General features: G+C 44.3%; 1 protein-coding gene and 16 long non-coding RNA genes across 17 annotated transcripts; 6 read left to right on the top strand and 11 right to left on the bottom strand.

Moving 5' to 3' along the window:
* Positions 1-6,720: 6,720 nt before the first annotated feature.
* PRR27 (proline rich 27) lies at positions 6,721-9,569 on the bottom strand (the record flags this gene model as incomplete). The annotated part of the gene is made up of 3 exons (XM_083589327.1): positions 6,721-7,618; positions 8,175-8,229; positions 9,499-9,569. The coding sequence occupies 3 exons, from the start codon at positions 9,567-9,569 to the stop codon at positions 7,013-7,015; spliced, it is 732 nt and encodes a 243-aa protein (XP_083445453.1). The 3' UTR covers positions 6,721-7,012.
* A 14,557-nt stretch (positions 9,570-24,126) lies between these two features.
* LOC310750945 lies at positions 24,127-25,706 on the bottom strand. The gene is made up of 2 exons (XR_014542355.1): positions 25,664-25,706; positions 24,127-24,715 (listed from the first exon to the last, which is right to left on the bottom strand). It is a non-coding gene; the product is annotated as an uncharacterized lncRNA (long non-coding RNA).
* Positions 25,707-34,661: 8,955 nt separating this feature from the next.
* Positions 34,662-35,885, bottom strand: LOC310752022. Its single transcript, XR_014542797.1, has 2 exons — positions 35,843-35,885; positions 34,662-35,184 (listed from the first exon to the last, which is right to left on the bottom strand). It is a non-coding gene; the product is annotated as an uncharacterized lncRNA (long non-coding RNA).
* Positions 35,886-37,237: 1,352 nt separating this feature from the next.
* Positions 37,238-38,796, top strand: LOC310751977. The gene is made up of 2 exons (XR_014542747.1): positions 37,238-37,280; positions 38,162-38,796. It is a non-coding gene; the product is annotated as an uncharacterized lncRNA (long non-coding RNA).
* Positions 38,797-42,330: 3,534 nt separating this feature from the next.
* LOC310751978 lies at positions 42,331-43,559 on the bottom strand. Its single transcript, XR_014542748.1, has 2 exons — positions 43,501-43,559; positions 42,331-42,850 (listed from the first exon to the last, which is right to left on the bottom strand). It is a non-coding gene; the product is annotated as an uncharacterized lncRNA (long non-coding RNA).
* Positions 43,560-46,201: 2,642 nt separating this feature from the next.
* LOC310751968 lies at positions 46,202-47,400 on the bottom strand. The gene is made up of 3 exons (XR_014542738.1): positions 47,363-47,400; positions 46,323-46,466; positions 46,202-46,286 (listed from the first exon to the last, which is right to left on the bottom strand). It is a non-coding gene; the product is annotated as an uncharacterized lncRNA (long non-coding RNA).
* Positions 47,401-48,621: 1,221 nt separating this feature from the next.
* Positions 48,622-49,995, top strand: LOC310751601. The gene is made up of 2 exons (XR_014542628.1): positions 48,622-48,664; positions 49,482-49,995. It is a non-coding gene; the product is annotated as an uncharacterized lncRNA (long non-coding RNA).
* A 4,527-nt stretch (positions 49,996-54,522) lies between these two features.
* On the bottom strand, positions 54,523-55,922 carry LOC310750882. The gene is made up of 2 exons (XR_014542343.1): positions 55,880-55,922; positions 54,523-55,058 (listed from the first exon to the last, which is right to left on the bottom strand). It is a non-coding gene; the product is annotated as an uncharacterized lncRNA (long non-coding RNA).
* An 876-nt stretch (positions 55,923-56,798) lies between these two features.
* Positions 56,799-58,389, top strand: LOC310751971. The gene is made up of 2 exons (XR_014542741.1): positions 56,799-56,971; positions 57,844-58,389. It is a non-coding gene; the product is annotated as an uncharacterized lncRNA (long non-coding RNA).
* Positions 58,390-62,701: 4,312 nt separating this feature from the next.
* On the bottom strand, positions 62,702-64,456 carry LOC310751524. Its single transcript, XR_014542590.1, has 2 exons — positions 64,018-64,456; positions 62,702-63,224 (listed from the first exon to the last, which is right to left on the bottom strand). It is a non-coding gene; the product is annotated as an uncharacterized lncRNA (long non-coding RNA).
* Positions 64,457-65,517: 1,061 nt separating this feature from the next.
* Positions 65,518-66,744, top strand: LOC310751986. Its single transcript, XR_014542758.1, has 3 exons — positions 65,518-65,555; positions 66,451-66,594; positions 66,661-66,744. It is a non-coding gene; the product is annotated as an uncharacterized lncRNA (long non-coding RNA).
* A 3,397-nt stretch (positions 66,745-70,141) lies between these two features.
* Positions 70,142-71,591, bottom strand: LOC310750944. The gene is made up of 2 exons (XR_014542354.1): positions 71,485-71,591; positions 70,142-70,667 (listed from the first exon to the last, which is right to left on the bottom strand). It is a non-coding gene; the product is annotated as an uncharacterized lncRNA (long non-coding RNA).
* A 1,096-nt stretch (positions 71,592-72,687) lies between these two features.
* LOC310751989 lies at positions 72,688-73,896 on the top strand. The gene is made up of 2 exons (XR_014542760.1): positions 72,688-72,733; positions 73,333-73,896. It is a non-coding gene; the product is annotated as an uncharacterized lncRNA (long non-coding RNA).
* A 6,734-nt stretch (positions 73,897-80,630) lies between these two features.
* Positions 80,631-81,845, top strand: LOC310752204. The gene is made up of 2 exons (XR_014542868.1): positions 80,631-80,673; positions 81,326-81,845. It is a non-coding gene; the product is annotated as an uncharacterized lncRNA (long non-coding RNA).
* Positions 81,846-91,449: 9,604 nt separating this feature from the next.
* On the bottom strand, positions 91,450-92,833 carry LOC310750946. Its single transcript, XR_014542356.1, has 2 exons — positions 92,698-92,833; positions 91,450-91,600 (listed from the first exon to the last, which is right to left on the bottom strand). It is a non-coding gene; the product is annotated as an uncharacterized lncRNA (long non-coding RNA).
* A 4,285-nt stretch (positions 92,834-97,118) lies between these two features.
* Positions 97,119-99,707, bottom strand: LOC310751600. Its single transcript, XR_014542627.1, has 2 exons — positions 99,662-99,707; positions 97,119-97,727 (listed from the first exon to the last, which is right to left on the bottom strand). It is a non-coding gene; the product is annotated as an uncharacterized lncRNA (long non-coding RNA).
* Positions 99,708-104,435: 4,728 nt separating this feature from the next.
* On the bottom strand, positions 104,436-106,173 carry LOC310752007. Its single transcript, XR_014542783.1, has 2 exons — positions 106,132-106,173; positions 104,436-105,124 (listed from the first exon to the last, which is right to left on the bottom strand). It is a non-coding gene; the product is annotated as an uncharacterized lncRNA (long non-coding RNA).
* Between the last annotated feature and the right edge of the window lie 5,818 nt (positions 106,174-111,991).

The raw sequence follows: 111,991 nt of genomic DNA, 5'->3' as shown, positions 1-111,991 counted from the left end.
GGAAGGGAGGAAGGCAGGAAGGGAGGGAGGGAGGGAGGGAGGAAGGAAGGAAGGAAGGAAGGAAGGAAGGAAGGAAGGAAGGAAGGATTTCCCTGCCTCCAAGTCCACAGTCGGAAAACTAAAATCCTTAGGCGTTATATCACAGGAATAAATTCATATGATGACGATTCATCTCAACCTCATTGGATTTGGAAGCAATCGCATAAGTGCCCTATTTGGACAGGGTAAGAATTACAGTGTTACTACTAGAAAATATATCACATGCATTTTAAAATGAAGGATTTGAACACAGTCAAGCATTAGGCACGGGATAATGGTGTGGTAGAAGTCAACCACTGAGGATTAATGAAGACCTCATCATTCTTGAGTAGTGCCTCATTTTGCAGGGTGAAGGGTGTGGCCAGCTGTATAAAAAGGCCCACCATCCAGAAGTTCTTCACTCACTCATTGGATCCAATACCCACACACCAACTCCTACTACTGAACCTGTAAGTTCTGTCCCAGTTATATATCTGTTCCTTTTTTCTTGATTGCAGGAGAATAGAGCTCACACTTTTGATTTGATTTTTGCTGACAAATCTGAGGGCAGTGTCAAAATATGTTCTACTCAGAGAAGACACATTGCAACTAATGGTCATGATTTAGGTCCATTGATTTCAATGGGTCTGCTCTAAGCATAATCCTAAATTCAGTTTTTAAGGTTTCCAGTTTGCTTTGTAAATCCCTTGTGAAAATTATTCCGCAGCATTCTTTTCTTAATTTATAGGCAATTTTGCCTAATTACTACTTTTTGCCTATTATTTCCATTAATATATGCATTTTATGTACATTTTAAGGCAACATATACAATTTTGATATGCATTACTTGGTTAGAGAACTATATTGTAAAATTTGGAGAAGTGCAAACTCCATACAGCGGCTCCATGTCAGTTTGCCTACCGCTTTGAGAAGTATGGTTCAGTTGCAGTTGCAGTAGGAACTGGATCAAACTTCTCTCTCTTCCTTGATGCCTTTATGGTCCTAAGGAGGTTTATATAAGATTATTTAACTAGTTGACTATAATATGCCCTGCTTTACTATGAGAGCATCCAGGATGATCCAAAGAACTGTCTCCTCATCTCCCATCTTATCTTAGGTTGCATAATGGGATAGGATGGTCTCGGGGTCATGCAATTATTTAACACTGTCCTCAGGCAATCTTTGGAGACACCTTAGTTCAAAAGCCATTGAATTTCCTAAGGAGACCCAGAGACTGTGTATCTAACACGGCCGATGCATACAACTTATAATACTTTAACAATAATTCACCCTTTATATAGGCGGGTGCATTATAGAAACATCCTTGCCTGTGACTCCTGGTTGAGGAATTGGGGACAAAACGCATCTGTGCTGTTGTCCAATTTGCACAGTGTCCCTGGACATCCAAGCTAAGCAAAATTCAAGGCACAGTATGCTGAATTACCTAGTGTGAATCAAATTGTAGGATGGAGATTTATAGCCAATGCAATGTCATGCAGAAACCTTTGGGCACAAGAGCAGCCCAGAATGTCCGTACAGAGCAGCCGAGTGGAGAAACATTATTACCAGAATCAAGTCTGGTCTGGTCTGCAGAGCACATTTAGAAAGTGTCATTAATGTGTCTGAGGACATTAAGGTTGGTTAATGGGAAGTCCCTTTGATTTCTTTCAGCTTCGTCTTCCCTCCCCATTGCTAAGATGTCGTGCTGCTCCAACTGCTGCTCTCCTTGCTGCTCTCCTTGCTGCTCTCCCTGCTGCTCTCCTTGCTGTTGCTGTTCCCCCTGCTGCTGCAGATCCTGCGGTTGTGGTTCTGGTTGCTGTGGCTCCTGCGGCTGTGGCTGCGGTGGCTGTGGCTCTTGCGGCTGCGGTTCTGGATGCTGTGGTCCTTGTTGTGGCTGTGGTTCCAGTTGCTGTGGCTCCTGCGGCTGTGGTTCCGGTTGCTGCTATCCTAAGCAAGGCTGCTGCTGAAGATGTTCAGTGAAGTGTTGAGAGCTGCTACTCCATCAATGCTGGCTGACTCCTGAGATTCATCAGTGCCTGTCTCTTAAATTTGCACCTGCCTCCTTGTTCACCCCTGCATTTTCCTCATCTGTTTACTTTGCTTTGTTAGCAATCATGCAAGCCCCCCCAATAAGACGGGCATGAACGTTGACCTGTCAAACCTACCCGTATGGCAAGAAATGAGATATCTCGTATCTGTTGCATGGTCTTTCTCATCTTGGTGGATTAGGTGCTCTCTCCTTTCTTTCATCTGTTGAAATACCTCCTCTGTAGTCACAAAATCCAACTGCATGTATAGCAGTTAATAAAACCTCCCAGAATATCATGCATGGTCTTGTATTCCTTTCCTCTAAAATGCAGAAACTGATTTATAGCACCCTTGCTGCTGGTGCTCCCGGGGGGTGGAGAGCAGGCGGGGGCGGGGCTGGCGCGCATCCCAGGGGCGTGGCACACCACCCACAGGGGTGTGGCGGGTGTCTTGGGGGCATGGCTCGCCGCCTGTGGGGGCATGGCACCCAGCAAGGGTGGGGGGCAGCTGCAAAGGCACCCCACCAGGATCGCGCTGCCGGAGGCGGTGCGCTACCCACACACTCCTCTTCCTCCGCCACTGCTGTGGGTTTTCCTGCTGTGGTTCCAAATGCTATCCTAAGCAATGCAAGTGCTAAAGAACCCTAAGGGAAGCTTTGAAGGCAAACAGGGGGTCTACAGGGTTCAAGGAATAATCCCACCACTGTCGGCACTGGGATGCTGCTTGATTCCTTGCACTCACAGCGCTGACCTCAATACCTCAAGCTGTCTTCAGAGGCAAGAAACACCACGCCACATCACCATTGATGTTGGTCGGCTCCTCACACCTATCAATTTGCCAAATGCCTTTGGCACGGCACCTGCCTCCTTTGTTCATCGCTACATCCACCTCCTTTCGTTCCTCTTTGATGTACTTGAAGGATGTATGACTGCCATCAACCTGAAACGTCGTTCTCATTATCATCTTGGTGAATGATACAATTTATTTTCCTGGCCAGTACTTTGAATACCACCTCTGTGGACACAGAATCTCACTGTAACCATGGCAAATAAATAAAGCCCCCACCCCAGGGTGTTATTTTTGTCGCATTTCTTGGGTTTAAAGTTGGGTTGGGTGTGAAATGCTTCAGTTAAATGAGTATAACATTGCTTTGCAGTTTCAAACACTGGTTCACTCCGTAGTATTTCTAAACAAATGACTTCAAGAAGCTTGTTCGGACAGGGAGGAACTTCCTGCCTCTGTTTTTGATCTGGGAGAATGGCTTCTATTCAAAGTTGACCATTCTGGTCTGAATGGGCCCATAGTCTGAAACTGTCCTGCTTACATTCCACCTCGATTGTCAGAGCTATTAAGCCTCTGAAGTTAAGTTGTTGGGAATCACAGGTGGGCAAGGTGTTCCTCAAAGGCATCTACTTGGCATTGATGATAGAAAATCACTCACAGTTTCTTCTGCTAGGGCTGTGACTGTTCTTATGCCCTGGGTGCACACAGTCCAACCTTCAGGCCTTGGTATCTCCAGTTAAAGCCAGGTTGGCTAGCCTGTTGTTGGACTACAACTCCCATCAATCCTAGCAACTAGAATGGCCTGTGGTCAGGGAAGATGGGAGCTGTAGTCTAACAACACCTGGAGGAACACAGGCTAGCCACTCCTGAGTTAAAGGGTCACAAACAGAAGGAGGGACTTCTTCCCTGCTAAAACAGGCTTTTTGAAGATTAATGATGCTAAGGACAAAATGGGGTTTGGCTTTTACAGCCCAACTCTCTCTAGATTCACTGTCAGTAAGAGAAGATAGAGTGGAGGCAGGAGCCAATTGAAAGCAAGGAATATCTTCATTTTTTGGTTCAACAGAGCTCTCCTCCCACTTGCAAGGAGGTGAGGACCAGTGGCATAGCGTGGGGGGTGCAGGGGGGGCCGGCCGCACCGGGCGCAACATCTGGGGGTTAGGGCAAATCCACGGGTTAGGGGGCGCAAATTACTTGCCTTGCCCCGGGTGCTGACAACCCACGCTACGCCACTGGTGAGGACCCAGAACAACGTGTGTAGTCATTGTTTTGTTTTGTTTTTTTGAACATCTTTTTTATTATTGATACAGCAAGAAAAGAAAAAGAGAGAGAGAAAACACAGATACAGAATTACACACAGGAATGACAATAAACACAAAATTTTCATAGCAAACAATAAAACATAAGTTGGTCTTAACACTATAGACCCGACCTCCTATCTATTCCTGGCCAATGCCTCCCTTCAAAACCCCTTTAATGGGGAACCCTGGGATCACCGCTGCAAGGGGGTGTGGGTCACCACTTCACACACATACACACACACACACACACACACACACACACACACACACATTTAGGAAGATAGACTAAAGGATTCTGCCCAAGGCCTGAAAACCTCCAGAGTTGTGACGTTTTGCTACGGGAAAGGCAAAACCTGCCAATGCAGGAAAATTCCTTTCCAGCCCTTCAACAGCGACCCTGACGTAGCAGCGCCCGCGTACCTGTGGAGAAGAGGTTAACCTGCAAAAGAAGGCTTAGCTGAGGGAGGGCAGGGTGGGGAAAGCTCTGGAGCCAATTGACCCTTTGCAGGTAAGATTCACCTTCTGTTGTGTGGGCAGGGCGGTCCCTCCCCTTACCTGGCCGCTCCCCTAGCAACGCCTCCCCAGGCGGGATTGGGCAATTGGCTGAGGTAGGCGGAGACCTCCAGGTATCCAGCCTGAGGAGGGTGAAGCCAGCCTGAACTACCAGGAGCCGCACTGGGATCCGGGGGGCTGCGCACAACCACCACCATTTTATATGGGAAGCGGTCATTAAAATGGCATGTCATTCATTTCCTTAACAGTGAGATGCAGGAAAACAGGCATGGCTAATGAAATGTATAATTTCTTGCTTGTGGAGAACGAGTTTGACCGTAGTGGGGTCTGGTGTCTCTGGGCTCTTCTCCAGTTTTTCCAAAGCGAAGCCTACTTTTATTGAAAGGAACTGACTTCCAATCCCATGGAGTTTTCTTTGGATGGTGCAGCGCATGTGGGTGATCTCATGCTTCTTCTGGTAGGAAATACTCTGCGGAGGGTGGAATACAAAAGTGGGGGGTGAGTAGGGTCAATTGGGAGGGGGAGTGAAAAATGATACCATTTTCATCTGATGAACGTTGGAGGGTATGCCACCATCTTATTACGAATATTTTAATATCTCCTTGTTCTGCATCCTCTGGAATTGATCTAAATTTTAACTTCCCAATTTTCCTGATCAACCACATGGCCAGGTAGCTTTTTATAATATCACAGAAGGGTTTGGATTTTTTTAAATTAGCTTTTCACACTCAGTTCCATAGCTTCATTTGCAGTTATTTCTATTGCTTGTGTCTTCTGGGTTATTTTTTTTAAAAAAATTGATCTTTAATAGTGTCAAAGCATTTTTGCCATTCTGGAAGTAAGCAGGCAAGAAGATTTTGTACTTTGACATTAACTGCTTGCATCTTCACTGTTTCAGGAGCTATATTTCCTAGTCCAGATTTTCCTCTCTGGTTGGCCATTTTGTCCCGATTCTGTTTTTTTTTTTTGTGTATATATATATATATATATATATATATATATATATATATATATGATTATAGCAAGCCAAAAAGAGAGGACTCACACTTCTGGAGAGCCTTGTTTTCTGCTTTCATTTGCAAAATCAAATATATATTTAGAAAGATTTAAAGTTCAGGTTAATCTGTTGACATCGGTTGCAAAGAATTGGTGGAGTCAGAGCTGTTCCTTTGGGCTGCTCAGTGCACACATGCCCCTAGCAGATATTTTCACCTAAGTTTGATTTCACCTGAGTTCGTGATGCTCATTCGACAACAGTAAGAAACTGCTCCTTCATTGTCATTGCCCCAGTTCTGTGAACATTCAGCAGGTGCCTTCTGTGTCAACTTTTAAATGCTTCCTGAAAAACTTTGCTATTCTATGCATACAGTTAAGAATGCAGTGGTACCTCGGGTTAAGAACTTAATTCATTCTGCAGGTCCATTCTTAACCTGAAATTGTTCTTAACCTGAGGTACCACTTTAGCTAATGGGGCCTCCTGCTGCTGCCACACAATTTCTGTTCTCATCCTGAAGCAAAGTTCTTAACCCGAGGTACTATTTCTGGGTTAGCGGAGTCTGTAACCTGAAACGTCTGTAACCTGAAGCGTCTGTAACCCGAGGTACCACTGTACATCTTACCACAATAGTTACCTCATTTCCATTTTTAACTTTTTTTGTATGGTTTTAACTGTATGGTTTTTTTACGTACTGTCATTGTAAAGCACTTTGATTTCTTGAAAACAACAAATTAGCTGTATGTATTCTGATAATTAAATAAAGGATATTTTTAAAAATTGATAATTTTTTTGCATTGCATTTTTGTTAAGCTGCCTATTGTGTTTGAGCAGTATATAATTCCTTCCGAGAGAAATAAATGAATAGTGATCTTGCTAAATGGAGTCACTCTAACCTGATTATGGAGCTTGCCTCATTCTCTCTCTTTCTCCCTCTCTCTCTCCCTCTCTCTCTCTCTCTCTCTCTCTCTCTCTTTCTCTTTCTTTTTCTCTTTCTCTCCTTCATACACATGAACGCATGCGCGCGCACACTCTCTCGTTCTCGCTCTCTTTAAGTAAAAAGTAGTAAGTGAAGATCCTGCGTTAGTGATTTGTTGCTTTATTATTTGCCATGCAGGCAAGGAGATTCTACAGCAATAGAGGAGTTAGGAAAAGAACAGAAGAGGGGGAAATGAGACGGCCCCCAGTGACACCACTGGAAATGCCTGATAGTCAAAGAGACAACAAGAGGGGTGGACAACAATAAAGGAGGAAGGTACAGAGTTTGTGGCGCTGAGCTCAGCAAGGTGAGCACAGGAGTGGCCCGAGAATCCATTGCTCATGGTAGTGGTGGCAGTGATGCTTTGCACTGGGGTTCTTCAGCACTTGCATTCCATCAGGGAGCGGCTTGAGTTCTCACGGAAGGAATCCAGAGGAGCACGTGGAACCGCAGCAGGACGGGCAGGGGGGGCAGGGGAAGCAGCGGCACTGACTGCAAGAGCAGTGGCACCAGGCGTACTGGTCTCAGCATCTGCGGTATCGGCAGCAGCTTCAGCAGGAGGGGCAGCAGCGCTGCCTGCAGCAGCATCGGGGGCAGCATCAGTGTCCACAGCAGCAGGGGAGGGGTAGCAGGTGTAGAAGCAGCAGTGCCCGCAACAGCAAGGGTGGCAACAGCACTGGTGGCAGCAGCAAGGGCAGCAGCAGCAGCAAGGGCAGCCACAACAGGGGCAGCAGCACTGGTGGCAGCAGCAATGCTGGCAGCAGCAGGGGCAGCAGCAGTGCTGCTGGCAACAGCAAGGGGAACAGCAACACTGGTGGCAGCAGCAGGGGGAGCCGCAATGGGGACAGCAGCACTGGTGGCAACCGCAAGGGGAGCAGCAGCACTGGTGGCAGCAGCACTGGTGGCAACCGCAAGGGGAGCAGCAGCACTGGTGGCAGCAGCACTGGTGGCAACAGCAGGGGCAGCAGCACGACATGTTTGCAATGGGGAAGGGAGGTGAAGCTGAAAGAAATGAACCAGTCAGACACATCAAATTCTTCATATGTTGAAAGAAAGAGGTGGTTTCTCTCTGCCAGATTTGAGACTATATTATGAAGCGCCCTGTCTATGTTGGTTAAGGGACTGGATATTGTCAGCTGCCATTGTCCAAGGTTTTGATCTGATGTCTCCATGGCTATCCATCTAGAGCAGTGTTTCCCAGCCTTGGGTCCCCAGCTGTTTTGGACAACAATTCCCATCATCCCTGACCACTGGGCTTGCTAGCTAGGGAGGTTGGGAGTTGTAGTCCAAAAGCAGCTGGAGACCCAAGGCCAGGAAACACTGAGGTAGAGCCTTCTTCTTGAGAAGCAATGTGGAAGCACAGAATCTGGATTTTTGCCTGGTTATACCCTGGGCTATTTCCCACATTATGTGGGAAGAGAACCAGGGTTAATAACAATCGTAAAACTAATAGTGTAATCATTTGAGCAACCAGGATTATTGGAGTGCTGCTCAAGATCTTAGTTCTCCTGCAGTCAAGGAAACCTCAATACTAAACAAACCTTGCAATAAGACTCACCTTCTTCAGCAGGTGTTGGTACGGATGTTTGATCCAGTGAGTGAATGAATCTGTCCTGGATGGTGGGACTTTTTATACATCTCGGTGCATCCTTCCTCAATGAGTGAGGCTCTACTTAAGAATGACTAGGCTTTCATTAAAGTTCAGCAGTTGGCCTCTTTCACCGACATCCAGTGTGTCATCTTTGACTGTGTTCACATCCTTCATTTTAAACTGTGTGTAATTAAAGCTATTTCCCAGTAGCAAATCCTTAATTCCTACCCTTCAGTTCTCACAGCAGTGCTTCAAAATGAATTACATTGACATGAATGGAGATCATGTGAATTTCTTCCCGTGATATAGTGCCTAAGGATTTTTAGACTTGCTGCTGGGGAGCACAGAAATCTTTTTATCACGCTAGTTATCTATATTTTTCTTTCTTTGTATTACACATGGCACATATAAGGCACCTGTGGATATTGAATATCAGACCACGACCTTATAAACCAGGGTTCAGTTCCCCACTTGGTTATGAAGATTGCTGGCTGTGACATTGGGCCAGTCACTGCCTCTCAGCCTGAACTAACTGAGGAATGAGAGAACCAAGGGTGGGATATACATGCAACCTAGACAGCATCTTAAAAAGCAGAGACATCACCTTGCCGACAAAGATCCGTATAGTTAAAGCTATGGTTTTCCCAGTAGTGATGTATGGAAGTGAGAGCTGGACCATAAAGAAGGCTGATCACCAAAGAATTGATGCTTTTGAATTCTGGTGCTGGAGGAGACTCTTGAGAGTCCCATGGACTGCAAGAAGATCAAACCTATCCATTCTTAAGGAAATCAGCCCTGAGTGCTCACTGGAAGGACAAATCCTGAAGCTGTGGCTCCAAGACTTTGGCCACCTCATGAGAAGAGACGACTCCCTGGAAAAGACCCTGATGTGGGGAAAGATGGAGGGCACAAGGAGAAGGGGACGACAGAGGACGAGATGGTTGGATAGTGTTCTCAAAGCTACCAGCATGAGTTTGACCAAACTGAGGGAGGCAGTGGAAGACAGGAGCGCCTGGCGTGCTCTGGTCCATGGGGTCACGAAGAGTTGGGCACAACTAAATGACTAAACAACAACATACATGCAACAAACAAACTAATAAAGTGTTTTTTGTATGTCATAAAGTATGGTGAACCCCGATCACTATTCTTCTACTTTGCAGTTGTAGCATATATCTAATAGCTTTACAAATATTTGCGATGAGATGGATTAATGTAGGAAACATCACACGTGTTTCTCACAATGGTCAAGAGCCTAAGGGTTTTATTAATGAAAAACCTCCTGACTTCTCACCAGTTGTCTCCAGAGGTCATCTGTTTCACCGTAATAAATTTAATGAACGGCTGAACACACGTGAATGGCATGTCTCACTTAAATGAGAGAGAATGTAACCATTTTAAGACTGGACATGGGTTGAGCAATTAGGATGGGATTTTACGATCCAGCACGTGGCTTTCAAAGCACATGATTAAATCAAATAAGCAAGTAATATTCAGTGTTATGTTGGAGGGGATGCCAGGAAACAGGGAATTATGTTCACATGTGGTGGGGGTGTAAATATGTACAATTGTTTTGGCAAAGGGTGTTTAAGGAGATAACAGAAATCACTGGGTTAAAGCTGACCAAAAGTCCAGAGGTAGCATTATTAACAATTTACGATGGGGTGGAAGGTACGCAGGCTATGAAGGATTTGCTCACAAATTTACAGACAGCTGCACAAATTATTATAGCTAGGAAGTGGAAGGGGCAAGCAGAATAAACAATGGAAGAATGGTATAAAGAGGTCTGGGATATAGCTATTAATGATAAATTAACTTGATATGGAGGGTGTTTGTTGAATTTGTATTGTTAAAATGGAAAGGGGTCAGACCATCGCAAGTGGTATTGAAATTTGAGATGTTGGATAGTAACAATGGAATGGTCTCAGTGGTGGGGTTGTTGTTGTTGTTGTTGTTGTTTAGTCGTTTAATCGTGTCCGACTCTTCGTGACCCCCTGGACCAGAGCACGCCAGGCACTCCTGTCTTCCACTGCCTCCCGCAGTTTGGTCAAACTCATGCTGGTAGCTTCGAGAACACTGTCCAACCATCTCGTCCTCTGTCGTCCCCTTCTCCTTGTGCCCTTCATCCATCTTTCCCAACATCAGGGTCTTTTCCAGGGAGTCTTCTCCTCTCATGAGGTGGCCAAAGTATTGGAGCCTCAGCTTCAGGATCTGTCCTTCCAGTGAGCACTCAGGGCTGATTTCCTTCAGAATGGATAGGTTTGATCTTCTTGCAGTCCATGGGACTCTCCAGAGTCTCCTCCAGCACCATCATTCAAAAGCATCAATTCTTCAGCGATCAGCCTTCTTTATAGTCCAGCTCTCACTTCCATACATCACTACTGGGAAAACCATAGCTTTAACTATACGGACCTTTGTTGGCAAGGTGATGTCTCTGCTTTTTAAGATGCTGTCTAGGTTTGTCATTGCTTTTCTCCTAAGAAGAAGGCATCTTTTAATTTCGTGACTGCTGTCACCATCGCAGTGATCATGGAGCCCAGGAAAGTAAAATCTCTTACTGCCTCCATTTCTTCCCCTTCTATTTGCCAGGATGTGATGGGCCCAGTGGCCATGATCTTCGGTTTTTTGATGTTGAGCTTCAGGCCATATTTTGTGCTCTCCTCTTTCACCCTCATTTATTCTTATTTATTTATGATTATTACTTTGTCAAAATAAAATAAAAAAGTTTTAAGAAAGCACATGATTAGAGGAACTCAGATTTGGACAACTTTAACATGTTCTATACTGGGCATCCCTTCATGTATACTTGGGAGTTTGATTTGGTGGAAGACAAATCCATAGACTCAAGTGGATTTAAAAAACGCTCATTCCAGCATTGCTTCAGTACTCCCGGTTGCTGCTTTTTCCCTGGGCACAGTTCAATGGTCTGGTTTTAACTTTTCATTATGACCATCTACTGCTTTGTTTGACTCAGAAAGTCTCCAACGGTTTCTTTGCTGAGGTGCAATCAAGAGACTGACTTCTGCCCATGTTCACATTCCTAGGTTGGCTTCCTTTGGTCTCCAAGATCAATTCAATTCTGGTTTTGCATCGTGATGTGGGCAGGTGCGCTATATCACTCATGAGAGTAGCAGATAACCAGACTTGTGCAACAGTGATGGAATAAAATCAGGCCACATCTTTATTGATAGCAGCAGGCTGTCAGGAGTGTGTGCAGGAGCCAGGCCCTGTGACCAGTAGGGCTTCGCAGGACTGGGGCCTTCCTAAGTTTGTTCTGAAGAGGCAAGGCACAGCTGCACAGGTGAGGCCACTTGGTAACTCACTGCACCTGGTGGCAAGGGCTGGGAAGGGATATAAAGTCAGCATTTCCCTTCGGCTCTTTGCCACAGCAACACATTTCCTGCCTTGCTGCGTTTAGCTCCTTACTTCTTGACCCTCGGACCTTTGACTTCATGACTCCCTGCTTCCTGACCCTTGGACCCCTGGCTTCTGGACTCTCTTTCCTGCTCCCACCCCGCCATCTTGCCCCCGGTCCCGACGTCCTCAGCTGGGACTTCGATCGCCCATAGACCGGACTGTGACACAGGCAGGGCAAGGGTTGGAATGTCATTTGGGCCAGGATCTGTTAATCATTCCACAAAAACCCCATGTTGATGAAATGGGCCCACCAGGTTCGGACCACCCCAAACCCATTCCATGGGAGTCAGCCAGTGTTGAACCTTGCTGTGGTGCAAGTCAAGCAAGCAAGGTATCACTGAGTGACCAGGGTGCAGATTCCAACCAGGCAAACAACGTTTTCTCACCTAACAAAGGAAGGCCATAATTTCACTGAGAGAGAGGCGGGGGGGGGGGTGTCAACCAAGTGCCAATCTAGATGGGAGGGATCTTTTCTGCCCCTGTCAACCAGTGACCCAAAATTGCTCAGTGAAAGCTCTAACCTGAGGGTGGGCGGGCAGGAAGCTCTTGAGGCAAAAAGGACCTGAGCTCCATCGGAAGAAGCCTCACATAGGCTTTACCCTCCCCATTGTAAGGGATCACGGGACAGCTTTTTTTCTCATGAGCCCATCACATGGGCAAGATCCTGGACAAAATCTTGCCCCATATTTTGCTGCAATCTATGGGTCCCAGCACGTAGGAAGGATGTGGCAATGACATGCCAAGGGGAGGTTGGTTCTAAGGATGAATTGAAGGGGTGATCAATGTGACACAGCCATGGGGTTCCTCCCCCTCAAGCAATTCCAATGTAGACACATCTTTTGATCTGGGCAGTGTTGACCATGTGATTACTTTCAAGGACAATTCATGCTCATCCCAAGTTTTGACTTTGTTAGAGAAATCAACAAAGTTTGGCTTCAGGAAATTAATTGTGTTAATTTGGGCCCAGTTTTCCAATCTGTTAGGGGCATTTTGAGTCCTGATTCTGACTTCTGTGGCATTAGCTACCCCTCCCAGTTTAAATGAGCATCCCCTCACTTTCTACATCCAAGGCATTTGTAAAGATGTTGAACAACAACAGGCCCAGGACAGAACTCTGCAGAACTCCACTTGCATTTTTTACCTGCAGGATGTTCTGGAAACATTAGCGAGACTCTTTAAATATGAGCAGTCAACTAGCTACAAATCCATTATTATTTATTTTATTTTTAATTTTTTAGCTACAAATCCATTATAAAGTAGCTTGGTCCAGCCCGCAGTTTACCAGCTTCTCCATGGAAATATAATGGGGGGCTTTGTCACCTGAGAACTTCTGTTTGCAAAAGAGCTTTCCTACCACTAAGCTACATGCCTTCCCCTGGGGTCCTTTACAGCACTAAATTCTATGAATAGCTGGCCACAGGTTCTCCAGCCCATCCTCAAAGCACTATAATTGCCATGAGGGACTTTGTCAAAAGCCTAACTGAAATCAAGACACACTATGACCACAGCATTCCCCTGATCCACCAAGCTTATACAGTGGTACCTCGGGTTACATACGCTTCAGGTTACAGACTCCGTTAACCCAGAAATAGTTCCTCGGGTTAAGAACTTCGCTTCACTTAGAAATGCAAAACAAGCGTATTTAAAAAGAAGACCTTACAAAGTCATGGTGGAGACCCATTTATCAAGCTGGGAAAACCAGTTGGAACAAAAGCATCTTTAACTGTTTCCAGGAAGTACAGGAAAGGGGTGCCTGTTGTGTCTTGCCAGGAATGCTGTTCTACAGCAGCCACTCTCAAAGCCCTGCTCCAGGTTACTGCTGAGAGGGCTTTTGAGGTGTTTGCAACTTGCAGGAAAGACTCTCCCACATATCACAGTGATCTACTGGGTGTATAATGGGAAAGGCTGTCTCTCAAGTTACCTGGTCTTGAGCTGCATAGGAACATAAGAAATACTTTGATGGATTAGGTCAATAGTCTACCCAGTCCAGCATCCTGTTCTCACAGTGACCAGCTAGGGGGTATATGCAAGCAGGAATTATGCTCAAGAGCACTCTCCCCTCCTGCTACTTCCAGCTCCAGTGGTACCTCGGGTTACATACGCTTCAGGTTACAGACTCCACTAACACAGAAATAGTGCTTCAGGTTAAGAACTTCACTTCAGGATGAGAACAGAAATCGGGCAGCAGCGACGTGGCAGCAGCGGGAGGCCCCATTAGTTAAAGTGGTGCTTCAGGTTAAGAACAGTTTCAGGTTAAGAACAGACCTCCAAAATGAATTAAGTTCTTAACCTGAGGTACCACTGTAAATCTAATAAAAAATGAAATGAGATTCATCTGGCATGAATTGTTTTTGAGATATCTTAGTTGCATGTTAAGATCCCCAGGAGCTTACCAATAAATAAAGACACAGTTGACACAGATTTTAGTTTTAGGTTATTGGCATAATTTTGGCCACAACTTTATTGATTACAGATAGTGAGTAGTTTGTTTAGGCATTGGTTCCCGACGAGCTGCACCTGACCTCAGCAGGGCAGCACTGATGACTGGGCCCCACCAGGTAAACATCGTGGGGGAGCAGTGGTCCAGGATCAGACTCAAGCTTACCCCAAATGCTCCCAGGGACTCTTGTGTGGCCCTACCCCCCAAAAGGGGTCGACAAAAGCATGGCGAATTCCTGAATTCCTTTAACGGAATACCTTTGTGCATTGGAGGGGACAGGTGCTCCAACCCCCCCTCCAGACCACCTTGAACCAATGCCTAAATGCCAAGCCTTGCAAAGTTGTGACGACTGGCTATGCGGCAGACGAAACCCAAGTGGCACCCAATCAGCCAAATGGGCAAATCCCTACTGGGCCCCTTCCCCAACAGCAGAAGACCCCTGATGGCATAGCAAGGTCATGGCAAGACCCTAAATATAGGGAGGGTGGGCGGGTTATCCGGTGCACAAAGTGAAAGAGAAAGCTCTATGCAACGTGCAGCGGTATATAAAAGTCCCTTGGTTAATACACAAAATTCCCCATTGGCCAGATCTGCCCAGCAACTGAGGGACCACCAATCGGGTTGTTGTGGCTATCCAATCACTCCCACCCACACAAACAGTGAGGTCAGTCCTGATGACCTCACCACAACATGTGCCCTCTGTGAGGAGGACTCGATTAATCATAGAATGCTTTCCTAAGTGTTCACAAGTGGGACTATTTAATTATATGTTAAATAGGACTTTTCTAGGATTTTTCCTGGTATTGCTCTCAAGCTGACCAGTCAGTAGTTACCTGGGTCTTCTTCTCTCCTCTCCCACCCCCCCTTTTGAAGATGGGAACAGCATCTGCCCTTCTCCAGGCTGCAGGGACCTCATGTTTTCTCCAAGAATTCACAAAAATTATGGACAAAGGCTTTGCGGTTATATCTGCAGGCTCCTTCAGTACCTTGGGCACAGCTCATCAGGCCTTGCCAATCTGAATCCATTTAAAGTAGTGTTCCCTTGCCACCACTTTTCCTACCTGAGGCTGCAGCTCCCTCTTTGCTCCATTTATCGTGTTTTCAGGTCGTGTACAGCTTTAAAAGTACCTACGGGACCGCCTCTCCTGGTATGCCCCACAAAGAAACCTACGGTCTGCAAATAAAAACATCCTGAAGGTCCCAGGCCTCAGAGAGGTTAGGCTGGCCTCAACTAGAGCCAGGGCCTTCTCGGCTGCGGCTCCAATCTGGTGGAACGCTCTGTCCCAAGAGACTAGGGCCCTGCGGGACCTGACATCTTTCTGCAGGGCCTGCAAGACAGAGTTGTTCCACCAGGCCTTTAGTCAGGGCGCAGCCTGACTCCCTCCTCTGGCAACCTGCACAGAGTTTTGCTTAATGGTTGCCATCAACTTGATTTTAATTAATTTTTATAATGAAATATTTTTAGAATGTTGGTTTATTTGATTGTTTGATTATTTGATTGTTGTTAGCCGCCCTGAGCCCGGCTTCAGCTGGGGAGGGCGGGATATAAATAAAATTTATTATTATTATTATTATTATTATTATTATTATTATTATTATTATTAATTTTAGGTGGGGAGGAGAGCAACATATGTGTTGAGCAGTCCTGCTTTGCCTCTGCCACCCAATAGCTTTTCTTCATCTTATCCATGCACAGGAACTACTACTTGCTCGTCCTTCCTCTTCTTCAAACACAGCCAAAGAAACCTCTTTTATAATTCTTAACCTCTCTAATAAGACTGTGCGCATTCTGAGCTTCAGCCTGTCTGACCTTTATCTTGCAACTGTTCACTACTTGTGTATACCCTTCCATTATGATTCCTTCCATTTTCTTCCATTTAGCATGCATGCCCTTCTGGAATCTCAGCTCATCTGTTTACACTTAGACATCCATACTGGTTTCTTTAGATGCCTCCAACTTTTCTTAATTGTTGGTATTCTCTGCAGGGATCTATGCCGCATTCCGCATCTCAGGGCAAATGAACACAACAAGGCTCTGTACCATGCTTTAGAATTTTTATTAATTGCCACAGGGAAAGGTTTTCTTTTCACAGAGGAGTTATTCAAGGAGATGAAAGGAGATTGACTCCCTGCACCACCAAGGTGATAAGGAGAAGACAACTGGCATGCCTCCTTGAAGGAAAACAAAGCAAAGTAAGAAGGAGATGAGAAAACTCCAGGGTTGTAGAAGGAGGCAGGAATGAACTTAAGGCACAGGAACAGATGAATCCAAGGAGTCCACCTGCATGGAGGAGGCAGCAGCTCTCAACACTTCACTGAACTTCTTCAGCAGCAGCCTTGCTTAGGATAGCAGCAACAGGAACCACAGCCGCAAGATCCACAGCCACAGGAACCACAGCCGCAAGAGTTGCAGCAGCAGGGGGAACAGCAGCAGCAGGAAGGAGAGCAGCAACAGCAAGGGCAGCAGCAGCAGCAGGGACAGCAGCAGCACTTGCAGCAGCAGGGAGAACAGCAACAATTGGAGCAGCAGGACATCTTATTGGTGGAGAGGGAAGGCGGAGCTGAAACACAACACAATATTAAGGATGCCATAGATATACAAACATTACAGCTTAAGACCAAAATGAAATGTATGTTTAAAGATTGCTACATGTTGCATCAAGGAAAGGAATTCATAAACTGGCCTCTTCTGAGTCTCCCTTGCGAACTCACTGGAAGTCAGGCTAACATATCTGAGAGGATTCTCTCTGAGCCCCAAATGTCCTATTAGGCAACAGATGACATGCTTGGCAGAAAAAAGACTATTTTAGATACTGCACAACACAATAGTAGGCAAACGTTTTAGTCCTACAATGCTGAAAGAATTCAGGCCTAAAGGCAAGATCCCAACTTCTCTTTGAATCAATAAAGACATGTGTTGTAAGAAATGGCATTTGCAAGAGACCTGGGTGAGATCTTCAATCCCTTGCACTCATGAGAAAAGTAGGCTTTGAGTTAGAATTAGCAACTAAGAAATTACGCTTTTCTCCATGCACAACTCCCATGAGGCAGGAGAACAAAATTGGTCACCAAGAATAAGAAATATAGTGAGGCAGTTTCATTGCAAAACCAGAGCTGTTAGACAACATCCTCAAGACCTGAAGCTCTCCTGAAATCTAGGGAAACAAAAGAATGAAGACAGAACATACCTTTTTCAGTGATAAAATTTGGTGTAGATGTTCAATCCAGTGAGTGAGTGAAGAATTCTTGAATGGTGGGTCTTTATATACACCTCTGTGAATCCTTCCACAAGCAATTATGCACCACCCAATGATGACGAGGTCTTCATTAAAAGTCCTCTACCACACAATCATCTGGAGCGTGATTCTTGACTCTGTCCACATCCTTCATTTTTAAAGGCAGGCTATTAAAGCTATTTGGCAGTTCCAACACTGTAATTCCCAGTTCTGTCCAAAGGAGGCACTTATGGAATTGCTTTAAATCAATTATGTTGAGATGAACAGGAACCATATGTGTTTCTCTCTGAGATCTGGTGCCTAAGGGTATTAGCTTTTAGATTGTTGACCCACAAAACCTTTAGGACATTCTTTCTGTGTACAACATGCAACATGTACCCAGGGCAGGCCCATTAAAGTTCATAGACATGGCTGACTTTGGTTTATTCATTTCAGCGCTACTACTCTAAGTAGAACTTCTGGATACAAGCCAATAATTTTTGCACGGCTCAGATGTCTGGTGCAAATTAGGCTGTGATAATCTTTCTGTGTGACAGAATCCTGGAAGACAGTCATCGGAGGCAGCCCAAATGTTTCGCAGTAGTCTAGCACTTAATTTTTGCTGCAGTAAACATTTGTGAAAGCCACATATCAAATCAAAAAAATATGGGACTGCAATTGTTCACCCTCCTGGTCAGCTAGGCAAACAGCCACAATATGGTGGCAAATGCTATTCATGTTTGCTCATTGCTGATAAATATGTGTTATGATCATCAAATAACAAGTCCTGTGGATCATGGTCTGCGTTAAACCTTGATGCTGGCCCACACTGTCATCTGGGGCATGACATCTGACTGTATTCGCGCGCGCACACACACACACACACACACCTTTTAAAGAATATGATTAAAACTGAATTCTGGAAACACTGTAATTCTCAGCCCTGATTAAAGGAGCAGTTATGGGACTGTTTTGAAAAACAATTATGTTGAGATGAATGGGTGCCGTGGGAGTTTCTCATTGTGATCCAACACCTTCTTTTACCAGGAAATACCATTGGATCTTCTGACTCTACCTCCCGCCCCAAGCTCAAAGGATCTGACGTTTGGATCCATGGGACGTTATTAGATCCTTATAACACATATTTATCAGCAATGAGCAAACATGAATAGCATTTGTCACCATATTGTGGATGTTTGCCTAGCTGACCAGGAGGGTGAACAATTGCAGTCCCATATTTTTTTGATTTGATATGTGGCTTTCACAAATGTTTACTACAGCAAAAATTAAGTGCTAGACTACTGCAAAACATTTGGGCTGCCTTCGATGACTGTCTTCCAGCATTCTGTCACACAGAAAGAATATCACAGCCTAATTTGCACCAGACATCTGAGCCGTGCAAAAATAATTGGCTTGTATCCAGAAGTTCTGCTTAGAGTAGAAGCATTGAACAAACCTTAGTTAGCCATGTCTATGAACTTTAATGGGCCTGCCCTGAGTACATGTTGCATGCTGTACACAGAAAGAATGTCCTAAAGGTTTTGTCCACAGGTAAATGATCTAAAAACTAATACCCTATGGCATCAGATCTCAGAGAGAAACACATATGATGCCTGTTCATCTGAACATAATTGATTTGAAGCAATTCCATAAGTGCCCCCTTTGGACAGAACTGGGAATTACAGTGTTGGAACTGCCAAATAGCTTTAATCACCTGCCTTTAAAATGGACGGATGTGGACAGAGTCAAGAATCATGTACCTGATGATTGTGTGGTAGAGGACTTTTAATAAAGACCTCGTCATCATTGAGTGGTGCATAATTGCTTGCAGAAGGATTCACAGAGCTATATATAAAGGCCCACCATTCAGGAGTTCTTCACTCACTCACTGGATCCAACATCCACACGAATATTATCACTGAAAAAGGTATGTTCTGTCTTCATTCTTTTGTTTCCCTAGATTTCAGGAGAGCTTCAGGTCTTGAGGATGTAGTCTAACAGCTCTGGTTTTGCAATGAAACTGGCTCACTATATTTCTTATTCTTGGTGACCAATCTTGTTCTCCTGCCTCATGGGAGTTGTGCATGGAGAAAAGAGTACTAATTAGATGCTAATTCTAATTCAAAACCTTCTTATCTCTTGGGTGCAAGGGATTCAAAATCTCACCCAGGTCTCTTGCAAATGCCATTTCTTACAACACATGTCTTTATTCATTCAAAGAGAAGTTGGGATCTTCCCCTTAGGCCTGAATTCTTTCAGCATTGTAGGACTAAAATGTTTGCCTAATATTGTGTTGCACAGGATCTAAGATAGTCTTTTTTCTGCCAAGCATGTCATCTGTTTCCTAATAGGATGTTGGGGGCGCAGAGAGAATCCTCTCAAATACGTTAGCCTGACTTCCGGTGACTTCCCAAGGGAGACTCAGAAGAGGCCAGTTTATGCATTCCTTTCCTTGATGCAACATGTAGCAATCTTTAAACATACATTTCATACTGGTCTTAAGCTGTAATGTTTGTATATCTATGGCGTTCTTAATATTGTTTTGTGTTTGCTTAATGAGAAATCCCTTGAATCCTTTCAGCAATAACTTCCCTCTCCACCGCTAAGATGTCTTGCTGCTCCAATTGTTGCTGCGCTCCCTCCTGCTGCACGTGCTGCTGCTGCCCCTGCTGCTGCTGCAGTCCTAGCTGTTGCTGTGTTCCTTGCTGCTGCTGTTCCCCCTGCTGCTGCCACTCTTGCGGCTGTGGTTCCTGTGGCTGTGGATCTTGCGGCTGTGGTTCCTGTTGCTGCTATCCTAAGCAAGGCTGCTGCTGCTGAAGTTCAGTGAAGTGTTGAGAGCTGCTGCCTCCTCCGTGCTGGCGGACTCCTTTGATTCATCTGTTCCTGTGCCTTAAGTTTATTCCTGCCTCCTTCTACAACCCTGGATTCTTCTCATCTCCTTTTTACTTTGCTTTGTTTTCCTTCAAGGAGGCATGCCAGTTGTCTTCTCTTTATCATCATGGTGGTCCTGGGTGTCATTCTCTTTTCATCTCTTTGAATAACTCCTCTATGGGGGGCAGATAATATGTTCATATGTCCGTTAATAAAGATTCTAAAGCACAGTAGAGTGTTCTTGTGTTCCTTTGCCTTGAGATGGAAAATGTGTCATAGATCCTGCATAAGTCATCTGCTTTGCAAGCATCTCCAGCTAAAGGGCTGTTCGCCTAGAAAGGAGCAGAAGCTGAGTTCTTGGGGAGCTCATCTCCATCTCACATGCAATATTGGATAGGGCGCCATATCTCACTGGAAGGGCACATGCATGACACACATAACATCCCATGTTCACTAGCTATTATCTCTCCTTGAATTAATGGGTGTAGTGAACACAAGGAAGAGCAAGGTCCTTTGTCTGAGATCTCGGACAGATGCCCATCAAAGGCACCTGTCTGGTATGTAACGGCAGAGAATTCTAAAAATAGGTGCTGCCTCACACAAAACCTGATTAAATCAGTGTGTAGTAGGGATTTCCTGATAGGTGCTGTCTGCAGGAGGCACTGTCTCATAGGAGCCAACTCCTACAAAGCCCCCACAAGAAAATATTTTAGGGGGCTGGGCTCCCCCAAGTTGAGGGGCATTGCCATTCAAATGGTGTGTGTGCATTCATGTGGGTTGGGGCATATCTAGGCCTCCATAATATTTTATTCAAGTTGGCATCCCTGATCTTCCTCCTGCAAACCACATTGATTGGATGACTATGAAAGGGAAGAGGTGATAATATAAACTGCATCATATTGAGTGCTACTTGTGGATCCAGCCTAATATATTTTGATAATGTTGATGAAAGCAACTGTTTCGACCACCCCATCTCCTTTGAGATCTCTTCTCAAATTCCTCTGTTGCTTCGCTGATCGTTTCATTGCCCAGAAGGTGAAGGAAGGAACCAGGGAATCATCTATATTGGACCTGGTCATCACCAATAGGCAGGAATTGATCTTTGAATTTGAAGTACTGGGGACCTTGGAAGGAAGTGATCATGTCCTCTTGGGTTTCATGATACACAGACAAGGGAAATCTGGATGTATTTTGGATATGTACTCTGGATTTAAGAGGGCTGATTTCAAAAAGATGGGAGTTTCTTAAAGCTGAAATATTGAAGGAACAAATGCAGACAATACCAAAAAGAAAGAAAAGTTGGAGGCATCTAAAGAAACCAGTGGGGCTGCATAAGTAGCTTATAGAAGAGATGAGATTTCAGAAGGGCATATCTGCTAAATGGAGGAAATGAGAAACATGAAGGATGGGTATGCACCAGTGGCTAACAGTTGCAAGATGAAGGCCAGGCAAGCAAAAGCTCAGAAGGATCTTGGTCTTGCAAGACAGAATGAAATAACAAAAGTGGTTTCATCAGCTATGTTTGAAGAACAAGAAAGCAGTATGTCCTCTGGGTGGAGAGGACAAAGAAATGCTATTGGGTGAAGGAAGTGAAACTGCTCAACCCCTACATTGTCCCTCCTGTCACTTAAAATTAAAGCAGAACTCAACCTGGTGACAACAGAATAAAAGGTGCAAGGAAGGAACTGCAGCCTCAGGTAGAAAAAGAGGTGGCATGGGAACACCTAGCTACTTTAAATGGATTCAAATTGCCAAGGCCTGATGAGCTGTGCCCAAGGATACTAAAGGAGCTTGCAGATATAACCACAGAGCCTCCGTCCATAATTTTTGAGAATCCATGGAGGAAACGTGAGGTCCCTGCAGACTGGACAAGGGCAGATGCTGTTCCCATCTTCAAACAGTTTGTATGTGGGGAGAAGACTCACGTAGCTACAGACTGGGCAACTTGACATCGATACCAGGAAAGATTATAGCACAGATAATTAAACAGTTGACCTATGAGCACATAGAAAAGGCTGCTGCGATTATTAAGACTCAACATGGATTTCTCAAAAAATTGTTCATACCAGATGAATCTCAATTCTTTTTCTGCTAGATTAGCTTGGTGGATCACGGGGCTGCTGCAGAAATAGTGTACATTGATTTAACTAAGGCTTTGGACAAAGTCCCCCATGGCAGTTGTAGTGTTTTGATGATGGGATGGAGATGGAGAACCTGCCACCAGAAATTCATAGAATAATAGAATCATAGAATTGGAGGAATCATAGAATTGGGAGGAAACCCCAAAGGGCATTTAGGAAGGAAGGATCAAAGCTCTGTGGTAGAGCAGCTATTTTGCATGCAGAAAGGTCTAAGTTCATCTCCAGAGACCTGATGCCAGTCAGTGTCTATCCTATAATGAAAGAACTTTTTTTGTTAAATAATTGAAGGATGGAGGGATTTTGAGCCTGATTTGAACTAGTAGCCATTTGAGTCTACTTATTCTCAGCCTACCAGGTAAATTCCCAGCCTCCCATCAGTTGGGGTAGTGTAAGATCATGTGTGTATTTGTGTGTGTTTTACCTTTCATTGTCTAAAAGCTGACTGTTGGAAGATCCCAGAGAAGAAGAAGAAGGTCTTCATGCAGTGCATAGCTAAAACAATGAAAGGCGCTCCCATGGGAGGCCGTGTTGACCACCAACCTAGATGGCTTTAAAGCAGGAGTTGACAAATTCATGGAGGTGGAATTTCCCAGAGCTACTAACCGCAATGGCTGTGCGATGTCTCCAAGTTTTAGGCAGTAATGGTTCTTAATACCACTTTCTGGAAACCACAGTGTTCTTGTGTTTGTGTCCTGATTGTGCGCTATGGGCAATCTGTCTTGCCATTGTGAGGACAGGATGCTGGACTAGACCGGCCATTGATCTGAGTGAGCAAGCTCTTCTCAGAATCATAAAATCTTAGAGTTGGAAGGGAGCCAAGGGTCACCACATCCAACCCCATGTTTGTATGTTCTTAAATGGCCTGGAACACAGTCATTGTCAAGGACTGAGCAGAGGAGGAATGGTGGAGACCACCTCCCCTGCCTAACCCTTACAGAGAAGAAGGATTGGTTTGAGGAAGGGGTTGGTTTGAGGAAGATCACTACTCAGAGGCAGATGAAGGGGAAATTTGGGAAATAATGGGAGAGAAGGAGAAGGAAGAGGAATCACCATGAGGGCGACAGCTGATGGACACAGTGTATTTAGAAAGCGTTCCAAAAAACCCCTCCCAGAACACGGCGGGCCTTGAAAGTAGGAGAGCAAAGAGCTCAAAGGTAAAAGGCACTCCTGCAGCATCCATAGCGATGACTCATGAGGAAGTGGGAGAGATGGAGGGTGTGGAGTTTCACTCGGAGCAACACCATTACTCCAAGAAGCTCCATTTCTAAGCCTCTCTCTGTGAATATTGAATAAAAATCATTGCTAAGAACTTTCCTTTTCTTATCGGTTCCTGGCAACCTCCCGTGGGGGTTTGCGTCATCTGATGCCTGACAGTCATGAGGACAGAAGAAGACCCCTCCAAATCCTGAAGTAATCACCAGCTAGTCCACTACTGAACAGTGACCTACGGTGACTCCATTCAGATGTCTTCAGGAAGCATGCAAGCAGAGATTGGAAGTGAGCAACACTGCTGCTGAAGATTTTCTAACTGGAGATGTCAGTGGTTGAACCTTGGACATTCTGCTTACAGAACAGTTCCTATGCTATTGCTTCTATACCATATATGTGAATGGTCCAATGACATGGTTGGTCCACCTACCCCTGAATCATCTACCTACATCATCTTGGAGTAGCCCTTCAATAACTCAAGCGGCAGTGCATTTCCCCCAACCCCCCCTGGATCATTCAGTGCCATCGATTGTGGTGGGGTATGATGTACATCCAAAGCAGGGGCTGCTCACACACATTGAGCCTCCCCTAAACTCAATTTAAGGTAAAGATAAAACAAGACTTTAGGAGACGGTTTGCCATTTTATTAGTTGCCGTGCAAGCAGGTAGATTGTACAATAAAAGAAGAATTAGAAATGTAGACGAGAGAGAAAAGAGAAAGAGTCACACACATAGAGAGTGCCATGATGGCATCATGGGAAATGCCTCGTTAGAGATGGCTCCTAGGAGAACATCCAGGCGAGTCAAAGAGTACAGAACAAGAAGAGGAGAGGAAGACACAACTTGAGGATTAAGCACATTCCAGAGAGATATAAAGTCTGAATGTCAGGAATTAAGAAGTAGCCCTTGAAGCCAGCACTCATGGTGGTGGGATTATTCGATGGACTATAAACTATAGATTCCCTGTAAACATTCAGAGCTTCCCTTGGGGTTCTTCAGCATTTGCATTGCTTAGGATAGCAGCATTTGCAGCCACAGCAGGAAGATCCACAGCACCCGGAACCACAGCAGGGGGAAGAGCAGCAGCAGGGGGAGCAGCAACACTGCTTGCAACAGCCGCAGCCGCAGCAGGGGGAACAGCAGCACTGCTTGCAGCAGCAAGGGGAGCAGCCACACTTGCAACAGCAGGACATCTTGAGGAAGAGAAGGAAGCTTGAGCTGCAGGAAATCAAGGGATCACCAGTTAACTAAGTGCCACATTGTTTGATGTGTTAAAGACATCTTTTACTTGTCTTTTTATTAAGCACTGCATATTTCACATACCTTTTCTCCTACTCGTGAGGGAGCTGAAATTATTTGCCTACATTACGCAAATATTTGCATGTCGTATAAAACATGGGAGAAATGTCTGCCTGTTGAGTGTTGAAATGGAGCATTCTGTCCAACCAAGAATTCAATATTGGTTTTACCTTCACACTAAATCCTGGGCCATTTCCCCCTTTATCTAAAAAGAAACTCAGATGTGTCCCCCAGTATAAAAGCAAAAGGGCTTTGCAAGCAGTCTTGATTCTCTCACAGATTGATGTATATGACATGTTCCCTGGTTATTTCCCTGTGTCACCTTTTTATGTTCTAGATATCAGTAATTTTAGATGTATACTTGAAATATATCGTGGGTGAAATATTCCTCCTCAGTTGATACGAGAAGAAATTTATATCTCTAGGGAAGTCACTACTGTAATAAGGACTCCATTCAACAGCCCAAAGGCAAGGGAAGTGGTCTGTCCTCAGAAATACAACTTATGAAAATGTAGCATCCATCACGCAGATATGTTGAAGAGATAATTAGATGATCCCATCAGGTAAAACGCAAAGAACCTACAAGGAGTCTGTTATTCAAAGCACTTTTCATCTATGTATTAAAATATGCCGGTTGAGATGCTGCAATCTGAAATGCTAACAGAATCCAAACTGTGAGACTGTTGGCTCCTCTGTGCATTTGATTCAGATGCATTTCCCAAGACATTTCACAAAATCTGAAACACTAACAAAATCCAGTTTTGAGACTGTTAAGAGATTGAGTCACTGGAGTACCTGCTCTTAATTTTAATTTCCCTGCAATGAAGAAAATAAGAAGAATGTTTAAATATTTGGAAACAAGCTTACCTTTGTTGACTATAGGTATTGGTGTGTGGATATTGGATCCAGAGAGTAGATGAAGAAATGCAGGATTGTGGTCCTTTTATATGGCTCTGTGAACCCTTCCGCAAGCCATGGGGCTCTACTCATGAATGAGAAGCTCTACGTTAAACCTTGACGTTGGCCTCCACCACACATTATTAGCTGGTGCGTGATCTGTGACTGTATTCACAACCTGTCACTGTATTCACAAAGGGGCATTTATGGGATTGGTTTTAAAACAATTATGCTATGATGAACAGAAATAATGAGAGCTTCTCATTGAGATTCAGCACTTTGCTTTTTAGCCAGGAAAAATCCTCCAGATCTTCTGATTCTACATCCTGCCTCAAGCTCAAAGCACCTGACATTTGTATTCACGGGTCCTGGAATTTGATCCTCATAACACATATTTATAGGCAATGAGCACAACTGAATAGCATGTGCCATCTTTTATTTTTCTTAAAAAAGTAGCTGAGCAGCACAGTGAATGGTAGCAGTTGCACATGTTTTTATTTAATATGTAGCTTTAACAAATGTTCATTACAGTAAAAAATTAATTACTAGACAGATACAAAACAGAACACGTCAGCCTTATTTTCACCTGACATCTGAACCATGCAAAAGCAATTGGCTTGCATCCAGCTGAGGTCTACTTAGAGTAGGCAAACCTAAGTCAGCCATGTCTATGGACTTTAATGGGCTTGCTCGGAATAAGACTTGCAGTGGCTGCTGCACAATGACCTTAAAACAACTATCATTCTAAATCATTGTTTTATTAACATCACTTTATACATGTTGCATGCTGTACTAAGAAAGAGTGGCCTAAATGTTGTGTCCACAGGTAAACAATCTGAATACTAATTCCCTTAGGCACCAGATCTTTCAGAGAAGCCCGTATGCTGCCTGTTCATCCAAACATATTTGATTTCAAGCACTCCCATAAGTGCCCTCTTTGGACAGAAGGGAGAATTAGAGTGTTACTACTGCAGAATAGCCTTAATCACCTGACTTCAGAAAGGAAGGATGTGGACACGCAGGATCACGCAGCAGATGATTGTGTGGTAGAGGCCCATATTAAGGTTTAATGAAGACCTTGTCATCATTGCGTGGTTCATAATTGCTTGAGGAAGGGTTCACAGAGGTGTATATAAAGGCCCACCATTCAGGAGTTCTTCACTCATTCACTGGATCCAACATCCACACCAATTCTGAGAACCGAAAAAGGTATGTTCACTCCAATTATCTCTTCATTCTTGCAGTTCCAGGAGAGGTATGGTCTTGAGGATGTAGTCTAGCAGCTCTGGTTTTTCAATGAAACTTGCTCACTATTTATCTTACTCTTGGTGACAAATCTTGTCTTCCTGCCACATGGGGAGTTGTGCATGGAGAAAAGCATGATTTATTAGATGCTAATTCAAATTCAAGATTTACTTCTCTCTTGGACACAAGGGGTGCAAGATCTCAAAAAGGTCTTCTGGATACAAAACATGTCTTAACTCATTCACAGAGAAGCTAGGATCTTGTCTTCAGGCTTCAATTCTCTCAGCATTTTAGGACTAGAAAATTTCCTACTATCATCTTGCACAGGATCTAAAATGGGGGGCGGGGCGGGGGGTTTCTGACCAAACATACATTTCAAGTTGATCTACAGCTATAATGGTTGAATATAATTCATCTGTTGTGCAATTTCTGAAATGGCACAGCACACCTGACCTGAGCAAGAATCAAGGATCAATGCTCTAGATAAGCAGAAGAGTAGAGATTCATAACCAGGACAACACTGCATCCCAGCAGAAATGTTGGAATTTTGCTAACCAAAATGTACTTTAAGGATCACTCAGAGGGAAAGCATGATGTGGAAATTATGTCTTTTCTGGTTTCCTGAATGTAGATCATGTGCCTACAGTGTTTTTAATATGCCTGAGAACATTGTGTTTGCTTAATGAGAAATCCCTTGAATTCTTTCAGCTCCGCCTTCCCTCTCCACCGCTAAGATGTCCTGCTGCTCCAATTGTTGCTGCTCTCCCTGCTGCTGCAAGTGCTGCTGCTGCCCCTGCTGCTGCTGTCCTTGCTGTTGCTGCTCTCCTTCCTGCTGCTGCTGTTCCCCCTCCTGCTGCAACTCTTGCGGCTGTGGTTCCTGTGGCTGTGGCTGTGGATCTTGCGGCTGTGGTTCCTGTTGCTGCTATCCTAAGCAAGGCTGCTGCTGAAGAAGTTCAGTGAAGTGTTGAGAGCTGCTGCCTCCTCCATGCAGGTGGACTCCTTGGATTCATCTGTTCCTTTGTCTTAATTTTATTCCTGCCTCCTTCTACAACCCTGGATTCTTCTCATCTCCTTTCTACTTTGCTTTGTTTTCCTTCAAGGAGGCATGCCAGTTGTCTTCTCCTTATCACCTTGGTGGTGTAGGGAGTCGCTCTCCTTTCATGTATTTGAAGAACTCCTCTGTGTAAAGAAAACCTTTCCCTGTGGCAATTAATAAAAATTCTAGAGCATGGTACATAGCCTTGTTGTGTTCCTTTGCCTTGAGATGCAGAATGCGGTATAGATCCCTGAATAGTTGATCTGCTTTGCATTCTCTAAATATCTTCAGCTGAAGAACTCCCAGCCTAGAAAGGATCACTAGCTCAGCTCCTGGGGAGCATATCTCCATCTCACATACAATATTGGAAAGGGGGCCATATCTCATTGGGAGAGCACATGCATGGCACCCTGTCAGGGCTGGTTCAGCTGCGGTTCAGCACCACTAATAGTGGCACATTCATGACTAAGTATCTATGGGGATGTCTTTCAAGCACAGCACATCTCTTTTGGCTATATTCACACCTTTCATTAAAATGACATTTATTTGTGGGGTTTTTTTAAAAAAAGTTTACTCAAAACAAATTACAGAAATACAGTGGTACCTCGGGATGTGAATGGCATCCATTCCAGAGCCCCGTTTGTATCCTGAAGCAAACGTAACCTGTGTCCACACGTCTGCACGTGCGTGGGTCATGTTTCAGCACATCTGCGCATGCGCGTGACATCATTTTGACCGTCTGCGCATGCGCAAGCAGTGAAACCCGGAAGTTCCGTTAGTTCGAAGTCACCGCGGAGCGAGACCCGAATTTGCCTAACCCGAAGCATATTCATCCCGAGGTATGACTGTATGCATTTAAAATAAGTATAATGGAAGCCCAGAGTTGGAAAAAAGACAAAGCCCCCACCAGAGAAGAATAGCAAACCAAGCTGATGGAATGCACACAGATTGCAAAGCTGACTGGAAAACTCAGAAACCAAGAGGATAAAAGCTTTATAAAAGAATGGGAAAGATGTTTAAGTTATTTAGACCACCACTGCAAACAGATGGAAACAAGAGCAGCATTTTGACTCACTTGTAGTGTAAAAAATATTAAGGAAAATATGGCTTGATGTAAAAATTGGAATACGGATGCAGTTGTAGACGCTCAAAACAAGACTCCATGGAGGGAAGAATCTAGATTCGGAGAATCTCCTTATACAGATATGTTCTTATTAGTTTGTGTTTATTTGTACTTTGGTTTTATAAAACCAATAAAAATGATTTATATAACAAAATAAGTATAATAGCAATTAAAGCAAGAGGAATATGTATAAAAAATCTGACTCAGCCTCACCCTATTAAAAGATGAGCAGAATATTAAGGCCCAATAGTATAGGTGAATGAAAAAAAAATTGCCTAAAAGCAAATAGTGATGGTGACAGGGATGCCTCCTTGGGGAAAGCATTTGACTTAGGGAGAGCCATCACTGGCAAGGCCTATTCTTATGTCTCCACCCTCCACCAACTTCACTACAGAGGGTTTGCAGCCCAATGCAGAAAGCAGCCAGGAACAGGGAGGCGTTGATGTTAGGCAGGCAGAGGAGAGCCGGCAGCTGCAGAAATCAGCTCTTCCTGACCTTGCCGGGCGAGCTGATAAGACAGTAGCTGAGAGCAGGCTAGAACATGGCCAAAGCGCGCTGGAAGCTCAAATGGGCGCGGATAGAAAAGGAGACAGTTTATCGGAAAAGGAAGGGGTTGGCACTAATCCAATCTCTCTGAGGAGTCGGCGAGTGGGAGGGCTTCTAGATAGGAAGCAAAACAAAAGACACAAGGGGCGTCGTTTCAATATATTATTTAGATACCGGAAGGAGTTTGACCAAACTGCGGGAGGCAGTGGAAGACAGGAGTGCCTGGCATGCTCTGGTCCATGGGGCCATGAAGAGTCGGACACGACTAAATGAGTAAACAACAAACAAAGGAATTTTCAGAAGGGCCATCATGAGTAATGACGCTGGAGGCTTTGTTAGAGCCATCCAGAGCTATCTGTTGGTTTTTGCAATAAATCCTCCTTTTTAATTATCTACACTCACTGTGTACTCAAGCTGGGAACCTGGACTCCTGACAGAATGACCCTTCTGTAAGTTCTTTGCCTTAGTTGGCAGAGGAAAGAGCCGATAATGGAAGAACAACAACAGCTCCCCACGGCTGTGCAGGCAGGTGCAATTGAAGGAGAGAACCCGCCTGCAGATCCTTATCAGGTACTTTGGCAGCAAAATCAGGAGTTGAAACTGCCACTAACCAGGTTGGAAGGAGTGGGGGGGGGGTAGTCCAGGCAGCTGACAAAGGTATATGGGAGGTAGATGTCCAAGAGCCTCATAACCCCTGATTTTCAGGAAAGCCTTCAGAGATGTGGCCTTCAAAACAGCCTGACTGTATTTCTTAAGCCTCCGAGGGCCTGAATTCCACGATGATAAGGACAGGGTGTCATTCCTCATTAGCCTAGTAGAAGAAGAAGAAGAGGAGTTTGGATTTGATATCCCGCTTTATCACTACCCGAAGGAGTCTCAAAGCAGCTAACATTCTCCTTTCCCTTCCTCCCCACAACAAACACTCTGTGAGGTGAGTGGGGCTGAGAGACTTCAAAGAAGTGTGTCTAGCCCAAGGTCACCCAGTAGCTGCATGTGGAGGAGCGGGGAAGTGAACCCGGTTCACCAGATTACGAGTCTACTGCTCTTAACCACTACACCACACTGGCTCTCAGTAGAGGCAGGGGCTCAGCACTTTGTGACTCCCTGAGGTTAAGCAATGATGAAGCACTTGCCAATTAGGATGCTTTCATAAAAATGATGGGCAGTATTTATCTAGATCCTTTACCAGAAGAGGCACTCGCCCAGAAGCTCATGAGCCTCAAACAGGGAAACCAGACTGTGCCAGAGTTTGGGGTGGATTTTCAGATGTACATTCAGCAACTGGGATGGGAGAGAAAATCCCTGGTTGCATTATACAAGAAGGGTCTGAATGAGGAGATTCTGGATGAACTGGCTGGGATTCCCCTACAGACTATGCTGCAACATAATGGGGAAGCCTCCTTGCAGCTAGGACAGAGATTGCAGGAACATGCCAGGGTATGCTGAGGACAGGCAAGAGGACATGATCACTTCCTTCCAAGGTCCCCAGTACTTCCAATTCAAAGATCAATTCCTGTCTATTGGTGAGGACCCGGTCTTCTTGCTGCTTCCTTCACCTTCTGGGCAATGAAATGATTAGTGAAGGAAAGTGAGGAATTTGTTGGGAATTATATTCTTGGGAGTGTGTGAGTTTCAACAGTTATCCAAAAGTCTCCTCTCACCCCAATTTAAGGGAAAGATCCACCAAACTATAAGAGATGCTTTATCATTTTATTAGTTGCCATGCAGGCAGGTAGATCCTACAACAGTAGAAGGATTAGAAATGTAGCAGCGAGAGAAAAGAGAAAGAGTCACACACATTGAGAGTGTCATGAAGGCACCATTTCAAATGCCTTGTTGGAGATGTCTCCTAGGAGAATAGCTGGAAGATGAGTGCAAGGAGTCAACCAGCAGCCTTGAAGCCAGAGCTCCTGGTGGTGGAATTATTCCTTGGGCTGTATGCTGTAGACTCCCTGTTTGCATTCAGAGCTCCCCTTGGGGTTCTTTAGCATTTGCATTGCTTGGGATAGCAGCATTTGCAGCCACAGCAGGAAGACCCACAGCACCCGGAACCACAGCAGGGGGAAGAGCAGCAGCAGGGGGAAGAGCAGCATTGCTTGCAACAACAGGGGGAGCAGCAACACTGCTTGCAACAGCCGCAGCCACATCCGCAGCCGCAGCAGGGGGAACAGCAGCACTGCTTGCAGCAGCAAGGGGAGCAGCCACACTGGCAACAGCAGGACATCTTGAGGAAGAGAAGGAAGCTTGAGCTGCAGGAAATCAAGGGATCACCAGTTAACTAAGCGCCACATCGTCAGATGTGTTAAAGACACATTTTAGTGGTGTTTTGCATTAAGAGTTGCCTATTTCTCATCATTTTCCTCCTACTCGTGACACAGCTGAATTAATTTCCCTATATTAAGCAAAGATATGCTTGCTCTATAAAAATTTGCTTGCTCTATAAAGCATGGGAGAAACATGATGAATGCTGATGAATGCTGAAATGGACCAATTTGTCCAACCAAGAATTCAATAGTGTTTCTGCCTTCATTGTAAATGCAGGACTATTTTGCTTTCTGTGTTAAGGGGAATTCAGAGCTTTTCTCAAGTATAAAATAAACAACAGCCTAGAGGAAATTCAGATTCTACCATAGCTGGATGCATATCACACATGGGCTGGTTATATCTATGTGTTACATTTTTTATGCTGCTGACATCATTTTATATATCTATGTCTCTAAAATGCATGGAATATTATTCAGTTATTATGAGAAAAAGTTATTATCTCCAGGGAAGTCACTACTTCATAGTTGCCCTGAGGACTCCAGTTATCAGCCCAAAGATGGCTTAAATGGTCAGTCCTCTGAACTAAAAATTGCAAATCCATGAAACAGATATGGTGAAGAGATAATTCAATGGGACCATCTACTTTGGCCTTTACCATGCCAACGAACCTATAAAAAGTCAGTTATAGAAAACACTTTAGCTTTATGAAATAAAATATGCCAGTTGAGATGCTGAAATCTGGAACACTAAAAAAATCCAGTTTTGAGACTGTTAGCTCCTGTGCACGTTTCGTTCAGAATGATTTTGCAAGACCAGAGCCACTGGAGTATCTGCTCAGAATTCTCATTTCCCTGCAATGAAGACAACAAGAAGAATGATTAAATATTTGGAAACAAGCTTACCTTTGTTGACTGTAGGAATTGGTGTGTGCATATTGAATCCCGAGAGTGAATGAAGAACTCCAGGATTGTGGTCCTTTTATAGGTCTCAGCGAACCCTTCCGCAAGCCATGAGGCACTAATCATGAATGAGAAGCTCTACATTAAACCTTGACGTTTAATGAGGGACCACCAATCAGGTTGTTGTGGCTATCCAATCACTCCCAGCCACAGAAACAGTGAGGTCAGTCCTGATGATCTCACCACAACACGTGCCCTCTGTGAGGAGGACTCGATTAATCATAGAATGCTTTTCTAAGTGTTCACAGACTGACTATTTAATTATATGTTAAACAGGACTTTTCTAGGATTTTTCCTGGTATTGCTCTCAAGCTGACCAGTCAGTAGTTACCTGGGTCTTCTTCTCTCCTCTCCCACCCCCCTTTTGAAGATGGGAACAGCATCTGCCCTTCTCCAGGCAGCAGGGACCTCATGTTTTCTCCAAAAATTCTCAAAAATTATGGACAAAGGCTTTGCGGTAATATCTGCAAGCTCCTGAAGTACCTTGGGCACAGCTCATCAGGCCTTGCCATTTTGAATCCATTTAAAGTAGTGTTCCCTTGCCACCACTTTTCCTACCTGAGGCTGCAGCTCCCTCTTTGCATCATTTATCATGTTTGCAGGTTGAGTACAGCTTTAATTTTAGGTGGGGAGGAGAGCAACGTAGGTGTTGAGCAGTTCTGCTTTCCATAGCTTTTCTTCATCTTATCCATGCACAGGAACTACTACTTGATTGTCCTTCCTCTTCTTCAAACACAGTCAAAGAAGCCTCTTTTATAATTCTTAACCTCTCTAATAAGACTGTGATCATTGACTGTGCCTGACCTTTATCCTGCAACTGTTCACTACTTGTGTATACCCTTCTGTTATAATTCCCCCTTTCTTCCATTTAGCACACATGCCCTTCTGGAATCCTAGCTCATCTGTTTACACTTAGACATCCACACTTGTTTCTTTAGATGCCTCCAACTTTTCTTTCTTTTTGGTATTGTCTGCATTTCTGGCTTCAGTATTTCACCTTTAAGAAGCTCCCATCCCTCCTGGACTCCCTTCTCTTTGAGTTTTTCTGACCATGGGATCTCACCCAACAATTACTTAAGCTTTTTTAAATCAGCCCTCCTAAAGCCAAAGTACATGTCCAAAATACATCCAGATTTCCCTTGTCTGTGTATCATGAAACCCAAGAGGACATGATCCTTCCAAGGTCCCCAGTACTTCCAATTCAAAGATCAATTCCTGCCAATTGGTAAGGACCAGGTCCAATATAGATGATTCCCTGGTTGCGCCCTTCAACTTCTGGGCAATGAAACGATCAGCGAAGCAACGGAGGAATTTGAGAAGAGATCTCAAAGGAGATGGGGTGGTTTACAGTTGTTTTCATCAACATTATCAAAATATATTAGGCTGGATCCACAAGAAGCACTCAATATGATGCAGTTTAATCAGGTTTTGCGCGTGTCAGCACCTATTTTTGGAACTCTCTCCCATTATATACCAGACAGGTGCCTCTGAATGGCCCAAAACCTCTGTCCCAAACCTCAGACAAAGGGCCTTGCTCTTCCTGGTGTTTGCTACACACATTAATTCACAGCTAGTGAACCTGGGATGTTATGTGTGTCCTACACGTGCCCTTCCAATGAGATATGGCCCCCTTCCCAATATTGTGTGAGAGATGGAGATGTGCTCCTCAAGAACTCAGCTTCTGATCCTTACTGGCCCAGCAGCCCTTCAGCTGGAGATGCTTGCCAAGCAGATGACTTACGCAGGATCTATGACACATTCCCCATGTCAAGGCAAAGAAACACAAGAACACTCTACTGTGCTTTAGAATCTTTATTAACTGCTGCATGAACATATTTCTCCCCCATAGAGGAGTTATTCAAAGAGATGAAAAGAGAATGACCCCCAGGGCCACCATGATGATAAAGAGAAGACAACTGGCATGCCTCCTTGAAGGAAAACAAAGCAAAGTAAGAAGGAGATGAGAAGAATCCAGGGTTGTAGAAGAAGGCAGGAATAAACTTAAGACAAAGGAACAGATGAATCCAAGGAGTCCACCTGCATGGAGGAGGCAGCAGCTCTCAACACTTCACTGAACTTCAGCAGCAGCAGCCTTGCTTTGGATAGCAGCAACAGGAACCACAGCCACAACAGCCACAGCCACAGGAACCACAGCCGCAAGAGTTGCAGCAGCAAGGGGAACAGCAGCAGCAGCAAGGAGTGCAGCAACAGCAAGGAGTGCAGCAGCAGCAGGGGCAGCAGCAGCACTTGCAGCAGCAGGGAGAGCAGCAACAATTGGGGCAGCAGGACATCTTAGCACTGGAGAGGGAAGGTGGAGCTGAAAGTATTCAAGGGATTTCTCATTAAGCAAACACAACACAATATTAAGGACACCTTAGATATCCAAAGATTACAGCTTAAGACCAACATGAAATGTATGATTAAAGAATGCTACACATTGCATCAAGGAAAGGAATGCATAAACTGGCCTCTTCTGAATCTCCCTTGGGAAGTCACTGGAAGTCAGGCTAACATATCTTGAGAGAATTCTCTTTGAGCCGCCAACATCCTATTATGCAACACATGACATGCTTGGCAGAAAAAAGACTATCTTAGTAAATCTTGTGCAACACAATACTAGGCAAACGTTTTAGTCCTACAATGCTGAAAGAATTCAGGCCTAAGGGAAAGATCCCAACTTCTCTTTGAATGAATAAAGACATGTGTTGTAACAAATGGCATTTGCAAGAGACCTGGGTGAGATCTTCAATCCCTTGCACTGAAGAGATAAGAAGGTTTTGAATTAGAATTAGCATCTAATTAGTACGCTTTTCTCCATGCACAACTCCCATGAGGCAGCAAAACAAGATTGCTCACCAAGAATAAGAAATATAGTGAACCAGTTTCATTGCAAAACCGGAGCTGTTAGACTACATCCTCAAGACCTGAAGGTCTCCTGAAATCAAAGGAACCAAAAGAATGAAGACAGAACATACCTTTTTCAGCAATAAAATTTGGTGTGGATGTTGGATCCAGTGAGTGAGTGAAGAACTCCTGAATGGTGGGCCTTTATATATACCTCTGTGAATCCTTCTGCAAGCAATTATGCACCACTCAATGATGACGAGGTCTTTATTAAAAGTCCTCTACCACACAATCATCAGGTACATGATTCTTGACTCTGTCCACATCCGTCCATTTTAAAGGCAGGTGATTAAAGCTATTTGGCAGTTCCAACACTGAAATTCCCAGTTCTGTCCAAAGGGGGCACTTATGGAATTGCTTCAAATCAATTATGTTCAGATGAACAGGCATCATATGTGTTTCTCTCTGAGATCTGATGCCATAGGGTATTAGTTTTTAGATCATTTACCTGTGGACAAAACCTTTAGGACATTCTTTCTGTGTACAGCATGCAACATGTACTCAGGGCAGGCCCATTAAAGTTCATAGACATGGCTGACTTTGGTTTATTCATTTCAGCGCTACTACTCTAAGTAGAACTTCTGGATACAAGCCAATTACTTTTGCATGGCTCAGATGTCTGGTGCAAATTAGGCTGTGATATGCTTTCTGTGTGACAGAATGCTGGAAGACAGGCATCAGAGGTAACCCAAATGTACTGCAGTAGTCTAGCACTTAATTTTTGCTGTAGTAAACATTTGTGAAAGCCACATATAAAATTTTTAAAAAATGGGACTGCTATTGTTCACCCTCCTGCTAAGCTAACCAAACAGCCACAATACGGTGGGAAATGCTATTCATGTTTGCTCATTGCTGACAAATATGTGTTATGAGGATCAAATAACGTCCCATGGATCCAAACGTCAGATCCTTTGAGCTTGGGGCGGGAGCAGTGGCGTAGCGTGGGTTGTCAGCACCCGGGGCAAGGCAAGTAATTTACGCCCCCTAACCCGTGGATTTGCGCCCCCTAACCCGTGGATTTGCGCCCCCTAACCCATTGATTTGCCCTAACCCCAGATGTTGCGCCCGGTGCGGTCCGCCCCCCCTGCACCCCCCACGCTACGCCACTGGGCGGGAGGTAGAGTCAGAAGATCCGACGGTATTTCCTGGTAAAAGAAGGTGTTGGATCACGATGAGAAACTCCTACGGCACCCATTCATCTCAGTGTAATTGTTTTCAAAAACAGTCCCATAACTGCCCCTTTAATCAGGGCTAAGAATTACAGTGTTTCCAGAATGCAGTTTTAATCATATACTCTAAAAAGGGGGGGTTGTGAATATAGTCAGAGGTCATGCCCCAGATGACAGTGTGTGGCAGCATCAAGGTTTAATGCAGACCATTTAATTCTTCAGTTGTGCATCATGGATTGTGAAGGGTTGACAGAGGTATATAAAAAGGTCCACCTTCTTGGAATACTTCATCAAGACACTGGATCCAATATCCACACAGCACCTCCTATACTGAACAAAGGTAAGCTCATTTCCAATATTTATGCATTCTTCCTATTTACTGCAGGGGAGCTGAAGGTTTGAGGGAGGCCAGTGACTCTGGTCTTGTGAAATGCATCTGAATCAAATGAACAGAGGAGCCAACAGTCTCCCAATTTGGATTCTGTTAGCATTTCAGATTGCAGCATCTCAACCGGCATATTTTAATACATAGATGAAAAGTGCTTTGAATAACAGACTCCTTGTAGGTTCTTTGGGTTTTACCTGATGGGATCATCTAATTATCTCTTCAACATATCTGCGTGATGGATGCTACATTTTCATAAGTTGTATTTCTGAGGACAGACCACTTCCCTTGCCTTTGGGCTGTTGAATGGAGTCCTTATTACAGTAGTGACTTCCCTAGAGATATAAATTTCTTCTCGTATCAACTGAGGAGGAATATTTCACCCATGATATATTTCAAGTATACATCTAAAATTACTGATATCTAGAACATAAAAAGGTGACACAGGGAAATAACCAGGGAACATGTCATATACATCAATCTGTGAGAGAATCAAGACTGCTTGCAAAGCCCTTTTGCTTTTATACGGGGGGACACATCTGAGTTTCTTTTTAGATAAAGGGGGAAATGGCCCAGGATTTAGTGTGAAGGTAAAACCAATATTGAATTCTTGGTTGGACAGAATGCTCCATTTCAACACTCAACAGACAGACATTTCTCCCATATTTTATATGACACACAAATCTTTGTGTAATATAGGCAAATAATTTCAGGTCCCTCACGAATAGGAGAAAAGGTATGTGAAATATGCAGTGCTTAATGAAAAGTAAAATGTGTATTTAACACATCAGACGATGTGGCACTTAGTTAACTGGTGATCCCTTGATTTCCTGCAGCCCAAGCTTACTTCTCTTCCTCAAGATGTCCTGCTGTTGCCAGTGTGGCTGCTCCCCTTGCTGCTGCAAGCAGTGCTGCTGTTCCCCCTGCTGCGGCTGCGGATGTGGCTGTGGCTGTTGCAAGCAGTGTTGCTGCTCCCCCTGTTGTTGCAAGCAATGCTGCTCTTCCCCCTGCTGCTGCTCTTCCCCCTGCTGTGGTTCCGGGTGCTGCGGGTCTTCCTGCTGTGGCTGCAAATGCTGCTATCCTAAGCAATGCAAATGCTGAAGAACCCCAAGGGAAGCTCTCAATGTTTACAGGGAATCTACAATTGATAGTCCATTGAATAATCCCACCACCATGAGTACTGACTTCAAGGGCTACTGCTTGATTCCTCACATTCAGACTTTATATCTCTCTGGAATGTGCCTAATCCTCAAGTTGTGTCTTCCTCCCCTCTTTTAGTTCTGCACTCTTTGACTCGCCTAGATGTTCTCCTAGGAGCCATCTCTAACAAGGCATTTCCCATGGTGTCATCATGACTCTTAATGTGTGTGACTCTTTCTCTTTCTCTCTCTTCTACATTTCTAATTCTTCTTTTATTGTACAATCTACCTGCTTGCATGGCAACTAATAAAATGGCAAACCGTCTCCTAAAGTCTTCTTTTATCTTCACCTTAAATTGAATTGAGGGGAGGCTCAATGTTTGTGAGCAGCACTACTTTCAATGTACATCATACCCCACCCCAATCGGTGGCATTGAATGATCCAGGGGGATTGGGGAAAATGCACTGCTGCTTGAGTTATTGAAGGACTACTCCAAGATGATGTAGGTAGATGACTCTGGGGTAGGTGGACCAACCATGTCATTGGACCATTCACATATATGGTATAGAAGCAATAGCAGAGCAACTGTTCTGTAAGCAGAATGTCCAAGGTTCAACCACTGACATCTCCAGTTAGAAAATCTTCAGCAGCAGTGTTGCTCACTTCCAATCTCTGCTTGCATGCTTCCTGAAGACATCTCAATGGAGTCACCGTAGGAAACTGTTTGGTAGTTGAAGAAACTAGTTGGTCATTTCTTCTGGAGGGGTCATTTGGAGTGGTCTACTTCTGTCCTTATGACTGTGTTCCAGGTAATTTAAGAACATACAAACATGGGGTTGGACTAGATGACTCTTGACTCCCTTCCAACTCTAAGATTCTATGATTCTAAGAAGAGCTTGCTCAATCATATCAATGGCCTGTCTGGTCTTGCATCCTGTCCTCACAATGGCGAGCCAGATGCCTATAGCAGGCATGTCCAACAGGTAGATCATAATCTACCAGTAGATCACTGGAGATCTGTGGTAGATCACTGGTAGATCACTGGCTCCCCCAAAAGACTCTGAACAACTGTGGCTCCCCTAAAAAAAGCTCAACATTTTACCTCCTCCCTTAAAAAACTCAACAACTTTGACCTAAACCCCACTGCCACTTTTTAACTCTGTGTGTAGATCAAAGTCTCTTGGGAGCTGGCCACCCCTGGCCTATGGCACACAATCAGAACACAAACGGAAGACCACTGTGGTTTCCAGCAACTGGTATTAAGAACCATTACTGCCTAAAACTTGGAGACATTGCACAGCCATTGTGGTTAGTAGCTCTGGGAAATTCCACCTCCATGAATTTGTCAACTCCTGCTTTAAAGCCATCTAGGTTGGTGGTCAACACAGCCTCCCGTGGGAGCACCTTTCATTGTTTTAGCTATGCACTGCATGAAGACCTTCTTCTTCTTCTCTGGGATCTTCCAGCAATCAGCTTTTAGACAATGAAAGGTAAAACACACACAAATACACACATGATCTTACACTACCCCAACTGATGGGAGGCTGGGAATTTACCTGGTAGGCTGAAGATAAGTAGACGCAAATGGCTACTAGTTCAAATAAGCCTCAATATCCCTACATCCTTCCATTATTTAACAAACAAACAAAATACTCTCAAAATTCCAATAATTTACCCATTTTGCATGGAGGCATTTCATTATAAGATGGACACTGACTGGCATCAGCTCTCCGGAGATGAACTTAGACTTTTCTGCATGCAAAATAGATGCTCTATCACGGAGCTACAATCCTTCCTTCCTAAATGCCCTTTGGGGTTTCCTCCCAATTCTATGATTCCTCCAATTCTATGATTCTATTATTCTATGAATTTCTGGTGGCAGGTTCTCCGTCTCCATCCCATCATCAAAACACTACAACTGCCACGGGGAACTTTGTGCAAAGCCTTAGTTAAATCAATGTACACTATTTCTGCAGCAGCCCCGTGATCCACCAAGCTAATCTATCAGAAAAAGAATTGAGATTCATCTGGTATGAACAATTTTTTGAGAAATCCATGTTGAGTCTTAGTAATCGCAACATCCTTTTCTATGTGCTCAGAGGTCAACTGTTTAATTATCTGTGCTATAATCTTTCCTGGTATTGATGTCAAGCTGACCAGTCTGTAGCTACGTGAGTCTTCTCCCCACATACAAACTGTTTGAAGATGGGAACAGCATCTGCCCTTGTCCAGTCTGCAGGGACCTCACGTTTCCTCCATGGATTCTCAAAAATTATGGACGGAGGCTCTGTGGTTATATCTGCAAGCTCCTTTAGTATCCTTGGGCACAGCTCATCAGGCCTTGCCAATTTGAATCCATTTAAAGTAGCTAGGTGTTCCTTGCCACCTCTTTTCCTACCTGAGGCTGCAGTTCCTTCCTTACACCTTTTATTCTGTTGTCACCAGGTTGAGTTCTGCTTTAATTTTAAGTGACAGGAGGGACAATGTAGGGGTTGAGCAGTTTCACCTCCTTCACCCAATAGCATGTCTTTGTCCTCTCCACCCAGAGGTCATACTGCTTTCTTGTTCTTCAAACATAGCTGATGAAACCACTTTTGTTATTTCATTCTGTCTTGCAAGACCAAGATCCTTCTGAGCTTTTGCTTGCCTGGCCTTCATCTTGCAACTGTTAGCCACTGGTGCATACCCATCCTTCATGTTTCTCATTTCCTCCATTTAGCAGATATGCCCTTCTGAAATCTCATCTCTTCTATAAGCTACTTATGCAGCCCCACTGGTTTCTTTAGATGCCTCCAACTTTTCTTTCTTTTTGGTATTGTCTGCATTTGTTCCTTCAATATTTCAGCTTTAAGAAACTCCCATCTTTTTGAAATCAGCCCTCTTAAATCCAGAGTACATATCCAAAATACATCCAGATTTCCCTTGTCTGTGTATCATGAAACCCAAGAGGACATGATCACTTCCTTCCAAGGTCCCCAGTACTTCAAATTCAAAGATCAATTCCTGCCTATTGGTGATGACCAGGTCCAATATAGATGATTCCCTGGTTCCTTCCTTCACCTTCTGGGCAATGAAACGATCAGCGAAGCAACAGAGGAATTTGAGAAGAGATCTCAAAGGAGATGGGGTGGTCGAAACAGTTGCTTTCATCAACATTATCAAAATATATTAGGCTGGATCCACAAGTAGCACTCAATATGATGCAGTTTAAATTATCACCTCTTCCCTTTCATAGCCATCCAATCAATGTGGTTTGCAGGAGGAAGATCAGGGATGCCAACTTGAATAAAATATTATGGAGGCCTAGATATGCCCCAACCCACATGAATGCACACACACCATTTGAATGGCAATGCCCCTCAACTTGGGGGAGCCCAGCCCCCTAAAATATTTTCTTGTGGGGGCTTTGTAGGAGTTGGCTCCTATGAGACAGTGCCTCCTGCAGAGAGCACCTATCAGGAAATCCCTACCACACACTGATTTAATCAGGTTTTGTGTGAGGCAGCACCTATTTTTAGAATTCTCTGCCGTTACATACCAGACAGGTGCCTTTGATGGGCATCTGTCCGAGATCTCAGACAAAGGACCTTGCTCTTCCTTGTGTTCACTACACCCATTAATTCAAGGAGAGATAATAGCTAGTGAACCTGGGATGTTATGTGTGTCATGCATGTGCCCTTCCAGTGAGATATGGCCCCCTATCCAATATTGCATGTGAGATGGAGATGAGCTCCCCAAGAACTCAGCTTCTGCTCCTTTCTAGGCCAACAGCCCTTTAGCTGGAGATGCTTGCAAAGCAGATGACTTATGCAGGATCTATGACACATTTTCCATCTCAAGGCAAAGGAACACAAGAACACTCTACTGTGCTTTAGAATCTTTATTAACGGACATATGAACATATTATCCGTCCCCCATAGAGGAGTTATTCAAAGAGATGAAAAAAGAATGACACCCAGGACCACCATGATGATAAAGAGAAGACAACTGGCATGCCTCCTTGAAGGAAAACAAAGCAAAGTAAGAAGGAGATGAGAAGAATCCAGGGTTGTAGAAGGAGGCAGGAATAAACTTAAGGCACAGGAACAGATGAATCAAAGGAGTCCGCCAGCACAGAGGAGGCAGCAGCTCTCAACACTTCACTGAACTTCAGCAGCAGCAGCCTTGCTTAGGATAGCAGCAACAGGAACCACAGCCACAACAGCCACAACCACAGGAACCACAGCCGCAAGAGTTGCAGCAGCAGGGGGAACAGCAGCAGCAAGGAACACAGCAACAGCTAGGACTGCAGCAGCAGCAGGGGCAGCAGCAGCACTTGCAGCAGCAGGGAGCGCAGCAACAATTGGAGCAGCAAGACATCTTAGCGGTGGAGAGGGAAGGTATTGCTGAAAGGATTCAAGGGATTTCTCATTAAGCAAACACAACACAATATTAAGAACGCCATACAAACATTGCAGCTTAAGACCAATATGAAATGTATATTTAAAGATTGCTACATGTTGCATCAAGGAAAGGAATGCATAAACTGGCCTCTTCTGAGTCTCCCTTGGGAAGTCACCGGAAGTCAGGCTAACATATTTGAGAGGATTCTCTCTGAGCTCCCAACATCCTATTAGGAAACAGATGACATGCTTGGCAGAAAAAAGACTATCTTAGATCCTGTGCAACACAGTATTAGGCAAACATTTTAGTCCTACAATGCTGAAAGAATTCAGGCCTAAAGGCAAGATCCCAACTTCTCTTTGAATGAATAATGACATGTCTTGTAACAAATGGCATTTTCAAGAGACCTGCGTGAGATCTTCAATCCCTTGCACTCATGAGAAAAGTAGGCTTTGAGTTAGAATTAGCATCTAAGAAATTACGCTTTTCTCCATGCACAACTCCCAATGTGGCAGGAGAACAAGATTGGTCACCAAGAATAAGAAATATAGTGAGGCAGTTTCATTGCAAAACCGGAGCTGTTAGACAACATCCTCAAGACCTGAAGCTCTCCTGAAATCTAGGGAACCAAAAGAATGAAGACAGAACATACCTTTTTCAGTGATAATATTCGTGTGGATGTTGGATCCAGTGAGTGAGTGAAGATCTCCTGAATGGTGGGCCTTTATATATACCTCTGTGAATCCTTCTGCAAGCAATTATGCACCACTCAATGATGACGAGGTCTTTATTAAAAGTCCTCTACCACACAATCATCAGGTACATGATTCTTGACTCTGTCCACATCCGTCCATTTTAAAGGCAGGTGATTAAAGCTATTTGGCAGTTCCAACACTGTAATTCCCAGTTCTGTCCAAAGGGGGCACTTATGGAATTGCTTCAAATCAATTATGTTCAGATGAACAGGCATCATATGTGTTTCTCTCTGAGATCTGATGCCATAGGGTATTAGTTTTTAGATCATATACCTGCGGACAAAACCTTTAGGACATTCTTTCTGTGTACAGCATGCAACATGTACTCAGGGCAGGCCCATTAAAGTTCATAGACATGGCTGACTAAGGTTTGTTCAATGCTTCTACTCTAAGCAGATCTTCTGGATACAAGCCAATTATTTTTGCACGGCTCAGATGTCTGGTGCAAATTAGGCTGTGATATTCTTTCTGTGTGACATAATCCTGGAAGACAGTCATCGGAGGCAGCCCAAATGTTTTACAGTAGCATAGCACTTAATTTTTGCTGTAGTAAACATTTGTGAAAGCCACATATCAAATCAAAAAAATATGGGACTGCAATTGTTCACCCTCCTGGTCAGCTAGGCAAACATCCACAATATGGTGGCAAATGCTATTCATGTTTGCTCATTGCTGATAAATATGTGTTATGATCATCAAATAACAAGTCCTGTGGATCATGGTCTGCATTAAACCTTGATGCTGCCCCACTCTGTCATCTGGGGCAAGACATCTGACTGTGGATTCTCAAAAATTATGGACAGAGGCTCTGTGGTTATATCTGTAAGCTCCTTTAGTATCTTTGGGTGCACCTCATCAGGCCTTGCCAATTTGAATCCATTTAAAGTAGCTAGGTGTTCCCATGCCACCTCTTTTCCTACCTGAGGCTGCAGTTCCTTCCTTGCACCTTTTATTCTGTTGTCACCAGGTTAGGTTCTGCTTTAATAATAAGTGAAGAGAGGGACAGTGTATGGGTTCAGCATTTTCACCTCTTTTGCAAGACCGAGGTCATTCAGAGCTTTTGCTTGCCTGACCTTCATCCTGTATCTGTTGGCTACTGGTGTATACCCTTCCTTCATGATTTCTCATTTCCTCCATTTAGCAGATATGCCCTTCTGAAATTTCATCTATAAGCCACTGATTTCTTTAGAGGACTCCAACTTTTCTTTCTTGTTGGAATAGTCTGCAATTGTCTGGAACTTGTTGGTATTCTCTGTCTTTGTGCCTTCAATATTTTGCCTTTAAGAAACTCCCATCCCTCTTGGACTCCCTTCTCTTTGAGTTTTTCTGACCATGGGATCATAGAATCATAGAGTTGGAAGAGACCACAAGGGCCATCGAGTCCAACCCCCTGCCAAGCAGGAAACACCATCAGAGCACTCCTGACATATGGTTGTCAAGCCTCTGCTTAAAGACCTCCAAAGAAGGAGACTCCACCACACTCCTTGGCAGCAAATTCCACTGTCGAACAGCTCTTACTGTCAGGAAGTTCTTCCTAATGTTTAGGTGGAATCTTCTTTCTTGTAGTTTGGATCCATTGCTCCGTGTCCGCTTCTCTGGAGCAGCAGAAAACAACCTTTCTCCCTCCTCTATGTGACATCCTTTTATATATTTGAACATGGCTATCATATCACCCCTTAACCTCCTCTTCTCCAGGCTAAACATGCCCAGCTCCCTTAGCCGTTCCTCATAAGGCATCGTTTCCAGGCCTTTGACCATTTTGGTTGCCCTCCTCTGGACACGTTCCAGTTTGTCAGTGTCCTTCTTGAACTGTGGTGCCCAGAACTGGACACAGTACTTCAGGTGAGGTCTGACCAGAGCAGAATACAGTGGCACTATTACTTCCCTTGATCTAGATGCTATACTCCTATTGATGCAGCCCAGAATTGCATTGGCTTTTTTAGCTGCCGCGTCACACTGTTGGCTCATGTCAAGTTTGTGGTCAACCAAGACTCCTAGATCCTTTTCACATGGGATCTCACCCATTTTCAAATACATCCAGATTTCCCATGTCTCTGTATCATGAAACCCAAGAAGACATGATCAGTTCCTTCCCAGGTCCCCAGTACTTCTAATTCAATGATGAATTCCTGCCAGTTGGTAAGGACCAGGTCCAATATAGATAATCTCCTTACTGCTTCCTTCACCTTCTGGGCAATGAAATGATTAGTGAAGGAAAGTGAGGAATTTGTTGGGAATTATATTCTTGGGAGTGTGAGAGTTTCAACAGTTATCCAGAAGTCTCCCCTCACCCCAATTTAAGGGAAAGATACACCAAACTATAAGAGATGCTTTATCGTTTTATTTGTTGCGATGAGAGCAGGTAGATTCTACAATAGCAGAAGGTTCAGAAATGTAGCAGAGATAGAAACGAGTGAGAAAAGAGAGTCACACACATTTCAAATGTCTTCCTTGTTAGAGAATGGCCGAGTGAATCAGGAAGATGAGTGCAAGGAGTCAACCAGCAGCCTTGACGCCTGAGCTCCTGATGGTGGGATTATTCATTGGACTGTATGCTGTAGACTCCCTGTTTGCATTCAGAGCTCCCCTTGGGGTTCTTCAGCATTTGCAGCCACAGCAGGAAGACCCACAGCACCCGGAACCACAGCAGGGGGAACAGCAGCAGCAGGGGGAGCAGCAACAGCTGGGGGAACAACAGCAGCAAGGGGAGCAGCAACACTGCTTGCAACAACAGGGGGAGCAGCAACACTGCTTGCAACAGCCGCAGCCACAGCAGGGGGAACAGCAGCACTGCTTGCAGCAGCAAGGGGAGCAGCCACACTTGCAACAGCAGGACATCTTGAGGAAGAGAAGGAAGCTTGAGCTGCAGGAAATCAAGGGATCACAAGTTAACTAAGCGATACATCGTCAGATGTGTTGAAGACACATTTTACTGGTGCTTTGCGTTAAGAGCTGCCTATTTCACATCCTTTCCTCCTACTTGTGACACAGCTGAAATAATTTCCCTATATTCAACTAAGATTTGCTTGCTGTATAAAGCATGGGAGAAACACCTGCCTGATGAATGCTGAAATGGACCAATTTGTCCAACCAAGAATTCAATAGTGATTCTGCCTTCCTTGTAAATCCAGGACCATTTTGCTTTCTGTGTTAAGGGGAACTCAGAGGTTTCCTCAAGTATAAAATAAACAAGAGCCTTGAGGAAATCCAGATTCTACCATAGCTGGATGCATATTACACATGGGCTGGTTATATCTATGTGTTACATTTTTTATGCTGCTGACATCAATTATTATATATATGTATGTATCTAAAATGCATGAAATATTCTTCAGTTGATATGTGAAAAAGTTATTATCTCCAGGGAAGTCACTACTTCATAGTTGCCCTGAGGACTCCAGTTAACAGCCCAAAGATGGCTTAAATGGTCAGTCCTCAGAACTAAAAATTGCAAATCCATGAAACAGACATGAAGAGATAATTCGATGATACCATCTACTTTGGCCTTTGCCGTGCCAACAAACATATAAAAAGTCAGTTATAGAAAACACTTTAGCATTATGAAATAAAATATGCCAGTTGAGATGCTGGAATCTGAAACACTAAAAAAAATCCAGTTTTGAGACTGTTAGCTCCTGTGCACGTTCCGTTCAGAATGATTTTCCAAGACCAGAGCCACTGCAGTATCTGCTCAGAATTTTCATTTCCCTGCAATGAAGAAAACAAGAAGAATGATTAAATATTTGGAAACAAGCTTACCTTTGTTGACTATAGGAATTGGTATGTGGATATTGGATCCAGAGAGTGAATGAAGGAATCCAGAATTGTGGTCCTTTTATATGGCTCTGTGAACCCTTCCGCAAGCCATGAGGCACTAATAATGAATGAGAAGCTCTACATTAAACCTTGACGTTGGCCTCCACCACACATTATTAGCTGGTGCGTGATCTGTGACTGTATTCACAACCCCTATTATTTATCTATATAAATACAGAAAAAATTAAAACTGCATTCTGGAAACACTGTAATTCTCAGGCCAGATGAAGGGGCAGTTATGGGATTTGTTTTAAAACAATTAGGCTATGATGAACGGAAATAATGAGAGCTTCTCATTGAGATCCTGCACTGTTGTTGTTTTTTTAGCCAGGAAAAATTCTCCAGATCTTCTGACTGTACTTCCTGCCTCAAGCTCAAAGCACCTGACGATTGTATTCCCAGGTCTTGGAATTTGATCCTCATAACACTTATTTATCAGCAATGAGCAGAAGTCAATAGCATGTGCCATCTTTTATTTTTTATTTTTTTTAAAAGGAGCTGAGCAGGACAGTGAATGAAGTTGCACATATTTTTATTTAATATGTAGCTTTAACAAATGTTCATTACAGCAAAAAATAATTGCTAGACGAACACTTGGGCTCCACAGCCTAATTTTCACCTGACATCTGAACCATGCAAAAGCAATTGGCTTGCATCCAGCTGAGTTCTACTTAGAGTAGGCAAACCTAAGTTAGCCATTTCTATGGACTTTAATGGGCCTGCTCTGAGTGTGACTAGCAGTGGTTTCAATCCAGTGTCCTTAAAATATCTATCATCCTAAATCATTGTCTTATTAACATCACTTTATACATGCTGCGGGTTTTTTTAAGAAAGAGTGGCCTAAATGTTGTGTCCACAGCTAAACAATCTGAAAACTAAATCCCTTAGGCACCAGATCTTTCAGAGAAGCCCATTTGCTGCCTATTCATCTTAACATATTTGATTTCAAGCAATCCCATAAATGCCCCCTTTGGACAGAAGGGAGAATTAGAGTGTTACTACTGCAGAATAGCCTTCATCACCTGACTTTAGAAAGGAAGAATGTGGACACAGTCAAGGATCACGCACCAGATGATTGTGTGGTAGAGGCCCATATTAAGGTTTAATGAAGACCTTGTCATCATTGCATGGTTCATAATTGCTTGCGGAAGGATTCACAGAGGTGTATATAAAGGCCCACCATTCAGGAGTTCTTCACTCATTCACTGGATCCAACATCCACACCGGTTCTTATTACTGAAAAAGGTATGTTCTGTCCCACTATCTCTTCATTCTTTTGGTACCCTAGATTTCAGGAGAACTTGAGGTCTTGAGGATGCAGTCTAACAGCTCTGGTTTTTCACTTCATCTTGCTCACTATTTATCTTACTCTTGGTGACAAATCTTGGCCTCCTGCCACATGGGGAGTTGTGCATGGACAGAAGCATGATTTCTTAGATGCTATTTCAAATTCAAGACTCTCTTGGACACAAGGGATTCAATATCTCAAAAAGGTCTTCTGGATACAAAACATGTCTTTACTCATTCACAGAGAAGCTAGGATCTTGCCTTCAGGCTTCAATTCTCTCAGCATTTTAGGACTAGAAATTTGCCTACTATCGTCTTGCACAGGATCTAAAATGGGGGCGGGGGTTTTCTTACCAAGCACACATTTCATATTGATCTACAACTATAATGGTTGAATATAATTCACCTGTCAAACATGTGTGTTCATGAGGAAACCAGCAGGGCCTGTGGTTCCCGGTGGAGAAGGAGGTGGTTCCTGAACAATCTGTTGTGCAATTCCTGAAATGGCACAGCACACCTGACCTGAGCAAGAATCAAGGATCAATGCTCTAGATAAGCAGAAGAGTAGAGATTCATAACCAGGACAACACTGCATCCCAGCAGAAATGTTGGAATTTTGCTAACCAAAATGTACTTTTAGGATCACTCAGAGGTAAACATGATGTGAAAATCATGTCTTTTCTGGTCACCTGAATGCAGAGCATATGTCTACAGTGTTTTAATACGCCTGAGGACGTTGTGTTTACTTAATGGGAAATCCCTTGCTTTCTTTCAGCTCTGCCTTCCCTCTCCACCGCTAAGATGTCTTGCTGCTCCAATTGTTGCTGCTCTCCCTGCTGCTGCAAGTGCTGCTGCTGCCCCTGCTGCTGCTGCACTCCTTGCTGCTGCTGCACTCCTTGCTGCTGCTCTTCCCCCTGCTGCTGCAACTCTTGCGGCTGTGGTTCCTGTGGCTGTGGCTGTTGCGGCTGTGGTTCCTGTTGCTGCTATCCTAAGCAAGGCTGCTGCTAAAGTGTTCAGTGAAAGGTTGAGATCTGCTGCCTCCTCCATGCTGGCAGACTCCTTGGATTCATCTGTTCCTTTGTTTTAAGTTCATTCCTGCCTCCTTCTACAACCCTGGATTCATCTCCTTTTTACTTTGCTTTATTTTCCTTCAAGGATGCATGCCAGTTGTCTTCTCTTTATCACCTTAGTTGTCTAGGGAGTCACTCTCCTTTCATGTATTTGAAGAACTCCTCTGTGAAAAGAAAACCTTTCCCTGTGGCAATTAATAAACATTCCAAATCATGGTACAGAGCCTTGTTGTGTCCCTTTACCTTGAGATGCAGAATACGGCATAGATCCTCAAATAGGTGATCTGTTTTGCATTCTCCAAGAATCTCCAGCTGAAGAGCTCCCAGCCTAGAAAAGTTCAATGGCTGAGCTCCTGGGGAGCTTATCTCCATCTCACATACAATATTGGAAAGGGGGCCATATCTCACTGGGAGAGCACATGCATGGCACCCTGTCAGGGCTGGTTCAGTTGCGGTTCAGCACTGGGACTCAGAGAGGATCAGTAAAGTTAATTCTCTATTCGAGATATGAAACAAAAACAAGAGGTCTCCACTAGCAGGACTAGCCTGATGAAACAGTTGCCAGAACTGATAATCTGAGCCTCTTAAGCCTCTTCCCCAGCCAGCTCCCTTCCTAACCATCACAAACGCATTTGAGGAGAGGTTCTCTGTGCCTTTCGTTCTGCTCATGTAACATCCTCCTCTTTCTTGGAGACAGGGGAGGAGGAGAGAGGAAAATAGTGGAACTGGCAGGTTGCTGTGGATCTGTCACAGCCTCAGCCTCCTCCTCCTTCTCAGCTGCTTTACTGTAACTTAAAACTGTGGCTTGCTCAGCCTCCAGCCTGTCTGTTCCCCTTCTTTCTCTGAACTGTCCTGTATCCCACCATCATTGTCCTGGCTCAGAGGCTTCCAGTTCTGATGTTCCCCTGGTGGGGGGTCCTTTTCCCGCTGGCTGTAGCCTCCCACCATTCCTCCTTATCTAGCCAGGCCCTGATACACATGTAACATCCAAGGATCACTAGCCGGTATCTCTCCTTGATAAACACACAAGACGTAACCAGCTGTACTTTTGAATAAATAAGGTATACTATTCATTGGATCAAATTGTAGATTCCAACGAAAGTCTCATAAAGTTCAATGAAAAAAGCAGAAGACCCTGTGGATCAGTTCATTCTCTGGTCAGTTCATGCATAAGGTCCATACATGTATAAGTGTCTATTCCACCTGTCTGTTCATAGAGTCCAATAATCCACGTGAAGGGTTGTTGCAGTTCCACAGAATCCTTTCACAGAGTCTAAGACAAGGATTTCCGGAATATTAGCCTTGTTTCGCCATCCTAGGCTTCATCAGTAGAACAGGCTGTAGGTAATGCAAATAAATACAATATGGTAATCTCACACATTTTTACAGCAAAATTAATATAAAAAACCATAAACAACTGTACATACCATATGTAATATTACAGAGTAGTGGATCTTATCTCTCCTTGAGCAAATGGATGTAATGAGGATGGGGAGAAGCTATTCCCTTTTTCTGAAGTCTAGGACAGTTCCCCATCAGAGGCACCTGTCTGGTGTGTAGAAGGAAGGAGTTTTAAAAACAGAACACTAAAAACCTGATTAAATTGGTGTGTAGTAGGGATTTCCTGATAGGTGGTATTTGCATGAGGCTCTCTCCTGAAAACCTCATTGATTGAATGGCTATGAAAGGGAAGAGATTATACTTTTCATCATTTTGAGTGCATCATTTTGAGTGCTACTTGTGGATCCAGGCTAATGTATTTTGATAACATTGAAGATAGCAACTGATTTGATCACCCCTCCTCCTCCAAGATCTCCTTTCTTAGCCCACGGATTTATTCACCCATGTATATGAATTCTGCCTCCCACTAGGAACTGAACTATACTCTAAGTTCATCAACACTGGGGTGCTAAATGAACCCATACCTCAGTGGGATATCCTAGCTTTCTTTGCAGCGATTACGAGACCCTTGGCAAAAGAAGAGCTTTTGATAGACCTCCTTGGGATCTTGACTCACTCTGTCCATCACAGCTGTGAGTCTGGGATTGTCCTTCGATTCACTAATATCTCAGTTATTTGCATAAACGCTGTCATACAGCTAACCTTGTAGTCTAGTATGAGAAACCAGATCCGATATGGCATTCTCTGAGTCAGTGAGCAACTACCAGGTGGTGGACCTTCTTGTGCAGCTCTGCGACTGTTCCCCCTAGTAGTGAGCCATTACTCAAAAATGCTCATATCTCCATTAGAACACGGCATTGGCTTCCACTACAACATCATCTGGTGTATGATCCTTGACTGTGCACACCCCCTTCATTAGAGCTGTTTCTTTGTAGTTAACCTTGTAATTCTCACCCCCTAGCCAAAATGGCACTCATAGGGATGGATAGACAACATGAGTTGCTCGGTCAGTCCAGGACCTTAGGCACAGATGAGGAATGTGTGGCCCCTCCAGATGTTTCTGGACTACAATTCTCACCATCCTTTATTGCTGGCCATTCTGGCAAGGTCTGATGGGAGTTGAAATCCTACAATACCCTGGTGGCCCAATTCCCAATCCCAAGCCTATGAATTTATTTCAGAACTGAAACATTGATTCCTCAGCCTGCTCGGAACATCTGGCATTGGATTTCTCTGCTCATGTGCTTGTTTTCTCTTAATAAATATATTCATCACTGCTAAAAAAAAAGTATTACTACTGCTGCAACTAGGTTGTATCTAATGATGTATGGAGACAGATATATTTGCCACATGAATAGTCACAGTCACTGTTTACGTTCTTCTACAGTTCAGCTTCTGTTATTTCATTCTTCATCTGTCTGCTATGGCCAAAACTAAAGCAGTTAATTATGCAAATGACTTCAATACATTTAAATAGAAACACAATGTTTCAATAAAAAATGAAATTAAGTAATGTTTGTGGACTAAATAAAAGCTTGCAAATACACTCATATTCATTTGGATTGTTTCTCACGGCACCAATAAAAAGGATAACGGCACGCTTCTACACACTCACAAACAACACCCCTCAGAAATCTTCCTTTTGGGGGTTTCCAGGAAACATCTGTTTGAACACTGTGGGACACCAGCTGCTGAACTAGATAGACCCACCCCCTACCTAAGTCTGATCAATTTTGTCCTTCAACATTCTGTGACAGAGTGTCAGCAACTGAGCAGGGGAGGAATGGTGGACACTGCCTCCCCAGCCTGACCCTTCCAGAGAAGAAGACAACTACAACATCATCTGGTGTTGACTGTGCACACACCCTTCATTAGAGCTGTTTCTTTGTAGTTAACCTTGTAATTCTCACCCCCTAGCCAAAATGGCATCCATAGGGATGAATAGACAACACATGAGTTGCTCAGTCAGTCCAGGACCTTAGACACAGATGAGGAATGTGTGGCCCCTCCAGATGTTTCTGGACTACAATTCCCGCCATCCTTTATCACTGGTCATTCTGGCAGTGTCTGATGGGAGTTGGAATCCTATAATATCCTGGTGGCCTAATCGCCAGTCTCAAATCCCCAGTTCTCTTAGAACTGAAAGCTTATTGATTCCTCAGCCTGCTCAGAACATCTGGCATTGGATTCCTGTGCCATGGACTCTCTCCCTCTTAATAAATAAAATCATTGTAAACATTTATTAATACTGCTGCTGCTACTGCTACTACTACTTGTAATGATCTCAGGCAGGCAAGCAAGCTCCAGTAAGAATTAATGAGTCTCTGGCAGGTTCATGGCACCTTTATTTACCACTAACATCCAGAGCATTGCTCCGAGCCTGCTGCTCTTAGCTATGAGTTGGTCACTCTGAGTTTCCGCCCTTTCTCAGAATGAAGGGCGCCAAAGTCCAGGCCTTCCTCTCTTGTACTTCTGTTGCATTTTAACCCTTCAGCTCTTCTGGTTTGGGGAGAAGGTGGGTGAACTCCCCCCCCCGCTATCAAACAAAGATCCCTCTAAACATTGCCCACCTCCCGATTGCATAGCAAGCTCCTCAATGTCATCTATCTCCTCCCCTCCCTCTGACTGCGAGCTTTCCGAGTCTGCTGCTCTATCTGAGTCTGGGAACTCTTGGTGAAGGGGGGCTGAATTAACCCACTCCGGCTGTGTCTGTGACTGCAATCCCTCATCTCGAGAGTCAGACTGTGGCTCCCTCTGTACTAGCATTCCTTCATCTCCAGAGTCAGACTCTTCCCAGGCATTCAATTCAGCCATGTCCCTCACACTACTATTACCATAGGTTAGATCTAAGGACCCCCATTTTTGTCTGATCTAGCATTTTTCTTCCATGGCTCTGTGACAGAGGGCTCTTGCTTCAATTCACCTGAAGTTCCCCACAAAGTGAGGCACCACTAAAGAGTGGTTTGCAAGACAGAGCCTCCTGCAGATTGTGCCTATCAAGAAATCCCTACTATACATCACTTAAATCAGGTTTTAGTGATCCAACACCAGATCTCAGGCAATGGGTCTTGCTGCTCCTGGTTTTTCCTACATCTATTTATTCAAGGAGAGATAACAGCTAGTGAACCTGGGATGTTATATGTGTCATACATGGGCCCTTCCAATGAACTATGGCCCATTTCCCAATATTGTATGTGAGATGGAGATGTCCTCCTCAAGAGCTCAGCTTCTGATCCTTTCTAGTCCAGCAGCCCTTCATCAGGAGATGTTTGCAAAGCAGATGACTTATGCAGTGATCCATGACACATTCCCCATCTCAAGGCAAAGGAACACAAGACTCTGTACTATGCTTTAGAATTTTTATTAACTGCTGTATAGATAGATTATTTTCTCCACAGTGGAGTTATTCAAAGAGATGAAAAGAGAATGACACCCAGGACCACCATGATGATAAAGAGAAGACAACTGGCATGCCTCCTTGAAGGAAAACAAAGCAAAGTAAGAAGGAGATGAGAAGAATCCAGGGTTGAAGAAGGAGGCAGGAATAAACTTAAGGCACAGAAATGGATGAATCCAAGGACTCCGCCAGCATGGAGAAGGCAGCAGCTCTCAACACTTCACTGAAATTCTTCAGCAACAGCCTTGCTTAGGATAGCAGCAACAGGAACCACAGCCGCAAGATCCACAGCCACAGGAACCACAGCCGCAAGAGTTGCAGCAGCAGGGGGAAGAGCAGCAGCAAGGAGTGCAGCAGCAGCAAGGAGTGCAGCAGCAGCAAGGAGTGCAGCAGCAGCAGGGGCAGCAGCAGCACTTGCAGCAGCTGGGAGAGCAGCAACAATTGGAGCAGCAGGACATCTTAGCGGTGGAGAGGGAAGGCAGAGCTGAAAGAAAGCAAGGGATTTCCCATTAAGTGAACACAACGTCCTCAGGCGTATTAAAACACTGTAGACATATGCTCTGCATTCAGGTGACCAGAAAAAACATGATTTTCACATCATGTTTCCCTCTGAGTGATCCTAAAAGTACATTTTGGTTACAAAATGGGATGCAGTATTGTCTTGGCTATGCATCTCTACCCTTCTGCTTATCTAGAGTATTGATCCTTGATTCTTGCTCCGGTCAGGTGTGCTGTGCCATTTCAGGAATTGAACAACAGATTGATCAGGAACCATCTCCTTCTCCATCGGGAGCCACAGGCCGTGCTGGTTTCCACACAAACGTACATGTTTGACAGGTGAATTACATTTAACCATTATAGCTGTAGATCAATTTGAAATGTGTGCTTGGTCAGAAAAACCCCAAACCTATTTTAGATCCTGTGCAAGACAATAGTAGGCAAACATTCTAGTCTTAAAATTCTGACAAACTTGAGGCCTGAAGGCAAGATCCTAGCATCTCTGTGAATGAATAAAGACATGTTCTATGAGAAATGGTGTATCCAGAAGATCTGATTGAGATCTTGCATTCCACATGCTCAAGAGAGAAGTAAATTTTGAATCTGAATTAGCATCTAAGAAATCATGCTTTTGTCCATGAACAGCTCCCCATGAGGCAGGAGACCAAGACTTGCCACCAAGAGTAAGAAATATAGTGAGCCAGTACCATTGCAAAACCAGAGCTGCTGGACTACATCCTCAAGACCTCAAGCTCTCCTGAAATCTAGGGGACCAAAAGAATGAAGAGATAGTGGCACAGAACATACCTTTTTTCAGTTGTCAAAATTGGTGTGGATGTTGGATCCAGTGAATGAGTGAAGAACTCCTGAATGGGGGGCCTTTATATACACCTCTGTGAACCCTTCCACAAGCAATTATGAACCACCCAATGATGACAAGGTCTTCATTAAACCTTAATATGGGCCTCTACCACACAATCATCTGCTGTGTGATCCCTGACTGTGTCCACATCCTTCCTTTTTAAAGTCAGGTGATTAAGGCTATTCTGTAGTAGTATCACCTAATTCTCCCTTCTGTCCAAAGGGGGCACTTATGGGATTGCTTGAAATCAAATATGTTCAGATGAACAGGTATCATATGGGCTTCTCTCAAAGATCTGGTGCCTAAGGGAATTAGTATTCAGATTGTTTACCTGTAGACACAACATTTAGGCCACTCTTTCTTAGCACAGCATGCAGCACATATAAAGTGATTTTAATAAATCAATTATTCAGGATGTTACTGGACACTGGATTGCAACCACTGCTAGTGTCACTCACATCAGGCCCATTAAAGTCCATAGAAATGGCTAACTTAGGTTTGTTAATTTCAGTAGACCTTCTCTAAGTAGAACTCATCTGGATACAAGCCAATTGCTTTTACACAGCTCAGATGTCTGGTACAAATTAGGCTGTAATGTTCTTTCTGGGTGATTGAAAGCTGGAAAACAGTCATTAGATATAGCCCAAATGTTTTGCATTCGTCTAGCAATTAATTTTTTTACTGTAATGAACATTTGTTAAAGCTACATATTAAATAAAAACATGTGCAACTGCTACCATTCACCCTTTAATCCAAGCTGAGAATTACAGTGTTCCCAGAGTGCACTTTTAATTTCCTCTGTGTTTATATATATAGATAAATAATAGGGGTTGTGAATACAGTCACAGATCACGCACCAGCTAATAATGTGTGGTGGAGGCCAACGTCAAGGTTTAATGTAGATCTTCTCATTCATGAGTAGAGCCTTATGGCTTGCGGAAGGGTTCACAGAGCCATATAAAAGGACCACAGTCCTGGAGTTCTTCATTCACTCTCTGGATCCAATATCCACACACCAATTCCTATAGTCAACCAAGGTAAGCTTGTTTCCAAATATTTATTCATTCTTCTTGTTTTCTTCATTGCAAGGAAACGAAAATTCTGAGCAGGTACTCTGGCTCTGGTCTTGCAAAATGCATGTGGATCAAATGCACAGAGTAGTCAACTGTCTCAAAATGGGATTATGTTAGTGTTTCAGATTTCAACATCTCAACTGCCATATTTTAATACAAAGGTGAAAAGTGGTTTGAATAACAGACTCCTTGTAGGTTCTTTGGGTTTTACCTGATGGGATCATGTAATTATCTCTTCACCATATCTGTGTGATGGACGCTGCATTTTCATAAGTTGTGCTTTTGCAGACTGACCATTTTCCCTGCCTCTGGGCTGTTGAATGGACTCCTTACGGAAGTACAGTGGTACCTTGGTTTGCAACCGTTTTGGATTACAACCATGTCAAACCCGGAAGTGTGTGTCCCTTTTTTGGATTACAACCCTTTTTTTTATTACAACCACATTTTGGAGGGGGGAGGCCCCACTGGCGAAAGCGTGCCTTGGGTTACAACCTGTTTTAGTTTACAACCGGACGTCCGGAACAGATTAAGGTTGTAAACCAAGGAACCACTGTAGTAACTTCCCTAAAGATGTAAACATCTTCTCATATCAACTGAGGTGGAATATTTCACCCATGATATATTTCAAGTACACAGCAGGCAGATGTTTCCCCAATTCTTTATAGAACAAGCGAATCTTTGCTATATACATAGGGAAATTATTTCAGCTGCGTCACGAGTAGGAGGAAAACGATGTGAAATAGGCAGCTCTTAATGCAAAGCACCAGTAAAATGTGTCTTCAACACATCTGATGATGTAGCACTTACTTAACTGGTGATCCCTTGATTTCCTGCAGCTCAAGCTTCCTTCTCTTCCTCAAGATGTCCTGCTGTTGCCAGTGTGGCTGCTCCCCTTGTTGCTGCAAGCAGTGCTGCTGTACCCCCTGCTGTGGCTGTGGCTGTTGCAAGCAGTGTTGCTGCTCCCCCTGTTGTTGCAAGCAGTGTTGCTGCTCCCCTTGCTGCTGCTCTTCCCCCTGCTGTGGTTCCGGGTGCTGTGGATCTTCCTGCTGTGGTTGCAAATGCTGCTATCCCAAGCAATGCAAATGCTGAAGAACCCCAAGGGGAGCTCTGAATGCAAACAGGGGGTCTACAGCATACAGCCCAAGGAATAATCCCACCACCAGGAGCTCTGGCTTCAAGGCTGCTGGTTGACTCCTTGCACTCATCGTCCAACTATTCTCCTAGGAGACATCTCCAGCAAGGCATTTGAAATGGTGCCTTCATGACACTCTCAATGTGTTTGACTCTTTCTCTTTTCTCTCGCTGCTACATTTCTAAACCTTCTGCTGTTGTAGAATCTACCTGCTTGCATGGCAACAAATAAAATGATAAAGCATCACTTATATTTTGGTGTATCTTTCCCTTAAATTGGGGTGAGAGGAGGCTTTAGGATACCTGTTGAAACTCACACACTCCCAAGAATATAATTCCCAACAAATTCCTTCGTTGCTTCACTGATCATTTCATTGCCCAGAAGGTGAAGGAAGCAGCTAGGGGATCATCTACATTGGACCTGATCCTCACTAATAGGCAGGAATTGATCATTGAATTGGAAGTACTGGGGACCTTGGAAGGAAGTGATCATGTCCTCTTCCCTTTCCTCGGCATACCATGGCGTGCTCCTGTAATCTCAGTCCTTGCTGCAAGGAGGTTTTCCTATCTCCTTGCAATGCAGTCTGTAGGGGCATCCCAGCCAGTTCATCCCGAATCTGCTCATTCAGACCCACCTTGTATAATGCAAGCATAGATTTTCTCTCACATCCCAGTTGCTGGAAGTACATCTGAAAATCGGCCCACTACTCTACCACAGTCTGGTTTCCCTGTCTGAGGCTCATGAGCTTCTGGGCGAGCGCCTCTTCCGGTAAAGGATCTAGATAAATGCTGCCCATCATTTTTATGAAAGCATCCTAATTGGCAAGTGCTCCATCATTGCTTAACCTCAGGGAGTCACAAAGTGCTGAGCCCCTGCCTCTACTGAGAGCCAGTGTGGTGTAGTGGTTAAGAGCAGTAGACTCGTAATCTGGTGAACTGGGTTCGCATCTCCGCTCCTCCACATGCAGCTGCTGGTGTGACCTTGGGCTAGTCACACTTCTCTGAAGTCTCTCAGCCCCACTCACCTCACAGAGTGTTTGTTGTGGGGAGGAAGGGAAAGGAGAATGTTAGCTGCTTTGAGACTCCTTCGGGTAGTGATAAAGCGGGATATCAAATCCAAACTCCTCTTCTTCTTCTTCTTCTACTACGCTAATGAGGAATGACACCCTGTCCTTACGATCGTGGAATTCAGCCCCTTGGAGGCTTAGGAAATACAAGCAGGCTGTTTTGAAGGCCACATCTCTGAAGGCTTTCCTGAAAATCGTGGGGGGGGGGTTATGAGGCACTTGGATGTCTGCCTCCCATATACCTCCATCAGCTGCCTGGACTGCCCCCCTCCCACTCCTTCCAACCTGGTTAGCAGAAACTTCGACTCCTGATTTTGCTGCCAAAGTACCTGATAAGGATCTGCAGGCGGGTTCTGTCTTTCGATTGCACCCACCGACACGGCCATGGGGAGCTGTTGTTGTTCTTCCGTTATCGGCTCCTTCCTTTGCCAACTAATGCAAAGAACTTAGAGAAGGGTCATTATGTCAGGAGTCCAGGTTCCCAGCTTGAGAACACAGTGAGGGTAGATAATTAAAAAGGAGGATTTATTGTAAAAACCAACAGATAGCTCTGTTTATTGGGGTGGCGCATCGGAAGATGGCTGACAATAACATCTCTCCGACCCACACGAGGTAATTTGGAGGCTATGATGGGGGTAATTAGCCTCCTTAACCCCCCCAGGATTGTGAGGGGGACAGCCCTTGCCTGCTGTGCCCTATACCACCCCCGAATTTGTGGGGGTGGGGGCACTAGGCACAAAGCCCTCCTGTGGGATTCCGGCACTCCTGGACTGATTCACACCGCTAGTTGCAAGCATCTTCAAAAGAAACAATTTGGACGAGATAAATTGCACATGCTTCAAGGAAAAAGGGGAGTAAAGACTGCTGACAGAAGAGATCTCTGATAACAAGACAAGAATAAAATATGAGAAGATACGTCAAGATACGGTATGACAAATGACTGAGGGGGGAGGGGGGAAAAACCTGCCTCCCTTTTTCTTATGTGATTTAACAAGAATCCCCTCCCCTAATGAGTCAGAAACTAAGGACTTAAGCTGTGGATTTAAGGCTGTGTGGAGATAAACTTTCGAACCAAAGCAATGTTTCAAGATGAAGCTGGAAAGCTTTGGAATGACGCAGTTAAAAATGCCGTCGCCATTTTGGGAGGCATTGTTGGAGCTCTTGGGTCTGGGAGGAGAAAGAGAGAAATAGAGTTGTTTACATATCGTGGATCAACTCCTCGATGGGACTTAAGAGCGACAAATGCCAAATTCATGATGGAAAGAGCGATGCTATCTACAAAGGAGATTTATGGAAACCATCTGGACTTAGTGGAGGAAAGGGAAATCCACACAGGATTATTATTTTGCTTATCGGCTTAAGGAGACTAACAGAAGAGATCGTAAAGGAAAAATAGAAATTATATGAACAAGATATGATGTGGAAACACCAAGATAAGACTGGATAGAATTAGGAACTTTGTCTGGACTGATTGGGACTGATTTGGACATTAACGCAGTAATAAGAAGATGATCTGAATCCCCCTTTGGATCTTGAAGTATGGGTTCCCCCAACAAAATTTAAAAATTTGGCTTTGTAATTTGGAATTATGTGATGTGATTTAATTTGATGTGATTGGCCAGTTAATACAAAATATTTTAAAAGAAAAAGGAGGATTTATTGCAAAAACCAACAGATAGCTCTGGATGGCTCTAACAAAGCCTCCAGCGTCATTACTCATGATGGCCCTTCTGAAAATTCCTTTGTTTGTAGTTTAGTCGTGTCCGACTCTTCATGGCCCCATGGACCAGAGCATGCCAGGCACTCCTGTCTTCCACTGCCTCCCGCAGTTCGGTCAAACTCCTTCCAGTATCGAAATAATATATTGAAACAACGCCCCTTGTGTCTTTTGTTTTGCTTCCTATCTAGAAGCCCTCCCACTCGCCAACTCCTCGGAGAGATTGGATTAATGCCAACCCCTTCCTTTTCCGATAAACTGTCTCCTTGTCTATCCACGCCCATTTGAGCTTCCAGTGCGCTTTGGCCATGTTCTAGCCTGCTCTCAGCTACTGTCTTATCAGCTCGCCCGTCAAGGTCAGGAAGAGCTGTATTCTGCAGCTGCTGGCTCTCCTCTGCCTGCCTAACATCAAAGCCTCCCTGTTCCTGGCTGCTTTCTGCATTGGGCTGCAAACCCTCTGTAGTGAAGTTGGTGGAGGGTGGAGACATAAGAATAGGCCTTGCCAGTGATGGCTCTCCCTAAGTCAAATGCTTTCCCCAAGGAGGCATCCCTGTCACCATCACTATTTGCTTTTAGGCAATTTTTTTCCATTCACCTATACTATTGGGCCTTAATATTCTGCTCATCTTTTAATAGGGTGAGGCTGAGTCAGATTTTTTATACATATTCCTCTTGCTTTAATTGCTATTATACTTATTTTTTTTATATAAATCATTTTTATTGGTTTTATAAAACCAAAGTACAAATAAACACAAACTAATAAGAACATATCTGTATAAGGAGATTCTCCGAATCTAGATTCTTCCCTCCATGGAGTCTTGTTTTGAGCGTCTACAACTGCATCCGTACTCCAATTTTTATATCAAACCATATTATCCTTAATATTTTTTACACTACAAGTGAGTCAAAATCCTGCTCTTGTTTCCATCTGTTTGCAGTGGTGGTCTAAATAACTTATACATCTTTCCCATTCTTTTATAAAGCTTTTATCCTCTTGGTTTCTGAGTTTTCCAGTCAGCTTTGCAATCTGTGTGCATTCCATCAGCTTGGTTTGCTATTCTTCTCTGGTGGGGGCTTTGTCTTCTTTCCAACTCTGGGCTTCCATTATACTTATTTGAAATGCATACAGTCATACCTCGGGATGAATATGCTTCGGGTTAGGCAAATTTGGGTCTCGCTCCGCGGTGACTTCGAACTAACGGAACTTCCGGGTTTCACTGCTCGCGCATGCGCAGACGGTCAAAATGACGTCATGCGCATGCGCAGACGTGCTGAAACATGACCCGCGCACGTGCAGACTTGTGGACACAGGTTACGTTCGCTTCAGGATATAAACGGGGCTCTGGAATGGATCCCATTCACATCCCGAGGTACCACTGTATTTCTGTAATTTGTTTTGAGTAAACTTTTTTTAAAAAAAACAACCACAAATAAATGTCATTTTAATGAAAGGTGTGAATATAGCCAAAAGAGATGTGCTGTGCTTGAAAGACATCCCCATGGCTACTTAGTCATGAATGTGCCACTCTTTAGTGGTGCTGAACCGCAGCTGAACCAGCCCTGACAGGGTGCCATGCATGTGCTCTCCCAATGAGATATGGCCCCCTTTCCAATATTGTATGTGAGATGGAGATATGCTCCCCAGGAGCTGAGCAAGTGATCCTTTCTAGGCTGGGAGCCCTTAAGCAGGAGATTCTTGGAGAATGCAAAGCAGACCACCTATTCAGGGATCTATGCCACATTCTGCATCTCAAGGCAAAGGAACACAACAAGGCTCTGTACCATGCTTTAGCGTTTTTATTAATTGCCACAGGGAAAGGTTTTCTTTTCACAGAGGAGTTATTCAAGGAGATGAAAGGAGAGCAACTCCCTGCACCACCAAGGTGATAAGGAGAAGACAACTGGCATGCCTCCTTGAAGGAAAACAAAGCAAAGTAGAAAGGAGATGAGAAGAATCCAGGGTTGTAGAAGGAGGCAGGAATAAACTTAAGACAAAGGAACAGATGAATCCAAGGAGTCCACCAGCATGGAGGAGGCAGCAGCTCTCAACACTTCACTGAACTTCAGCAGCAGCAGCCTTGCTTAGGATAGCAGCAACAGGAACCACAGCCGCAAGATCCACAGCCACAGGAACCACAGCCGCAAGAGTTGCAGCAGCAAGGGGAAGAGCAGCAGCAGCAAGGAGTGCAGCAACAGCAAGGACAGCAGCAGCAGCAGGGGCAGCAGCAGCACTTGCAGCAGCAGGGAGAGCAGCAACAATTGGAGCAGCAGGACATCTTAGCGGTGGAGAGGGAAGGCGGAGCTGAAAGGATTCAAGGGATTTCCCATTAAGCAAACAACATCCTCAGGCATATTAAAACACTGTAGACAGATGCTCTGCATTCAGGTGACCAGAAAAGACATAATTTTCACATCATGTTTCCCTCTGAGTGATCCTAAAAGTACATTTTGGTTAGCAAAATGGGATGCACTGTTGTCTTGGCTATGCGTCTCTACCCTTCTGCTTATCTAGCACATTTAACCTTGATTCTTGCTCAGGTCAGGTGTGCTGTGCCATTTCAGGAATTGCACAACAGATTGTTCAGGAACCACCTCCTTCTCCATCGGGAGAAGCAGGCCATGCTGGTTTCCTCACAAACGTACATGTTTGACAGGTGAATTATATTCAACCATTATAGTTGTAGATCAATATGAAATGTGTGCTTGGTAAGAACCCCCCTCCCCCATTTTAGATCCTGTGCAAGACGATAGTAGGCAAATTTCTAGTCCTAAAATGCTGAGAGAATTGAGGCTTGAAAGCAAGATCCTAGCTTCTCTGTGAATGAGTAAAGACATGTTTATCCAGGAGACCGTTTTGAGATCTTGAATCCCTCATTTCCAAGAGAGAAGTACGTCTTGAATTTGAATTAGCTTCTAAGAAATCACACTTTTGTCCATGCACAACGCCCCATGTGGCAGGAGGCCAAGATTTGTCACCAAGAGTAAGATAAATAGTGAGCAAGTTGCACTGAAAAACCAGAGCTGCTAGACTACATCCTCAAGACCATACCTCTCCTGGAACTGCAAGAATGAAGAGATAATTGGAGCGAACATACCTTTTTTCAGTTGTCAGAATTGGTGTGGATGTTGGATCCAGTGAGTGAGTGAAGAACTCCTGAATGGTGGGCCTTTATATACACCTCTGTGAACCCTTCCTCAAGCAATTATGAACCACGCAATGATGACAAGGTCTTCATTAAACCTTAATATGGGCCTCTACCACACAATCATCTGGTGCGTGATCCTTGACTGTGTCCACATTCTTCCTTTCTGAAGTCAGGTGATGAAGGCTATTCTGCAGTAGTAACACTTTAATTCTCCCTTCTGTCCAAAGGGAGCATTTATGGGATTGCTTGAAATCAAATATGTTTGGATGAACAGGCATCATATGGGCTTCTCTGAAAGATCTGGTGCCTAAGGGATTTAGTTATCAGATTGTTTAGCTGTGGACACAACATTTAGGCCATTCTTCCTTAGTACAACGTGCAGCATGTATAAAGTGATGTTAATAAGGCAATGATTTAGGATGATAGATATTTTAAGGACACTGGATTGAAACCACTGCTAGTCACACTCAGAGCAGGCCCATTAAAGTCCATAGACATGGCTGACATAGGTTTGCCTACTCTAAGTAGAACTCAGCTGGATGCAAGCCAATTGCTTTTGCATGGTTCAGATGTCAGGTGAAAATTAGGATATGAAGCCCAAGTGTTCGTATATCAATTATTTTTTACTGTAATGAACATTTGTTAAAGCTACATATTAAATAAAAACATGTGCAACTTCTATCATTCACCGTCCTGCTCAGCTACTTTTAAAAAATAATAAATAATAAATGGCACATGGTATTGACTTCTGCTCATTGCTGATAAATATGTGTTATGAGGATCAAATTCCAAGACCCGTGAATACAGTCGTACCTCAGGTTACATACACTTCAGGTTACAGGCACTTCAGGTTACAGACTCCGCCAACCCAGAAGTAGTACCTTGGGTTAAGAACTTTGCTTCAGGATGAGAACAGAAATTGTTCTCCGGCAGCGCGGCGGCAACAGGAGACCCCATTAGCTAAAGTGGTCTTTCAGGTTAAGAACAGTTTCAGGTTAAGAACGGACCTCAGGAATGATTTTAGTACTTAATCCGAAGTACCACTGTACAAACGTCAGGTGTTTTGAGCTTAAGGCAGGAGGTAGAGTCAGAAGATCTGGTGCATTTTTCCTGGCTAAAAAAAACCAGTGCAGGATCTCAATGAGAAGCTCTCATCATTTCCGTTCATCATAGCCTAATTGTTTTAAAACTAATCCCATAACTGCACCTTCATCTGGCCTGAGAATTACAGTGTTTCCAGAATGTATTTTTAATTTTTTCTGTATTTATATAGATAAATAATAGGGGTTGTGAGTACAGTCACAGATCACGCACTACCTAATAATGTGTGGTGGAGGACAACGTCAAGGTTTAATGTAGAGCTTCTCATTAGTGCCTCATGGCTTGCGGAAGGGTTCACAGAGCCATATAAAAGGACCACAATTCTGGATTCCTTCATTCACTCTCTGGATCCAATATCCGCATACCAATTCCTATAGTCAACAAAGGTAAGCTTGTTTCCAAATAGTTAATCATTCTTCTTGTTTTTTTCTTGGAGGGAAACGAAAATTCAGAGCAGGTACTCCAGTGGCTCTGGTCTTGGAAAATCATTCTGAACGGAACGTGCACAGGAGCTAACAGTGTCAAAACTGGATTTTTTTAGTGTTTCAGATTTCAGCATCTCAAGTGGCATATTTTATTTCATAGAGCTAAAGTGTTTACTATAACGGACTTTTTATAGGTTCGTTGGCACAGCAAAGGCCAAAGTAGATGGTACCATCAAATTATCTCTTCATATCTGTTTCATGGATTTGCAATTTTTAGTTCTGAGGACTGACCATTTAAGCCATCTTTGGGCTGATAACTGGAGTCCTCAGGGCAACTATGAAGTAGTGACTTCCCTGGAGATAATAACTTTTTCTCATATCAACTGAATAATATTTCATGCATTTTAGATACATAGATAAATAAAATAATTGATGTCAGCAGCATAAAAAATGTAAGACATAGATATAACCAGCCCATGTGTAATATGCATCCAGCTATGATAGAATATGGATTTCCTCTAGGCTCTTGTTTATTTTATACTTGAGGAAACCTCTGAGTTCCCCTTAACCCAGAAAGCAAAATGGTCCTGGATTTACAATGAAGGCAGAATCACTATTGAATTCTTGGTTGGACAAATTGGTCCATTTCAGCATTCATCAGGCAGGTGTTTCTGCAATGTTTTATACAGCAAGCAAATCTTTGTTTAATATAGGGAAATTATTTCAGCTGCGTCACGAGTAGGAGGAAAACAATGTGAAATAGGCAGCTCTTAATGCAAAGCACCAGTAAAATGTGTCTTTAACACATCTGAAAAAGTTGTGCTTAGTTAACTGGTGATCCCTTGATTTCCTGCAGCTCAAGCTTCCTTCTCTTCCTCAAGATGTCCTGCTGTTGCAAGTGTAGCTGCTCACCTTGCTGCTGCAAGCAGTGCTGCTGTTCCCCCTGCTGTGGCTGCGGCTGTTGCAAGCAGTGTTGCTGCTCCCCCTGTTGCTGCAAGCAGTGTTGCTGCTCCCCCTGTTGTTGCAAGCAGTGTTGCTGCTCCCCTTGCTGCTGCTGTTCCCCCAGCTGTTGCTGCTCCCCCTGCTGCTGCTGTTCCCCCTGCTGTGGTTCCGGGTGCTGTGGGTCTTCCTGCTGTGGCTGCAAATGCTGAAGAACCCCAAGGGGAGCTCTGAATGCAAACAGGGAGTCTACAGCATACAGTCCAATGAATAATCCCACCATCAGGAGCTCAGGCGTCAAGGCTGCTGGTTGACTCCTTGCACTCATCTTCCTGATTCACTCGGCCATTCTCTAACAAGGAAGACATTTGAAATGTGTGTGACTCTCTTTTCTCGCTCTTTTCTATCTCTGCTACATTTCTGAACATTCTGCTGTTGTAGAATCTACCTGCTTTCATGAGAACTAATAAAATGACAAAGCATCTCTTATAGTCTTGGTTCATCGTTCTCTTAAATTGGGGTGAGAGGAGGCTGTTGGATAACTGTTGAAACTCAAGCACTCCCAAGAATAGAATTCCCAACAAATTTCTCCGTTGCCTCACTGATCATTTCATTGCCCAGAAGGAGAAAGAAATAATAAGGGGATCATCTATGTTGGACCTGGTCCTTACCATTTGGCAGGAATTCATCATTGAATTAGAAGTACTGGGGACCTTGGAAGGAAGTGGTCATGTCCTCTTGGGTTTCATGATACAGAGACATGGGAAATCTGGATGTATTTGGATACGTACTCTGGATTTAAGTGCTGATTTCAAAAGCCTAAGTAACTGCTGAGTGAGATCCCATGGTCAGAAAAACTCAAAGAGAAGGGAGTCCAGGAGGGATGGGAGCTTCTTAAAGGTGAAATACTGAAGGCACAAAAGCAGACAATACCAACAAGAAAGAAAAGTTGGAGGCATCTAAAGAAATCAGTGGCTAGGGAGTGAGAACTACAGGGTTAACTGCAAAGAAACAGCTCTAATGAAGGGGGTGTGCACAGTCAAGGATCATATACCAGATGATGTTGTAGTGGAAGCCAATGCCGTGTTTTAATGGAGACATGAGCATTGTTGAGTAATGGTTCACTACTAGGGTGAGCAGTCGCAGAGCTGCATAAGAAGTCTACCACCTGGTAGTTCTTCACTCACTCAGAGGACGCCATATTTTATCTAGTTTCTCATACTAGACAACAAGGTTTGCTGTATGACCACACTTATGCAAAAAATTGAGATATTAGTGAATCAAAGGATAATCCTAGACTCACAGCTGTGATGGACAGAGTGAGTTAAGGTCCCAAGGAGGTCTATAAAAAGCTCTTTTTTTGCCAAGGGTCTCATAATTGCTGCAAAGAAAGCTAGGATATGCCACTGAGGTATGGGTTCATTTAGCACCCCAGTGTTGATGAACTTAGAGTATAGTTCACTTCCTAGTGGGAGGCAGAATTCATATATATGGGTGAAGAAATCCATGGGCTAAGAGAGGAGATCTTGGAGGAGGAGGGGTGGTCAGATCAGTTGCTATCTTCAATGTTATCAAAATACATTAGCCTGGATCCACAAGTAATAAATAATAATGATAATAATTTTTTATTTATACCCCACCCTTCCTGGTTCAGAAAACAGGGCTCAGGGTGGCTAACAACAAATTTAAAACACTTAATTGATGCAACAAAAAACAGCATAAAATACAGTATAAAATGGGAATAACAATAAATTCAGAATTCAAAAATCAATTTAGGGGGAAAATCCATCCAATAAACATTAGATGATCACCAGGGCTAGCTGGCTAAATTAGTCCTATTTGGGCCAGTGGGGAGACCAGGGGAGAATTAGCTGTGGGATCCCAGAGTGGAAAAAAGGGAGGGGGAGGGAAGGAAGGGGAATAAAACATCAGACTAAGTTCATGGTCTCATGGGACATAGCGTTCCACCAGGTCAGAGCCATTACTGAGAAGGCCCTGGCCCTGGTGGAGGATAATCTGACTTCCCTAGGGCCCGGGACCTCTAAACTATGGTTATTCATGGACCTTAAGGTCCTCTGTGGGGCAGACCAGGAGAGGCGGTCCTGTAGCACTCAAAATGATGCACTTCAGAGTATAATCTCTTCCCTTTCATAGGCATCCAATCAATGAGGTTTGCAGGAGAGAGCCTCATGCAAATACCACCACAGAGGGAATTGCTTCTCCCCATCCTCATTGCATCCATTAGCTTAAGGAGAGATAACGGCTTGTAATCCTCAGATGTTACATGTGTATCAGGGCCTGGCTAGATGAGGAGGAATGGTGCAAGGCTACAGCCAGTGGGAAACACCCCCACCCCCACCACCACCAGGAGAACATCAGAGGTGGACGCCTCTGAGCCAGGACAATGATGGTGGGATACAGGACAGTTCAGAGAAAGAAGGGGGACAGACAGGCTGGAGGCTGAGCAAGCCACAGTTTTACGTTAGAGTAAGGTAGCTGAAGGGACGCGGGTGGCGCTGTGGGTAAAACCTCAGTGCCTAGGACTTGCCGATTGCATGGTCGGCGGTTCGAATCCCCGCGGCGGGGTGCGCTCCCGTCATTCGGTCCCGGCACCTGCCAACCTAGCAGTTCGAAAGCACCCCCGGGTACAAGTAGATAAATAGGGACCGCTTACCAGCGGGAAGGTAAACGGCGTTCCGTGTGCTGCGTTGGCTCTCCAGATGCAGCTTGTCACGCTGGCCACGTGACCCGGAAGTGTCTGCGGACAGTGCTGGCTCCTGGCCTATAGAGTGAGATGAGCGCACAACCCTAGAGTCTGGCAAGACTGGCCCAAACGGGCAGAGGTACCTTTACCTTTAAGGCAGCTGAGAAGGAGGAGGGGCTGAGGCTGTGACAGATCCATAGCAACCTGCCAGTTCCACTATTTTCCCCTCTCCTCCTCCCCTGTCTCCAAGAACAGTGGCGTAGCGTGGGTTGTCAGCACCCGGGGCAAGGCAAGTAATTTGCGCCCCCAACCTGTGGATTTGCGCCCCCTAACCCATGGATTTGCGCCCCCTAACCCATGGATTTGCCCTAACCCCAGATGTTGCACCCGGTGCGGCCGGCCCCCCTGCACCCCCCACGCTACGCCACTGTCCAAGAATGAGGAGGGTGTTACATGCAGCAGAACGAAAGGCACAGAGAACCTCTCCTCAAATGCGTTTGTGACTGTCGGGAAGGCAGCTGGCTGGGGAAGAGGCATAGGAGGCTCAGATCCTCAGTTCTGGCAACTGTTTCATCAGGCTAGTCCTGCCAGTGGAGATCTCTTGTTTGTGTTTCATATCTCGAATTGAGAATTAACTTTACTGATCCTCTCTGAGTCTCAGTGCTGAACCGCAGCTGAACCAGCCCTGACAGGGTGCCATGCATGTGCTCTCCCAGTGAGATATTGCCCCCTTTCCAATATTGTATGTGAGATGGAGATATACTCCCCAGGAGCTGAGCTAGTGATCCTTTCTAGGCTGGGAGCTCTTAAGCAGGAGATTCTTGGAGAATGCAAAGCAGATCAGCTATTCGGGGATCTATGCCACATTCTGCATCTCAAGGCAAAGGAACACAACAAGGCTCTATACCATGCTTTAGAATTTTTATTAATTGCCACATGGAAAGGTTTTCTTTTCACAGAGGAGTTATTCAAGGAGATGAAAGTAGAGCGACTCCCTGGACAACCAAGGTGATAAGGAGAAGACAACTGGCATGCCTCCTTGAAGGAAAACAAAGCAAAGTAGAAAGGAGATGAGAAGAATCCAGGGTTGTAGAAGGAGGCAGGAATAAACTTAAGACAAAGGAACAGATGAATCCAAGGACTCCGCCAGCATGGAGGAGGCAGCAGCTCTCAACACTTCACTGAATTTCTTCAGCAACAGCCTTGCTTAGGATAGCAGCAACAGGAACCACAGCCGCAAGATCCACAGCCACAGCCACAGGAACCACAGCCGCAAGAGTTGCAGCAGCAAGGGGAACAGCAGCAGCAGGAAGGAGAGCAGCAACAGCAAGGACAGCAGCAGCAGGGGCAGCAGCAGCACTTGCAGCAGCTGGGAGAACAGCAACAATTGGAGCAGCAGGACATCTTAGCGGTGGAGAGGGAAGGCGGAGCTGAAAGGATTCAAGGGATTTCCCATTAAGCAAGTACAACGTCCTCATCCATATTAAAAAAACACTGTAGACAGATGCTCTGCATTCGGGAGACCAGAAAAGACATGATTTCCACATCATGCTTTCCTTCTGAGTGATCCTAAAAGTACATTTTGGTTAACAATATTCTAACAGTTCTGCTGGGATGCAGTATTGTCTTGGCTATGCATCTCTACCCTTCTGCTTATCTAGAGCATCGATCCTTGATTCTTGCTCAGGTCAGGTGTGCTGTGCCATTTCAGGAATTGCACAAGAGATTGTTCAGGAACCACCTCCTTCTCCACCGGGAGCCACAGGACATGCTGGTTTCCTCACGAACACACATGTTTGACAGGTGAATTATATTCAACCATTATAGCTGTAGATCAATATGAAATGTATGCTTGGTCAGGGGAAAAACCCACTATTTTAGATTCTCTGTAGGACGATAGCAGGCAAATTTCTAGTCCTAAAATGCTGAGAGAATTGAGGCCTGAAGGCAAGATCCTAGCTTCTCTGTGAATGAGTAAAGACATGTTTTGTATCCAGAAGACCGTTTTGAGATCTTGAATCCCTCATTTCCAAGAGAGAAGTAAGTCTTGAATTTGAATTAGCATCTAAGAAATCACGCTTTTGTCCATGCACAACTCCCCATGTGGCAGGAGGCCAAGATTTGTCACCAAGAGTAAGATAAATAGTGAGCAAGTTGCACTGAAAAACCAGAGCTGCTAGACTACATCCTCAAGACCATACCTCTCCTGGAACTGCAAGAATGAAGAGATAATTGGAGCGAACATACCTTTTTTCAGTTGTCAGAATTGGTGTGGATGTTGGATCCAGTGAATGAGTGAAGAACTCCTGAATGGGGGCCCTTTATATACACCTCTGTGAATCCTTCTGCAAGCAATTATGAACCACCCAATGATGACAAGGTCTTCATTAAATCATAATATGGGGCTCTACCACAAAATCATCTGCTGCGTGATCCTGGACTGTGTCCACATCCTTCCTTTTTAAAGTCAGGCGATTAAGGCTATTCTGCAGTAGTAACACTTTAATTCTCCCTTCTGTCCAAAGGGAGCATTTATGGGATTGCTTGAAATCAAATATGTTAAGATGAACAGGCATCATATGGGCTTCTCTCAAAGATCTGGTGCCTAAGGGATTTAATTTTCAGATTGTTTAGCTGTGGACACAACATTTAGGCCACTCGTTCTTAGCACAGCATGCAGCATGTATAAAGTGATGTTAATAAAACAATGGTTTAGGAAGATAGTTGTTTTAAGGTCACTGGGTAGCAGCCAGTGCAAGTCTTATTCCGAGCAAGCCCATTAAACTCTATAGAAATGGCTAACTTAGGTTTGCCTACTCTAAGTAGAACTCAGCTGGATGCAAGCCAATTGCTTTTGCATGGTTCAGATGTCAGGTCACAATTAGGCTGAGGTGTTCTGCTTTGTATTCGTCTGTTCATCTAGTAATTAAATTTTTAGTTTAATGAACATTTGTTAAAGCTACATATTAAATAAAAACATGTGCAACTGCTACCATTCACTGTGCTGCTCAGACACTTTTTTAAGAAAAATAAAAGATGGCACATGCTATTAAGTTTGCTCATTGCCTATAAATATGTGTTATGAGGATCAAATTCCAGGACCCGTGAATACAAACGTCAGGTGCTTTGAGCTTGAGGCAGGATGTAGAATCAGAAGATCTGGAGGATTTTTCCTGGCTAAAAATAAAGTGCGGGATCTCAATGAGAAGCTCTCATTATTTCCGTTCATCATAGCATAATTGTTTTAAAACCAATCCCATAAATGCCCCTTTGTGAATACAGTCACAGGTTGTGAATACAGTCACAGATCACGCACCAGCTAATAATGTGTGGTGGAGGCCAACGTCAAGGTTTAATGTAGAGCTTCTCATTCATGAGTAGAGCTCCATGGCTTGCGGAAAGGTTCACAGAGCCATATAAAAGGACCACAGTTCTGGATTCCTTCATTCACTCTCTGGATCCAATATCCACACACCAATTCCCATAGTCAACAAAGGTAAGCTTGTTTCCAAATATTTATTCGTTTTTCTTATTTTCGTCATTGCAGGGAAACTAAAATTCAGAGCAGGTACTCCAATGACTCTGGTCTTGAAAATTCAATCTGTTAACAGTCTCAAAACTGGATTTTGTTAGTGTTTCAGATTTCAGCATCTCAACTGGCATATTTTAATACATAGATCCATGCTGTTAAACAACAGACTCCTTGTAGGTTCTTTGTGTTTCATTTGATAGGATCATGTAATTATCTCTTCACCATATCTGCACAATAGATGCTACATTTTCATAAGTTGTATTTTTGCAGACTGGCCATTTTCCCTGCCTCTGGGCTGTTGAATGGACTCCTTATTGCAGTAGTGACTTCCCTAGAGATATAAACTTCTTCTCATATCAACTGAGGTTGAATATGGTTCTCCCATGCTTTATAGAGCAAGCAAATCTTTGCTTAATATAGGGGAATTAATTCAGCTGTGTCACGAGTAGGAGGAAAATGATGTGAAATAGGTAGCTCTTAACGCAAACTACGAGTAAAATGTGTCTTTAACACATCTGATGATGTAGCACTTAGTTAACTGGTGATCCCTTGATTTCTTGCAGCTCAAGCTTCCTTCTCTTCCTCAAGATGTCCTGCTGTTGCAAGTGTGGCTGCTCCCCTTGCTGCTGCAAGCAGTGCTGCTGTTCCCCCTGCTGTGGCTGTGGATGCGGCTGCGGCTGTGGCTGCTGCAAGCAGTGTTGCTGCTCCCCCTGTTGTTGCAAGCAGTGTTGCTGCTCCCCCTGCTGCTGCTCTTCCCCCTGCTGTGGTTCCGGGTGCTGTGGGTCTTCTTGCTGTGGTTGCAAATGCTGCTATCCCAAGCAATGCAAATGCTGAAGAACCCCAAGGGAAACTCTGAATGCAAACAGGGAGTCTGCAGCATACAGTCCAAGGAATAATTCCACCATCAGGAGCTCTGGCTTCAAGGCTGCTGGTCGACTCCTTGTACTCATCTTCTTGATTCACTCGGCCGTTCGCCCAGGAGCCATCTCTAACAAAGAAGGCATTTGAAATGGTGCCTTCATGACACTCTCAATGTGTGTGATTCTTTCTTTTCTCTCTCTCTGATATGTTTCTGATGTTGTAGAATCTACCTGCTTTCATGAGAACTAATAAAATGACAAAGCATCTCTTATAGTCTTGGTTCATCTTTCCCTTAAATTGGGGTGAGAGGAGGCTGTTGGATAACAGTTTACACTCAAACACTCCCAAGAACTTTACATCCAACAAATTCCTCAGTTTCCACACTAATCATTTCATAGCCCAGAAGGTGAAAGAAGTAATAAGGGGACCTGGTCCTTTCCAATGGGCAGGAATTCATCATTGAATTAGAAGTACTGGGGACCTTGGGAGGAAGTAATCATGTCCTCTTGGGTTTCATGACACAGAGACATGGGAAATCTGGATGTATTAGAAAATGGGTGAGATCCCATGGTCAGAAAAACTCAAAGAGAAGGGAGTCCAAGAGGGATGGGAGTTTCTTAAAGGTGAAATATGGAAGGCACAAAGGCAGAGAATACCAACAAGTTCCAGACAATTGCAGACTATTCCAACAAGAAAGAAAAGTTGGAGGCATCTAAAGAAATCAGTGGGGCTGCATAAGTAGCTTGTAGATGAGATGAGATTTCAGAAGGGTATATCTGCTAAATGGAGGAAATGAGAAATCATGAAGGAAGGGGATACACCAGTAGCCAACAGTTCATAGAATCATAGAATCATAGAGTTGGAAGAGACCACAAGGGCCATCGAGTCCAACCCCCTGCCAAGCAGGAAACACCATCAGAGCACTCCTGACATATGGTTGTCAAGCCTCTGCTTAAAGACCTCCAAAGAAGGAGACTCCACCACACTCCTTGGCAGCAAATTCCACTGTCGAACAGCTCTTACTGTCAGGAAGTTCTTCCTAATGTTTAGGTGGAATCTTCTTTCTTGTAGTTTGGATCCATTGCTCTGTGTCCGCTTCTCTGGAGCAGCAGAAAACAACCTTTCTCCCTCCTCTTTGTGACATCCTTTTATATATTTGAACATGGCTATCATATCACCCCTTAACCTCCTCTTCTCCAGGCTAAACATGCCCAGCTCCGTTAGCCGTTCCTCATAAGGCATCATTTCCAGGCCTTTGACCATTTTGGTTGCCCTCCTCTGGACACGTTCCAGTTTGTCAGTGTCCTTCTTGAACTGTGGTGCCCAGGACTGGACACAGTACTCCAGGTGAGGTCTGACCAGAGCAGAATACAGTGGCACTATTACTTCCCTTGATCTAGATGCTATACTCCTATTGATGCAGCCCAGAATTGCATTGGCTTTTTTAGCTACCGCGTCACACTGTTGGCTCATGTCAAGTTTGTGGTCAACCAAGACTCCTAGATCCTTTTCACATGTACTGCTCTCAAGCCAGGTGTCACCCATCTTGTATTTGTGCCTCTCATTTTTTTTTGCCCAAGTGCAATACTTTACATTTCTCCCTGTTAAAATTCATCTTGTTTGTTTTGGCCCAGTTCTCTAATCTGTCAAGGTCGTTTTGAAGTGTGATCCTGTCCTCTGGGGTGTTGCAGGATGAAGGTCAGGCAAGCAAAAGTTCTGAATGACTTCGGTCTTGCAAGAGGGAAAGAAATAATAAAAGAGGTTTCTTCAGCTAGTTTTGAAGCAAGAGGAAGAACAAGCAAGCCATATGTCCTCTGGGGGAAGAGGACAAAAAAATGCTATTGGGCGAAGGAGGTGAAATTGCTCAACCCCTACATTGTCCCTCTCTTCACTTAAAATTAAAGCAGAACTCAACCTGGTGACAACAGGATAAAAAGTGCAAAGAAGGAACTGCAGCCTCAGATAGGAAAATAGGTGGCAAAGGAACACCTAGCTACTTTAAATGGATTCAAATTGGCAAGGCCTGATGAGCTGTGCCCAAGGGTACTAAAGGAGCTTACAGATACAACCACGGAGCCTCTGTCCAGAATTTTTGAGAATCCATGGAGGAAATGTGAGGTCCCTGCAGACTGGACAAGGGCTGATGCTGTTCCCATCTTCAAACAGTTTGTATGTGGGGAGAAGACTCACGTAGCTACAGACTGGTCAGCTTGACATCAATACCAGGAAAGATTATAGCACAGATAATTAAACAGTCGACCTATGAGCACATAGAAAAGGATGCTGTGATTACTAAGACTCAACATCAATTTCTCAAAAAAAATGTTCCTGCCAGGTGAATCACAATTCTTTTTTGGATAGATTTACGAGCTTGGTGGATCATGGGGCTGCTGAGGAAATATTGTACCTTGATTTAACTAAGTGCTTTGGACAAAGTCCCCCATGGCAGTTGTAGTGTTTTGATGATGGGCTGGAGAACCTGCCACCAGAAATACATAGAATAATAGAATAATAGAATTGGAGGAATCATAGAATTGGGAGGAAACCCCAAAGGGCATTTAGGAAGGAAGGATCAAAGCTCTGTGGTAGAGCAGCTATTTTGCATGCAGTAAGGTCTAAGTTCATCTCCGGAGAGCTGATGCCAGTCAGTGTCTATCTTATAATGAAATGCCTCCATGCAAAATGGGTAGAATGTTGGGATTTTAAGAGTACCTTTTTTGTTAAATAATTGAAGGATGTAGGGATATTGAGGCTGATTTGAACTAGAAGCCATTTGAATCTACTTATCCTCAGCCTACCAGGTAAATTCCCAGCCTCCCATCATTTGGGGTAGTGTAAGATCATGTGTATATTTGTGTGTGTTTTACCTTTCATTGTCTAAAAGCTGACTGCTGGAAGATCCCAGAGAAGAAGAAGAAGGTCTTCATGCAGTGCATAGCTAAAACAATGAAAGGTGCTCCCACGGGAGGCCGTGTTGACCACCAACCTAGATGGCTTTAAAGCAGGATTAGACAAATTCATGGAGGTGGAAGCTGCCAGAGATACTAACCACAATGGCTGTGCTGTGTCTCCAAGTTTTAGGCAGTAATGGTTCTTAATACCACTTTCTGGAAACCACAGTGTTCTTGTGTTTGTGTCCTGATTGTGCGCTATGGGCAATCTGTCTTGCCATTGTGAAGACAGGATGCTGGACTAGACGGGCCATTGATTTGACTGAGCAAGCTCTTCTTAGAATCATAAAATCTTAGAGTTGGAAGGGAGCCAAGGGTCACCACGTCCAACCCCATGTTTGTATGTTCTTAAATGGCCTGGAACACAGTCATTGTCAAGGACTGAGCAGAGGAGGAATGGTGGAGGCCGCCTCCCCTGCCTAACCCTTACAGAGAAGGCGGCGACAGATCAGAATTACAACAGGGCTTGGTTTGAGGGAGATCACAGCTCAGCGGCAGATGAGGGGGGAAGTTGGGAAACAATGGGAGAGGAGAAGAAGGAAGAGGATGCACCAGGAGGGTGACAGCTGATGGACACAGTGTATTTAGAAAGCGTTCCAGGACCCACCCACCCCCCAGAACACGGCGGGCCTTGAAAGTAGGATCGCAAAGAGCTCAAGGCAAAAGGCGCTTTGCAGCATCCATAGCGATGGCTCATGAGGAAGTGGGAGAGACGGAGGGTGTGGGGTCCACTCGGAGCAACACCGTTACTACAAGAGGCTCAATTTCTAAGCCTCTCTCTCTGTGAATATTGAATAAAAAGCATTGCTAAGGACTTCCCTTTTCTTATCGGTTCCTGGCAACCTACCATGGGGTTTGGATCCTCTGATGCCTGATAGTCATAAGGACAGAAGAAGACCCCTCCAAATCCAGGAGAAATGACCAACTATTCCAGTACCCAGCAATGTGCTATGGTGACTCCATTCAGATGTTTTCAGGAAGCATGCAAGCAGAGATTGAAAGTGGGCAACACTGCTGCTCAATATTTTCTAACTGGAGATGTCAGTGGTTGAACCTTGGGCATTCTGCTTACAGAGCAGTTGCTCTGCTATTGCTTCTATACCATATATGTGAATGGTCCAATGACATGGTTGGTCCACCTACCCCAGAGTCATCTACCTGCATCATCTTGGAGTAGCCCTTCAATAACTCAAGCAGCAGTGCATTTTCTCCAACCCCCCCGGATCATTCAGTGCCATCGATTGTGGTGGGGTATGATGTACATCCAAAGCAGGGGCTGCTCACAGACATTGAGCCTCCCCTCTACTCAATTTAAGGCAAAGATAAAACAAGACTATAGGAGATGCTTTGTCATTTTATTAGTTGCCGTGCAAGCAGGTAGATTGTACAATTAAAGAAGAATTAGAAATGTAGAAGAGAAAGAAAAGAGAAAGGGTCACATACATTGAGAGGGTCATGATGGCACCATGGGAAATGCCTTGTTAGAGATGGCTCCTAGGAGAACATCCAGGTGAGTCAAAGAGTACAGAACAAGAAGAGGAGAGGAAGACACAACTTGAGGATAAAGAAGGATATTCCAGAGAGATATAAAGTCTGAATGTCAGGAATCAAGCAGTAGCCCTTGAAGCCAGCACTCATGGTGGTGGGATTATTCAATGGGCTATACACTGTAGATTCCCTGTAAACATTGAGAAGTTCCCTTGGGGTTCTTCAGCATTTGCATTGCTTGGGATAGCAGCATTTGCAACCACAGCAGGAAGACCCACAGCACCCGGAACCACAGCAGGGGGAAGAGCAGCAGCAGGGGGCGCAGCAACACTGCTTGCAACAACAGGGGGAGCAGCAACACTGCTTGCAACAGCCGCAGCAGGGGGAACAGCAGCACTGCTTGCAGCAGCAAGGGGAGCAGCCACACTGGCAACAGCAGGACATCTTGAGGAAGTGAAGGAAGCTTGAGCTGCAGGAAATCAAGGGATCACCAGTTAACTAAGCGATACATCATCAGATGTGTTAAAGACATCTTTTACTTGTGTTTTGCATTAAGCACTACATATTTCACATACATTTTCTCCTACTCATAACGGAGCTGAAATTATTCACCTACATTACATAAAGATTTGCGTGTCAGATAAAACATGGGAGAAATGACTGCCTGTTGAGTGTAGAAATGGAGCATTCTATCCAACCAAGAATTCAATATTGATTTTAACTTCACACTAAATCCTGGGCCATTTTCCCCTTTATGTGAAAGGAAACTCAGATTTGTCCCCCCATTACAAAAGCAATTGGCCCTACAAACAATCTTGATTCTCTCACAGCTCAATACATGTGACATGTGCCCTGGTTATTTGCAGGTGTCACCTTTTTATGTTGTAGGTATCAGTAATTTTGATGTATACTTGAAATATATCATGGGTGAAATATTCCTCCTCCGTTGATACGAGAAGAAATTTATATCTCTAGGGAAGTCACTACTGTAATAAGGACTCCATTCAACAGCCCAGAGGCAGGGGAACTGGTCAGTCCTCAAAACTACAACTTATGAAAATGTAGCATCCATCACGCAGATTTGTTGAAGAGATAATTAGATGATCCGATCAGGTAAAATCCAAAGAACCTGCAAGGAGTCTGTTATTTAAAACAGCATGGATCTATGTATTAAAATATGCCGGTTGAGATGCTGAAATCTGAAATGCTAACAGAATCCAAATTGTGAGACTGTTGGCTCCTCTGTTCATTTGATTCAGATGCATTTCACAAGACCAGAGTCACTGGCCTCCCTCAGACCTTTAGCTCCCCTGCAGTAAATAGGAAGAATGCATAAATATTGGAAACAAGCTTACCTTCAGTATAGGAAATGCTGTGAGGATATTGGATCTAGTGTGTTGATGAAGTATTCCAAGAAGGTGGACCTTTTTATATACCTCTGTCAACCCTTTCACAATCCATGATGCACAACTGAAGAATTAAATGGTCTGCATTAAACCTTGATGCTGCCACACACCGTCATGTGGGGCATGACCTCTGACTGTATTCACAACCCCCCCTTTTTAAAAGGATATGATTAAAACTGTATTCTGGAAACACTGTAATTCTCAGCCCAGATTAAAGGGGCAGTTATGGGACTGTTTTTAAAAACAATTATGCTGAGATGAATGGGTGCCGTGGGAGTTTCTCATCGTGATCCAACACCTTCTTTTACCAGGAAATACCATTGGATCTTCTGACTCTACCTCCTGCCCCAAGCTCAAAGGATCTGACGTTTGGATCCACAGGACTTGTTATTTGATCATCACATCACATATTTATCAGCAATGAGCAATGAGGAAATAGCATTTGCCACCATATTGTGGCTGTTTGGTTAGCTGACCAGGAGGGTGCACAATAGCAGTCCCATTTTTTTTATTTAATATGTGGCTTTCACAAATGTTTACTACAGCAAAAATTAAGTGCTAGACTACTGCAATACATTTGGGCTGCCTCCGATGACTGTCTTCCAGGATTCTGTCACACAGAAAGAATATCACAGCGTAATTTGCACCAGACATCTGAGCTGTGCAAAAGTAACTGGCTTCTATCCAGAAGTTCTACTTAGAGTAGAAGCACTAAAATGAATAAAGCAAATTCAGCCATGTCTATGAACTTTAATGGGCCTGCCCTGAGTACATGTTGCATGCTGTACACAGAAAGAATGTCCTAAAGGTTTTGTCCACAGGTAAATGATCTAAAAACTAATACCCTATGGCATCAGATCTCAGAGAGAAACACATATGATGCCTGTTCATCTGAACATAATTGATTTGAAGCAATTCCATAAGTGCCCCCTTTGGACAGAACTGGGAATTACTGTGTTGCAACTACAGAATAAATTTAATCACCTGCCTTTAAAATTGACGGATGTGGACAGAGTCAAGAATCATGCACCTGATGATTGTGTGGTAGAGGACTTTTAATGAAGACCTCATAATCACTGGTTGGTGCATAACTGTTTGCAGGAGGATTCACAGAGGGGTATATAAAGGCCCACCACCTAGGAGTTCCTCACTCACTCACTGGATCCAACATCCACACCAAATCTTATTGCTGAAAAAGGTATGTTCTGTCTTCATTCTTTCGGTTTCCTAGATTTCAGGAGAGCTTCAGGTCTTTAGGATGTAGTCTAACAGCTCCAGTTTTGTAATGAAACTGGTTCACTATATTTCATATTCTTGGTGACCAATCCTGGCCTCCTGCCGCATTGGGAGGTGTACATGGAGAAAAGCGTAATTTCTTAGAGGTTAATTCTAACTCAAAGCCTACTTTTCTCTTGGGTGCAAAGGATTGAAGATCTCACCCAGGTCTCTTGGAAACCCCATTTCTTACAACACATGTCTTTACTCATTCAAAGAGAAGTTGGGATCTTGCCTTTAGGCCTGAATTCTTTCAGCATTGTAGGAGTGAAACATTTGCCTAGTATTGTGTTGATCTAAGACAGTCTTTTTTTCCTGCCAAGCATGTCATCTGTTGCCTAATAGGATGTTGGGGGCTCAGACAGAATCCTCTCAAATATGTTAGCCTGACTTCCGGTGAGTTCCCAAGGGAGACTCAGAAGAGGCCAGTTTATGCATTCCTTTCCTTGATGCAATGTGTAGCAAACTTTAAACATACGTTTCATGTTGGTCTTAAGCTGTAATGTTTGGCTATCAAAGGTGTTCTTAATATTGTGTTGTGTTTGCTTAATGGGAATTCCATTGAATCCTTTCAGCTCCGCCTTCCCTCTCCAGTGCTAAGATGTCCTGCTGCTCCAATTGTTGCTGTTCTCCCTGCTGCTGCAAGTGCTGCTGCTGCCCCTGCTGCTGCTGCACTCCTTGCTGTTGCTGCACTCCTTGCTGCTGCTGCTCTTCCCCTTGCTGCTGCAACTCTTGTGGCTGTGGTTCCTGTGGCTGTGGATCTTGCGGCTGTGGTTCCTGTTGCTGCTATCCTAAGCAAGGCTGCTGCTGAAGAAGTTCAGTGAAGTGTTGAGAGCTGCTGCCTCCTCCATGCTGGTGGACTCCTTGGATTCATCTGTTCCTGTGCCTTAAGTTTATTCCTTCCTCCTTCTACAACCCTGGATTCTTCTCATCTCCTTCTTACTTTGCTTTGTTTTCCTTCAAGGAGGCATGCCAGTTGTCTTCTCTTTATCATCATGGTGGTCCTGGGGGTCATTCTCTTTTCATCTCTTTGAATAACTCCTCTATGGGGGAGAAATATGTCCATATGGCAGTTAATAAAGATTCTAAAGCACAGTAGAGTGTTCTTGTGTTCATTTGCCTTGAGATGGGGAATGTGTCATAGATCGCTGCATAAGTCATCTGCTTGGTAAGCATCTCCAGCTGAAGGGCTGCTGGGCCAGTAAGGATCAGAAGCTGAGTTCTTGAGGAGCACATCTCCATCTCTCATACAATATTGGGAAGGGGGCCATATCTCATTGGAAGGGCACATGTATGACACACATACTTAGGAGGATATTCTAGTTTTTTTGCACAGCAATTTGCACAACCCCAGAGTCGTCTACGACTGGACTTAACTGTCAGGGGTCCTTTACCTTTACCCTTTTGGAGACACTTGGAAAAATAAGAACATTTGATAGAACTTCTTGGGCAGTGGCGTCCAAACTTTTTTCAAAGAGGGCCAGATTTGATGAAGTGAAGGGCCATGAGGGCAAACCAAAGGGCCAACCACAGCCAGATTAGGCCCCCAAAATGGACTTTGGACATGCCTGTTCTTGGGACAATAACTCTCCAGGTCCATCACAAAATCAGTCTGGGATAATCCTTTGATCCACTACAATCTCTATTTGCAAAAACTATTTGCAAAAAAGATGCCATGTAGTATCTGGTAAGAACGGGATAAAATATGGTGTCCTGTGAGTGAGTGAATAACTACCAGGTGGTGGACTTTCTTATGCAGCTCTGCGACTGCTCCCCCTAGTAGTGAGCCATTACTCAACAATGCTCATGTCTCCATTAAAACACGGCATTAGCTTCCACTACAACATCATCTGGTGTATGATCCTTGACTGTGCGCACACCCTTCATTAGAGCTGTTTCTTTGTAGTTAACCTTGTAATTCTCACCCCCTAGCCAAAATGGCACTCATAGGGATGGATAGACAACATGAGTTGCTCGGTCAGTCCAGGACCTTAGGCACAGATGAGGAATGTGTGGCCCCTCCGGATGTTTCTGGACTACAATTCCCACCATCCTTTATTGCTGGTCATTCTGGCAAGGTCTGATGGGAGTTGGAATCCTACAATACCCTGGTGGCCCAATTCCCAATCCCAACCCTATGAATTTATTTCAGAACTGGAAACTTATTGATTCCTCAGCCTGCTCAGAACATCTGGCATTGGATATCTATGGTCATGTGCTTGCTCTCTCTTAAGAAATATAACCATTGCTTTAAAAAACATTATTACTGCTGCTACTACTATTACTATAATAGGTTGTATCTAGTGGTGTATGGAGACAGAGATATCTGTCACATTCCTTGTTAGTCACAGTCATTGTTTCCGTTCTTCTGCAGTTCAGCTTCTGCTATTCCATTCTTCTGTCTGCTATGGCCAAAACTAATGCAGTTGATTATGCAAATGACTTCAATACATTTAAACAGAAACACAATGTTTCCATAAATAATGGAATTAGGTACTGTTTGTGGACTAAATAAAAGCTTGCAAATACACTCCTATTCATTTGAATTGTTTCTCATGGCACCAATAAAAAGGATAATGGCATTCCTTTGCACACTCACACACAACACCCCTCAGGAGTACAGTGGTACCTCAGGTTACATACGCTTCAGGTTACAGATGCTTCAGGTTACAGACTCCGCTAACCCAGAAATAGTACCTTGGGTTAAGAACTTTGCTTCAGGATGAGAACAGAAATTGTGCTCCGGCGGCGCGGCAGTAGCAGGAGGCTCCATAAGCTAAAGTGGTGCTTCAGGTTAAGAACAGATTCAGGTTAAGAACGGACCTCCGGAACGAAGTAAGTTCCGAGGTACCATTGTATTCCTTTTTGGGGGGGAGGGGTTCCAGGAAGCATCTGTTTGGACACTGTGAGACACCAGCTGCTGAACTAGATAGATCCCCTCCCCACCTTAGTCTGATCCATCAAAACTTTTATTTTGTTCTGTGTCAACGACTGAGCAGGGGAGGAATAGTGGAGACCTTCTCCCCCAGCCTGACCCTTCCAGAGAAGAAGACACTTCAGAATTACAACAGGGGTTTGAGGGAGGTCACAGCTCAGAGGAAGATGAGGGGGGAATTTGGGAAATAATGGTAGAGGAGGAGGAGGCAGAGCCGGAGCAGCAGCTGGCTGACACGTCATCAGTAGAAAGCATTCCACCATCTCCCAGAACCTGGTGGGCCTTGAAAGTAGGAGAGCAAAGAGCTTGGAGACAGATGGCCCTAAGTGTCAACCATAAAGTGTGGGAGGGTGCTGTTGATGAATGGGGAAGTGGGAGAAAAGAGGTGTGGGGTTTTCCTCAGGACAATGTCCAGGGAGGCTGTCTACCAGCTCCACTTGGTACGCAGGCTGAGACCCTACCTGCCCGCGGACTGTCTCACCAGAGTGGTGCATGCTCTGATTATCTCCTGCTTGGGCTACTGCAATGAGTTCTACGTGGGGCTGTGAAAATGACCTGGAAACTGCAATTAATCCAGAATGCGGCAGCTAGACTGGTGACTGGGAGTGGCTGCCAGGACCACATAACACCAGTCCTGAGAGATCTGCATTGGCTCCCAGTACATTTCCGAGCACAATTCAAAGCGTTGTTGCTGACCTTTAAAGCCCTAAACGGCCTCGGTCCTGTATACCTGAAGGAGTGTCTCCACCCCCATCGTTCAGCCCGGACACTGAGGTCCAGCTCCGAGGGCCTTCTAGCAGTTCCCTCGTTGAGAGAAGTGAGATTACAGGGAACCAGGCAGAGGGCCTTCTCGGTAGTGGAACGCCCTCCCTTCAGATGTGAAGGAAATAAGCAGCTATCTTATTTTTTAAAGACATCTGGAGGCAGCCCTGTTTAAGGAAGTTTTTAATATTTAATGCTGTATTGTTTTTAACACTCGATTGGGAACCGCCCAGAGTGGCTGGGGAAACTCAGCCAGGGTTATTATTATTATTCCAAGAGGATGGATTCCCGAGCCTCTCTCTGTGAATTTTGGATAAAATCAGATGGTAAGGACTTTTCCTTGTCTTGTCCATTCCTAGCAACCTGCTGCGGGGGTTCTTTTCTCTGCCACCTGACACAGAGGGTTCCTGCTGCAACTTGACCTTCCTTAGGAAGTGATACACCACCAACAGTGGCACATTCAGGTTAAGTAAAGGCGATGTCTTTCTAGCACAGCACATTCCACTCCTCTCTTTTTGTCTATATTCACACCTTTCATTAAAAGAAGGTTGGCTAATAGCATATCATTAACAACATCTTATACTAATAGCAGAGCAATTCTCAGGTCTAACCAGCATGTGCTTAGAAGTATGAACTAGACTGAGGAGTAAATTAGAAGCTCGCACACACACACACAAAAACAACCAACGAGGCTGAATATCGTGGTTGTTATCACCCAAATTAGAGACTCCCTCACCAGATGCTGTTGGACACCAGCTCCCAGCATCCCTGACCACTGACTATTCTAACTAGACCCAATGTGAAATGGAGACTAACAACATATGTTGTTGTTATTTATTATGGGTTGTATCCACTGCTAATCCTACACTGAAGTTCGTGGGAATGAATTACGTATTTCACTGAGTCTATGCTGAATAGAACTTAGTTGGATTTCAGCCAAATTTCCCCTGCCCAAGTCCTGGAGATGAACAGGAAATGGGACTAAGAGTTTTAGGAAGTGTTTCAGTTCATAGTACTATGCTAGGTTGACGAACAGTAATCGGTAATCTCCCACATTACAAGCATGGAAAGTTTCATAAGCAAAGTTGCAAGTTACACAAGAAAAGCGTTGCTGGATAAATCTAGTCCAGCATCTTCTTCTCATGGTGGTAAACCAAAGGCCTCTGGGGAAATTGGCAAGCAAAACAGAATATGAATGGAACAGCAATTCTATCCAATTAGGTTCCCCAATAAATGGCTTTCACAGGCATACTTACAGTGTAAGGAGAACATAGTCATCAACGTTAGCAGAAATTGACAACCTGATCCTTCATGGATATATCTAGTAAAGGTAAAGGGACCCCCTGACTGTTAGGTCCAGTCGCAGACAACTCTGGGGTTGCGGCGCTCATCTTGCTTTGCTGGCCGAGGGAGCTCGTGTACAGCTTCCGGGTCATGTGGCCAGCATGACTAAGCCGCTTCTGGTGAACCAGAGCAGCGCACGGAAATGCCATTCACCTTCCCACTGGAGTGGTACCTATTTATCTACTTGCACTTTGACGTGCTTTCGAACTGCTAGGTTGGCAGGAGTTGGGACCGAGCAACGGGAGCTCACCCCATCACGGGGATTTGAACTGCCAACCTTCTGATCGGCAAGCCCTAAGCTCTGTGGTTCAGACCACAGTGCCGCCCGCATCCATCAATACCATAGATCAGGATTATTTAAATATTGTCACTGTCCCCCATGTACACTGGCAACTTGACTTTGCTGGGTGTCATATTTCCTCAATAAGTATAACTTACCTGAAAAGTCACATGAATCTCCTAATGGGAGGGGGATGACATTTTGCGCATGCATCTCCAGTGGGATAAGACCTTCCGGCTCATGAATCAGAGTCTGTTGTCACTGAGTGAAATGTCCACCATGCTAGATATTCTTTCTATTACATTAATCCTTTGAGTGCCTCTTAGACACATGGGGAAATTACAGTGTTATTAGCTGAACCTAAGTTAAATAATAGGCCCCAAATATACTTTGTTCATCACAAATACAACAAGATCCCAAGAAGGATTACAGACCGGATGATGGCACAGCGGATAGCAATGCGCTTGGATGGCCAAGGAAGAACTGGGCATGCTTTTACGTTGCCTCACTTCCTTGGGGATGGGCTTGTGGACCTGCATAAAAGGACTCCCATCCCTCTGTCCTTCACTCACATTACCTCATTGACTTCACAGTCTACCACAACTGGTAAGTTCCACTGATTCTTTTGTATTTTAAAAGCGAGGAAGTGGGAAGAACCTTTGACAGAATTGGAGTCCTTCCTTCACAATGTGATAATCTAGTGTAAGTGAGTTCTGAACTCTCCGCTCAGCCCATTAACTGCCTGGAAGGACCGAAGCTCAGTGGTAGAGTATGTGCTTTGCATGTTGAAGATTCTAGGTTCAGTCTTCGGTATCTCCAAGTAGGGCTGGGAATTGACCCCAGTTATGAAACCCTGGAGAGATGCTATCCGGCAGTGCAGACAATACTGAGCTCAGTGGAATGATGGTCTGTCTCAGCATAAGACAGCACCCTATGTTTCCATCCCTCTACTGCATTCCTATATTCTACTTTGCACAACAAGCTAGATACAACAAAACGTTGTGGCGTAGACTGCATTGTTTAAAGCAGAGTGGGAGGTGCTTCAGAGAGCGGTTTGGCAAACCACTTTCCGAAGCCTCTTCCTTCTTCAGATAAATAGGGTTGGGGTTGGGATGAGCTTTGAGGGGGTAGTAGAGGGGGTAGATTTAAGGGGAGGGGTTTTCGTGTAAAGGGAGGATGAATTGGCCAAATGTGAGGGAAGGGAAATTAACAGCTGGGTTGGTGAGTGGGGTGAGCAGAGGTGGCAGCCCCTACAAGGGACGGTGAGAGAGAGAGAGAGAATGTATCCTTTTGGTTCTCTTTCAGCTTTGCCTTCACTCCACAAAAGATGGGCTGTAACGATTGCTGCTCTTCATCCTGCGGGACAGCTCTCCTGTGCTGCCCTGTGCCCTGCTGTGGCCAGTCCTGCTGCTCCCCCTGCTGTGGCCAGTCCTGTTGTGGCCAGTCTTGCTGCTCCCCCTGCTGTGGTCAGTCCTGTTGTGGCCAGTCTTGCTGCTCCCCCTGCTGTGGCCAGTCCTGCTGTGGTCAGTCCTGCTGCTCCCCCTGCTGTGGCCAGTCTTGCTGCTCCCCCTGCTGTGGCCAGTCTTGCTGCTCCCCCTGCTGTGGTCAGTCCTGCTGTGGCCAGTCTTGCTGCTCCCCTTGCTGTGGTCAGTCCTGCTGTGGCCAGTCTTGCTGTGCTCCCTGCTGTGGCCAGTCCTGTTGTGGCCAGTCCTGTTGCTCCCCCTGCTGTGGTCAGTCCTGCTGTGGCCAGTCTTGTTGCTCCCCATGCAGCAGTTGCAAATCTTGCTGCTCTCCCTGCTGCAGCCAGACATGCTGTGCCCCCTGCTGTACCACTAAAGGTTGTGGCACCAAGAAGTGCTAAAGGACTGTCCAGAGTCAAACAAAGTCCAGAAGCAGTCGATGCAACAACCGGAATAGCGACCAACAGCATTGGTTGTTAAGGCTGCTGGGTTACTTGATTACAAAGGATGAATTGCCTGAAGCTTCTCACTAGGCTCCTTCAGTCACTACTTCGAATCTCCTTCTTTTTTGTTTCCTATTATTCCTTCAATAGCCTTCTCATCAGCAAAGGAGCCTATTGCATGTACCAAGCCTATTGTATGTAGCATAGATGGTGTTTTGAGTTTCCTCTTGGTGTTCTAGGGTTGCATGCTTTCTCCAACTACATGTGCAGCAATAATAAAAATTAAAAAATCATGAAAGCTACCATACTCCTGAGTCTGCCTTTTTTATTCATTACGATTTTCTGTATGCACAACCAGGGATACAAGGAGACATCTTTGCTCTTACGTTCCTTCCCCTCCAGTTCTAGAAGCCACTTGACTGCAAAGAGCCTGATGAGGTAAACTCCACTTCTCTTTTCCCTCAGTGGAAATCTAATGCACCAATTCCTTATTGGCAATTTCTTAGCCCAAGCATTTGTTCTTATTCTTTCCCAGATATTCCCCTCAAAATTACCTCATGAAAACACTCTGAACCTCACATAAATTCCCCTTCAAAGATGGGGCAATTATTTTCCCTATAAATTTCTGTGCAGAATTTTGGTTTTTGTTTTGTTTTTGTTTTGTTTGTTTTTGGCTGAAAGGTCTCTCTCTTTCACACACACACACACACACACACACACACACCCCCTCTCCCACTGCCCAGTTTGGTGGAAGGCTGATGGTTTACCTTGTGGGCTGAGGAAAAGTAGATTCAAATGATTACTGGTTCAAAACTGCCTCAATATCCCCCCTTCCTTCAGTTATTTAAGAAGAAGAAAATACTGACAATTCCAATTCTCAAGCCATTTTGTACGGAGGCATTTCATTATAAGATGCACACTGACTGGCGGCTGCTCTCTGGGGACTGAACCTGTGTCCTTCTGCATGCAAAAGAGCTGTTCTACCACTGAGCTACAGTTCTTCCATCCCATGGGGGAATCTTCCTCTCAAAATGGCCACCCAGATGCCTCAAAATGGAGCCCACAAGGAACCAAGCACAGGAGCACTCTCTGGCATTCATAAGCATTGCTGCCTTCGACCATTGAGATAGCCTTATCCTCCATGAATCTTTCTAATCCTCTTTTAAAGCCATCCATGTTGGTGGCCTATGGGAACATGCTTCATTGTTTACCTCTGTGCCTTGTGATGGACAAAATGGCATCCACCAACCCCAAGTTTACATATAGAAGCTGAAAGACCTGGCAGGTGACTTTTAGGTCCCATCTGCACTATACATCCAAAGCAATATTTTACAATTTTAAACTATAACCCAGGCATAGGCAAACTCGGCCCTCCAGGTGTTTTGTGAATACAACTCCCATCCTCCCTAGGACCAGAAGTCAGGGATGATGGGAGTTGTAGTCCCAAAACATCTGGAGGGCTGAGTTTGCCTATGCCTGCTATAACCTTTTCCCCTCAAAGAAGCCTGTTGTCAGGGGCTGAACTGAGGAGGACAGAACTGAGGAGGAATGGTGGAGACCACCCTCCCCCTCTTCTTGAACCTTCCTGAGAAGGGGAAAATCGTATTGATTTACAGCAGTGGTTTGAGAAGGGTCACAGCTCAGAGACAGGTGAAGAGAAGAGTTGGGAGGTGTTGGGAGAAGGGAGAAGGGAGACAGAGCCAGAACAGCCAGCTGACATGTTAGCACTGGAAAGTCTTCCTGACCCCACTTCTCCCAGAACCCGGCGTGCAGTTCTGGATTTACGTATAAGCTAAACAAGCTATAGCTTAGGGCCCCACTCTCTTGGGGGCCCCCAAAAAAATTAAAGGGGGAAAAAACCTGGATGTACATTTTCAAAATATAAGATTAAAAAACAAATAAAATAAAACCTACATATAGCAACCGTGTTTTGTGTTTTGTAGGCTCCTACGGTGTAAGTCGTGGGCCTCGCCTGCTAGCCTGCTCCCTCAAATATCTCAGGTTTGCTCATTTCTATATATAGGGTGCCTACATTCTGCATGGACTGGTTGCATGGCAACATGTGCAAATGGTTTTAGATACCTATAAAAAGGTAAAGGTACCCCTGCCCGTTCGGGCCAGTCTTGCCAGACTCTAGGGTTGTGCGCTCATCTCACTCTATAGGCCGGGAGCCAGCGCTGTCCGCAGACACTTCCGGGTCACGTGGCCAGCGTGACAAGCTGCATCTGGCGAGCCAGCACAGCACACGGAACGCCGTTTACCTTCCCGCTGGTAAGCGGTCCCTATTTATCTACTTGCACCCAGAGGTGCTTTCGAACTGCTAGGTTGGCAGGCGCTGGGACCGAACGACGGGAGCGCATCCCACCGCGGGGATTCGAACCGCTGACCATGCGATCGGCAAGTCCTAGGTGCTGAGGTTTTACCCACAGCGCCACCCGCGTCCCTTAGATACCTATAGGTCCATAAATTACCATATAGTATATATTCAATACAAAAAAACAGTGACAATCTGTTGTTGACAAAGGACAGCTGGACATATAAAGGGCCCCATTACCTTCAGTAGCTTAGGGCCTCATCAAACCTAAATCTGGCCTTTCCTGCATGCATTGAAAGTGCAAGAGCAAAAGAGTCAGGGACAATTGACCCCTGGCAGCCACCGTAAGGAGAAGTGCTGTTGTTAAGAAGGGAGTGGGGAGCAGCCCAGTTGGAGCAACGCCATCTTTCGAGTGGTTGCACTTTCCATGTCTCTGTGATTCTTAAATAAATACATTGTTGATATCAAGCCATATATCAGAGGAATTTGGCCACCCTCCAGGCGCCCGGCTTGAATCCTTGTGACCTCCTGTCTGCGACTCCCGGCAGGATCAAGGGAGGTCTCCAATCGGCGATTCTTCCCAACGTGAAAGAAGAACACACCATTCCTCCCCCTCCTCTCCCAGGGAGGGGAAAGAGACAGACAGAAATATATCTACATGTCTTTATTTCTGTCCTTCCAGAAATCCTGGATTGTTAAAAGGATCTGAGATGTAGTTTGCAGACAAGAGGTGATCATGTGGGGGTGAAGTATTAAGACAATGAGAACTTATTTAATTTCACATATATTTTTTTAATGTTTGCTTTGCACACCATGTGGCTCAAAAGCATGGTATCGCCTCTCATTCAATTGTTAGAAACTAATTCAGCAATTCGTTCCAAGGAATAAAGCAAATGGAAATTGTTCAGTTGAGCAGAGGAGGTGATCATAGTGATGAGGAAGGTTTCAGGCATTTAACTCAGCAACATGCGATTGCAAGAGGTGAACAAACAGGTTTTCAAATCGGGGTTCTCCATGATGGGGTTTCTCCACCCAGCTGTTGAGATGGAGACTTCCAGCGTTTCTCAATGCCAGCAGAGATTTATTTAGCATCTCTTCCCTGGTGGGCAGCACTGCTGGATGGGGAGCTGAGATCCACGAGAGCAGCAACTTCGTGAAGGGACATAAGAATATCGGCGGCCACAACAGCTGGATGAAACGGGGACCTGCCTCCTGACATAGTAGACCACTCTTGGCCTACGTTGGTTGCAACAGCAGCAGCCACGACCTCCACAACAGCAGCAACTCATTTTTAAAGAGTAGAAGGGTGAACCTGTAAAGGAGACAGAGAGATGGTTGGAGGAGAAACCACACAACACTTTTCAAAACATATTGTTTAGATCAGGCTTCTATACTGGCCACCAGTAGGTCTCCTATCATGACCCACCATGAGCTCATGAGATGTTAGTCTTTGCTCCTTGACTGGGATTGCAAAAAACAGTCAGCTTTGTGTCATGAATCTAGGGGCCATGCAATCAGGGTGATGGGCTGCACGTAGACTTGATATATAGACTGGAATTAGACTCATCAGGATCCTGCTAGTGCTCTGTGTGATCCACCAGTCTCTGAATGATTCTTCAACACCCCTCAATCACCAGTTCTATGTCTTGGAGAACAGCCATAGTTCAATGACACAGCATCTGTTTTGCATGCAGAAGGTCCCAGTTTCAATTCCTGACATCTTCAGTTTGAACTGGGAGAAACCTCTGCTTGAGATCTAGGCAAGCTTCTGCCAGTCGGTAGACAATCCCCTCTTTCCCAAAGACTGAGAAAACTTGGACACATCCAGACTACCTCCCCACCTTAAGACTTGGCAAAGATAATACATTGATGAACACCTTGAACCTATTCAACACCTGCAGCTATTGTCCTCCCACTCCCTATTTGCTACACTGGTCTGGCATTGAAGACAAAATCTACAGCCATTGTAGCTTAGTGGTTAAAGTGTTGGACTAGGACCCAGGAAACCATGGTTCAAATTCCCACTTGGTCATCATGAAGTTCACTGGGTAGGGGGTCAGTCCCTTGGCCTATCACTCTCTTTCAGCCTAAATCTCTCCAGAGAACTTGTGTGAACCTTGAGCTCCCTGGAGGAATGATAGGATACAAACGTAAAGAATCAATAAAGCAATTCTGTCTATTTTCTGTCAGATTCTTTGGGATGAGTCACCAAGCAGCAAGTATATGGAAGAACATGGACCCAATGTTGTTTTAGAAGGGTGTCTCCATGCCTATCTCTAATGGATAGTTTCAAATTCTGTCCATCCCAACACAGAATAATTGCTGAATTTGGAGGGGGGGGGGGAGTACAAATATCCAACTTCCCTCATACCCTGCCACATCTTGCATGAATAATAATAAACACCTTACCTTGTTCAGCAGCGGTAGTTCCTTAGAAGAACAAGTTCCAGTGAAGGAGTAAAGAACCCTCTCCTATTTTATACAGTGCCACCGACCCATCCCAGGGGAAGTGAGGCATCTCTAAACACCAGCTGATTCCTGACGTAGTGCTGACATCCTTCTGTATTCCTCCATTCCAATTGGTATTCCCCTGCTTAATCCATATCTCTCATCGACTAGGCATTTATTTATTGTGAGTGATTAATGCTCCATTGGCTTGGTGCCCTGGTTATTTTGAAATCGCAGCTGAAAGCACTTATAGGAGTATGACAAAGGAATGATAGCGTGTCATCAAGCTGGCAGTGATAAAACAAACATATGGCATAAAGATGTTTCCTTGAGCAGGAGAGGAATGGTCTACATAGCTCAATACTATCTGTACCGACTGGTGGTGTCTCTTCATGGTTTAAGGCAGGGGATCTGATACCTTCTACCTGTAAAACAGATGTTCTACCACTGAGTTATGGTGCATTCCCTGTTTAGGAGTGGGGTGTTATCCAGAATAGGATATGGTCTTTGTGGCTGCTATCCATCAAGTTAAACCTCTGGGATGGAAATTGATATTTCTTGACTTTAGACAAGTGCTCATGTACATATAAATATATGTGCATGCATGGGCACTGAGGATTTGGAGCACTGCAAGTATATGAGAGTGTTCCAGTTTTCCTCTGAACTATGAGTATAAAGCAGTCCAACCCTGTTCTAATCTGATTATCTGTATTAGCTGAACAAGGCTATAATAACCTATTGTAAGTAAATACGCCCATGTTTTATTTAAAAATAAATAAATGCTATTCCTGTTTTGCCAAGTGCACCGGCTGTTGGTATGTTTCCAAGATGCCAATTTTAATTTACAATAGCATTTGATAACAGGTAGGTTCCTCTACACAAGTCCTTATGTACAGTGCTTTTTCTGGGGGGACGCGGACGCAGGGGGACGCATACATCTTGTGAATCTTTGTACTTTTGTCCATTTACTGTATTTATTTTCCCCGATTTGAACTATATAATGGTGATTTTTTTGGAGTCAAAATGAGAGTACCCCCTAAACAATTTTTTTAGGAAGAAAAAAAGCACTGCCTATGTACATAAAGTACTATGCACACTGAGTCCCTCTCATATGACTGACTAAACACTTAGATATCAGGAACATGGTCAGAGAACAAACTAATGTTGGAAACATTGGAACAGTCCATCTACTCTTTCGATGTCTTTAAGGAATACACAGAGGCTGAAATGGATGAAAATGTGCATACTTTAATTCTTTATTGTAGATCAAGGAAACCACGCAGGTCAGAAGTCCCAGGAACATATATGAAGAGCCCTGCTGGATCAAGCCAATGACCCATCTAGTCTAGAATCCTGTTTCTCACAGTGTCCAGCCAGATCCTTATGGGGAACTGAAATATACTCAGAGTCGAGTGTGAATTTCATGCTCTTTATTCAGCTCATAGTAGCAATGGATGAAACTTTCCCCAAAACGTCTGGCTATATATATATTATTTACACAATGGGCCACGCGTGACTGGCTAATTCCGAGCTGCTCCTGTAGGCCAATCAGGTTGTGGATTCACCTCCTTCAGAAGCCTGATTGGCTGCTCCTGCTCCTGCTGATTCACTTCCACCTGGAGCTGGACTGGGTGGCTCCTGTGGACCAATCAGACTGCTGCATTCTGGATCCTATTGTTCTAGGATTCAGCTCAGTACGTAACAGGAACCCTCAAGATGGACTCAAGCACAAGATCCCTGTGCCTTCCTGTGGTTTGCAACAACTCATATTCAAAGACATTACTACCTCCAACTATGAAGGCAGAGTATAGCCATTGTGTCCAGTATCCATTGATAGCTTTATCCCCCATGATTCCCCCCTCCATTTCTCTTTTAAAGCTACCCAAGTTGGTGGTGTTGTAAACAAAAATTACCCTTTTCCCTTATGGGGTATCCAAGAGCCCATATAGAGTCCTTACATAGGTTCCCTATTGGTAGGAGAAAATAACAGAGGCCAACCAGAGAATATTGAGAAGCAAAACAGCTAGTAAGCTTGATTTTTATTGATCTGTTGCAACAGGATGCTCCCCTCACACACAGGAAAGGAGGACGACCCAGAACAAAGGTCTGCCTGCCCTTATATAGACATTTTAAATTCCCTGCCCTGGAGCTCAAAACCACCCCTCCATACATCATACATACATCACAGAAGGGGTGTAACCTAAGACCACCCCTCAGATACATCACACCTGCATCACAGAAAAGGCGGTCTAAAACAGAAATTTGAATGTTGTTTTTCTCCTGTCCTTGTTTATCTCCTGTCTGGCAGGTTACTTGATTGGATTTCCTGGGTAGCCTGGCCAGTCTTTTGTAATGATAAATACTTAGTTCCTGGGCCAGGTCACAGGCTCACACCCTATTCAAACACAGACATACCCTTAAGACAGGATTTGTGAAGGAAAAGACAATGGGGAGGCTTTTCCATTTTCCTTTGACCTTGCAGAGAAACATTTGGTCAGTTTGGGACAGTTTGGGAATCAAAATGGTTCCAGGTCGGTCTTCCTGTGCTGATCTATGTATGTGCTTGGTTGGCACACTTATGAACATTTAACATATATGTAAGACCTCAAAATTCCTATCACAATGGTGGTCACTGCCTCTTGCAGGAGTGAGTCCCATAGTTTAACTACTCAGTGTATGAAGATGTGCTTTCCTTTATCTGTCGTGAATCTTCCAAAAAGCAGCTCCCTTGGGTGCCAGGTAGCTCCAAGTGAGTAAGTTGCTCCAACAGAGTCAGAGAGCAGTCTGAGTTCTGTCAAGCCTCTGCCTAGAGACTACCTCCTCTAGGCTCTGCCCCCTAGTGGAGACTTCAGATTCTTAAAAGGCCAACACCCTGGCTTGAGGTCTTGCATTTCACAGTCTCCCACTTGCTATGAAATAGCACATTATGCACTGCTAAAGCACTGAGGTACAGGGGAAGGCAGCTGTGAGGGTATTGGCTCTGGCCCTACAGTGTTTTTCCACGGACATGCATTGAGATAACAGAATACTGCAGTCAAATGCTCTATTTTGATTCTATTTCTTCTAGATGCTATTTTATTGTATTGAGGAAACTTTGAAAAAAAATCTTTGTGGGGGGAAAGAGGCAGTATGCCTCTGAATACTAGTTTTGGGAATCATATGTAGGGGTTGGGAGCTGCTGCTTTTAGGATCTATATTTTGACTCCCCAAGAACATCTTGGCCACAGATGCTGGACTATAATGGACCTTTGACTTGATTCAGCAGGACTTTTTCCTATGCAAATATTAAATAACCGAGAAACGTGCCTTTAATTTGAGGAATTGAAAAACAGCAATGAACTGAAACAGGCATAGGCAACCTCGGCCCTCCAGATGTCTTGGAACTACAATTCCCATCATCCCTGACCACTGGTCCTGTTAGCTAGGGATCATGGTAGTTGTAGTCCCAAAACATCTGGAGGGCCGAGGTTGGCTATGCCTGAACTGGAAGCTCAGAGGAAACATTTCCTCGATTTCTTCATCCCAGTCCTGTTCACTTCCAGAAAATAGAAAGAACCCAAATATGTTCCACTTTTCAATAGATGAGTACAGAGTGTTCCGCAAACTAAACAATAGCATTTCTGGACTCACATGTGAGATATGAAGCTTTGTCGTCTTCAGGTTCTGTGTGTGTATATCAGCCCCCTGTCTCATATTTCCAAAAAAATTGTGCTAGTAATGATCTCTCAGCACTATAGAAGATATTGGTAGGCCAACTGAGATTCATGGCCAATAGATTCTGGACAGAGGAAAGGAAACATTTCCCCAACCTGCGTACAGGATGTAATCCGAAGATGATAAGAACATGAGGAGAGTCAGGCTAGTGATGCATCTAGTTCAGCATCTTCTTTTCATAGAGGCCAACCATATGCCTATAGGAAACCGGAAAACCGAAACTGAGCATAGAAGTACTCTCCCTTTCTGTGGTTTCTACCAAGTGGTATTCAGAAGCATCACTGCCTCTGATCATGAATCAGTGTAGAATCAATGATGACTCCTGGCTTAGATGCCTTAGAGATGGTGTTAGATAAGCCATTGGAGTTGCTAGACAACCTTATAACATACAATACAGTGGTGCCTTGGGTTACATACGCTTCAGGTTACAGACGCTTCAGGTTACAGACTCCGCTAACCCAGAAATAGTACCTCAGGTTAAGAACTTTGCTTCAGGATGAGAACAGAAATTGTGCTCCGGCGGCACGCGAGACCCCATTAGCTAAAGTGGTGCTTCAGGTTAAGAACAGTTTCAGGTTAAGAATGGACTTCTGGAACGAATTAAGTTCTTAACCCGAGGTACCACAGTACCACTGTACCTAATTTTCAAGAAGCTTCAGAGACAATCATTATATTATAGCATATATTTTATTTTATTTTCATTGATGCAAGAGTTGAAAGCAGAAGGCAGTTCTGCAGCCCAGCAAATGGGGGGAATATTGTGGTGAAACCCTACCCATTTAATTCTACGCAGTAGTCATGCCTCTTTTGCTTCTTAGGTCTTCTTGGAGGACCTCTTCTGAAGAGATTAAAGGGAAGGGAAGCAAATTTGCAGCTTATTGTAAGTGACAGGTGCAAAAGCTTTAGGGTTTCCCACTTGGCAAAGAGAAGAGGTGGAGGTGACCCGACAGGTCTTCAAAAGGAGGTTGATGGTGTGGATATTATTCTGGATGTTGGAGAAGATCGTGTTGTTATTGCAGGCTGAGTGGGACGTCTGAAGTATCAACAACAGCAACCACAGCCGGAAGAAGAGTTGTTATTCTTGATGTAGATGATGCGGCACCCTCCAGAACCGCAGCACTGGGAGCAGCAGCAGGGGTGGCAGCAACAGCCGCAGCCGCAGCCGCAACCGCAACCACAGCCGCAACCGCCACCACAGGGGATGCAGATGATGTTGGGTCCACTATTTGAATTGGAGCCACAGCCACAGCAACCCATCATTGTGAGTGGAAGGTAGGCTGAAACAGATGAAATATGCATTACGTTTAGTGTGTGTGTGATGTAGAGGAGAAATGATGTTCACAATTTAGTGGACTAACCATTGAGAACTGCCACTTGCTGACTTGTGTAGGGCTTATTCCAGGTTTAAGATACCCCCGGGGGGGGGGTGTTAGTGCTGTTGGGATATTCTGTTCCACCTTAAGAACAGACGTGTGACAATCCACACGTCTGTTTACATTCCAGCACAGCTTGCTGGGAACTTCCATTTTGTGTATAGCTTTTGCTTATGCTGTTTTGCTTTGGACACGAGGGAGATCAGACATGTTTCCTTTTGTCCTGATGTATGCTGAATAAACTTCTTGTAAATATGCTCAAACAGCCTCTCCTGCCACTTCTGTTGCGTAGCGTTATCTCTGCTGAGTAGCGTGCTCTAGCTTCTGAAGCTCGAGTCACAGATTCATGCCAAAGACTGGAGATCGCCCGGCACACTGGCCAGTGGGATGGAGCCAGCTGGGGGCCTGCCAATTGCCCCTATTTCCTTGGTTGCATGCCAACAGTGCCATTGGTGGGGCTTGGCAGACTTACCTGGCAATGGGCAGCAGTGTTCCAAGGAGACACATAATTTTTAAGTTCCCCAAATGCTTCTGATGTAGTGCTGTTCCAAAGCATTGTGGGAAATCAAAATGGCTCCTAGACCCAGCCACTTGGCACTGACTGGAGCTCCAGAAAAGTTTTAATGGGAACTCAGGGTCAGGACCAGATTTAGGCTGCATGAGGCCCTAAGCTACTGAAGGTAATGAGGCCCTTTATATGTCCAGCTCTCCTTTGTCAACAACAAATTGTCACTGTTTTTTGTCTTGAATATATGCTATATGGTAATTTATGGACTTGATAGGTATCAAAGCCATTTGCACATAACAAATAGGAGCCTACACAGCACAAAAAACTTTTGCTGTGTGTAGGTTTTATTTTTATTTTTTATCTTATATTTTGGAAATGGACATCCAGTTTTTTCCCCTTTAAATTTTTTTGGGGGCCCCAAGAGAGTAAGGCCTTAACCTATAGCTTGTTAAGCTTGTATGTAAATCCAGCACTGCTCAGGATTATGATAAATAGTAGACCTATTCTCAACCCGTGTAAGGTTTTCAGAGAATCTTGCACGGTCCTTGATACTGATCATATTCATGGTTGTTAAAACATTTCTAAAATGCTTCTTCAGTCCACCTCGCTATCCGCCAGACAAACGGAACAAAATGGCAAACCCCAAGACTGCGATACTAAAAGCAGCAGCCAGTAACTCAAAACGTAGAAAGAATAAAAGCCCATGGAAGATAGCAAGAGGGAGGCCATGCAAGAATCTTCATTGAGTAGATTACCTAAGCAGAAGACATAAACTCCCAAAGCCCACCCTCTCCTCCAGTTAGAGTCCATCTCATTTGAGATAATGGAGGCATCTATGGTAGGGCATTATATTCAGATGTTAATATGAAGTGAGATGAGACCAGCCCTGTTGATCTGATTTGTAAGTTGCTTATTTAGTTAGCAAGATTTCTATCCTGCTTGGTGGTAATGAAACCTCTAAGCTGTTTACTAGAAAAATTAAAATTATCAGTAAAAATGGTTAAAAATAATTAAACGCATTTAAACATAATTGAAATTAACAGTAAAAAAAAGGATTGAAGCATGTCAAAATCTACATGTCTGAATAGCCTTGACAGAACAAAAATTATTTAAGCAGGTGCTGGAGAGGGTACAGGGTCAATAGGGAGGGATTTACAAAGTAAGGTCATAAATTACAGGTGAATATAAATAGAATCATATGCAGATCAGTTCAGTTAAAAGGACATAACCAACCAAAAGAGTTAGCCACATCCATTAATTTCAATAGGTCTACTCAGAGTAGGTCCAACACCAGAAAAAAATATCCCAGATAGAAAGTACTACAACTTACTTTGTTCAGTAGTAGATGGAGAGGTGTAAGAGGTTCAGAAACCCAGTGATTGAATGGAGAAGTCTCAGGTGGTGGGCCTTTTATACATCTCTGTTGTTTTTCCGGAGGAAGTGAGGCATCATGGCAAAAATGGTAAACTCTTCATTAGCCATCAAAGAATCCATCCCTGCCGGGACAATGTGCCATTATCACCTGCACAGCGCTTGACCTGGCTCTTATTCGTCATTTCCACTCCATGTCTTAAACCTAATAACCTAAAATATGCTTAAACCTAATAACAGTCCTTGATCTGGCCAGAGGGTACTGAGAAGATTATGGACAAGAATGCTGGCATCCATGGACCAGCTTAACAAAATCCATGAACCCAAGGCCATGCTTCTTCTACTAGAAACATCCGATTCATCACTGTTGGCCCATTAAGTGTGAGTTCCATTGTATGATATCATATATCCATTTTCTACATGCAGAGAAAAACAACACAAATGGACACAGTAAGCTCTTAGTGCCAACTGCATTGTTATTAAGGGAGAGAAGCTGCCTTTGGCAAGGAAGATCTAGTCTTTAACAATGGCAGTGTGGAAGTGTTAGCAGTCGTAACAATCATGGACATCAAAGTCTAGCACCAAACACAGTATTTCCAAACATGGAAATCCTTCTGAAATTCTCTTCACCTCAGATTTGGAACCTCATAATACAGTTTTTTTTCATAGTGGAAGTGATGCATTAAAAATTGAGTTTTTTGTCTCCCCCATCTCTAGCTTTTAGAGTTTTTGATTTGAGTTCCTACTGAAATGAGGCTTCATTTTAATGTTTTAATGTCGTATTTTAATCTTGTTTTTATGTTGTATTTCAATCAATTGTTTTTATACCTGGTGTGAGCCGCCCAGAGCCCCGTCGTGGCTGGGGAGGGTGGGGTATAAATAAAATTTATTATTATTATTATTATTATTATTATTATTATTATTATTATTAGCTGGCACCCATCACACTTTTATCAAGTTTTGAGTATTGGTACCTCAATTTTTATGAGCACCCACCCGCTGGGGGGAATTAATATGAACCATTTTCATCCCCACCACCACTGATGACATCTTAAATGGCTATAACTTTCCTGGCCCTTTCAACAAAGACTGATAACACTTGAAGGTTACTAGCCTCTTCAGAATGGAAAAAGCTTAATAAGTTAAAGTGAAACAGGGGCAGGTGGTTTTTTTGCTGTAAAAGCCTCCATCCCCAGGGGAAAAAAATAGAAGGAATGCGTCCCTAAGTTCCTTTTAAAGCAGGTAAGGATATCATTTGCAAGCAATGTTGTTGCTTCTGAAAGCATGAGTCGTGCCCAATGTCACAGTGCGTTTCTTCAAGGATGGCCATTCAAGTTTCAGGATCTGCTTCATCGCCTGACTTTAACTATTGGGGAAATAGCTATATTTTCCCCCTTTCAAAGTGGATGAAATTTGCAGGCAGAATACCACCACTCATTACTGCCAAAAAAAAAAAAAAGAAAAGAGGTAAACTCTTCACAGGGCCACAGGGAGGTTAGGCTGGCCTCGACCAGAGCCAGGGCTTTTTCAGCCATGGCCCCCATCTGGTGGAATGCTCTGTCACAAGAGACTAGGCCCTGCGGGACTTGACATCTTTCCGCAGGGCCTGCAAGATGGAGCTGTTCCACCAGGCCGTTGGCCAAGACACAACCTGACCCCCTCCTTTGGTAGTCGTCACAGAACTCTAGCCCAATGGTTGCCATTAATTTGATTCTGATTTGATTTTAGAATGTATTTTAATTAATTGACTCTGTGATTTTATGTACACTGTGCTATTTTTACTTGTTGTTAGCCGCTCTGAGCCCGGCTTTGGCTGGGGAGGGCGGGATATAAATAAAAAATTATTAATAATTATTTTTATTATCCATTGAAGTACCCATCTCTATTCAAATGATGTACCATTGTCAGCTGCAAAAACCTTGATCTGGCTCATGGTCAACATTTCCACACTATGTCTTTAAAAGCATCAGTAAACCTAATAGCTCTGGACCTTATGGTCAGGAGTCCCTTTACCTTTACCTTAAACCTAATAGCTCTATTATCCGCAGTTTAACTGGAGGACGCTAATAGGATTATGGGGAATGTTTATATCGATAGACATGCTTAACAGAATCCACGAACCCAAGGCAACACCTGTTGCACCCAAAAATATCTGATTCACTATTGCTGGCTCAGTTCATGTGAATTACATTGCATGTAGAAGAAGAATAAGAAGAGTTTGGATTTGATATCCTGCTTTATCACTACCCTAAGGAGTGTCAGTGGGATAGTGATAAAGCAGGATATCAAATCCAAACTCACTATCCTAAGGAGTCAAGGGACGCGGGCGGAGCTGTGGTCTAAACCACTGAGCCTCTTGGGCTTGCCGATCAGAAGGTCAGCGATTCGAATCCCAGTGATGGGGTGAGCTCCTGTTGCTCTGTCCCTGCTCCTGCCAACCTAGCAGTTCGAAAGCACACCAAAAAGTGCAAGTAGATAAATAGGTACCGCTCCGGTGGGAAGGTAAAGGGCGTTTCCATGCGCTGCTCTGGTTTTGGTGTTCCATTGCACCAGAAGCAGCTTAGTCATGCTGGCAACATGACCCAGAAAAACTGTCTGCGGACCAACGCCAGCTCCCTCGGCCTGTAAAGCGAGATGAGCGCTGCAACCCCAGAGTTGTTCACGACTGGACTTAACTGTCAGGGGTCCTTTACCTTTATCTTTTAAGGAGTCTCAAAGCAGCTAACATTCTCCTTTCCCTTCCTCCCCCACAACAAACACTCTGTGAGGTGAGTGAAGCTGAGAGACTTCAGAAAAGTGTGACTAGCCCAAGGTCACCCAGCAGCTGCATGCAGAGGAGTGGGGAAGCGAAACCAACTCCTCCAGGCTCTTTCTAACAATTACAGTATATTTTCATTAAAGAAGACAATGTACAGTACCTTTGGCAAAAAGTGTATAATGTACAAAGTTAAGGTGGAAGAGCTGGCAGATATATAGTAACATTCGTGATCCTCAATGTTGCTGAACTACATCTCCCATCAGCCCCAACGAGCAAGGCCAATAGCCTGGAATCATGGGAACCATAGTTCAACAACTTATGGAGTACCAGATGTTCCCCCAAACCTGCTGTAATGCCAAAGATTGATTTTCCTAACATAGGAAACTTGCTGAAATTCTATTTGACCCAGATTTGGGATCTTATTATTTAGGTGGTCTTCTTTCTAAAGCAGGACCAATGCATTAAGAATCTTCTTTAGAGCCTTAGAGGTGAGGATATTAAGTTCTGTACCACTTCTTAAGGTGTCCAATGCCTTCTGATTTTCTCCCTCTATATTTCTGATCTACATACATGTCCGCTGATAAAGCACTGAAGGACAAGGGGGTCAATCATGATGAGCTTGTGTCTAGACTCATTTGGTGATCTACCACTGGCTGTGATGACCTGGTGGCTATAGTCCACATGGCTGAACAATTAAAAATGATCAGATCAGTGTTTGATGAAGATGGGGGCGGGGAGCCAGACGATGATGGGGGGGGGGGAATGAACCAGAGGAATATCAGGTAGAAAATGGAAATAGGGAATATGTAGAGGCCCCAGACCAAATTGGTGAAAAGTTGGCAGGACTGGATCAAGAAATAATCAGATGGAAGGAAGCAGAGGGTCACATGGGAATGGAAATGACCTCCATACAAAGATTTAGGGGAGAAGTAGAAGATGGATATGGTTTTGATGGAGTGTGTGTGTACACACACACACACACACACACACACACACACAAACACATTGAGACTTCAGTCCTGGCCTGCTCCAAACAACTGCCCCACATCCCCCACATCTGTCTGCTTGTCCCCTATCTCCAGATCTCTCTCTCTTTTTAAGGACAACATTTTTCTTTGATATCCAGCCTTCACCTGGGCAACCTCCTACCCTCACCAGCAGAGCCTCCTTTCTGGTTTCTGTTGATGGGTTAATGACATGCTTCTAGTATCTTTTATCATTCTTAATAACTTCTATCCTAGGTGAGACCCTGGCCTAGAGAAGAGCTTTGTCTGTGTTTTTCACTGACCTGTCATCTTTCCTTCAATACTCCAAATATTATCTAAATTCTATCATTCATTTACTAAATTCCAGCAGTTATAGGTACCCTTGCACTCCAAATTGTGTTACCCAGATCTCTCTTTCTCTCTCTCTCATTGTCTCTATCTATATTCTTGATTCCATCTTGCTCCTAGACTCTTAAGTCACTCCTGTGACTAGGAGTGCTTATGTCCAGTTTAGGCTAGTTTTCTACAGCCATTCCTGTACTGGAATAGTTTGACCTCATGGTCTAATGACTTCCTACTTAGACTACTGTAATGCCCACTACATGGGGCTAGTCTTAGAGATGGACTGGAGTCTATAGCCAGTGCAGAACGCAGCTGCTAGGTTGGTAAATATGGCAGTGAGGAGACCATATGTCACCGGTCCTGAAAGGTCTGAAGAGGCTGCCACAAATTCTAGTTCAGTGTGTTGGCATGATAGCATAAAGCCCTAAATGCCTTGGGGCCAGAGTATCTAAAGGATCAGCTCCCCCAATATAAACCAGCTTGGGCCCTGTGATCATCAGGGGAGACCCTCTTGCTGGTATTGCCTCTGGTTCCTGCCTGGCTGACACTGACACATGAAAGGTCCTTCTCAGTAGAATGCCCACCTAGCAATACACAGCCCTGCCACATGAAGCAGCTAATTTCCAAGAAACCTCATAGACAATAAATATATTATAATTGTTTTGTTTTATTTTTTATTTATGCAACAGTTTGAAGTACAAGGCAGTTCCACAGCTCAGGAAGGAGAAGGAGAAGGAGAAGGAGAAAGAGAAAAGGAGAAGGAGAAATCCTACTCATCTAATTCTACACCATCATCATGCTTCCTTTACACATTAGAGCTTCTCCATGGATGGGGAAAATCTTCCAAAGAAATTAAAGGGAACGAGAGAATCAGAGTGCTATAATAAACATACAGAGGAAAATCTCTAGGGTTTCCGGCTTGGTCAAGAAGAGAAGAGGAGGTCGTCCGACAAGTCTTCCGAAGGATGCCGATGCTGCTGGTGTAATTTGGGATGCTGGGAAGATTGTGCTGTTATTGCAGCCTGGGTGGAATGTCCGAAGTATCAGCAGCAACCACAACAGCTTGAAGAGCCATTAGAAGACCCAATGTAGTAGACACAGCATCCACCGCTGGAACCGCAGCAGCTGGGGCAGCAGCAGCAGCACGGACAGCAGCAGCAGGGGCTGCTGCAGCAGCAGCTGGGGCAGCAGCAACAGCAAGGGCAGCAACAGCAGCCGCAACCGCAGCCACAACCGCAGCCACAACCGCCACCACAGGGGATGCAAATGACGTTCGGTCCACAGCTTGAATTGGAGCCACAGCCACAGCAACCCATCTTTGAGCGTGGAAGGTAGGCTGAAACAGGTGAAATTATGTTTGTGATGAAGAGGAGGAAATACATTTGCACCATGGTGGGTTGACTAATCGGAACTGACACTTGCTAACCGCTGTAGGGCTCGTACCAGGTTTAGGGAAGCCTGGTGGAATGGTAGAGCCTGGCAGGCTTACTGGACTATGGGCACCGAGTTTCCTATTCTAGCCACTGTTTTACGTTCACCCAGTGCACCCGATGAAGTGTCATTCCAGTGCATTGTGGGAAACCCAAATGGCTGCTAGACCCACCCATTTGGCACTGATCAGAGCTCCAGAAATTTCTTAATGTCGTCCAGTGACAGTATTAGTTGTAGGTCTATTCTGATGATGATGATGATGATGATTATTATTATTATTATTATTATTATTATTTCATCATTTTGTACATTCTTAACAGGGTAGGTATTTTTGGATGTTTCAATAGTAATATTTCCATAATTCCATCCACCTGGCAACTGACAATAAAAATGCAGTAAAGTGGCATGCTAGAAAAAGATAACATTAGAAGGAGCAGATTAAAAGAGTCATAACTCAAAAGGACAAACAGGTGTTTGTGAGCATTTGTGAGCTATCAGATATCATGGGAGGAGGGTGTGCTCCCAAACTTCTCTGTGAAGCAAAACACCTGTCCCCCTTATTTAAAATGCTAGAAGCACTTGCAGAATGGGACTTAAGTGGTGAATTTAAAAATGGGATGAGATGGGATCAGGTTTGTTTCTCTGATTCATAATCGAGGTAAGCCTTTGCTACAGACGTCAGCTCAGAACTTAGAACAGAATAGAAATGCTATAATATGCAGAGGTGTTTAGTTAAAGGGGTGTATACAACTTAACTATACCCAAGTTACATTCAGAGTAGACCTGTTGAAATTAATGGACCAAAGATGGCCATATCCATTCACTTCATTGGGTCTACTCTGAGCATTGTATACACACACACACTGTGTGTGTGTCTCTCAAATACACAATCCATTTAGAAGCACAGCTTACCTTGTTTGGTGGTAGATGAAGAGTTGTAAGGTTGAGGAACCCAGTGGTTGAATGAAGAGGTCTGGGGCTGTGGACCTTTTATACAGCGCCTTGGTATGTTTCCAGAGGAAATGAGGCACCCCCTCCCCAAATGGTAAACTCTTATTAGCCATTAGTGTGCACATCCCTAACAAGACCATGTGCTATTTTCTGCCATGTGGTACTTGACCGGGCCACTAGTCATCATTGCCATTCTACGTCTTCAGCTGGGTTATTAACTTAATAACAGGGTGGTCCTTAATCCAGCCAGCGGTGCTAAAAGAATTCAGGGCAATAATGTTTGTATCTATAGACCTGCTTAACAGAATTCATGAACCCAAAGCCATGCTTTTTACACACACATGGAAAAAAATCTCATTCATCATTTCTTTCGCACTTAATGGGAATTCCATTGTATGGTATTTCATATCAATTTTAGGTATTCAGAAGAAGAAATTACACTGAAGGCTCTAAGTTTCAATTGTATTATTGTAGATTTGGGGGGACCCCCCTAAACCCTAGAAATTAATAAATAGTGGGGGGTTTATTCTTTGGAGTACAGTGGTACCTCAGGTTAAGAACTTAATTTGTTCTGGAGGTCCGTTCTTAATCTGAAACTGTTCTTAAACTGGAGTACCACTTTAGCTAATGGGACCTCCCACTGCCGCTGCACAATTTCTGTTCTCATCCTGAAGCAAAGTTCTTAACCTGAGGTATTATTTCTGGGTTAACTGAGTCTGTAACCTGAAGCGTCTGTAACCTGAAGCGTCTATAACTGTATTGAAGGGAAGATTGCAGGCCTGTAGAAAATAGACAGGCTAAGAGACTTCCGGTCAGCGCCAGCAACGGTAATGGCGGATTTCCTCCGATCTCCGGAGGAAATCTGCTTCGTGGAGCTAGGGTTCTACCACTACGGCGAAGCGGGGACCCGAAAAAAATCACAGGCGGGGAAGCCTGTGAACTGAAGGCTCGACGGGCTCCATTTGCGTCCCCCCCCCCCCCGCTGCAAAGGAGCCTTTTTAAAGGCTCCGGAACATACCGGGGGTGAGTGGCGCGGAGCTGAGAGCTGTTTACCCGTTTCCGCGAAGCGAAGCCGCATGCCATGGTTGGAGAGCGCTGACTTCTTCCTTTGAAATTTGGACTAAAAGTAACAACCCGTGAGTATTACGGAAATTGGATATTAAAAATCTCCTTTTTTGATTCGGCACGAGCGGGGAAGGCGCAAAGAGGAAGTCCGTCTCCCCCTCTTGTAAACATTTTAAAGCAAGGACTAGATAACTAAGGTTGAAAAGAAAATAGACAGGCTAAGCCTCTTTTCTAAGCCATGGTCTGTAAAAAAGGTGTGATGGTCCATTTGAGAAGAATTTTTGGGCCTGGGTTGACAGAGGTTCCCATAGTGATGGGGTTTGTGTTTGATGGGGTGTGTGTCAGGAAAAGAGAGTCTTTGCAGCTGGGAGAAAGAAGGGAGAAAACAGACAGAGATCCATCTTGGGCAGGTTGGCTGAAGGCTGGCTGGGAGAGTGCTGCACTGCTGTGGGGGGCAAGTCCCTCTTGAAATGAATCATTAAGGTAACCACTGGACTCTTTCCATGCAGATGAAGAGGCAAAAAGTTTAGTCACTGAGAGAACAGGATGCTGAGCTAGATGGGCTGCTGGCCTGATCCAGCAACCAGACGCTGCGCATATTTAGCCAAAGCCGCACCACTCATATGTAAGAGGGCAGAATCAGCTGTGCTTACTGAATGATAATGGAACAAAGAACAGAGGGTTGTATCTAATGTTAGTCCTACTCAGAGCAGATCCATTGAAATTGATGCCCATGGCTAACAGGTCCATTACTTTCAATGGGTCTTGGCTGGTTATAGTCCACTTAAGTGGGACTTAGTTTGATACAGCCCAAAGTGGTTAAGGACAGCCAGGAACATTCCACATTTAAGTTATTATGATTTTTCAGGCACATGGAGCCCAGCTGGCCATGATAGTCACCAAACCTAACATCCTGGTGCCAAACGCAGCTTTCTATGTACATCCTGGTACGGCATGTGAATTATAGTGTTCTCAGTGGAATGTGACCTTTTAATTATCCCCGATAGGAAAATATTTGCTTTTAATGATAGGGGTTGAGTCTCAATATGTGTCAAACAGTGGGTAGCCTGGTCTTTAATAAAAAAGAAATTAGCCATTCTTGGCCGATGCCTCACTTCCAAAGCGAAAGGAAGTGTGTAACGTGTGTAAAGATACGTTCCTTTGGTCACCGGTTATCTGCCTTTGACTGACTGCCCTATCTTCTTTCATTTCAGCTTTTACAAGCCAGACCCAGTTCAGTCTGCTCTCTCTGGGATCCTGGTGAAATGAGGGTTGGATTCCATTGTAATGTGAACCTACACACTTTGCCTTTCTTGATGGTGGTGCATTCTCCTTCATTGGAGGTCAGGGATTCTTGAGATGTAATTCCTGTACTGCAAGGGATTGGACTAGATGACCCTTGGAATACCTCCCAACTCTACAATTCAAGGATTTGATGACACAAGATGTAAATGGAATGTTGGGATTTTGTGGTGTGGGTCTCCAACAAACAATAAAAGTAAACAAAAATGTTTAGGTTAGAGGAAAGCGTACATAGAATTGCCCAAATAACATGAATAGGGATAACATTGGATGCAGCGCTATCTACATCTATCTATCTATCATCTATCTATCTATCTATCTATCTATCTATCTATCTATCTATCATCTATATCTCTATCTATCTATCTATCTATCTATCTATCTATCTATCTCTATCTATCTATCTATCTATCATCTATCTATCTATCTATCTATCTATCATCTATCTATCTATCTATCTATCTATCTATCTATATCTATCTATCTATCTATCTATCTATCTATCTATCTATCATCTATCTATCATCTATCTATCTATCATCTATCCATGGGTTATAACCAACATTTGTCTTACTCAGAGTAGACCCACTGAGGTTAATAGCTACCACAGGTTCATTCACTTCAGCAGGTCTACTTTAGATCCAACCCTATATTGATGGATCAATCAGTATAAATGAATAGATTGTGTGTGTGTTACTGTCCCATTATCATTTATGGGTTGCTTTCTTCTGAAAGTTGCAATGAATTTTGATGCCTCTTCCACCTTATTTTTGAAAGCTGTTTTGAGATTGTTATAAAAAAGTAGGGTTACATCCTATGTGAGCCCTACTCTGAGTTGATTCATTGAGGCTGATGGATATGACAAACTTAGGTTCATTAATTCCTGCAGGTCCATTCTGAATGCTTGTTCTTGTAATTAGTTGGAGACAGCACTGTAAACATACATGCATACAGTTTCGAAAGTCATGGCCTTGCTGGACCTAAAGTGTCCTGCCTGAGAAGGCATTCTGTGAAACTCTAATGCTGGTTGTCCTGATTAACCCAGTTTTAATATCTTTGTTTGGCTTCTTTAGACTTGCTGTCACTTCACCAAGATGGGCTCCTCTGGTTGTTGTGCACCCACCAGCAGCACTAGTGGGGCAATAGTTAGCATCTGCCCTGCTGTGCCACTCCATCTCGCTGTTCTCCCTGCTGCTTAACCTCCTGCTCCTCGTGTAGTGAGCACTCCTGTTGGACTCTTGTTGTGCTCCAAGCTGTGGAAAATCCTGCTGCACCCCATACTGCATCCCAGTCCAATCCTGTTGCACCCCAAGGAGCACCCAGCAAGCACCATCATGCTGTTCTACCAGCCAGTCATGCTGTGCTCCTGTGAAAGCAACCTGCTCTACTGAATCATGTGGGGCCAAAACAAAGAAATGTTGTCAGGGGCACTTTGATAAACCCCGGCAACTGGATCTTCAGTGACACAAACTTGAAGACCCAGTGCTTGCTACCACCAGGACTAGGATAACAATATCATGAGACTGAGTGATCCTGCGCTGGATGGTGAGCTGCCGAATGCTCCACTGCCTGGGGTTGTCTTTTCAGGGCATTCCCTGGTGCAATGAAGTGTCCTCAGGCTCTGGAGAGTCTACAGACATTGATATTGACTATTGACTCTCCTTGTCTGGAAGGATCATTAAGGACTCCTAAACCAAGCTGGGACTTTGATGGGAAGTCAACAATGAGTGCTGTGCATAGCTCATGACTCCTCATTTCTGATTGCTGGCTTCTAAATCATTGTGTGTGGTTTTTTAGGACATGGGTGGTGCTGGGTTAAACGACAGAGCCTAGGGCTTGCCGATAAGAAGGTCAGCGGTTTGAATCCCCATGACGGGGTGAGGTCCCATTGCTCAGTCCCTGCTCCTGCCTACCTAGCAGTTCAAAAGCATGTCAAAGTGCAAGTAGATAAATAGGTACCGCTCTGACAGAAAGGTAAATGGCGTTTCCGTGCACTGCTCTGGTTCACCAGAAGCGGCTCAGTCATGCTGGCCACATGAACCTGTATGCTGGCTCTCTCAGCCAGTAAAGTGAGATGAGTGCCGCAACCCCAGAGTCAGTCATGACTGGACCTAATGGTCAGGGGTCCCTTTACCTTTACCTTTACTCTTTGCTCATGATTTATGACTGGTTATTTCTCATGATTTCCCTTGGAAGTGGCTACCTGCATGGCCCCAAGGGGGACTTTGAAGACACCAAGGGCCAGCAGTGAAGCTTCTTTGCCATATTCTCAGCCAGCCAGATAAATGAGACCAGTTTCATCCCCCAGTTGTTTTGGATTAAAACTTCCATCAGCACCATCCAGCATTAACAATGGACAGGGATGAGGATGAATGTGGGAGTTGTAGTCCGAAACACTTGTTTGGGGAAGGCCCTGTGAATTGTTGGTGTCTTCTAAACAGCTGGACTGATGAGTACTGTTAACTGCTGACCCCATAGCCTGGTCATCTGACCATCATCAGAAACCAGGCCCCATAAACAGCCAATCTTATTCCTTGCTCTGCACAACTACATCAGAGAAGAGAGGGTGTTACCTAGCTAGTTTATGAATCCAGCTTTATTGTCTTAACCCCTTTATGCACTAACTCAATGAGACCTGTCACAAATCCATCTCAAGTTCGTTTCTTCCACCCCCAGTGTCAAGCACAACACCCCCGTCTTCCTGATGTAGTGTTTTTCCTCTACATATTTCATTGCTGGTGAAACACAAAGCATTGTGACAGCTATTCATTGTGCAAGATTAATCCTTGAAAAGCTTTTGGTGATGATCTGATCAGTGAAGAAAGCAAGTTTGTTGGCAAGTGCAGATGATGCCAAAATTGTCTTGTTGATGGCTTGGATTATCTTCCACCTTCACACTTTCTATGTCGATTGAAACACAATAAAAATTGCAAAATCACCCAAAATGCTAACTTTCATGGTCATTTCTTAATAAAAAACAGTTTTGCTCACAAGAGTCTACAGTTGACAGAACAAAGTGGCTTTGCACCTATCACTGGAATGTCCTGGGAGTTTGGTGTCAAGGCAAGTTCTTAACATAGAGATTATTCTGGAAAACTGGAACAAATTATCTAGGGCATGGTTAGTCAACGTGGTGCCCTCCAGGTGTTGCAAACCCCATCACCATGGCCTATGGCTGGGGATTATGGGAGCTGTAATCCAGACCCTTGGATGGCACCTTGTTGGCTACTCCTGATCTAAGAGTAGATCTCGTGACTCTTGGATTTGGTGACCCCTTAAACCTATAACTCAGGAGTAGGCAAACTTTTTCAGCAGGGGGCCGGTCCACTGTCCCTCAGGCCTTATGGGGAGCTGGACTATATTTTGAAGAGAGAGAAAAAAGAACGAATTCCTATGCTCCACAAATAACTCAGAGATGCATTTTAAATAAAAGCACACATTCTACTCATGTAAA

The sequence above is a fragment of the Podarcis filfolensis genome, assembly GCF_964270895.1.
Source record: "Podarcis filfolensis genome assembly, chromosome: 16".
Taxonomy (NCBI): Eukaryota; Metazoa; Chordata; class Lepidosauria; order Squamata; family Lacertidae; genus Podarcis; species Podarcis filfolensis.
This window is presented reverse-complemented; position numbering and strand designations above follow the sequence as displayed.